General features: G+C 42.5%; 1 protein-coding gene across 2 annotated transcripts; it reads left to right on the top strand.

The window, feature by feature from the left end:
* The first annotated feature begins 47960 nt into the window (after window positions 1–47960).
* Window positions 47961–133888, top strand: POT1 (protection of telomeres 1). Of its 2 annotated transcripts, XM_075857173.1 has the most exons (15): window positions 47961–48076; window positions 48419–48530; window positions 68403–68533; window positions 69665–69955; window positions 90608–90763; window positions 107461–107630; window positions 110054–110133; window positions 112353–112409; window positions 113772–113928; window positions 114481–114686; window positions 118634–118766; window positions 123992–124080; window positions 125739–125833; window positions 133205–133310; window positions 133534–133888. In XM_075857173.1, the coding sequence occupies exons 1-15, from the start codon at window positions 48071–48073 to the stop codon at window positions 133647–133649; spliced, it is 1905 nt and encodes a 634-aa protein (XP_075713288.1). In that variant the 5' UTR covers window positions 47961–48070; the 3' UTR covers window positions 133650–133888. The 2 variants fall into 2 exon arrangements, with proteins under 2 accessions (XP_075713288.1, XP_075713289.1); XM_075857174.1 differs by lacking the exon at window positions 90608–90763.
* Window positions 133889–144179: the final 10291 nt, after the last annotated feature.

Below are 144179 nucleotides of genomic sequence, written 5' to 3'. Positions count from 1 at the left end.
AGGCCGTTAAAACGGCCAAAAATAGGACATGTCCTATTTTTTGACGGCCATTATTCACGGGCCGTTAAAAAAACGGCCGTGTGAATGCACCCATAGAACATCATTGTTCTGAAAACGGCCATGTGAAAGCCGTTAAAAGGACGGCCATCACATGGCCGTTTTTCACTGTCGTGTGAAAGAGGCCTAAAAGTTTCAAGTAATAAAATAAAACACAATCGCCCTTTTTCCCTTATCAAGTCATTTATTATTGAAAAAAATAATAAAGCCATACATATTTGGTATCGCTGCGACCGTAACGACCTAAACTATAAAACTATAAAAATATTATGTTATTTATCCAGCGCAGTGAACGCGTAAAAAAAACCCCTCAAAAACACTGCCATAATTACTGTTTTTTTGGTCACCGTCTTCCAAAAATTGAAATAAAAAGTGATCAAAAAGTCGCATGTATCCAAAAATGGTACCTATAAAATCTATACCTCGTCTCGCAAAAAACAAACCCTCACACAGCTCCATCGACGAAAAAATGTAAAAGTTATGGCTTTCACAACATCGCGACAGACGAAATACATTCTCTTTCCAAAAGTAATTTTATTGTGCAAAAAGTTATAAAAAAGTTCTAGAAATTTGGTATCGACGGAATCGTACTGACCCGCAGAATAAAGGTAACATGTAGTTTATAACGCATGGTGAACGCTGTACATATAAAAAAAAAACTATGGCATATTGATAACAAGTGATCAAAAAGTTGCATGTACCCCAATATGGTACCAATAAAAGCTACAGCTCGTCCCGTAAAAAAAGAGCTCTCATACCACTACGTCAATGAAAAACTAAAATAAGTTAAGGCTCCAATAAGTCAGGAAAGAAAAATATCCGGTTGTGCCGGCCCGAGGGGAACATTTCTTCTGTTTCAAAAGGCGATGTATCAAGGCACTAAAATTAGGGAACCAGGAAGGCGAGGGCCCAACCATATCCGCTGGAAGCGAGGGCGTCCGTATTATACCAGGACAACACTTTCCCGGCAAAATTCCCCAAACTGCAAAGGTGGGGAGAGTGGACAAAAAGGGGGATAAGGAAGGACGCCAGTTATCAGTGCGACACCGGCCTGTGCAGAAAGGATCGATCATTTTATTATTTTTTTTACCCCATTATTATACTACCTGACTATGCCCCTGATGTACTCTGCCGAGCTCACATATGCTCCACATTATAAACGGAAACAACAGTGATACTCCAAACAAAACTATTACCAAGCAAACTCCACGCTCCAAAAGCCAAATGGTGCTCCCACCCATCTGAGCCCTACAGCATGCCCAAACAGCTGTTTACGTCCACATATATGGCATCGCCATACCCGGGAGAACCCTTTTAACAATTTTTGAGGTGTGTGTCCCCAGTAGCACAAGCTGGGCATGACATATTTGACAATGAATTGGCATATCTAGGGCAAAATTTTAATTTGTACATTCGGCAGCGCAATCATTTATGGAAAAGACATGTGGGGTGAAAATGCTCACTACACCCCTTAATAAATGCCTTGAGGGGTGAAGTTTCCAAAATGGGGTCACTTCTCAGGGGTTTCTTTTATTTCACATCAAAGCCTCTGCAATTGTGAACCAATACTTTATATGTCGCCAAATTAGGCCTCAATTTTATATGGTACTCTTTCACTCCTGAGCCCTGTCGAATGTCCAGGCAAAAGATTAGGGCCACACGTAGGGTGTTTCTAAAACCGGGAAAGACCGCATAAAAATTGAGAGCTGTCTTGTTATGGTGGCACAAGCCGGGCACCACATATTGGCGTATCTAAGGAAAAATTCCCATTTTCACTCTCCCACATCGTGTGCACACGAATTTCTGCAAAATTCCTGTGGGGTTAACATGCTCACTACACCACTAGGTGAATACCTTGAGGGTGTTGTTTCCAAAATGGGGTCACTTCTGGGGGGGATCCACTGTTTTGGTTCCACAGGGACTTTGCAAATGCAACATAGCGACCAGAAACCAAATGCAGCAAAATCTGTACACCAAAAGCAAATGGCGCTCCTTCCCTTCTGAGCCCTGCCGTGTGTCTAAACAGCAGTTTATGACCACGTGTGGGGTATTGCCGTACTCCAGAGAAGTTGCTTTACAAATGTTGGGGTTCTTTTTTTCCTTTATTTGTTGAGAAAATTACAAATTTTGAGCTAAAGCTACGTCTTATTGAAGAAAAAGGATTTTTTTTATTTTCACTGCCCAATTCTAATAAAATCTATGAAAGACCTGTGGGGTCAAAATGCTCACTACACCCCTAGATGGATTCCTCAAGGGGTGTAGTTTTCTCAATGGAGTCACTTTTTGGGCGTTTTCACTGTTTTGTCCCTTAGGGGCTTTGCAAATGCGACAGGGGCTCTGCAAACCATTCCTGCTAAATTTGAGCTCCAAAAGCCAAATGGCGCTCTTTTCCTTTTAAGCCCTGCCGTGGGTCCAAACAGCCGTTTATTACCACATGTGGGGTATTATTTTACTCGGGAGAAATTGCTTTACAAATGTTGCAGTGCTTTTTCTCCTTTAGTCCTTGTGGAAATTAGAAAAAATTAGCTAAACCTACATTTTCTTTGAAAGAATGTAGATTTTCATTTTCATGGCCCATTTTCAATAATTTCTGCAAAAAACCTGCGGGGTCAAAATGCTCACTACACCCCTAGATGGATTCCTCAAGGGGTGTAGTTTTCTCAATGGAGTCACTATTTTGGCATTTTCACTGTTTTGGTCCCTTAGGGGCTTTGCAAATGCGACATGGCCTCCGCAAACCATTCCTGCTAAATTTGAGCTCCAAAAGCCAAATGGCGCTCTTTCCCTTCAAAGGCCTGCCGTGGGTCCAAACAGCCATTTATTACCACATGTGGTGTATTGTTTTACTCGGGAGAAATTGCTTTACAAACGTTGCTCAAGGGGTGTAGTTTCCCAAATGGGGTCACTTTTGGTGGATTTCCACTGTTTTGGCACCGAAAGAGCCCTTCAAACCTGACATGGTGCCTAAAATATTTTCTAATAAAAAGGAGGCCCAAAATCCACTGGGTGCTCCTTTGCTTCTGAGGCCTGTGCTTCAGTCCATTACCACACTAGGGCCACATGTGGGATATTTCTAAAAACTGCAGAATCTGGGCAATAGATATTGAGTTGCGTTTCTCTGGTAAAAACTTCTGTGTTACAGAAAAAATAGATTAAAAATGAATTTCTGCAAAAAAAAAAAATGAAATTTGAAAATTTCACCTCTACGTTGATTTAATTTCTGTGAAACATTTAAAGGGTTAAAAAACTTTCTAAATGCTGTTTTGAATACTTTGAGGGGTGAAGATGTTAAAATGGGGTGACTTTTTGGCGGTTTCTAATATATAAGGCCCTAAAAGCCGCTTCACAACTGAACTGGCCCCTGTAAAAATAGCCTTTTGAAATTTTCTTGAAAATGTGAGAAATTGCTGCTAAAGTTCTAAGCCTTGTAACGTCCTAGAAAAATAAAAGGATGTTCAAAAAACGATACCAATCTAAAGTAGAGATATGGGGGATGTTAATTAGCAAAAATTTTGTGTGGTATAACTGCCTGTCTTACAAGCAGATACATTTACATTTAGAAAAATGCTAATTTTTGCAATTTTTCACAAAATTTTGGTGTTTTTCACTGATAAATATTGAATTTATCGACCAAATTTTTCCACTATCATAAAGTCCAATGTCTCACGAGAAAACAATCTCAGAATCGCTTTGATAGGTAAAAGCATTCCGGAGTTATAACCACATAAAGTGAAATATGTCAGATTTGAAAAAATGGGTTTGGTCCTGAAGGCCAAAATGAGCTTGGTCCTGAAGGGGTTAAGGACTATAGGTTTAGAAAGTATTGTTTCTAATTGGATTGAAAGTTGGCTCAAGGACCGTATCCAGAAAGTTGTGGTCAATGATTCCTACTCTGAATTGTCCCCGGTTATAAGTGGTGTACCCCAGGGTTCCGTGCTGGGACCACTATTATTCAACTTATTTATTAATGATATAGAGGATGGGATTAATAGCACTATTTCTATTTTTGCAGATAACACCAAACTATGTAGTATTGTTCAATCTATGGAAGACGTTCGTAAATTGCAAGCTGATTTGGACACACTGAGTGTTTGGGCATCCAATTGGCAAATGAGGTTTAATGTAGATAATATGTAAAGCTATGCAACAACTGGGTACCAAGCATCTGCATGCATCATATGTATTAGAGGGCGCTACCCTGGGAGAGTCACTTTTTGAGAAGGATCTGGGTGTACTTGTAGATCATAAACTAAATAACAGCATGCAATGTCAATCAGCTGCTTCAAAGGCCAGCAAGATATTGTCGTGTATTAAAAGAGGCATGGACTGGCGGGACAGGGATATAACATTACAACTTTACAAAGCATTAGTGAGGTCTGATCTAGAATATGCATTTCAGTTCTGGGCTCCAGTTCATAGAAAGGATTCCCTGGAGTTGGAAAAAATACAAAGAAGAGCAACGAAGCTAATAAGGGGCATGGAGAATCTAAGTTATGAGGAAAGATTAAAATAATGAAACCTATTTAGCCTTGAAAAGAGACAACTAAGGGCGGGGCATGATTAACTTATATAAATATATTAATGGCACATACAAAAAATATGGTGAAATCCTGTTCCATGTAAAACCCCCTCAAAAAACAGGGTGGCACTCCCTCCGTCTGGAAAAAAAAAAGGTTCAACCTGCAGAGACAACAAGCCTTGTTTACTGTGAGAACTGTGAATCTGTGGAATAGCCTACCACAGGAGCTGGTCACAGCAGGGACAGTAGATGGCTTTAAAAAAGGCTTAGATAATATCCCAAAATGAAAAAATATCAGCTCCTATGTGTAGAATTTTTATTTCATCCCTTCCCTTTTTCCCATCCCTTGGTTGAACTTGATTGACATGTGTCTTTTTTCGACCGTACTAACTATGTAACTATGAATCAGGGAGCTTAACACAAACAGCACAGGTAACAGGCAATGTAAGGTGCTGGAAAATAATAGCTGGAAGGATAATGAGGGTCAAAGAACAGAAATACCAAAGAACAGATAGAAAAGTATAAGTGCATTCCCAGCTAGCAGCCAAATAGCCCAACAGAAAGATGCTACACTGCCAAGAAGTCTTAATCCTCAGATGGACTTGACATATACAGTAAATCCAATTTCTGCACATATGAACAGTATCTGGTAAATTAGAAAATTACAACTGTTTCCTTCCCAGACATAATTGTGTGATCGCCTGTACAAATATGGTTATCTTACTATCTGTACTGTATATGACACATTCTCTGCAGAGAAAAATAGTAAATGCTCAGCACTGAGGCCTAATAATACTCTGCAGTGCTATATAAAGTAACACAACATTAACAGTAAAGTAGCATCTCTGGAACTAGGAGACCAAAAAAATCTGTCCTAGGAAATAAACCATGATAAATGAGCATTGGGCCACAGGCCAAAAGAAGTAAGAGAAGTTGAAACATGTACATGGATGATATTTCCCCTGGGCAAAGAGCAAGTTCCTGGATACACAAGAATTGAGTCACATGTAAGCTGGTGAAGCAGATCTCAAAGGCAATTGAACATAGGAAATAGGATATAATCAGCTAGGCAAATGAGCAGCAAAAAACCCATTGTATAAAAAAAAAATCTGTTGATCCCTACTTTCTCCTAGGCAAGAAACGAAACCAAGACAAATTACCACCAAAGGACAGAACACTGACCAGAACCAGTTGAGAACCAGAGTAAAAATAAAGCTACAAAAGTGGGTGTCACAATGCAGGTAGATGTGTCTGTACAAATTAAGGCATCATCCTCTAAGTAAGACAACAAAAATCACAAGTAAAACAGCAGCAATGAGCAGGACTTCACTGGCTACAGACTCTAGCGGACTAATGAACATTGCGGATAGCTGAGAGTAACTGATGCGGATTATAGTGATGATGCCAAATCGTGTCTCCACATTAAAGTTGTTCTATTGAGGGTTATCAACATACGTCTCACAGGTTAACCCCTTCAGGACACAGCCTGTTTTGGCCTTGTGGACGCAGGCGATTTTTTCAAATCTGACATGTGTCACTTTATGTGGTAATAGCTTGGGAATGCTTTTACCTATCCAAGCGATTCTGAGATTGTTTTCTCGTGACATATTGTACTTTACGTCTGTAAAAAAATTTAGTCGATAAATTCAATATTTATTTGTGAAAAACACCAAAATTTAGAGAAAATTTGCAAAAAATTGCATTTTTCTAAATTTGAATGTATCTGCTTGCAAAACAGATATTAATACCACACGCAATAGTTACTAGTTAACATTTCCCATATGTCTACTTTATGTTGGCATCGTTTTTTGAACATCCTTTTATTTTTATAGGACGTTACAAGGCTTAGAACTTTAGCAGCAATTTCTCACATTTTCAAGAAATTTCCAAAACCTATTTTTTCATGGACCAGTTCACTTCTGAAGTGGCTTTGAGGGCCTTATATATTAGAAACTCCCCATAATTCACCCCATTTTAAAAACTTCACCCCTCAAAGTATTCAAAACAGCATTCAGGAAGTTTCTTAACCCTTTAGACATTTCACAGGAACTAAAGCAAAGTAGAGGTGAAATTTACAAAATGTAATTTTTTTTGCAGAAATTCATTTGTAATAGAAAAAATTCTGTAACACAGAAGGTTTTACCAGAGAAACGCAACTCAATACTTATTGCCCAGATTCTGCAGTTTTTAGAAATATCCCACATGTGGCTCTAGTGTCCCAATGGACTGAAACACCGGCCTCGGAAACAAAGGAGCACCTAGTGGATTTTGAGGCCTCCTTTTTATTCCAATATATTTTAGGCTCCATGTCTGGTTTGAAGAGGTCTTGTGGTGCCTAAACAGTGGAAACCCCCAAAAAGTGACCCCATTTTGGAAACTAGACCCCTCAAGGAATTTATCTAGTTGTATAGTGAGCATTTTAACCCCACAGGTTTTTTGCTGAATTTATTGGTGTTAGTCTGTGAAAATGAAAATCTACATTTCTTCTGAAGAAACATAGACATTTTTTAATTTTTGCAAGGAATAAAGGAGAAAAAGCACCCCAACATTTGTAAAGAAATTTATCCTGATTACGGCAATACCCCATATGTGGTCATAAACTTATATTTGAACACATTACAGCCCTCAGAACGGAAGGAGCGCCATTTGGGTTTTGGAGGTCAAATTTTGCTATAATGGTTTTCGGTGCCATGTCCCATTTGCAACGCCCTCGAGGGACCAAAACAGCAGAAACCCCCCAAAAGTGACCCCATTCACTATCAGAATCCAAGAGAGCAAATGCCTCTTAAGTGGTATATAACTTGCGTGCCATTTTTTACGTATTTTTTTTTTAACTTATTTTTTGTAACAATTTTAATAAAAGTAACAAAGAAAAAGTCCACTAATCCATTGATCAATAAATTTATGAACAACCCTAAGGCCCTGTTCACACAGAGTTTTTTTTACAAGTTTTTCGGCGTGGAAACCGCTCCGCAAAACTCGTCAAAAACCGCCCGAAAATGTCTCCCATTGAATTCAATGGGAGTTGGATGAGCTTTTTTACCGTGAGCAAAAAAAACGCATCGCGGTAAAAAGAAGCGACATGACCTATCTTGAGGCGGTTTCCGCCTCCAAAACCCCATTTCAATCAGTCAGAAGGGTAAAAAAAACACCTCGACGAGTGTTTTGACGAGTTTTTGGCAAACCACTGTGCAAAAGACGTCCGGAGCAGTTTTTGCATTAGGAATTTTCCTCCTGCAAAAAATTCCGTGTGAACACAGCCTAACAATGAATCAATGTATTTAGAATTTACAGACGTGTAAAATATATGAAGAGATTTATATAAGTATATGTCTGTATACGTATATATTACATGTACGTATATATGTATATGATGTTATAGATATATAACATCCCTAATTATTAATTTTTAGTATTAACAAATTTCAAATATATGTCTATATATAATATATATTACGTGTGTGTATGTATATATATATATATATATATATATATATATAGACGTGTAAGTATATATATATATATATATATATATACACACACACAGTATATATATATATCTATATAATTTTATAGATGTAAATATATAGAGAGAGAGACAGATATATATCTGTCTCTCTCTCTCTCTCTCTCTCTCTCTCTCTATATATATAAAATCATATATATATATATATATATATATATATATATATATATATATATAAAATGTGTGTATATATATATATATATATATATATATATATATATATACACACACACACACACACACACACACATTATAAGCCCTAATTGATTATTAACTAATTAATTGTTCTAGTCTGAGTACTATCTACCTAAACTATAACTAGCTGCCTACACTATACTATGTGGAGGTGTTATTTGTGTGTGTTTTTCACAGTCGGTGTGTCTTTATAGGAGACACACAGCAGCTGCTCGGCACAGCTTCTTCTCCCCCACTGTCTCAGAACGATCTGACGGGGAGGGAGGAGAAACAGTGTAACAAACAGCACGAAAGTTTGTTGCTGCAACAAACTTTGCTGCTGCAACAAACTTTGCTGTGAACACCATGATAGCTTTATCATGGTGATCACGTCATCAGGACCGACACCAATCCGGTCCTGATGTCTTCTCTCAGCACTTAGGCTGCTAGTAGCAGCGTGTGCTGAGAGATTCAGAGCAGAGGGAGAGCGCTGTGCACTCTGTTCTGACACCACGTGAATTAACGGGCTGCTGTGCTGGGCTTTTCTCCTGCAGCCCGTTAATTCACGTGGTGCCAGAACAGAGTGCACAGTTAAATCTACGTGGGCTGGTCGTGAAGGGGTTAAGTGACTGGTTAGGTGTAGCCAACAAATGTTGAAGCACCTCCAAAATATAAACATAGATTAGCGAACTCCAATATATCATGAAGAAAAAAGAGAACAAGGAGTCAAAACGTCACAAGTATTAGTATAATAGTATAATATTTGTGGCGTTGTGACGACTTGGTCTCTTTTTTCTTCATTTTATTCAGGGTTATAGTGAACCAACCCCCCTGTAAGCCAGAGCCAAGATCCACTAAGTATTAACTATTGTCATGGTAAAAAAATAAATGTAAAACTCTTTAGGTTACACAATTATATAGGTAAATTAGACTCAAAGCTAAATATACAATACTTCACGGTTTCCAAGCAGTGGGGGAAAATGCAGATCAATTGTCTCACCACTCCTGGTGTTACATGTCCTACATAATCCTCCTTGTTCCTGCTCGTATAGACGTTCTGCTAATGCTTGTGATTTCTGCCACCTTCACTCCACTTGCAGTGGTCAGATCCTCTGTGAATAGCGTAACTCTCAACCCAGCTAATCGAATGCCAGGTTCACACTTGAATCAACACTCCTGCTGTTTCCTCAGTTGGTACTCTGGCCATAAACAGAAAAATATCAAAAGAGACAAACACTGCGTGGGACCCCATGGTAAAGCATTTTCCTTCTTTTAGTATTACACATCTGACATAAAACCTTGTTTCGCAGCATTTCATAAAACCATTGGTGCCCGACTAGTTTTATGTTTACTAGAAAGCCGAAATGTTCAGAAGCAAGGAGGATCATACAGGACATATATAACACCAGGAGTGGTGGGACTTACAATGAAACTATATTTTTCCCTACTGCTTGGAAGCTGGGAAGTATTGAAAAATTAATCTCCTAGTCTAACTTACCTTTATACTTGAGATTGTTGTCCACCTGAGAGGAACTGGATGTAAGACTCGTTTTTAGAGCTTAGATAGAAGTGTTTTGATTTATTAGTTTATTCTGCTCTGTCCGGTTACTTTGTTTTATAATGTTAGAAAATTTACTGAAAGTCTAAAAATGCATTTTACCATAGAGTATAGGAGATGACTAAGAAACAGGATTGAGGGCTGTCATAAGGAAGTGTGATAGTCATAGGTCATTGGATGATTGGAGATTGTGTGTGGGGTGGTAGACAAACTAAGAGATACAGTAACATATTGTATATAGGTTCATGGGGACATTGATACACCAATGCTCACATCACTGTGGACTGAGGGATCATCAATTAAATCCCCTCTAATGTGGCATTGTAACTATCTTGTTACATGTTTTATTAGCAGGTAGAACTTCCTGACCATTGTGCTTTAGACTGAGGAGTTCCACAATTGCATTGAGTAGAAAATGACTGCGAGCAGAGGAATTGGTGTAACTCTTAGAAAATCAACCTTGTTGCTATACTCAGGGTGGATTGGAGGGGGTCTGGTTAATGGAATATCAATTAATAAAAGGTTAAAGTGGTTGTACAGGATTAGAAAAACATGGCTGTTTTCTTCCAGAAACATCACCACATCTGTTCATGGGTTGTGTGTGGTATGGCAGCTCAGCTCCATTTAAGCAAATAGGGCTGAGCTTCATTATTACACACAACCTGTGGACAGAGGTGGCACTATTTTTGGAAGAAAGCAGCCATGTTTTTCTAATCCTGAACAACCCCTTTAAATAATGAGGTAAAGACAGATACAGGAGGTGAAGACAACATTATTGGAAACGGACTAAATAAAGGAGAAGTCCAAACTAAGTATCTTAAAAGAAAACTCCTGGTCAGGGGCAGAACAAGCTCTCTTGGTGCTCAAGGAAGGGGCTTCAAAATGGGCCAGCCCAAATCCTCCCAGACTCTGGTGAATGATTGCCCATCTGTCAACCGTCATGCAGACAGCTATTAGCCTTATTTCACTCACTAATATGCAAGTTTGGCTTTGTTGAGCATGTATATTACGTCTCTACACAGAACGTTGGGATATGCATGTACGGTTCTATTTTACTTTTTTTAATCCATAAATTGCACCTTCCCCTTGTTGACTTGCAGTTTGGAAAAAAGTGACAAGCCAAGGTGAAAACAACATGTTTAACCCCTTCCCGCTCCTTGACGTACTATTACGTCATGGCAGCTGTATCGTTCGCGCTCCATGCCGTAATAGTACGTCTCGGGAGTAACGGCCGTTTCGGCCGTCCTCCCGACACATACAGGAGCTGTGAAGCTGCTGTCTTGTTCAGCAGCTGTCACAGCTCCTACAGCGGGGACCGATCGCTGTGTCCCCGCTGATTAACCCCTTAAAAGCCGCGTTCTATAGAGATCGCGGCTTTTTAGGGGTTAAGCTGCCATCGCCGGCCTGCTACGCGATAGCGGCCGGCGATGGTGACTATGGCAACCGGACACCAAACAATGGCGTCCGGCTATGCCATAGACGGAAGCCTAGTGGGTCCTGACAACGTCAGGACCCACTATGCTTGCTGTCAGTGAGTAGCTGACAGTTCTAATACACTGCACTACGCATGTAGTGCAGTGTATTAGAATAGCGATCAGGGCCTCCTGCCCTCATGTCCCCTAGTGGGACAAAGTAATAAAGTAAAAAAAAAGTTAAAAAAAGATGTGTAAAAATAAGAAAATAAAAGATTTAAAAGTATTAAAAGTAAAAATCCCCCTTTTTCCCTTATAAGTCCTTTATTATTAATAAAAATATATAAACAAACAAATAAACTATACATAATTGGTATCGCCGCGTCCGTAACGGCCTGAACTACAAAATTATTTCATTATTTATCCCGCACGGTGAACGCCGTAAAATAAAATAATAATAAACCGAACCACAATCACAATTCTTTGGTCACTTCACCTCCCAAAAAATGGAATAAAAAGAGATCAAAAAGTTGCATGTACCTAAAAATGGTACTGATGGAAACTACAGTTCGTTACGCAAAAAATAAGTCCTCGCACGGCTTTATTGATGGAAAAATAAAAACGTTATGGCTCTTAGAATAACGTAACACAAAAAGTGAATGATTGTTTACAAAACGTATTTTATTGTGCAAACGCCATAAGACATAAAAAAAAACTATAAACATCTGGTATCGCCGTAATCGTATCGCCCCGCAGAATAAAGTGAATATGTCATTTATAGCACACGGTGAACGCTGTAAAAAAAAATTGATTAAAATACAATAGTACAATTGCTGTTTTTTAGTCACCACGCCACCTAAAAATAGAATAAAAACTGATCAAAAATGTTAGGGATCTGCCAGGTACTTCATCTAGGTATACTCCTGGGATTAATCAATCCACACCTGAGGCCAGACCTGTTCGACTGACACCATCTCCCACCAACCAGGGTGGCAGGCTCAGGAGTGGGAGAGCCTATCGCGGCCTGGTCTGTCGGAGTTAGCTCCACCCCCTGTCCTTTATTACCTGCCCTGTTCTCTCCCTCAGTGCTTGTAATTCTTTTGGATTCCTGGCCCCACTGCTGCTTGCTCCAGCCTGCTTCTGCCGTGCTTCTGCCTTGCTGCAGTTCTGCTTGACCTGCTTTGCTTTGCCCCTGGCTTGCTTCTGTCTCCTTGCCCGCTTGGGTGTACTCACTTCGTCCTGGTCCTGACTGTTCGTTCGCCGCTCCGTTTCCTCGTGGCGTTCCGTGGCTACTGCCCCTTCCCTTGCGTGTTCCCTGTTTGTTTTCCTGTGCACTTAGACAGCGTAGGGACCGCCGCCCAGTTGTACCTCGTCGCCTAGGGCGGGTCGTTGCAAGTAGGCAGGGACAGGGCGGTGGGTAGATTAGGGCTCACTTTCCCTTCACCTCCTTCCTGCTATTACATAATTACAAGCCCTTACCTAGTCTACCATTTCTCCTACGCTGACGCTATCATGGACCCCCTTGAGACCCTGACCCAGCAGATGCAGGGCCTCTCCCTACAGGTCCAGGCCCTGGCCCAAAGGGTCAATCAGGGTGACGCTGCTTTAGTAGTACCCCTCACCTCACCTCTAGAACCCGACCTCAAGTTACCTGACCGGTTCTCAGGGGACCGTAAGACGTTTCTCTCCTTCCGGGAGAGTTGCAGACTGTATTTCCGCCTAAAGCCCCACTCCTCAGGTTCCGAGAACCAGCGGGTGGGTATCATCATATCCCGACTCCAGGAAGGGCCCCAAGAGTGGGCCTTCTCCTTGGCTCCTGACGCCCCTGAACTTTCCTCTGTGGATCGTTTTTTCTCTGCCCTCGGACTCATTTACGACGAGACTGACAGGACTGCTTTAGCCGAGAGTCAGCTGGTGACCTTACGTCAGGGTAGGAAACCGGTTGAGGAATACTGTTCTGATTTTAGGAAGTGGTGCGTAGCTTCTCAGTGGAACGATCCGGCCCTAAGGTGCCAGTTTAGGTTAGGATTATCTGACGCCCTGAAGGATCTGCTGGTTAGCTACCCCTCGTCTGACTCCCTTGACCAGGTTATGGCCCTAGCAGTACGACTTGACCGACGTCTCAGGGAACGTCAGCTAGAACGCTTCAGTGTGCTCCCCTCTGACTTTTCTGCGATCCCCCCCGAGGTCCCGTCTCCTCGCCCCTCCACGGAGGACTCGGAGGTACCTATGCAACTCGGGGCCTCCATGTCCCCTCGACAACGTAGGGAGTTTCGCAGAATGAATGGTCTCTGCTTCTACTGTGGGGACGACAAGCATCTACTGAACACCTGTCCCAGGCGCAAGAATAAAAAGCCAGAAAACTTCCGTGCCTAAGTGATCATCGGGGAGGTCACTGGGGCGCACAGGTATTTCCCGTTAATGTGAAACGCAATAAAATTTTGCTTCCCTTTCAGGTCTCGTTTGCTGGCCGGTCTGCCACGGGCAGTGCTTTCGTGGATTCTGGCTCATCTGCTAATATCATGTCTGTGGAATTTGCTATGTCTCTAAAGATGCCTTGTATTGATTTACCTTATCCTATCCCTGTAGTAGGAATCGACTCAACTCCCCTTGCTAATGGTTATTTTACTCAGCATACTCCTGTTTTTGAACTCCTGGTTGGCTCCATGCATTTGGAGCAGTGCTCTGTACTGGTGATGCAGGGATTATCGTCTGATCTGGTTTTAGGCCTTCCCTGGTTGCAGTTGCATAATCCCACGTTTGATTGGAATACTGGGGATCTCACCAAATGGGGTAATGAATGTCTTATGTCATGTCTTTCTGTTAACTCTATTTCTCCCCGGGAGGAGGTAAACACGCTTCCTGAGTTTGTTCAGGACTTCGCCGATGTGTTTTCTAAGGAGGCCTCCGAGGTGTTGCCCCCCCATAGAGATTACGATTGCGCTATCGATTTGGTGCCTGGTGCCAAGCTTCCTAAGGGTAGGATATTTAATCTTTCATGTCCTGAACGTGAAGCCATGAGGGTGTATATCCAAGAATGCCTGGCCAGGGGTTTCATTCGCCCCTCGACTTCTCCTGTAGGTGCTGGCTTCTTCTTCGTGGGGAAGAAGGATGGTGGTCTTAGGCCGTGCATTGATTATCGTAACCTGAATAAGGTCACCGTAAGGAACCAGTACCCACTTCCTTTGATTCCGGATCTTTTTAATCAGGTTCAGGGAGCCCAATGGTTTTCTAAGTTCGATCTACGGGGGGCATATAACCTTATCCGCATCAAAGAGGGGGATGAGTGGAAAACTGCAATCAACACACCCGAGGGTCATTTCGAATACCTGGTCATGCCCTTTGGGTTGTGTAATGCCCCTGCTGTCTTCCAGAATTTTATTAATGAAATCCTGAGAGAGTACCTGGGTAATTTTCTTGTTGTGTACCTTGATGACATACTGGTGTTTTCCAAGGACTAATCCTCCCACATGGAGCATGTCAGGAAGGTGCTCCAGGTCCTTCGGGAGAATAATCTGTTTGCTAAGACTGAAAAATGTGTCTTTGGGGTACAGGAGATACCATTTTTAGGGCAAATCCTCACTCCTCATGAATTCCGCATGGACCCTGCCAAGGTTCAGGCTGTGGCGGAATGGGTCCAACCTGCCTCCCTTAAGGCGTTACAGTGTTTTTTAGGGTTCGCCAACTATTACAGGAGATTTATTGCCAACTTCTCGGTCGTCGCTAAGCCTCTTACGGACCTTACCCGCATGGGTGCTGATGTCCTCCATTGGCCCCCTGAGGCCGTCCAGGCCTTTGAGACCCTCAAGAAGTGCTTTATCTCGGCCCCCGTGCTGATTCAGCCCAACCAAGAGGAGCCATTTATTGTGGAGGTTGACGCTTCCGAGGTGGGAGTGGGGGCCGTCTTGTCCCAGGGTACCAGCTCCCTCACCCATCTCCGCCCCTGTGCTTACTTCTCTAGGAAGTTTTCGCCCACGGAGAGTAACTATGATATTGGCAACCGCGAACTTCTAGCCATTAAATGGGCTTTTGAGGAGTGGCGGCACTTCCTGGAGGGGGCCAGACACCAGGTAACGGTCCTTACGGATCACAAGAATCTGGTTTTCCTAGAATCGGCCCGGAGGCTTAATCCTAGACAAGCTCGGTGGGCACTATTCTTTACCAGATTTAATTTCTTGGTTACCTATAGGGCTGGGTCCAAGAATATTAAGGCTGATGCTCTGTCACGTAGTTTCATGGCCAATCCTCCTTCCGAGAAGGATCCTGCTTGTATTTTACCCCCTGGTATAATCGTCTCTGCCACGGATTCTGATTTAGCTTCTGATATCGCGGCTGATCAGGGTGCAGCTCCCGGGAACGTCCCTGGGGACAAACTGTTTGTTCCCCTGCAATACCGGCTGAGGGTACTCAGGGAAAACCATGACTCCGCTCTATCTGGTCATCCTGGCATCTTGGGCACCAAACACCTCATTACCAGAAACTATTGGTGGCCTGGGTTGCCTAAAGACGTTAGGGCTTACGTCGCCGCTTGTGAGGTTTGCGCTAGGTCCAAAACCCCTAGGTCCTGACCTGCGGGCCTACTACGTTCCTTGCCCATTCCCCAGAGACCTTGGACCCATATCTCCATGGATTTTATCACCGATTTGCCTCCATCTCAGGGCAAGTCGGTGGTGTGGGTGGTAGTCGACCGCTTCAGCAAGATGTGCCACTTTGTGCCCCTTAAGAAGCTACCTAACGCCAAGACGTTAGCTTCTTTGTTTGTGAAACACATCCTGCGTCTCCATGGGGCCCCAGTCAATATCGTTTCTGACAGAGGGGTACAATTTGTTTCCTTATTTTGGAGAGCTTTTTGTAAAAAGTTGGAGATTGATCTGTCCTTCTCCTCCGCCTTCCATCCCGAAACTAATGGCCAAACGGAAAGGACCAACCAATGCCTGGAACAATATTTAAGGTGTTTCATCTCTGACTGTCAATTCGATTGGGTCTCATTCCTTCCCCTTGCTGAATTTTCCTTGAATAACCGGGTCAGTAACTCGTCAGGGGTCTCCCCGTTTTTCTGTAATTTCGGGTTTAACCCAAGGTTCTCCTCCGTCTCCCCTGGTTGTTCCAATAATCCTGAGGTAGAGGATGTTCATCGGGAACTGTGCACTGTCTGGGCCCAGGTTCAGAAGAACCTAGAGGCGTCCCAGAGCGCACAAAAGATTCAGGCGGATAGTAGACGTTCTGCTAACCCCCGGTTTGTCGTCGGGGATTTGGTCTGGTTGTCGTCCAGGAACTTGCGCCTTAAGGTCCCGTCCAGGAAGTTTGCTCCCCGATTTATTGGACCTTATAAGATCATTGAAGTCCTCAACCCTGTATCCTTCCGTCTGGAGCTCCCCCCATCCTTTCGCATACATGACGTCTTCCATGCCTCCCTCCTTAAACGCTGCTCCCCGTCCTGGTCCCCCTCGAGGATACCTCCTGTTCCCGTTCTCACCCCTGAGGGGGTGGAATTCGAGGTGGCCAAGATTATGGACAGTAGGATGGTCCAGGGCTCCCTCCAGTACCTGGTCCATTGGAGAGGATACGGGCCGGAGGAGAGGACTTGGGTACCTGCCCGTGATGTTCACGCTGGGGTATTGATCAGGAGGTTCCACCTTCTCTTCCCCACTAAACCGGGTCCCCTTAGTAAGGGTCCGGTGGCCCCTCATAAAAGGGGGAGTACTGTTAGGGATCTGCCAGGTACTTCATCTAGGTATACTCCTGGGATTAATCAATCCACACCTGAGGCCAGACCTGTTCGACTGACACCATCTCCCACCAACCAGGGTGGCAGGCTCAGGAGTGGGAGAGCCTATCGCGGCCTGGTCTGTCGGAGTTAGCTCCGCCCCCTGTCCTTTATTACCTGCCCTGTTCTCTCCCTCAGTGCTTGTAATTCTTTTGGATTCCTGGCCCCACTGCTGCTTGCTCCAGCCTGCTTCTGCCGTGCTTCTGCCTTGCTGCAGTTCTGCTTGACCTGCTTTGCTTTGCCCCTGGCTTGCTTCTGTCTCCTTGCCCGCTTGGGTGTACTCACTTCGTCCTGGTCCTGACTGTTCGTTCGCCGCTCCGTTTCCTCGTGGCGTTCCGTGGCTACTGCCCCTTCCCTTGCGTGTTCCCTGTTTGTTTTCCTGTGCACTTAGACAGCGTAGGGACCGCCGCCCAGTTGTACCTCGTCGCCTAGGGCGGGTCGTTGCAAGTAGGCAGGGACAGGGCGGTGGGTAGATTAGGGCTCACTTTCCCTTCAACTCCTTCCTGCTATTACAAAAAAGCTGCATGCACCCCAAGAAAACTACAATGGATTCCTCAAGGGGTCTAGTTTCCAAATTGGGGTCACTTTTGGGGGGTTCCCAATGTTTTGGCACCACAAGACCTCTTCAAACCGGACATGGAGCCTAATAAAAAAGAGGCTTCAAAATCCACTAAGTGCTCCTTTGCTTCGGAGGCCGGTGCTTCAGTCCATTACCGCCCAAGGGCCACATGTGGGATATTTCTCAAACCTGCAGAATCTGGGCAATACGTATTAAGTTGCGTTTCTCTGATAAATCCTTTTGTGTTATAAAGAAAATGGTCTAAAGAGGATTTTCTGACAAAAAAAATATGTAAATTTCACCTCTACTTTGCTCTAAATTTCTGTGAAACACCTAAAGGGTTCATAAACTTTCTAAATGCTGTTGTGAATACTTTGAGGGGTCTAGTTTCTAAAATGGGGTATTTGATAGGGGTTTCTAATATATGGGCCCCTCAAAGCAACTTCAGAACTGAACTGGAACCTAAAAAAATAAATAAATGAGGCAATACTTCGCTTCTTACATTATACTGATAATGAGCCGTGCCCACCCCGAGATGACCCCAGTTTTGACCGTTTGTATAAACGGAGACCCCTATTAGACCGTTCCAGTGCCCGGTTTTCCCAAGCATACACCCCCGAGAAGTGTATTTCTATTGATGAGTCCCTGGTACATTTTAAAGAGAGGGTTCAATTCCGCCAGTATCTGCCGGGTAAGAGGGCAAGGTATGGCGTGAAGATGTATAAGCTGTGAGAGTGCATCAGGGTATACCTACAGGTTTAGGATATATGAAGGAAAGGCCACCCCCAAACCAGACTGCATCCTGGACTACAATAGGTACATGGGAGGGATGGACTTGTAAGATCAAATCCTGAAGCCCTACAGCGCCATGCGGTGTGGTATAAGAAGCTGGCCGGGCACATCATACAGATGGCATTGTACAATGCGTACATGCTACGTCGATGTGCAGGCCAGACGGGAACTTTCCTGGAATTTCAAGAGGTGATTATCAAGAACCTAAACTTTAGGGACCAAGAAGCGGGGGCACCCAGTACTTCTGGAAGCGAGCCCACACGCATCGTACCAGGGCAACACTTTCCAGGAGAAGTTCCCCAAACTGGCAAGAAGGGAAAAAGTCAAAAGAGGTGCAAAGTCTGCTATAAGAGGGGGATAAGGGAGGACACAATATATCAATGTGACACGTGTCCCGAATAACCTGAGCTCTGTATGAAAGTGTTTTAAAATTTATCATACATCCCTTGGTTTATAATTTACCCCAATTTTACTTACCCTGATGCACTCCGCACAGCTTATCCCCCCTCGTCTTTCCCCTCTGGGCCCTGCTGTGTGTCCAGGCAGCTGATAACAGCCACATGTAGGGTATTGCCATACCCGGGAGAACCCACATTACAGTTTATGGGGTGTAGGTCTCCGGTAAAAATGCTCACTACACCTCTAGATGAATGCCTTAAGGGTGTAGTTATTAAAACGGGGTCACTTCTTGCGGGTTTCAACTGTACTGGTACCTCAGGGGCTTCTGCATACATGACTTCGCACTAGAAAATCCCCAGTAGGCCAAATGGTGGTCCTTTCCTTCTGAGCCCTCCCATGGGCCCAAACGGCAGTTTCTCACAACAAATGGGGTATTGCGGCACTCAGAACAAATTGCGCAACAGAATGGGGTATTTTGTTTCTTGTGAAAATAAGAAATTTTCAGCCAAAACTACATATTATTTGAAAAAAATAATTTTGTTTTCATTCCCAGCCCAATTCAAATAAGTTCTGTGAAGAAACTATGGAGTCTAAATGGTCACATTACCCATAAATGAATTCCTTGAGGGGTGTAGTTTCCAGAATGGGGTCACTTCTGGTGGGTTTCCATTGCTTTGATACCTCTGGGGCTCTGCAAATGCGACATGGCACCCGAAAACCAAACCAGCAAAATCTGTACTCCAAAGAACACACAGCGCTCCTTCCCTTCTGAGGCCTCCCATGGGCCCAAACGGCAGTTTATTGCCACAAATGGGGTATTGATGCACTCAGGAGAAATTGGGCAACAAAATTGAGTATTTTGTTCCCTGTGAAAATAAGAAATTTTGGTAAAGAATTACATCTTATTGGGAAAAATGTCATTTTTTTAATGTCACAGCCCAATTGAAATAGGTGCTGTGAAAAAACTGTGTGGTCAAAATGCTAACAACAACCATAAATGAATTCCTTGAGGGGTGTAGTTTCCAAAATGGGGTCACTTTTGGTGGGTTTCCATTGCTTTGATACCTCTGAGGCTCTGCAAATGCGACATGGCACCTGAAAACCAATCCAACAAAATCTGGACTCCAACAAACATATAGCGCTCCTTTCCTTCTGAGCCCTCCCATGGGCCCAAACGGCAGTTTATCACCACAAATGGGGTATTGCCACACTAAGGACAAATTGGGCAACAAAATGGGGTATTTTGTTCCCTGTGAAAATAAGAAATTTTGATCACAAATGACATTTTATTGGAAAAAATGAAATTTTTTTCATTTCAGAGCCCAATTCAAATACGTGCTGTGAAATAACTGTGCGGTCAAAATGGTAACAACAACCCTAAATGAATTCCTTGAGGGGTGTAGTTTCCAAAATGGGGTCACTTTTGGGGGATTCCTACTGTTTTGGCACCTCAACACCTCTTCAAACCTGGCATGCTGCCTAAAATATATTCTAATAAAAAAAGAGGACTCAAAATGCACTAGGTGCTTCTTTGCTTCTAGGGCTTGTGTTTTAGTCCACGAGCGCAGTAGGGCCACATGTGGGACATTTCTAAAAACTGCAGAATCTGGACAATACATATTTAGTATTGTTTCTCTGGTAAAACCTTCTTTGTTACAGAAAAAAAAATGAATAAAATTGAAATTCAGCAAGAAAAATGAAATTTGCAAATTTCACCTCCACTTTGCTTTAATTCCTGTGAAATACCTGAAGGGTTTATAAACTTTCTAACTGCTGTTTTGAATACTTTGAGGGGTCTAGTTTTTAAAATGGGGTGTTTTATCACGGTTTCTAATACATAGGCCCCACAAAGCCACTTCAGAACTCAAGAGGTACCTTAAAAAAAAGGCTTTTGAAATTTTCTTAAAAATATGAGAAATTGCTGTTTATGTTCTAAGCCTTGTAACGTCCAAGAAAAATAAAAGAATGTTCAAAAAACGATGCCAATCTAAAGTAGACATATGGGAAATGTGAACTAGTAACTATTTTGGGTGATATAACCGTCTGTTTTACAAGCAGATGCATTTAAATTCTGAAAAATGCAATTTTTTCAAAATTTTCTCTACATTTTGCAATTTTTCACCAATAAACACTGAATATATCGACCAAATTTTACCACGAACATGAAGCCCAATGTGTCACGAGAAAACAATCTCAGAATCGCTTGGGTAGGTTTAAGCATTCCGACGTTATTACCACATAAACTGAAATATGTCAGATTTGAAAAATGGGCTCTGAGCCTTAAGGCCAAAACTAGGCTGCGTCCTTAAGGGATTAATAAGATGAAAAACATGAAAAAGGAGGCGCTCAGCTTTGCTGTTACAGAGTTTCACAATTTTCATAGAAGGAGAGGTAAATTTCGACATCAACATACACATGGTTTTTAAGACCAAACATGTTGAAAATGTTTCAAACCCAGAAAGTATCAGAAGATCATAAGTGTTCACTATGTTCCTAAGTTCTAAGTAACACTTATCTGGCCAGTCAACCCATGGACTAAAACAAGTTGTTCAGGCTACAAAGTATCATTTCTTAGCGCACCCAGTTGGCTACTAACATGATAGCATACTGACATTTACAATGATAGTTTTCTTTAAGAAAGTAAAAGCAAATGGATTCATAATATAAATAATAAAATAGAACAAGTTTGTAGAAGAGAGAGTACACAGTTAGTGGTACTTAAAACTATTAAAGCAATTTAAAGCTTCTGTGCTGTCAAATCCTTCAAATTACAGGGATTAAAGTAAGAGATGCAGGCATTTTTTATAGTGTACCTGAATTTGAGTTGCATTATCAACTAAAAAAAACTTTATTTCACACTACCACATCATGTATTTTAACCTTTTCTACTTGTGCATTTACAATCCACATTGATTTAGCTTAGCATTTCCATTTCCTAGGCATTTCAAAAGGAATACTATATATAATTTTCTATATCAGGGCTTTTCAAACTTTTTCTACTGGACCCTTCCCACCAGAACAAGGGGATGCCTGGGCCTCACCATCTGTGGTCAAAATTCCTACCAAAAATATACATATTGCTCAATTTACCTTTAATTTTTTTCCTGCTTTCTGCATAACCTTAAAGAACAAAATGAGTAAACTATCTAGCTAAACAAGAAATTGCTGCAGGCAGACAAAGGACTGTACAGATTATGATCAGTTTGGTGAAAACTGTCTCCTCAGATGCACCGCACCAACAACAATCCCTGTCATCTATTGCTTCCTATCGGCATGTTTAACCCCTTAACGCACCTTGGCGCTACTATGCATCATGGTTTGCCCTGCATTAAGGCAACATGAAGTACAGTTACGTTATGGTGCTTTTCTGTTGCCATGTCAAAAGACATGGTGACAGAACAGTGATATCGGCTGTCACAGACTGAGCTAGCTTCGATCCCTGCCATTAACCCCTTAGACGCTGCGTTCAAAAGCGATTGCGGCATCTTAGTGGTTTCCAGCAGATCGGCATTGCTGCGATGTGTGCCTCCTGGTCTGCCACATGCAGAAGCCTATTAGGCCCCACCTGGAGGTGGAGCTTAATAGACTTGCTGTCAGTGAATAACTGACAGCTCTAATGCATTGCACTACATGGGTAGTGAAATGAATTAGAACAAAGATCAGAGGTGCAGGCCTCCAAGTCCCCTAGTGGGACAAAGAAAAGAAAGTTATAAAAATGTTCAACAAAATGGTAAAAATAAAAGTTCTAAGTTAAAAAATTAAAAACTGCCTTTTTTCCTATAATAAGTCATTTATTATAGGAAAAAAAATGAAACCGTTAAAATAAGTTACACGTTTGGTATCACCGCGACCGTAACGACCCAAACAATAAAACTATAATGTTATTTTTCCCGCACGGTGAACACCACAAAAAAAAAAAAAACAATGCCAGAATTACTATTTTTTGGTCACCACCCCTTCGAAAATCTAGAATAAAAAGTGTTCAAAAAGTTGCATGTACCCAAAAATAGTACCAATAAAAACTACAACCGGGCTGAGCTCGCTCCATACTCAGCAGGTGATGGCTGTGTTATGCAGCCGACACCTCACTGCAACGGGCGGAATCAAAGATCACTTTGATTCTGCCCGTTTAACACCTTAAATGCCGCAGTCAATCGCGACCGTGGCATTTAAATTGTTAGAATCAGGGGGGGCGCCCCATCGAACATGGCATCGCGCCCCCCCGCGATGGGATCGGCTGGTGACGACGGTTGTTATGGCAGCCTGGGGGCCTAATGAAGGCCTGCGGGTCTGCCATCTTTGTACTCCTTTGAAACCCTGTCAGAATCACGATATACTGCAATACATTAGTATTAAGTTAACATAACTGGTATCGCCGCATCCATAAAAGTCCGATCTATGACAATATAGTGTTGCTTAACCCGATTAGTGAACAACGTAAAAAAAAATAAATGAATAAATATGCACATTTTTGTTTTTTGGTCACCTTAGCTTGCCAAAAAAAAGGAATAAAAAGTGATGAAAAAGTCGCATGTACCCCAAAATGGTATCGGTGAAAACTACAGCTCGCCACGCACAATTTAAAGAGGCTCTGTCACCAGATTTTGCAACCCCTATCTGCTATTGCAGCAGATCGGCGCTGCAATGTAGATTACAGTAACGTTTTTATTTTTAAGAAACAAGCATTTTTGGCCAAGTTATGACCATTTTTGTATTTATGCAAATGAGGCTTGCAAAAGTACAACTGGGCGTGTTTACAGTAAAAGTACAACTGGGCGTGTATTATGTGTGTTACATCTGGGCGTGTTTACTTCTTTTACTAGCTGGGCGTTCTGACGAGAAGTATCATCCACTTGTCTTCAGAACGCCCAGCTTCTGGCAGTGCAGACACAGCGTGTTCTCGAGAGATCACGCTGTGACGTCACTCACTTCCCTGCCCCAGGTCCTGCATCGTGTCGGCCACATCGGCACCAGAGGCTACAGTTGATTCTGCAGCAGCATCAGCGTTTGCAGGTAAGTAGCTACATCGACTTACCTGCAAACGCCGATGCTGCTGCAGAATCAACTGTAGCCTCTGGTGCCGATGTGTCCTCGCTCGTCCGACATGATGCAGGACCTGGGGCAGGAAGTGAGTGACGACACAGCGTGATCTCTCGAGGACACGCTGTGTCTGCACTGCCAGAAGCTGGGCGTTCTGAAGAGAAGTGGATGATACTTCTCGTCAGAACGCCCAGCTAGTAAAAGAAGTAAACACGCCCAGATGTAACACACATAATACACGCCCAGTTGGACTTTTACTTTAAACACGCCCAGTTGGACTTTAGCAAGCCTCATTTGCATAAATACAAAAATGGTCATAACTTGGCCAAAAATGCTCGTTTTTTTTAAATAAAAACGTTACTCTTATCTCCATTGCAGCGCCGATCTGCTGCAATAGGAGATAGGGGTTGCAAAATCTGGTGACAGAGCCTCTTTAAGCCCTCACACATCGAAATTGATAAAAAAATAAAAAAGTTATGGCCAGAGACATAGCTAAAGGCTCAAGGGCCCCGATGCACACTTCTCATGGCCGAGGGCCCGCAGATTTTAGCTACATCACTGGGTCTCCTAAGTGACCCAACGATGCAGCACTAGTAGCCAGTCACTAAGGTCTTGGAACGGCAGGGGAAATAGCCCCAATACATATACCCCCCCAAAAAAATGTGCGTGTATGTAAATGTGTATATAGGAGACAGCATATCATGTATACGACCCTATAGCTATGGATAGGATTAGATACAATGGCTCAGCAGACCGTATCACACATAATAGGATTAGATATAAGGCCCAGCAGATAGTATCGCACATGATAGAATTAGATACAGTGGCTCGAAAATGCTTCCATGGAGGAAGTCAAACGTTTCTGTGTTGGGTGAATAAATTCAAATTTAGTGCTGCTTCTAGTCTCGTTTCTTGGATATATGCATGAGGAGCACGTCACTCCTTATTTTTGAAGCTAGCACCAACCGTTTCTTGGCTATTTACGCAGTGCTGCTCCTATCCCCTGTTCTACTGTACATGATAGGATTAGATACAGTGGCTCAGCAGACAGTATCACACATGATTGGATTAGATACAGTGGCCCAGCAGACAGTATCACACATGATAGGATTAGATACAGTGGCTCAGCAGACAGTATCACACATGATAGGATTAGATACAGTGGCTCAGCAGTCAGTATTACGCATGATAGGATTAGATATAAGGCCCAGCAGACAGTATCACACATGATAGGATTAGATATAAGGCCAAGCAGACAGTATCACACATGATGGGATTAGATACAGTGGCTCAGCAGACAGTATCAAACATGATAGGATTAGATATACGGCCAGCACGCTGACATTGCGGCTCCATTTTACGTGTTACAATTTTTTTTGTGTGTTTGTGTTTTTTTACAAGTTCGGTTGTTGGACTACTTCGATAACGGCGTTTTTTTGGTCTCAATAAAATGAATAACGAGGGTTGCGTGTGGGATTATTATTTCAATAAAAAAAAAATTCTATGTCTTTGTATTTTTCTAAACTTTATTACTACTGCCTTATTAATGGCCGCTGGCTGATTGACAACGTCCATTACTAAGGCGGGCTTAATGTTAGACATGAAGAGGCTAACACTAACCCCCATTATTACCCCGGTACCCACCGCCACCAGGGGTACCGGGAAAAGCCGGGTACGATCCAGTACCCGACTATCTGTAGTGAAAGTTGGGCACTGGTGCAGCCTGGTATTATTAAGCTGGGAAAGCCCAGAAACAGTGGCCCTTCCCACCCTGGTAAAGCTAGGCTGCTGATGCTATGTTGTATCTGGCTGGTTATAAAAATGGGGGAACCCCACATCATTCTTTCCAATTATTTATTTATTTACAAAAAAAAATGATGTAGGGGTCCCCCCCATTTTTCATAACCAGCCAGATACAACACAGCAGCAGAAGCCTAGCATTACCAGGATGGGAAGGGCCACTGTGTTTGGCCATTCCCAGCCTAATAATACCAGCCTGCGGCCGCCCCAGTGCCCAGCTATCACTACAGATGTTTGGGTACTGGATACCTGGCTCTTCCCAGCGGCCATTACTAAGGCAGTAGTAATAAAGTTTAAAAGAAATTACAAGACAGAAAAAACAGGTCTATTGAAATAAAAAAAAAAACACGCAACCTTCATTAACAATATTATTGATAATAAAAAAAAGCTGTCATCGAAGTAGTCCTCGAATCCAAAGACCGAACCTTTTAAAAAAAAAACACAAACACAAAAAAAATACATTAGTAAGGGCCTGTTCACATGACCGCTGCCCTTCCGTGATGTCTATTCACTGTTAGGACACTTGAGTAACGTTAATGTGTGTGTATGTGGCTGCACATAGTGATCTAGTAAGATCACTATGTGCGGTGTAAATTAATGGAGAGAAGAGTATGACGCTGATCGGTCAGCGTCATACACTTCTCTCCACAATGCCCACTTGGTAAAAAAACAAAACACGCCCAGTTGGGCATTAAGAAAGTCATTAGCATAAAGCTAAAATAGGTCATAACTCCATCAAAAATGATCGTTCTTCTAAATAAAAAACACTGCTGTAATCTTCATTACAGCGCCAATCGCATTATGTAGAAGATAGGGTACTTCTAATGTGGTGACAGAGCCTCTTTAATGTCTCATAAAATGTGCTTTTCAATCCCAAATTTCTGACTGGTATAGACTTTGCGCAGTTTCAAGTGTGTCAGAGGGTAGCGTACACCTCGCACAATCGCTATGTCCCCTTCATCTTTTCCACGGGGGAGCATCTAGTTTGACCGCCAACGTTTATACATATGGCCTGTTATATTTCTAGTACAATATTAATTTTTGTTTTTTAATTTCAAAGTCCATGAGTTCAAAACTCGCTGGAATTCTTGCCTGGTATAACGGTTCTCATCGGTTTGTTTGTGGAACCTCTTTGTCGTCCGGGAGATGGTGCTTGTAACCCAGGGCAACGCTTGGCACAGCAGGTTTAGAGGCAGTCAGATGTATAGGCCAGAAGTCAGGACAGGCAGCAGACGTTGAAACGGGTATCGATAGCAATAGGTCAAGGCAGGCAAGTATAGTCAAGTTCAGGCAGAGTTCAAAACGGGCAATCCAGACAAAGGCAGAAGGTAAGGAAACAAGGAACCAGGGTACAGAGAAACTCACGGGGAACTTGGTTGAACAAGCAAGGATTCAGAGGGAGGAGCATCCTTAAATACGAAGTCTTGGAATTTTGGCACGCGCTGGCCCTTTAAGGGAAGAGTCAGCGTGCGTGCCCTCTAGTGGCTGCAGCCGCACATCGTCGATGACGACCGCAAAGGGAGGTAAGAGATGCACTTACCTGACGCCGCCCAGAGCCAGCAGAGCGTCCAGATTGGGTAAGTGGAGCTCGGGACGAGCATCAGGGAATGGAGGATGCAGGAACCGGAGCAGAGACCGTGGAAGAGGCCGGGAATGGCGCGGCAGCCGTTACAGTACCCCCCCTTTATGCCCCTTCTTTGTTGGCATGCTAGGGAACCTGCGTTCAAAGTCTTTCATGAGAGCTGGGGCGTTGACATTCTCCACGGGCTCCCATGTTCTCTCCTCAAGACCATAATCTTTCCAGTCCACCAGGTACCACAATCTCCCCCGTGTTCTTTTGACATCTAGGATCTCTTTCATCTCAAACTTGGCATCAGCAGGATGGGCAGGAATTTTTGGGGAAAATCGGTTGAATATAGGTTTTAGCAGAGAAATGTGGAAGGAATTAGAGCATTTCAGAGACTGGGGAAGGCGAAGTCTGAAAGTAACTTCATTGATTTGTGCTGTTATCTCATAAGGACCCAGAAAACGAGGAGCCAGCTTGTAACAAGGAGTCTTCAGACTTATGTACCGGGTGGACAGCAAGACTTTATCCCCAGGAAAGAGTTGCGGTGGTATCCTGCGTTTTTTATCCGCGTTACTTTTGAACCTGGCTACGGCTTTGTGGATCGAGTCCTTGGCCTCCTGCCATATACGTACAAAGTAACGGTGGACCATGTTAACAGCTGGAACCTCAGAAGGCACAGAAACTGGTAGAGGAATTCCTGGGTGCTGGCCATACACCAAGAAGAAAGGAGAAGAGCGGGTAGATTCCCCCGTATGGTGGTTGTAGGCAAATTCGGCCCATGGAAGTAGACTTGCCCAGTCGTCTTGTCGTAGAGACACAAAATTTCGGAGGAAACTTTCAAGTATTTGATTAATCCGCTCTACTTGACCATTGGATTGAGGATGGTAAGTGGAAGAGAAGTCAAGTTTGACCTCCAGCAGTTTGCACAAGGCACTTCAGAACTTGAATGTGAACTTCACTCCTCTGTCAGAGACAATATGTTTAGGAAGACCATGAAGGCGAAAGATGTGCTTGATAAACAGTGTAGCTAGACGGGAAGACGAGTGAAGACCTGGAAGGGGTACAAAATGCGCCATTTTGGAAAAGCGATCCATGACTACACAGATCATGGTACACCCATCAGAACTTGGCAGATTAGTAATGAAGTCCATGGCAATATGCGACCAGGGAGAGTCAGGCATGGGTAGTGGATGCAAAAGACCGGCAGGTCTTAAATGGGAGACTTTATTCTGAGAGCAGGTAGAGCAGGCTGAAACAAAGTCTTTAGTATCTTGGGACATAGAAGGCCACCAGTACTGACGGCTAATCAAATTGAGAGTATTTTTGATGCCAGGGTGCCCAGAAACCCTGGAGGCATGACCCCAGTGAAGAACACAATCCCTTTGTTTAGGGGGTAGGTCTTTCCTCTGGGAATGTGAACGACTTCAGCTGGGGAAGCGATCATAATACGTTTTGGATCTATAATAAACTGAGGACTGGGCTCTTGATCTGTGGGGTCAAAAGAGCGAGATAAGGCATCAGGTTTGGTATTCTTTTCAGTGGGTCTGTAGTGAAGATGGAAATCAGAACTGGAGAAGAATAATGCCCACCGTGCTTGGCGAGGATTCAGGCGTTGAGCAGATTGCAGGTGAAAGAGGTTTTCATAATCTGTGTAGATGATAATAGGATGCTGCACACCCTCTAGCAAATGTCTCCACTCCCCCAGGGCCAATTTAATAGCCAAAAGTTTTTTATTTCCAATACCATAATTCTTTTCAGCAGGTGTAAAAGATTTGGAGAAAAAGCCACAAGCTACAAGTTTCCCTCTACAAGTCTTTTGTGAAAGAATAGCTCCGACTCCCACAGATGAAGCATCGACCTCCAGAACAAAGGGTTTGGTGGAGTTTGGTCTATGTAGGACTGAAGCAGAGAAGAAGGCAATTTTAAGATCTTGGAATGTGACTTCGGCCTCCGTTGTCCAGTCTTTGGCATTAACCCCCTTTTTGGTCAGTGCAGAAATAGGAGCTGTCATAGAGGAGAAGTGAGGAATAAACTGGCGGTAATAATTTGCGAATCCCAGCAGGCGTTGGACAGCTTTGAGTCCCTGCGGACGAGGCCAGTTGAGAATTGAGGATAGCTTGGCTGGATCCATTTGAAATCCCAGGTCTGAAATGACATACCCCAGGAAAGGCAGGCTGGTTTTCTCGAAGAGGCATTTCTCCAGTTTAGCAAACAGAGAGTTCTGTCGCAGACACTATAACACTTGACGCACATGCACACGATGAGTCTGAATATTAGGAGAAAAGTTTGTCATCTAGGTATACCACCACCCAGCTGTACAACAGATCTTGAAAAATGTAATTAACAAAGGCCTTAAAAACCGCAGGAGCATTACAAAGTCCAAAGGGCATGACAAGGTATTCAAAATGCGCATCACGAGTATTGAATCCGGTTTTCCATTCGTCTCCCTCGCGGATACGGATGAGATTATAAGCTCCACGAAGGTCTAGTTTGGTGAAAATTCTCGCCCCCTGTAGGCAGTCAAAGAGTTCAGAGATCAACGGTAACGGGTACTTGTTCTTTAACGTGTGATTATTCAATCCACGGTATTCAATACAAGGACGCAGGGAGCCATCTTTTTTCCCCACAAAGAAAAACCCTGCGCCAGCTGGAGAAGAAGACTTACGGATGAATCCTCTCTGCAGATTCTCTTGGATATACCGAGACATGGCCTCCGTCTTGGGCAAAGACAAAGGGTAGACTCTACCTCTGGGAGGCGTGGCGTTGGGGACCAGGTCAATGGCACAGTCGTACGGCCTGTGAGGTGGCATCAGAGAAGCTTTTATATGGAGTAGGAAGTCCTGCTGAGTTAGGTTCTGTAGGCTGAGGCATGGATGGGCGAATAGTTTGTAGACAATGTTGGTGACAGAAGTCACTCCAGCGGGTAATTTGACCTCCAGTCCAGTCAATAACAGGAGAGTGCTTCTGCAACCACGGTAGACCCAGTAGCAAAGGGTTCAGAGATTTCTTTAAAACATAGAAGGCGATACGTTCCCAGTGCAGCGCCCCTGTTAACATGAAAATGGGCTTGTGACAAGATAGATAGTCTCGTGTAGAAGCCTTCCATCTACAGAAGCAATGGACAAAGGTTTGGTTAGTTTTTGAACTGGGATTTGGTAGCGATTAAGCAGGGACTGGCACATGAAATTCCCAGCAGATCCGGAATCTAGAAAGGCTTGGATGCAGAAAGTGGTTCCTGCAAAGGACAGTTTTGCTGGTATGGTCATCTTTTGAGAGGGTGATACTCCACCTAGGGTAGTCTCTCCTACTTGCCCTAGGCATTGGAGTTTTCCGGCCTCACTGGACAGTTCTTGAGGACGTGCGTTTTTCCACCACAGTATAAACATAAGTTCAACTTGCGTCTATTCTGGCGCACCACAGGCGTGAGTCTTGTTCTCTCCACCTGCATAGGTTCATCGCACCGAGAGGAAGATGAGGCAAGAAGAGGCATTTGGTAGGTTGGTGCCAACCGTGATGGCCGATTGCCCCGAGCAGATTCTTATTGTCTCTCTCGGAAATGTATGTCAATCCGATTGGCAAGAGTGATCAAGTCATCCAAGGATGGTGGAAGGTCTCGGCCAGCAAGTTCATCCTTGATTCGGCCTGCTAGACCCTCCCAGAAGGTAGATACTAGAGCCTCGTTATTCCACTGGAGTTTTGTAGCCAGGGTGAGGAATTCAATGGCGTATTGACCTACAGTGGAGGTTCCTTGCTGGAGCTTGAGAAGAGAAGAAGCTGCTGAAGATGCCAGACCCGGCTCTTCAAACACCTTTTTAAATGTGGAGAGAAAGTTCTGAATACTATACATTATGGGGTCGTTTCTCTCCCACAAGTGTTATGCCCACGCCAGCGCTTCGCCAGAAAGCAGGGACAGGATGTAGACCACCTTAGCCCGGTCTGAGGAAAAATGATGCGCCATGACGTCAAAATGGATGGTGCATTGGTTAACGAATCCCCTGCAGGTTTTGGGGTTACCCTCATAGCGGGCAGGCGTAGGTAAATGTAGTCCAGGACTGTAGACAGGAGCTTGCGGTGGTGGTGTCGGAGGAGCAAGTTCCTTCAAACGAGTGGACACATTTTGCAAAAGCTGAAAAAGCTGATCTTGGCGGACTCTTTGTCTAGAAAGCTCCTGAGCCATATTAGCCGCGTAAGGTAGGGCTGTGTCAAGGGGATCCATGGCTTATTCAAACAATAACGGTTCTCACCGGTTGTTTGTGGATCCTCTGCGTGATCCGGGAGATGGTGCTTGTAACCCAGGGCAACGCTTGCCACAGCAGGTTTAGAGGCAGTCGGATGTATAGGCCAGAAGTCAGGACAGGAAGCAGACGTCGAAACGGGTATCGATAGCAATAGGTCAAGGCAGGCAGGCAAGGATAGTCAAGTTCAGGCAGAGGTCAAAATGGGAAATCCAGACAAAGGCAGAAGGCAAGGAAACAGGGAACCAGGGTACAGGGAAACTCACGGGGCACTTGGTTGAACAAGCAAGGATTCAGAGGGAGGAGGATCCTTAAATAGGAAGTCTTGGAATTTTGGCTCTAGTGGCTGCAGCCGCACATCGTAGATGACGACCGCAGAGGGAGGTAAGAGATGCACTTACCTGATGCCGCCCAGAGCCAGCAGAGTGTCCGGATCTAAAACTTTGTATGATCAAATTGTGTGGAGTTTTTGGGTAAGATAAGCTGCAGACAGATCATTCAACACAAAATAAGGTATTTGTGTCAAGGATCTGCAAGGCACAGCTTCTGTATCAACGCCCATAGGTAATCAGTCTGCACCTGCTTCTATGTCTGTGAACTGACTCCATCTTCCACCACTCAGGATGGCAGGCTTAGGAGTGGGAGAGCCTATCACAGCCTGGCCAGACGGAGCTCGCTCCGCCCTCTGTCTATTTATACCTGCCTTTCCTGTTCCTCCTTGCTTGTGATTCTTCTCGTTTGGTTTCCTGGCCCTGCTGCAGCTTTTGAACTATTTGTCCCTGCTTCATATTGACCCTGGCACTGACTACTCTCCTGCTCTGCGTTTGGTACCACGTACACTCCTGGTTTGACTCGGCTTGTTCACTACTCTCCTTCTCTGCGTTTGGCACCTCGTACTCTCCTGGTTTGACTCGGCTCGTTTACTTCTCTTGTTGCTCACGGTGTTGCCGTGGGCAACTGCCCCGTTTCCCTTAGCTTCTGTGTACCCTTGTCTGTTTGTCTGCCGTGCACTTATTGAGCGTAGGGACCGTCGCCCAGTTGTACCCCGTCGCCTAGGGCGGGTCGTTGCAAGTAGGCAGGGACTGAGTGGCGGGTAGATTAGGGCTCACTTGTGTTTTTCCCTACCCCCATCATTACAATTTGTTTATATTCTTGCAAATTAAATTTTTAGCATAGACAATGTTTTTCGCCTTGACCAAATACTATTTTCGATTAATTTTTAAAATATATTTTAGAAATGAAAAAATACAATTTTCAAAAATATGTAAGATCACAAGCCACCGTCAAGGGTCCTCAATTGCTTGCGAGTTTCTACACTAACTAACCAAACAGGTATACATTTTTAAACTGAGTAAATAACAACTAAAACCATTCTAGAAAATTACATGTTTAACGAGCAGCCCCAATAGAGTCCTGCTGCCAGGGAACTGCTCCCTCAGGGGTCAGGAAATATGCAGCACCAAAAATTTCATGTGACCTTCCTATGGGTGTTTCCTGGGACATGTGACAAGTTCAAAAGGAAAAACGGAAGCACGGAACGGACACGGAGTACACACAAATAACATAACGGACACACGGATCCGTGAAAAAACAGCAGTGAAAACAGTGAGGGAAGTGTGCATGTCTAATAAATGCAGGTACCACCTTTCTCCAGAACAGAGGTCTCCCAACGCCCCTGGATGAGGCAGCCGTAAAATCCAGGTCAAGGATGAATGGAGAGGACACACAAGTGCGCGGATCTATCCATTCACTTCTATGGCAGTTATGGAAACAGCCGAGCAAGCGGCACAGGGATCATGGGACCCGCATCTTGTGGATATACCATAAACGTGCGAGTTGGGTAAAACCCTTTATAGAATGTTTCCAAAAGGAAAGTTTTCTTGCTTTCCTATGATGATACCTGCTCCAGTTTTTGGCAAGATTTATATATCTGTTTTGCTAAGAACTATGTTTGGACTCTTTCTTAGATACTGATGCAATATGAATGAGTGACCTGGAAATTCAGGTAAAGGAGAAAAAAAAGAATCAGATATTTGTTTCTGTGAAGCTTTATTTTTGCAGATTTACAAAATGATTCAAAGACTAATCCTTTTTTTGTACCAGTTGTTCAAAATTAAAAACACACTCATTAAAGGGGTTCTCCTCATTAGACAATCCCTACTTGTTAAAAGGGTCCCTTGACAATAGGCTGATCACAAAATGTCCCCTTGCTGGACTCCAGCGACCAGCTGTAACCTGTGGAAAAACCTGGCAGTAAGTGTTCAATTTATTTACAGCGCTACCACAGGGAAAATAAGACATTACACAGCACCCATTCAAGTCAATGGTTGTCTGTGTAAGGATATGTTCACACGCAAACGCAAAATATGTCTGAAAATACGGAGCTGTTTTCAGGCGAAAACAGCTCCTGATTTTCAGACGTTTTCTTAACAACTCGCTTTTTTAAGGCCGTTTTTGGAGCTATTTTTCAATGGAGTCAATGAAAAACGCCTCCAAAATCATCCCAAGAAGTGTCCTGCACTTCTTTTGATGACCCGTCATTTTACGCGCCGTATTTTGACAGTGACACGTAAAATAAAGGCTCGTGGGAATAGAACGTCGTAATTCCCATTGAAAGCAATGGGCAGATGTATGTAGGCGTATTGGGGACGTTTTTTCAGGCGTAAAATGCCCGAATTACATCTGAAACCACTGTGTGTGAACATACCCTGAGGGTGGATTCACATGCATCATTTTCAGGAAAAAAGGTCATGTTTATTGTGCCGTTTTTTTGCCCCCCCCTCCCCCAAAAAAAAGCTATGGCCAGATGTTACTCAATGAGGAAAAACAAAATGGCCTACAAACATAGCAGTTTTTTGGGTGCTCTTTTTTTGGTTCAGTGTATTATTCAAAATGGCAGAAAGCCTGGCTTTGGATTTTTTTCAGCATTTAGTGGTGCTTTTCTCCTATAAACCTGTAAAAGGTTTTTTTTGCCTCTTCATAAAAAACGCATGTGTCAATGTGTCTGACGTTTTTGGTGGTATTTTTGCAGTATAAATCGTGTTGCAAAGAGGAATCTTTGAATCACATGATTTGCAATTTGAAAAACGCAGGTAGTAAAAAAAAAAAAAAAAAAAAACACTATTCGCAAAAGACAGCACCAAAAATGCATGTACCATTTTCCTGAACAAAACTTGATTTCTCTTTTATGTGTTTGGCCAAAAAAAGACGTGCGAGGGATGCCTAATGTAGGACAGGTGCTTCAAAGCAAGAGACCCCTATATAAAAAAAAAAAATCTACAAAAGGAGTGAGTGTCACGGGCACTGGGTTTGTGGACCCACTAGGCCGCTCCGCCGTAGCGGGGAGGCAGCTGACTAGGTCACAGTCTATGCGAAAGTAAAATGGCAGACAGTAATGCTTGTGTACCTGAAAGAGTCCGGGCGGTGGCTGTGGCTTCAGCACGGAAGGAGGCAGGTGTGGCAAGTGGCGCCAGATGTGGCGGGCAGTATCCGTTGAGCGGTAGACACTTGACGTGGCAGATGGCACTTGCCGTGGCAGATGGCACTTGGCATGGCAGATGGCACTTGACGTGGCAGATGGCACTTGACGTGGCAGAAGACACTTGACGTGGAAGACACTTGACGTGGCAGAAGACACTTGACATGGTAGATGGCACTTGACGTGGCAGAAGACACTTGACGTGGCAGAAGACACTTGACATGGCAGAAGACACTTGAACGCGGGTAGGCACAGGAAAAATACGGAATACAGGAACGGTAACAGGGCATGGGTAACAGCTGGAATGGGAGACACTAAGGGACCATTTGCGAGACAGACTGGGAAAGACTAGCAACGCTCAGGCAAGGATTAGAAGGCCAGGGGCCTTCTTATAGACCAGGAAATCGTGGCAGTTGAAGATGATGACGATCCTAATTGCGCGCGCTGGCCCTTTAAGGCCGGGCGCGAGCGTGCGCGCGCACCCTACGGGACCCAGCCGGACGGAGCGGAAGTGAGCGCTGGTATCTCCTAGGAGGGAGACGGAGCCGGAGACGGAGCGCTCACAGATCCATGGCTGCGGGCGTCGGGAGGTGAGTAAACCCGACGGCCCACGGCCATGGGCGCTACAGTATCCCTCCTCTTACGCCCCCTCTTCTTGGGGCCAGAGTGAGAGAGGAATTTTTTAATAAGAGTAGGGGCGCTGAGGTTCTCTTCTGGCTCCCAGGACCTCTCCTCAGGACCAAACCCTCTCCAGTCCACCAAATAGAAAGTCCTTCCTCCTACCCTCTTGCGGTCCAGGATCTCCTTTACCTCGAATACATCAGAAGGACCGCTGGGAGCAACTGTGGAACTAGAGGTCTTGCTGTAGCGGTTCAGGACCACTGGTTTCAGGAGGGACACATGGAAGGAGTTAGGGATTCTGAGGGTAGGGGGCAGCCGCAGCTTATAGGAAACAGGGTTAATTTGTTGCAGGATCTCGAAAGGACCAAGGAACCTGGGAGCAAACTTGTATGAAGGCACCCTCAAGCGAATGTTCCGAGAGGACAGCCAGACTTTAGTCCCAGGAAGATACTGAGGCGGCTCTCTTCTCTTGGTATCTGCCTTACGCTTCATGCGATCTACCGCCAGCAAAATAGAGGACCGGGTCTGTTGCCAGATTTGCAGGAAGTCCCTATATGCAGAGTCAGCAGCGGGTACCTGAGATGAAGTCGACACTGGAAGAGGAACTCTGGGATGTTGACTGTACACGATGTGAAACGGAGTGGAAGTGGTGGACTCACTTGTGTGGTTATTATATGAAAACTCGGCCCATGGAAGAAGCTGTACCCAGTTATCGTGCTGTGAAGAGATGAAGTGGCGGAGATAATTTTCCATGATCTGGTTGATCCTCTCAACTTACCCATTGGACTGGGGGTGATAGGCAGAGGAAAAGTCCAAACTCACATCCAGGAGTTTACAGAGGGCTCTCCAGAACTTGGAGGTAAACTGAACCCCCCGGTCGGACACAATGTGAAGAGGCAAGCCATGCAAGCGGAAGATGTGCTGAATGAAGAAACTTGCCAGTCGAGGAGCAGAGGGTAGGCCGGTCAGCGGGATAAAATGTGCCATCTTAGAGAACCGGTCCACCACCACCCAGATGGTGTTGCATCCTGCTGAGAGAGGAAGGTCCATGACGAAGTCCATAGCGATGTACTCCCAGGGGAGACTGGGTACAGGCAGGGGATGAAGCAGGCCGGCAGGCTTGCTGTGAGCCACTTTGTTAGAGGCACACACCGTGCAAGCAGAGACAAAGTCCAGAACATCCTTAGGTAGCGTGGGCCACCAGAAGTGACGAGCGATCAGGTCTTGGGTTTTACGGACACCGGCATGCCCAGCTAGTTTAGAACTGTGTCACCAGCGGAGAATTCTTTTTCTGTCTGCCAACCGAACAAAAGTTCTCCCCGGAGGGATATTTCGAAGCTGCAGAGGATTGGCAGTGACAACGCAGGATGGGTCTATGATCGTCTGAAGGGACTCCACCGTGTCTTCCGTCTCAAATGATCTGGACAGGGCATCAGCCCTCACGTTCTTGTCAGTGGGACGGTAGTGGAGCAGAAATTTTGAAACGGGTGAAGAACAGTGACCACATGGCTTGACGAGGATTCAGTCTTTGAGCGGACTGAAGGTAAGTGAGATTCTTGTTGTCGGTGAAGATTAGGATGGGGTGAGCAGCGCCCTCCAGAAGATGTCTCCACTCCTCCAGGGCCAATTTGATAGCCAGTAGCTCCCGATCTCCAATGGAATAATTGCGCTCAGCAGAGGAAAACAGTCTTGAGTAGTAGCCACATACTACTGCCTTTCCTTTGGAGCTCCTCTGGAACAGAAGTGCGCCTGCACCAACAAAGGAAGCGTCCACTTCCAGTGAGAACTGCCGAGATACGTCAGGGTGATGGAGGATCGAAGCTGAAGTGAAGGCTTTCTTAAGGCTAATGAATGCGGACCCTGCCTCTGGAGTCCACACCTTGGCGTTCCCACCCTTCTTGGTAAGGGTAGAGATGGGGGCCGTCAGAGAAGAAAAGTTCGGAATAAACTGCCGGTAGAAATTGGCGAAACCCAGGAACCGCTGTATGGCCCTTAGGCCTTGAGGACGTGGCCATTCCAGGACAGACTTTAACTTCTCAGGGTCCATCTTAAGGCCTTGATCCGAGATGACATAGCCCAGGAAGGGCAAAGACCTCTTTTCAAAGGTGCATTTCTCTAACTTGGCATACAAGCGATTCTCTCTTAGTCGCAGGAGAACTTGACGAACATGCCTCCGATGGGTCATCAGATCTGGGGAGAAAATTAGAATATCATCGAGATAAACTACAACACACGTGTAGAGGAGATCTCGGAAGATGTCATTAACGAACTCCTGAAATACTGCGGGAGCGTTACACAGTCAGAAGGGCATCACTAGGTATTCGTAGTGCCCATCGCGGGTGTTAAATGCCATCTTCCATTCGTCACCCCGGCGAATTCGGATTAGATTATAGGCCCCCCGCAGATCTAGCTTGGAAAAATTTTTGGCTCCTCGTATGCGATCAAACAGCTCGGAAATGAGTGGCAACGGGTATTTGTTCTTGACCGTGATCTGATTGAGACCACGGTAGTCAATGCAGGGTCCGAGAGATCCATCTCTCTTTTTAACGAAGACGAATCCTGCCCCGGCCGGGGAGGAAGATATTCGAATAAAACCCCTCTCCAAGTTCTCCTTGATATAGGCTGACATCGATAAAGTCTCTGGCAAGGAGAGAGGATATACTCGTCCACGGGGAAGAGAAGCATTGGGAACCAGTTCAATGGGACAGTCATAATTCCGATGTGGAGGCAACGTCTCAGCCTCTCGTTTGCAGAAGACATCCGCAAAACTGGCATACGGAGAAGGTAGATCGGAGAGTGACTGAGGCAGAGGGGGCACAACAGGACGGACTTGTGACAGGCAATGGCTATGACATCTGGAACCCCATTGAAGAACTTCTCCAGAACGCCAGTCGAGTGTCGGGGCGTGTAGACGGAGCCAAGGCAGACCCAGCAGGATAGGATTGATAGCCTTGGGTAGTACCAGGAAGGAGATCTGTTCTGAGTGAAGAGCTCCGACCTGTAATGTCAACGGCTCAGTGATGAGCATGATTGGATCAGGCAACGGTAGACCATTCACAGAGGCAACTGCCAGGGTTCTCTCCAGACGGACTGTGGGTAGTTGAAACCGATCCACTAGATCTTAGTGGATAAAATTAGCAGCTGCTCCAGAGTCAAGATAGGCGGAGGAAGGATGTGATGTCTGCCCGGTGACAATGGCCACAGGTATAAATAATTTGGAAGAGGTTTTAACGTTTGGAGACGTTCCACCTAGAGTTGCCTCTCCAACCAACCCTAGGTACTGGAGTTTCCCGGTTTCTGTGGGCATTGGCGCACAAAATGACCCTTGAGGCCGCAATACATACAAAGTCCAGAGGAGCGTCTGCGCTGCTTCTCCTGTTCAGATAACCGGACTCTGTCTACCTGCATGGGTTCCTCAGGTAGCGCACTAGGAGTGGACAATAGTGGTCTCTGGGCAGAGGGTGCTGGTCTGTGGGCCCGGCTCTCCTGACGAACCTCTTGAGAGCGCTCCCGGATTCTCATATCAACCCGGGTGGCTAACGGGATGAGGGCATCCAAGGTAGAAGGAAGGTCGCGGGCTGCCAGTTCGTCCTTGATGTGAGAGGACAGTCCCTGCCAGAAGGTCGCCACCAGTGCCTCATTGTTCCATGCCAGCTCGGCTGCTAGGGTACGGAAGGAGATCGCATACTCCCCTACTGTGGAGCCCTCTTGCTTGCTTGCTGCAGCAGAGGATGTTCGACCCGGCTCCTCGAACACGGCACGAAAGGACTGCAGGAACAAGGCTAGGTCCAAGGATACAGGTCCTTGTTGCTCCAAGATTGGGTTCGCCCATGCGAGGGCCTTGCCAGCGAGGAGGGAGATAATGAACGCTACTTTGGCCTCCTCGGAGGGAAAGAGATGAGGCCGTAGCCTAAAATGCACCGTGCATTGATTGATAAATCCTCTGCATGCTCTGGGGTCACCGTCGTAGCGAGGAGGAAGAGGCAGAGGAACTGAGGATCCGGAACAAACAGGGGGAGCAACAGGCAGTGGCACGGCAACAGCTTCAGGAGGAAGAACTGGGGGTGGAACAGCGAGTAGTTCCAGGCGGACCAGAATAGAATTCACCGCCTCAAGGAGTTGATCCTGACGTGTGCATAGGTCATGCATCTCTGTCTGAATCTTCTGTACTGGGGTCTTGGGCTGGCCAGCGGGTTCCATGGCCTGAGCGTACTGTCACGGCCACTGGGTTTGTGGACCCACTAGGCCGCTCCGCCGTAGCGGGGAGGCAGCTGACCAGGTCACAGTCTATGCGAAAGTAAAATGGCAGACAGTAATGCTTGTGTACCTGAAATAGTCCGGGCGGTGGCTGTGGCTTCAGCACGGATGGAGGCAGGTGTGGCAAGTGGCGCCAGACGTGGCGGGCAGTATCCGATGAGCGGTAGACACTTGACGTGGAAGATGGCACTTGGCGTGGCAGATGGCACTTGGCGTGGCAGATGGCACTTGGCGTGGCAGATGGCACTTGGCGTGGCAGATGGCACTTGGCGTGGCAGATGGCACTTAAACGCGGGTAGGCACAGGAACAATACGGAATACAGGAACGGTAACAGGGCACGGGTAACAGCTGGAACGGGAGACACTAAGGGACCATTTGCGAGACAGACTGGGAAAGACTAACAACGCTCAGGCAAGGATTAGAAGGCCAGGGGCCTTCTTATAGACCAGGAAATCGTGGCAGCTGATGACGATCCTATATGCGCGCACTGGCCCTTTAAGGCCGGGCGCGAGCGTGCGCGCGCACCCTACGGGACCAAGCTTGATGGAGCGGAAGTGAGCGCTGGCATCTCCTAGGAGGGAGACGGAGGCCAGCGCTCACAGATCCATGGCTGCGGGCGTCGGGAGGTGAGTAAACCCGACGGCCCGCGGCCATGGGCGCTACAGTGAGAAGATGAGCACTTGCACATCTAATCGCCCCTTGCATCTAATCAGGCAACTTGTTTGGGCTCTTCAGCTTTGGTATACACCATTCAGCCATAACATTAAACTACCTGTTTAACATTGTAGAGATCCCCCTCGTGCTGCCAAAATAGCTCTGACCCATTAAGGCATGGACTCCACAAAACCTCTGGAGTTGTCCTGTGGTATCTGGCACCAAGACATTTGCAGCACATCCTTTAACTCCTGTAAGATGTGAGTTGGGGCCTCCATGGATCAGACTTGTTTTTCCAGCACATGCCACAGATGCCTGACCAGATTGTGCTCTTTGTAACGTTTCTCGGACCATTCCTGCATGATTTAACTGGTTGCCGACACAGGATGAGAATGCTTGTCCTGAGCGGAGGGTACTTGGCGCATTAGGACGAGCATTCTCATCCTGTGTGACAGCCAGTGTCCGCGCGGGATCAGGAGCAGGGCTGTAATACACAGCCACGGCCCCGCTCTAACGGCAGAGAGGAGAAACATCTTCTCTCCACCGTTAATCCCTTGAATGCCGTGATCAAAGCGGATTGCGGCGTTCAAGGTAAAAAAGAGGAGGGGGAACTGCCCTTTGATCGCGTCACAGAAAATCCCTGTGACGCGATCAAACACCATAACTTGTATGGCCAGACAGTCCAGGATCCATTGAGGGACCCCAGGGCTGTCTGAACATATTTCCTGTTGTTAGGGTATACGAAGGTACATCCTAACAACTGCCTGTGTACAATCAGTACACAGGCTAATGTACTATAATCCAAAAGAAGAGGCAGCACTCCAATGTTATAGAAAAATCCAAAGTTTATTTACCCAACATACAGGCAACGTTTCACCTTCCTATTACAAATATGCATTTACTTCCGTCCCATTATCCATGACATCTTTTAAGAAGCTCAATATAGAGATACGGCTTCTTTTTCAAATGTCCATCACCGCTGCAGCCCTTTGACACCAGCTCCCTTCTAAACTGATCTCTTCAACGGTCAGTTGTTTTAACAGCCTGTTTTCACCTAATGGACCAGGCCATTTTTTTTCAAATCTGACATGTGTCACTTTATGTGATAATAACTTTGGAACGCTTTTGTTTTTTCAAGCGATTCTGAGATTGTTTTCTCGTGACACATTGTACTTTACGTTAGTGGTAAAATTTGGACGATACATTCAGTGTTTATTTGTGAAAAATACCAAAATTTAGAGAAAATGTGCAAAAATTATCATTTTTCTAAATTTAAATGTATCTACTTGTAAAACAGATAGTAATACCACACAAAATAGTTGCTAATTAACATATCCCATATGTCTACTTTATGTTGGCAATGTTTTTTGAACATTCTTTTATTTTTCCAGGATGTTATAAGGCTTAGAACTTTAGCAGAAATTTCTTACATTTTCAAGAAAATTTCAAAAGGCTATTTTTTCAGGGACCAGTTCAGTCCTGAAGTGACTCTGAGGGCCTTATATATTAGAAACCCCTTATAAAACATGTCATTTTTAAAACTGCACCCCTCAAAGTATACACCCTTTTGGCGTTTCACAGGAATTATAGTAAAGTGGAGGTGAAATGTACAAATGTATTATTTTTTGCAGAAAATCTGTTTTAATTTATTTTTTCTCTGTAACACAGAAGGTTTTACCAGAGAAACGCAAATTCATGTTTATTGCCCAGATTCTGCAGTTTTTAGAAATATCTCACATGTGGCCCTAGTGTGCTACTGGACTGAAGCACCGGCCTCAGAAGCAAAGGAGCACCTAGTGGATTTTGGGGCCTCCATTTTATTAGAATATATTTTAGGCGCCATGTCAGGTTTGAAGAGGTCTTGTGGTGCCAAAACAGTGGAAACCCCCCAAAAAGATACCATTTGGCTAAACTACACCCCTCAAGGAATTTATTAAGGGGTATAGTGAGCATTTTAACCCAGCAGGGTTTTTTTTTTTTGCTCAATTTAGTGGAATTAGGATGTAAAAATGAAAATCGTTTTTTTTTTCCAATAAAATGCAGAAATCTTCAATATTTACAAGGCATAAAGGAGAAAAAGCACCCCAACACTTGAAAAGCAATTTCTCCCGATTACGGCAATACCCCATATGTCGTCATAAACTGCTGTTTGGACCCAAGGCAGCGCTCAGAAGGGAAGGAGCTAGATTTGGCTTTTTGGCCATGTCGCATTTGCAAAGCCCCTGAGGGACCAAATCAGTGGAAACCACCCAAAAGTGACCCCATTTGGGAAACTACACCCCTGAAGGAATTTATCGAGGGGTATAGTAAGCATTTTCACCCCACAGGTTTTTTGCTAAATTTAGTGGAATTAGGTTGTGAAAATGAAAATCTAAGTTTTTTCTAATAAAATATCGTTTTAGCCCTGATTTTTCCATTTTCACAATAGATAAAAGGAGAAAAAAGTACACCAACATTTGTAAAGCAAACTCTTCTGAGCACGGCAATACCCCATATGTGCTCATAAACTGCTGTTTGGACCCACGGCAGGGCTTACAAGGAAAGGAGCACCATTTGGCTTTTGGAGCTCAAATTTAGCTGGAATGGTTTTCGGTTCCATGTCGCATTTGCAAAGCCCCTGTGGGACCAAATCAGTGTAAACCACCCAAAAGTGACCCCATTTGGGAAACTACACCCCTGAAGGAATTTATCGAGGGGTATAGTGAGCATTTTGACCCCACAGTTTTTTTGCTGAATTTAGTGGAATTATGCTGTGAAATTAAAAATGTATGCAGATTTTGCTGGCTTGGTTTTTGGGCACCATATTGCATTTGCAAAACCCTAAAGGTACCAGAATATAGTGGTAGCCCCCAAGAAGTGACCCCATTTTAGAAACTACACCCCTCAAGGCATTTATCATTTGCCTGGACATATGACAGGGCTTAGAATTGAAGAGCACCATGCGCATTTTAGGTCTATTTTGGTGATTTTCACACTATTGGCCCACAATTGCAGGGCTCTGAGGTCAAATAGTAAAACAAACCCCCAAGTAGTGACCCCTATTTTGAAAACTACTCCCATTAAGGCATTTTAAGCGGTGTAGTGAGCATTTTGACCCCACAGGTGTTTTTTCATGAGAAATTAATGCGCAGAAGATGGTGCAAAGTGAAAATCCGCTGATATGTCATTTTAGTGCACAATATGTTGTGCCCAGTTTGTGCCACTGAAGACAAATACCTCATAAAACTTTAAGCGGGTTCTCCTGAGTATGGCGCTGCCATATATGTGGACGTAGACTGCTGTTTGGATACGCTGTAGGGTTCAGAAGTGAGGGAGCGCCATTTGGCTTTCGGAGTGCAGATTTTGCTTAGCAGTTATTCAGTTTGGGGTATTGCTAATATTTCAGTTTATAATGTGGGGGCATATGTAAACTGTGAGGGGTACATCAGGGTATAAGAGGGTATAATAATGGGGTAAATAAATAACAATTCATAGAGGTGTGGCCGGTGTCGCACTGATAAATTGTGCCCAAGCTTATCCGCTTTTGGAACACTCTGCACCTTTTGTGTCGCCATATTCTGAAAGCCAGAACTTTTTTATTTTTTCTCCAACGGAGCTGTGTGAGGGCTTATTTGTTGCGGGACAATCTTTAGTTTTCATTGGTATTATTTTGGGGTACACACGATTTTTTGATCACTTTTTATTCAATTTTTTTGGCAAGCAAGGTGACCAAAAATCAGCAATTCTGGCAATGTTTTTTTATTCTTTTTTTTACGGCGTTCACTGTGCGCTATAAATGACAATTTTACTTTATTCTGCGGGTCGATACAATTATGGCAATACCAAATGTATATCGGCTCTTTTACGTTTTGCAGCGTTTGCGCAATAAAATCACTTTTTATTTTAGTAATTTTTTGTGTCACCATAATCTGAAAGCCATTATTTTTATATTTTTCAGTTAAAAAAGCTGTGTAAGGGCTTGTTTTTTGCGGGACAAGTTGTAGTTTTTATTGTTACCGTTTTGGGGTAAATGCGACTTTTTGTTCACTTTTTATTTACATGTTTTGGGAGGGGTGGTGGTAAAAAAAATAGAGATTCTGGCATTGTTTTTTATTTACTTTTTTGCGGTGTTCACCGTGCGGTAAAAATAACATAAACGTTTTATAGTTTGGGTCGTTACGCACACGGTGATACCAAATTTGTGTCCCTTTTTTAACATGTTAATTTTTTCCTATAATAAAACTTATAGGAAAAAATGTGGTATTTGTTGTTATTATTAACTTGAAACTTTTATTCAACTTTTTTTTTGTCCCACTAGGGGACTTGAGGGCCTGCACCTCTGATCTTTACTCTAATGCAGACATGGGCAAACTACGGCCCGCGGGCCACATACGGCCCGTTAGGCTTTTTAATCCGGCCCGCCGAACTTGTCCAAATAATAGTAAAAACCTCCTTTTTTTTCCCCTTTCCCTGCAATGCCCACGTTTTCCCAATAGATGGCGCACTCAAAACACATTGACCGTTGTTAATGTGGCGCGTATTTCTCTTTATTTCACTTTAATTTTCACTTCGTTTCACGTCACCATTAAGCCCTTCGGTTTTCAAAGAGTACAATATCAGCCGTCACTTTGCCACGAAGCATGCAAACTATGCTAGCAAGCAGTCAACACAAGAACGGGCGGCTACTGCTCAGAGGTTGGCAGCTAATTTACAGAGTCAACAGAACTTTTTTCTTGATAAATCACAGTGCGTATGTTATTTTAATCTATTTACATTTCCTTCTCCCAGTATCTGCGAAATAGTATGTAAATGCCATATCTTGCATATTCCTTGAGACAAATTTATTAACTGATAAGGGCTATTTTTCACATTTGAAAGACAGTTAATAAATTGGGTTGTAGTGTTCTTACTGTGCTATGAGGTTTGCACACACTACATTTAATGCTTTAGTATATCCGGCCCAAACACTCCCTCCAAATGCTCCTGGCCCGGCCCCTCTGTCAAATTTTAGAACCCATTGTGGCCCGCGAGTCAAAAAGTTTGCCCACCCCTGCTCTAATGCATTGCACTACCCACGTAGTGCAATGCATTAGAGCTGCCAGTCATTCACTGACAGCAAGCCTATTAGGTTCCTTCTCTGGGCGGGGCCTAATAGGCTATTGTACGCGGTAGACCAGGAATCTCATTGCTAGGCCTCCGGTTGCCATAGTAACGATCGCATTGTGTCGATGCCGATCGCTACAAACCACTAAGATGCCGTGATCGCTTTTGATCGCGGCATCTAAGGAGTTAATGGTAGGGATCGGAGCTAGTTCCTTTCCCTGCCACTACAGCACGGTGTCAGCTGTAACATACAGCTGACACCGGCATCTGACGTCGTGGCTCAACTTCTGAGCCTGTGCCATCTTTCTTTTGCGACCGGAAGCCTTTTAGGCCCCACCTCCAGGCGGGACCCACAGGCTTCCATACTGGTCAGACAGGAGGCCATTGTTAGGCTTTCGGTCTGCCAGAACAGCCATCGGAACCCAGCGATTTGAGTTGCAGGGTTCCGATTTGCTAGGAAACACCATAGATGTAGCATTCGCTTTTGAGCGCTGTATCTAAGGGGTTAATCGGCTGGATCGGAGGCTAGCTCCGGTGCTGGCCATGCAGAAGGCTGTCAGATGTAATATATACCTGACACCCGCTGGCGATGGTGCAGGCTCAGCTTCTGAGCCCGCATCAGCAACACAGCGTATCAGTACGTTGTGTTGCATTAAGTCCTTAACAACGACGTACTATTACGTTGGAAGTCGTTAAGTGATTAATGTTATGGCTGAACTGTGTGTACATGTTGACCTAGTCATAGATGGAATGTATGAGCTCTATACATCTTGAGCTTTTGTTTGTAGGCGTTGTGCGTCTAAGTCTACTGTACTTTTAGCCACAAACATGGCATTTTATGCATTTTTTATGCAACGTTACGCTTGATGCAAAATGGCATGAAGGTGCCCACGAGTGTAAAGTCCTGGGTGACATTTCTACTATGTGTAAGGTATCTACGTTAATAAAACATATGGGTAGGGGGTGTAATATGATTTTTTTCAAAACAATTCAGGTTATATGTATGTATTTGAAAAGTGTGGAGATTGTCTCGGAAGCAAAAGGTTTAAAATAAAACAAGTGCTTCCTATTAGCGGTTCAGGAGGGAGGAGCATTCAACGAATACTACTAAGCACACCAATATAACGCTAAGAGGACTTTCTACAGAGGTCTTAATATAAAAAGGGCTGTCAGGTGATAGATACATCCAACTCTAATGAGCAGTGTTGCCTTGCCGGCGCGATCCACACAAGTATGCTTATCCGGATATGGGAACTGCCTGCTGCTCACGACAGGCATGCTCGTCCTGTGTACTCTGCAGGTTACAAATTAAGATGTATACACCCGTCGAAACGGTCTAGCACAAAAATATTTCCCACTGTACAAACTATTTTTCACACAAAAAATGTATCATATCCGGACAACAGTAAAACAGATGCTGTATCTTTTACTGTTAACAAAGAAACATTTTTAAGCAGCAATAATAAGGATTTAGACTGATGTCGTAGATTTCCATTAGTTTGAACCAGTAGTTGTGAGTGGCTTCGGTTTATGGCCAGTTGTCAATAATTAGCATATTTATTGCCGAAATAAACAGGCCGGTTGTTGGAGGAATGAGGGCCGATTGTGAGGGCACCTAGCAAATTCAAATAAAGGGCGCTGAAATTAGGGGCAAGGAAACACTACAGGTATGGCGGCACATTACCTTTTCTGGGGACGTGACACGTCCTCTTTTACACTTGCGACAGACTATGGCCCTGAGGAAGCTCCTGATGTCACTGTCCATGTATGGACATTGAGCTTCCTAGGGCTAAAATCCCCCAGCTGCGCAATACCTGATTTTTTTTGGGGGGGGGGACGGACGGACTCCTGACCTGGAGAAGTTCCCCAACGTATACATTTAACATATACCTGTGACAGATGCCCTACCGTGGCATCTGCAACACGTGAAAAAACATATCACATGGCAAACATTTATTTTTTTTACGGGATCCCTTTAGGATGAAACAGTGTAGTCTACTACGCCATCCCATGCTTAAAAATAAAAGTATACCAGCCCGACAGAGGCCAAAAGGACACACTGAACGAATTCAATAACGAGTTGTGAACTAGCAAACAGCTCCACGGTGCGAGTTGCCCATTACACAAACAGCTCTGCACCGCGTGTGTTACACGCAAACGCGCGGTTCTGCAACACACGTTACATGCATGCGCTGTTCTAGACCTTGTTTGTTAGCACCATGTTCTCTATATACACATACCTATGCAGCTTGTACGAGATATATATATATATATATACACACACAGCTCTGCATTGTGCAGGTTACATAAACAGTACACAAATACCGTACCCTTGCAGCTTGCACCTTACACACACTCAACCATACATTTGCAGGCAGCGTTCAGAAAACCACATGAAACTCTTTCAGCAGCACGAGCTTGACTCCTCCCACACATGTGACTGATCACATGCTCATGACGTCATCAAAGGTCCTACTAGGATGTAGCGTCGTCCGGAGAACAAGCAGAAAAGTACGCGCCCCGGAGTCACACAAGCTCACGTGTCTCAGTGTTGTGGTGAAGCTCCGAGGAAATGAGTGTAGGTGTCTGTGCTCTAGAACCATAGCTCCCTCCTATCCCTGTTTTGGAAGGATAGTCCCGACGTGACCTTTATCCCTATGTCCCTGACTGTATATCACGCTCCAACTTGTATGTTAGTTCAGCGTTTAGTGCAGTTTTAATCTAAAAAAAAATTTTTTTATGAAGATTATTTTTGTGCTTATATTTAAATAAAAAACTATTACAGCGTATAGATTTGCATGAACAAATGTAATTTCATGCAAGAAAATGTAAGTGTCCCTCCAACTGTCAGACAAGTTGTGAGGTGCCACATCAGGTCACATTGTCATTGTGTCACATTGTCATTGTGTTCATGTTTCAGGGTCCTGCACAGAAATACGTTTACACGTCGCTTGACCAGCTGAAGGAAGGCGTAGCCAACGTGTTTGGTGTTGTGATCTTTTTTAAACTTCCATATCGTAGTAAAGGGACAGGTATGTATCGTACAGCTGTACTGAATATGGAACACCAGCGCACTTTCACGATGCGGAAATGGGCTGTACTAAATGTGTTTATTTTTTTTGTTAATTTTTTATATTACTTTAGAGGAAAAGGGTGTTTTTTTTAAAAACTTTTTATTTTTTTTGTACACTACTGAAAACTTTAACTATTTTAAATATTTTTTTTTTTAGTCCCCCCTAGGGGATTTGAACCAGCAATACTAATGTATTAAGGTGTATTGTAATTTTTACAAGCTCCTGTTAAGTCCTGCCAGAGGCAGCGCTTAACAGGAGCAGAACTGGGGGCCTTCATTAGGCCCCCCCAGCTCCCAAGAGAAACATGACAGCCTGAAGTCGCGGTGGGGCGAGTATCGGAGGGGGCCGCCTCCCTCTTTCTAATGGCTTAGATTCCGTGGTTGCTATCGACAGCGGTATCTAAGTAGTTAAACGGCCAGGATCAGAGTTCTCTATTTGTGACCGTAAGGGTATGTGCACACGACCTATTTTCAGACGTAATTCAGGGTCTTAATTTTACGCGTCACTGTCAAAAGACGGCGCGTAAAATTACACCTGTGTCAAAGAAGTGCAGGACACTTCTTGGGACGTTTTTGGAGCCGTTTTTCATTGACTCCAATGAAGAACAGCTCCAATTACGTCCGTAAAAGACGCCGCGAAAAACGTGAGTACATGCAAAAACGTCTGAAATTCAGGAGCTGTTTTCGTCTGAAAACAGCTCCGTAATTTCAGACGTATTTTGCGTTTGCGTGTGAACATAACTTTAGTGCGAGGTGTCAAAAGTAGTACACAGCGACCCGGGTGTTCTGAGGGGAATGGAGTTGGAAGCAGCCTTAAAACAGGAAGAATTGGTACAAAAATTGGCATCAAAGTGGGCAAGCAAAAGTGTGATTTTAACTCCTTAACGCCGAAGGACGGATATATCCGTCCTCTGCAGCTGCTAGTTCGCGCAAGAGGACGGATATATCCGTCCTGTGATGGCGTGGGTACTGCCAGTGTACCCACGCGATCAGCGGCAGGAGTACGGCTGTTATACACAGCCTGGCTCCTGCTGCAACTGCCGGAATCGAAGCGCGCTCCGATTCCGGCAGTTTAACCCATTAAATGCTGCTGTCAATAGTGACAGCGGCATCTAATGTGTTTGACAGAGGGAGGGAGCTCCCTCTGTCACCCGATCGGCGCCCCCGCAAACAAATCGCGGGTTGCCGTTGGGTTTCCATGACAGCCGGGGGTCTAACAAAGACCCCCAGGTCTGTCTTCAGCATCTGCCTGTTAGGCGATGCCGGAGGCATGACCTAACAGATTGCCTGTCCGTTTTACACTGACAGGCAATAATGCTTTGGTATACTAAGTATACCAAAGCATTATATATGCGATCAGCAGATCGCATAGTGAAGTCCCCTGGTGGGACTAAAAAAAAAAAAGTAAAACATTTAAATAAAGTTTGTGAAAAAATAAATAAAAAAATTACAGTCAAAGTTAAATAAAACTACTTTTTTGGCCCAAAAAGTGGTTTTATTTAGTAAAAGTGTCAAAACAAATCACACATACACATATATGGTATCCCCGCGATCGTAACAACTTGACCAATAAAATGAACGCATTAAACCGCCGGATGAACGGCGTCCAAAGAAAACGCAAAAAACAACGTCAAAATTCTCTCTTTTCTCCCATTCCCCCCATAAAAAAATAAAATAAAAGTTGATCTATAAGTCCTATGTACCCCAAAATAGTACTAATGAAAACTAGACATTGTCCCACAAAAATCAAGCCCACATAAGGCCACATCGACGGAAAAATAAAAAAATTGCGGCTTTTGGAATGCGTTGATGCAAAAACAAGTAATTTTTTTCTAAAAGGGTTTTTATTGTGCAAACGTAGAAAAAACATATAAAACCTTTACATATTTGGTATAGCCGTAATCGTGCCGACCCATAGAATAAAGTTAACATGTTATTTACGCTGCATAGTAAACGGCGTAAATGTATAACGTGAAAATTAATGCTGCAATAGCTGCTTATTTTCAATTCTCTCCTAAAATAAAGTTAATAAAAGTTAATCAATATATTATAAGCATCTAAAAATGGTACAATTACAAAATACAACTCGTCCCGCAAAAAACAAGCCCTTATACGGCTATGTCGATGGAATAAAAAAAAAGTTACGACTCTTGGAATTCGACCGTGAAAAAACAAAAAATAATCCTTGGTCATTAACATGCAAAATGGCCCGGTCATTAAGGGGTTAAGGGTATGTACAGACGAGAACTGTCTTTTACGTCTGAAAATACACTGTTTTCAGGAGAAAACAGCTGCGTCGTTTCAGACGTAAAAGCTCCTCCTCGCATTATGCGAGGCGTCTTTGACGCCCGTAATCTTGAGCTGCACTTCATTGACTTCAATGAAGAACGGCTCAAATTACGTTTCAAAGAAGTGTCCTGCACTTCTTTGCCGAGGCAGTCTTACGCGTCGTCGTTTGACAGCTGTCAAACGATGACGCGTAAATGACAGGTCGTCGGCACAGTACGTCGGCAACCCCATTCAAATGAATGGGCAGATGTTTGCCGACGTATTGTAGCCCTATTTTCAGACGTAAAACGAGACATAATACGCCTCGTTTACGTCTGAAAATAGGTCGTGTGAACCCAGCCTAAAGGGTTTAATTACTTTGAGCCACTGTTTATACTGCCAACACACAGAGGACTGTCCTGCATCAAATTCAGTTGAACCAAGGCTGACCCACATTGGTTCCGGCCGTAAAAAAGCTGGCATCAAAGTAGGCAGATGGCCACTTTTTACTCATTTGAATAAGTAGCTGATGTTTCCGAAGGGTTAAAGAGGCTCTGTCACCACAATATAAGTGCCCCATCTCCTACATACTCCTTATATAGGAGATAGGCCACTTATAATGTGGTGACAGAGCCTCTTTAAATAACTTTGGACCGCTAATCTAACTCTACTAACAAACAGAGATGTCCCGCATTGAATTCAGTAGAGTCTAGGCTGGCCCAAAATGGTTCTGGGCATCAAGGTGGGCACGCTTTACTGAATTGACTAAGTAACTGGGGTTTTTCAAAGGATTCTATGAATTTGAGCCACTCATCTAATGTTTTAACCCCTTCCCAACTACCCACTGTCTTTTGCCAGCGGGCAGTGTGTGATCTACAGCAACACTTTTTGGCGTCGCTGTAGAAAATGATTATGAGCGCTCCAGTGAGCGCTCATTCTCTAAGCAGGAGCTGTTACCAACATACAATGGAAACTCCAACCCCAGCTGTTTAACCCTGTGATGCAGTCTGTGTCTTCAGCCTGATCAAAGGGGAAATCCGGTGATGCAATCGGAGACTGGGAGAACCCTCTGCAGTCAGTCAGCCCTGAGGAACTTAGGATGCTAGGGCTGTCTGTTCAGTATGTCTCCTGTTGGGGCACACTATGCATTGCCCTTACAGCAGCCTGTGTCATAGGTATCTACACAACCATAAGCACCTGAATAATTAATTTCGCGTGAAACGTGACCAGTATAGTAGACGAAATTTTAAAAAACACTTTTTATTTTATATTGATGGCGCAAAAATAAATTTCATATATTACAGTCATTTTGTTGTACTCCCAAACTATGTAGGAACCAAATACAATTTCTCCATCATAAAGCAAGGCCTCGAATAGGCATGTCAATTTAAAAAAAAACAACACGTTATGGCAGCAGAGAGGCAAAAACGAAAAAATTCTGTCTGGAAGTGATGTCTATTCTCTCTCAAGACACTTCGGTAAAGTTACTGTGTGAGTATGTGACAGCACAGCGTGATCTCGCAAGATCACTATGTGCTGAGTACATGAATGGAGAGAAGTGTAGGACACTGATTGGTCAGCGTCATACACTTCTCTCCACAACGCCCACTTGGTCAAAAAGTAAAACACGCCCAGTTGTCTATTAAGAAACTCATTCGCACAAATCTAAAATAGGTCATAACTTGGTCAAAATTGTTCATTTTTCTAAATAAAAAACACTGTTGTTATCTACATTACAGCGCCGATCACATCATGCACAAGATAGGTCACTTATAATGTGGTGACAGAGCCTCTTTAAAGGGTTATAGAGTAAAAACCTTTTGTTTTCTTTTGTATTTTTTAAAGTAAAGCATAATGTAATTTAGTTTTATTCCCCTTTTTTGCAGCTTTCTGCTCAATATTTGGATCTTCTATTGCCCACATTTTTTCCAGTGCATAATTTAGCAGGCCCTCATAGCTGCTTTGAAAAATTTGTACACCGTCTACAGGCAATCTGTGTTCGGATATTCTAGTTTCATTTGAGGCATGCCTGCTACGTGCGCGAGACCGTTATCTGCTTGTAGTAAGCAGGATTTGGACAAGCACGGCCAGTTGCTAATACTTCTGTAGACAGGACATTCCCGCTAAATAGGTACAGATCTGTCCACCCTTACTTTTTCTTGAATTGCGTTAAAGCCTCGAGCACACTTGCGCTTGATGTTTCCATTGTTCTGTCATAGGAGCAGAACAACAAAAATACTGTAAGCGTCAAATCTGTTGCATGACGGACACAAACGGCGCCCGGCGCTACCCACTCACTTGAATGGGTTCTGGCGAGTTTTTGTCATAGTGTCCGTCGTATTACCAGACAAAATAGCCCCGCATGCTCCGCTATTTTGTCCAGCGTTTTTGATTAGATCTGCGATAGGAGGCCCTTAACAGAGCCTCTGACACAGGTGTGAATGAAGCCTAAATTATAGATTTTGTCATGAGACCAATTCAATAAGATCTTGCTCCATTCAGTAAATCAACGTGCTTTTTAAAAATGGGAGTCTATTGGCGACGGATGGCTGACAAATGGCGTTCGTTGGAGTTATTTTTTTTATAATGTGTTTAACATTTCACACCATTGGGGTTATGTCAGATTTAGAGAGGGGGTAATTGAGAATAGTCAAGGATGTCTTTATTTCACCATAAATAGCGACGTTTCGACCCAAGTGAGGGTCTTTCTCAAGCTTGAGAAAGACCCTCACTTGGGTCGAAACGTCGCTATTTACGGTGAAATAAAGACACTTTTTTGATACCTTGATTACTGCATGTGCTGCAGTCTTGGAGTTGGATTGGCTACGACTTGACACTGTCTGCACCGATTGAAACTTTCTCCTGTTTAAACGCCCCTTATGAATGTTCTCTGGGACTGTGTTGTGCTGCTGATCTCTCTCTTTGAATAGTCAAGGATGGGATTGGTTAGTCTACAGTCCCCTGAAAATCCACCAAGGGAAAATCAATGTCTCAAGGGAGTGAATGAAAATGTAGTTATAATCTAACTTTAAATCGATTTATTCATTTAATAGACCAAAAAAAGTCATAGTAAAAATTTATGTATGTGCGAGTATATCCATGGGAAGTAAAAATATAAATCTCACTTTAGAAAAAAACAGGCAATAACCGCAATATCCGTTTTTAAACATCATGTGCATGACTGTAGTATAGACGTCTAAACATAATGTTAAGGCAGAAAGAGTTGGAACGGTCTCACCAATTGCTGCAGAATGCCTGGTCAGTGGAATGGTCTTGGGTCACTGCTAGAGAGGGACATCAATAATTCCCTAATAAGCCCTGAAGTTAGCCTACAGCCACAAGCTATCTGAACTTGTGGGGTAAACGCCCCAGGAGGGACGTCCCCTTCCAGAACCTGTTACCTTATCAAGTAAGCCCTCAAGAATCGGCCTTTATGCTTTGTCCCGATGTGTTTCCTCCAGTCTGTGTCTCTGTCTTCATCAGGGAATCCAGGAGGTGAAGTCAATACTTATTATTTTAAAGAGTGACTGTGCTTTCATCAAACTTTTGATATGTCCTAGAGACATACCAAAAGTTTGGATTGGTGGGGGTCCGGGTGCTGAGGTGTTGCTGAAAAGAATGGGAAGAAGCGCTCAGCTGGGCGCCCTGCACATTCAGCTGTAAACCGTGCTCCCTCTCAGGCTGAAGACTGCTCTCATAGACATTCACATAGGCCGTCATCCAGCTCCTATTCAGCACGTGATATTTAAAAACATATCGTGGTTATCGCCTTTTTTTTTGCTTCCCATATATATGGATATACTTGCACATATGTATCGTTTTACTGTGACTTTTTTGGTCTATTATATGCATTATCGAATAAAAGTAAGTTTTAACGACGTTTTCATTCACCACTTAAAGAGGCTCTGTCACTAGATTATAAGTGCCCTATCTCCTACCTAATCTGATCGGCGCTGTAATGTATATGACCGTGGTTTTTATGTTAAAGCGATAATTTTTGAGCAAGTTATGAACCATTTTAGATTTATGCTAATTAGTTCTTAATGACCAACTCTGCGTTTTTTAACTCTTTACCAATTGGGCGTTGTAAAGAGAAGTGTATGACGCTGACCAATCAGCGTCATACACATCTCTTCATTCATGTCCAGCTTGTTTCACTGCACATTGTGATCTCCCTCCCACAGGTCCTTCACTGGAGCGATGGAAAAGTCAACGGACATTGCCTCCAGCCGTGCCAGGACGTTTATCCGAATGCAGCGACTGGAGGCGATTTCTGTTGACACTTCCATGGCTCCGATGAAAAAGGAAAGAGCGTCTGTAAGATTAGGTAGGAGATAGGGCACTTATAAACTGGTGACTGAGACGCTTTAAAACAAAGAAAGTAATCTGCATACATCTGTAGGTTACTTAACTTGGATAACTCAACAGCGGCGAGGAAGAATATCAATGGGAAGAACTAGGTGCTGTGTCTATATATATACACAGAGTAGGGCAGAGTATTTGTTAGAGTGGCGCGTTTGTGGACTATGCGCCTGAAATCTGGCACTGTCTGAGGCATCTTTGATCTATGCCTGAACTGGTGATTGGTTGAAGTCCACCGCGCGCTTCCTAACGCCCACCAGAACCACTTTGGGCAAGTGGCCCAAACTCATTTAACCCCTCAAACACAGCACTTTCTTATTCAAATCAGTAAATGCCATCTGCCCACTTTGATGCCAGTTTTTACTGTGTCCATAAGTATGGCTTTTTTCTGTGGTTTTCATCTTTTGTGCCCGAAACCACTTTGGACCAGCCTGGATTAAAAATAAATTAAAGCAGTGCATCAATCTATGTGGGCCTGCAGTATGAGCTCAGTGGGCCAGTCATTTAACTCCTCAAATTACACTATTTGCCGACTTTGAAGCCCATTCTCCCTGTTTTTTGACTGCTTTTCGCTCTATTCTACTCGGCGCACCCTAGTCATTGTAATTTATCAATAACATAAGTTCTCCATAGTCCCTGAACCAAGAAAAAAATAATACTTTCCTCTTTAATAAGAAATAAACTTCAGCATTGTTCCTCCCCTGCTGGAAAGTGATGTGCGTGGTCCCTGTGCCCCCATCCCATATTGAATGCGGCAAAGCAGAGACACACAGTTTTTTTTTTTTCCTGGTAGATGGTGTAACTTGCCTTCCACTGAGAACGTAGTACCTGCTCTGTACTAGATAATTTTTACTTGCAATAAGATTCTTGTTAGGCAGAATTTTGCTCAATAATAAATTTTTCAATAAAGTGGCTAGTAATAATGCAGGGATAATTAAATATTCCAAATTACCTAGCTTTCCTTGAAGCTACAAAATAATGAGGACTCCGCAGGAACATAAATAAATTATCCTTAAAATTGCATTTTAGTATATTTAGAAGTGTAAGAATTTTTTAAGACCGGATAGAGTATAGAATGAAAGGTTTTATATTCTGTTAGGTGCTCAGTATATACTGCTGGGGGATATCCTGGGGTTAATGACATGTATGCCGGTCAATGAATATTCATTTCTCTCTGAACTCCTCTCCAAACTTCTTCCGTACGGAACCTGGTCCAGAGAAATTCATAATCTGTAGCTTTCCAACTGTACTTTCTGTGACTGAAATAACTGGTAATATCTGGGTCAACTTCACAATAACTGGCACAAAATATAAATATAAACCATTTTTAATGCCATTTGAAATTCTTGCTTTTAAGTTTTGATTTTTATTTCCTCTTTTAAGCCCTTAATGCAGAATGATGTACATCATAGGCGGGATATAGAGCCCGCAGGATGCCGTACATATACGTCATTGCTGATATTTTTGTGGCTGTGCGATCAAAAGCGGGAGTGTGGCTGTGATTGACAGCCACACATTTAAGGCTGGACAATTAATAAAAAATTATAATTCAGCACATTATAATTCAGTGCAGATAACCACCTTGCACATTTTTTTATTTTTTTGTATTTTGCAGATAGTTGAATCCAATGGTAGAGCAGGGGGCCGTTAGGTCCCTACTCTACCATTCACTATGTAACGCTGGCCGCTAACGGCTCGGCACAGACAGACGCAATTTAAAAAAACTTTTTTTGTTTTACATTTTATTTAATCAAAGCCACAAAAACATATACTTATTATATATCCTCATATTCTTGTTCTCTATTTATGTCCTCTAATTAGAATGGTGAACGGCATCAAAAAAATGCAAAAAATAATTCGCTTTTTTTTATACATTCCCCATACTAAATTAAACTCTACCTTATATTTACCCGAAAGTGATACCTAAACAAATAAAGGGGTTGTCAAGTCCCAAAAAATTGTTGTCCTATCCTCAGGATAGACCATCCTTATTTAATCAGTCGGGGTCCGACTCCCGAAACCCCTGCCGATCAGCTGTTTTGAAGGGGCCGCAGCACTCCTACGAGCACTGTTTTCCCCGTCATTTACTTTACTTCTGACACTGTGAATCGCCGGACACACTTGTTGCTGCAATTAACAGTATTACAGCCTTCTCCCATTCACTTCAATGGAGGAAGGCTGTGATACTGTGAACCACCGCTACCAGTGTCGGAGATTCACAGTATGAGCAGTAAAGGAAATGAAGGGGGAAGTAGCACTCGTATAAGTGCTGCGGCCCCTTTAAAACAGCTGATCGGCAGGTGTGCCAGGAGTCGGACCCATCAGATCTTGATTGCCTATCCTGATAGGTATTTCTCAAAACGCCAGCCTGTATGTCGATAAAATCCTCAGACCCTTTGTCACAGCACTTCCATCGCATGTGAAAGACACGAGTGATGTGCTGAGAAAACTGGAGGGGATACTATGAGAACTTAATGTCCTCCTTGCTAGCCTTGATGTTGAGGCGCTCTACAGCCCTATTACCCACCAACTGGGGCGTAGGGCTGTGGAGTACTTCCTTCAAGGCAGGGGTACCCAATTTCATGTCCATAATAGGTTTGTCATCAAGCTGTTGTGGTTTGTTTGAACACAATTTCTTCACGTTGGACACCAAAATCTCCCACTAGCTCAGAGGAGTGGCCATGTGAATCCCATGTGCCCCTACTCATGCCAACCTGTTTTTGGGCTGGTGGGAGAAAGAAGTGGTTTTTGGTGAGCCTATGGATAAATGAGCATCTTCGCTAGTGCTATGGCTCAGATTCATAGATGATGTGTTGGTTCTGTTGTCTGGAACTCAGAACAAATTCAAAGAATTTGTCTCGGCCCTTAATGTTAATGATCTTGGTCTGTCACTTACGTCTGAGATCATGGAGAGTGACATCACATTCCTCGACATCAGTATGCATAAACCGGATCTAGGATATATTCAAACTGACGTGTTTAGGAAAGATACAGCAACTAATAACTTGCTCCATTGGAACAGCTGGCATCCGAGAGCCCTAAAAAAAAAAAAGGCATACCTAAAGTCCAATACATCAGAGCCAAAACAAAACTGTTCAACGATGTCTGAGTTTAAAAGGTCAACATTGAATCTAAGGGACAGGTTTGAACGAAGAGGGTACCCTAAAGGAGTACGAAGAACAGCCTATCAGCATGTTCTCGAATCAAACAGACTCCTTTTTGGATCCCAAAGAACAACCCCCAATTGAGGAAAAGTTTAGGGACATATGACGCTGCACATGATGATGTCCGGAGGAACCTAGAAACCTACTGGGGGATCTGGAAAGCAGACCCAGATATAGGGGATCTGGTGGGGGACAGTCCCGCTATTACATTCAGGAGGTGACGGAACATCAAGGACAGGGTAGCACATAGTCATTTGGATTGTGGAGGCAAGACCACCTGGCTAACAACTACTGTTAAGGATACGTTTCAGTGTGGCAGCTGTAGGGCATGTAGTTCGATTTGGAAAAGTAAAACCTTTAGCGGCAATACCACCAGTGAGATTTTTTTGCATCAGATCTTTCATAAATTGCAAGACCCAGGAAGTGGTATATCTTATCACCTGTCATTGCAATATGTGGGTAAAACCAAGAGGGAATTCAGAAGCAGAATCGGAGATCACATATGTGATATTAGTAGAAGAGCAGATACCCCGATTTCCAGATGTGTTTAGAAATGTCACCAAGGTGACTCTACGGTATTAAGATTTCAGGGGAAGGAACTTGTGAGGCCCCCGGTTAGTCCTCTTGCACACGACCGTGTGGTGTGCACGGCCGTGATTTGCGGCTCGGACGGCCGCAGTGTGTCACCCGTGGGCCGCCCGCAAATCGCGGGCCGTGCACATGGCCATGTGCATTCATGTCAATGTGCCTAGACCGCAAAATACGTCCGTAATAAGACAAGTCCTATCTTTTTGCGGTCCAGGCTTTTGGGCAATGCACGGATCGTGGAAACCACGGTCGTGTGCATGGGCCCATAGAAATGAATTCATCCACAGATTTGCGGGTGAATTGCGGCCGCAAAAACACGTTCCTGTGCATTGGGCCTTGGAGGGGGAATTGGGATAGGAGGATTTTGCAAAAGGAGGCCCAGTGGATTTTCAGGATGCAAACCATCAAACCAATATTTATTCGTGGTAAACACCAAAATTTAGAGAAAATTTGCAAAAATTTGCATTTTTCAAAATGTTAATGTATCTGCTTATAAAACAAATAGTAATACCACACAAAATAGTCACTAACATTTCCCATATGTCTACTTTATGTTTGCATCGTTTTTTGAACGTCCTTTTATTTTTCTAGGATGTTACAAGGCTTAGAACTTTAGCAGAAATTTCTCACATTTTCAAGAAAATTTCAGAAGACTATTTTTACAGGGACTAGATTAGTTATGAAGTGGTTTTGAGGGCCTTCTATATTAGAATCCCCCAATAAATCACCCCATTTTAAAAACTGCACCCCTCAAAGTATTCAAAACAGCATTCAGAAAGTTTCTTAACCCTTTAGGCGTTTCACAGGAAATAAAGCAAAGTAGAGGGGAAATTTACAAATTTCATTTTTCTTTTTTTTTCCAAAATTCATTTGTAATAAAAAAAAATCTGTAACACAGAAGGTTTTACCAGAGAAACGCAACTCAATATTCATTGCCCAGGTCCTGCAGTTTTTAGGAATATCCCACATGTGGCCCTAGTGGCCTAATGGACCGAAACGCCGGCATCAGAAGCAAAAGAGCACCTACAGGATTTTGGGGCCTGCTTATGTTTAGATTATATTTTAGGCACCATGTCGAGTTTGAAGAGGTCTTGTGGTGCCAAAACAGTGGAAACCCCCCAAAAGTGACCCCATTTTGGAAACTAGACCCCTCAAGTAATTTATCTAGGTGTATAGTTAGCATTTTGACCCCACAGGTATTTTTCTATATTTATTGGAGTTAGTCTGTGGAAATGAAAATCTACTTTTTTTTTTTTTTTTAAAAACATAGAAATTTGTAATATTTACAAGGAATAAAGAAGAAAATGCACCCCAACATTTGTAAAGCAATTTCTCCCGATTACGGAAATACCCCATATGTGGTAATAAACTGCTGTTTGGACCCACGACAGCGCTCAGAATGCAGGGAACGCCATTTGGATTTTGGAGCGCAGATTTTGCTGGATTGGTTTTTAGTGCCATGTCGCGATTGCAACGCCCTGGAGGGAACAAAACAGTGGAAACACCCCAAAAGTGACCCCATTTGGGAAACTACACCCCTCAAGGAATTTTTCTAGGGGTATAGTAAGCATTTATACCACACAGGTTTTTTGCAGAATTTAGTAGAATTAGGTTGTGAAAATGAACATAAACATTTTTGTCCATTAAAATGTTGCATTTTCTTCATTTTCACAAAGGATGAAGGAGAAAAAGTCGCCCTAAATTTGTAACGCAATCTCTCCCGAGTATGACAATACCCCACATGTGGTGGTAATTAAATTTTTTAATAGAAATTAATTAACCTTTGCAGGACTGATCCTTTTTTGCTTTTCCATTTTAGTTTTTCACTCCCCGCCTTCCAAATGCTATAACTTTTTTATTTTTCCATGAATTGAGCGGTGTGAGGGCTTATTTTTGGCAGGACGAGATGTAGTTTTTATTGGTACCATTTTTTGGTACATGCAACTTTTTGATCACTTTTTATTACATGTTATTTAGAGCTTTGGTGACCAAAAAGCAGTGATATTGGCGTTTTAAATTCTTTATTTCTTACGGCGTTCATAATGCTCTATGAATGACAATTTTACTTTATTCTGCGGGTCGGTACTATTACGGCGATACTATTATATAGTTTTCTTTATGTTTTGCAGAGTTTGCACAATAAAATCACTTGTTTATAAAATTTATTTTCTGTCACCATATTCTGAGAGCCGTAACTTTTATTTTTCAGTCAAAAAAGCGGTGTAAGGGCTTTTTTGCGGGACGTGCTGTAGTTTTTATTGGTACTGTTTTGGGGTACATGCGACATTTTGATCACTTTTTATTCTATATTTTGGGAGGGGCGGTGACCAAAAAATAGTGATTCTGGCATAGTTTTTAGTTTGCTTTTTTTGCGGCGTTCACAGTGTGGTAAAAATAACATTATTGTTTTATAGATTGGGTCGTTACGAACGCGGTGATACCAAATATGTGTACTGGTTTTTTTTGTTTTTTTTTTTTAACATCCCTTTTTTCCTATAATAAGAGACTTATTTTAGGAAAAAAAAGTATTTTATTTTTACACTTTTGTAAAACATTTTTATTAGCATTTTTTACTTCTTTACTTTTTACACTTTCTTTTTTTACCTGCAGCTCTGATCGCTGCTAGAATACATTACACTACCTAGGTAGTGTAATGTATTCCAACTGTCAGAGTGACGTCACAGTCACTCCGACAGTCTACGAGGACCAGCCAGAGGTCCATACATGGCAGACCTGGAGGCCGTTGTCTGGCCCCCGGGTGCCATCACAAGCATCAGCAGACCCCACAATTGCATGGGGGCTGCTGATGTGCTACAAACCCCCCACATGCGGAGATCGCAATCGAGCTCCGGATTTAACGGGTTAATTGCTGAAATCAGCGGCAATGAGCCGCTGATCGGCAACAGTGGAATGTCAGCTGTCAGGCTTCCCGATGCACACTGTCACCGACAGTGTGCATCGTTAAGCGGCAGTGACATCCTGTCACTCTGACAGGAAGTCTATCAGGAGGCTGGTCCTGATAGGCTTCCGTACATGGCAGACATGGAGGCCATTACTTGGCCTCCGGTCACCATGCTAGCCATCTGCAAACCTCACGATTTCATTGTGAGGTCTGCCGATGTGCTAGAAACCCCTAAATTGCGGCGATTGCAATAGATCACCGCAATTAAGGGGTTTAATTGCCAAAATCAGCAGAAATAAGCCGCTGATCAGCATACAGTGGAGTGTCAGCTGTCAGGGACAGCTGGCCTCCCGGTGCACACTATCGCCGACCGTGTGCATCGGAAGCTGCACAGTAACTGTACGTCCCCGTGCGCTAAGACACTGGTTACCCGGACGTACAGTTGCGTTGTGGTGCGCCTAGGGGTTAAATGTTCATACAGGCAGTGAATAACCTATCCTGATAGGCCATCAAATTTTTTTGGGCCTGGACAACTTCTTTAATAGATTTGAAGCCTTAAAAATAAAAGGAATAAAATAAAACTAATTTGATGAGGTAAAAACAAAAAGATTCTCTTGGTCCTTTAACCCCTTCCCGCTCCTTGACTTAGGGCTTATTCAGACGAACGTGATATACGTCCGTGCAATGCGTGTGATTTTCACGCGCTTCGCACAGACCTATATTAGTCTATGGGGCAGTGCAGACTGTCAGTGATTTTTGCGCAGCGCGAGTCCGCTGCGTAAAACTCACGACATGTCCGTTCTTTGTGCGTATTTCGCGCATCACGCACCCATTGAAGTCAATGGGTGCGTGAAAATCACGCGCACCACACGGAAGCACTTCCGTGGGACGCGCGTGATTCGCGCAACAGCAGTAAAACTATGAATGTAAACAGAAAAGCACCACGCGCATCATACGGGGCTGACACACGGAGCTGTTAAGTGCCTTTTGCTGTCTTGTACAGCAGTTGCCGCAGCTCCTTCAGCGGGGACAGATCGCGGTATCCCCGCTGATTAACCTCTTAGAAGCTGCGTTCAATAGCGATCGCGGCTTCTTAGGGGTTAAACCACCATCGACGTCCCGCTACATGATAGCGGACGCCGATGGCTGCGATGGTAACCAGAGGCCTAGCAATGGCCTCGGGCTATGCCATCTACGGAAGCCTAGTGGGTCCTGTCAAAGTTAGGACCCACTATGCTTACTGTCAGCGAGTAGCTGACTGCTCTAATACACTGCACTATGCATGTAGTGCAGTGTATTAGAATTGCGATCAAGACCTCTTCAAACCAGACATGGTGCCTAAAAAAAAGGAGGCCCCAAAATCCCCTAGGTGCTCCTTTGCTTCTGAAGCCTGTGCTTCAGTCCATTATCGCACTAGGGCCACATGTGGGATATTACTAAAAGCTGCAGAATCTGGGCAATAAATATTGAGTTGCCTTTCTTTGGTAAAAACTTCTGTTCAACAAGAAAAAATTGCATAAAAAGTTTTTTCTGACACCTCTACTTTGCTTTAATTCCTGTGAAACGCCTAAATGGTTAAGAAACGTTCTAAATGCTGGTTTGAATACTTTGAGGGGTCCAGTTTTTAAAATAGGGTGTTTATGGGGGCTTATAATATAGAAGGCGCTCAAAGCCACTTCAGACCTGAACTGCTACCTAAAAAAAAAGAGGCTTTTGAAATTCACTTCAAAATATGAGAAATTGCTGCTTATGTTCTAAGCCTTGTATCATTTTTACTGCCTGAAGATAGAACGATTAAAATTGATTTATTAAATTGTTTCATTAAACTGAGCCATCTTAGCCCTAAGTAACAATGTAAACAGGCTCAGATAAGGTGGTCAGTAATAAGGAGAGGTGTGCTGATGTGATAGTATAGTTGCAAACACCAAGCACCAAGCACTTATTTATGTGGCACTGAAACGCGTTGGATTGTCTGTTAGTCAGTGAGGTGTGTCAGTAGAATATATCGTGAGGGGTGAGGAGGTGCTTGGTGTTTGCAACTATACTATCACATCAGCACACCTCTCCTTATTACTGTCCACCTTATCTGAGCCTGTTTACATTCTTACTTAGGGCTAAGATGGCTCATTTTAATGAAACAATTTAATAAATCAATTTTAATCGTTCTATCTTCAGGCAGTAAAATTGTTAATTTACGGAACGGAATACTCTATCAGTGTGCGTATTCAACAAGCCTTGTATCATCCTAGAAAAATAAAATAATGTTCAACAAATGATGCCAACAATAGTAGACATGGGAAATGTGAACTAGTAACTATTGTATGTGATATTACTATCTGTCTTACAAGCAGATACATTTAAATTCAGAAAAATGCTAATTTTTTCTAAATTTTTCAATTTTCACAAGTAAGCGCTGAATATATTGACCAAATTTTACCACTAACCTAAAGCCCAATGTCTCACGAGAAAACAGTCTCCGAATCGCTTGGATAGGTATAAGCATTCCGGAGTTATTACCACATAAAGTGACACATGTCAGATTTGAAAAATGGGCTCTGAGCCTTAAAGAGGCTCTGTCACCACATTATAAGTGCCCTATCTCCTATATAAGGAGATCGGCGCTGTAATGTTGGTGACCGTAATTCTTTTTATTTAGAAAAACTATCTATTTTAAACCGCTTTATGAGTGATTTTTAGCTTTATGCTAATGAGTTGCTTAATGCCCAAGTGGGCTTGTTTTACTTTAGACCAACTGGGCGTTGTACAGAGGAGTGTATGACGCTGACCAATCAGTGACCAATCAGCGTCATACACTTCTCTCCATTCATTTAAACTGCACTAGCAATATAGTTATATCACTATGTGCAGCTACATACACACACTATAACGTTACTGCAGTGTCCTGATAATGAATATACATCACTACCAGGTAGGATGTGATGTTTATTCATACATACGCCAGTCTTAGTCTGTAGCCCCCAGGAGTAAGAGGCGACTAATTTATTAAGAAGTACACACCTTTTAATTTGTCGCATCTTATGCTGTACGTTCGCCGGAAAGTGGAATCTACACTATCTACAAGCTGGCATAGTTTTCCGCTCTAATTGACAACAGAAAGTGGTGTAAAATATAGTAAATTTTTCGGGCCACGAATGGCCCCGTCCCCTCACACTAAGCTACACCCACTTTTTGAAAACTCCAAAAAGTTGCACGTTATTGCTCAAATATAGCGAGCACCATAATTTGTGACTTTTTAACGCCAGAAAACTGGCGTAAAGCAGTCCTTAAACTCCTCTATAAATATTTAATATGAATACCATCAGGGTTGTATTTTTTATTTTTTTTAAATACATAGTTATATTTTTAACAAATAATACTCCGTTACTGGGAGTAAAATTTTGGGGTTGGTAAAGCAAGTAAAATGTAAATACAGTACAATATTCCTCCCCCTGAAGCATTAGTCACTCTGATAACTATAATATATGATGTGGTCTAATAGGGCAAATGACAGGGGTTGTCCCTTATGAGACAACCCTTGCTTAGAATCGGCGTATGCAGCCGTCACACCAGGCAAAACAAGGGTTGGTTGACCCCCATTCTCAAAATAGGTGTGGGTCCCAGAGCTGGAATCCGCATCTATCAGACATTTATGGCATATCCTGTGTATGTGCCAAAAATGGCTAAGTTGGGAATTCTACTTTAACCCATTAGTGACCGCCCATTAGTGTTTTTACGGCGGCCACTAACTGACTTTATTCCGATGCAATTGCCTTTTTTACGGCGCTGCATTGGAATAAATAAATGGGAGCAGCCCTGCTCGAACAGACGAAATCGAAAAAGTATCGATCTCGCCCGTTTAACCCCTCAGATGCGGCGCTCAATAGCGAGCGCCACATCTGAGTGGTTTTGGAGGGAGAGGGCCTCCTCTCACCCCACCGGCACCCCGCGATAAGACAGCAGGGTGCTGGTGTCTTCTATGGCAGTCGGGAACCTAATAAAGGCCCCCAGGTCTGCCTCTAATTAATGCCTGCGTGGCCTAGCAGATGACTGTCCATTTTACACGGACAGGCAAGTAATACACTGCAATGCAGAAGTATTGCAATGTATTATAAAAGCGATCGCACAGTAAAGTCCCCTAGTGGGACTAGTAAAAAAAAAATTATAAAAAAATAAAAAGTTTAAGAAAGTTAATAATAAATAAATAAAAATCCAAAGTAAAAAAAAAAATGAAAAAAAAACACTTTTCCCTTACAAAATGCTTTATTAAAAAAAAAAAAAGTTACACCTGTGATATCGCTGCGTTTGTAACAACCTCAACACTAAAGATATTATGTTATTTAACCCACTCAGCGAACGTCGTAAAAAAATAAAATAAATAACAATGCAAGAATTGCTGTTTTCTGTGAATCCTTCCTTAAAAAATAAAAAGTGATCAAAAAGTCGCATGCACTCCAAAATGGTACCAATAAAAACTACAATTCGTCCCGCAAAAAAAAAAAGAAGCCCTCATACAACTGCATCCACCGAAAAATAACGTTTTGGCTCTTCAGATATGGAGACCTAAAACCAAATAATTTTGAAAGTGTTTTTACTTTATAAATGTAGTAAAACATACAAAATCTATATAAATTTGGTATTGTTACAATCTTAACAACCCGCGGAATAAAGTTATTGTGTTTATACTACACGGTAAATGGCGTAAATTTAGGAAGCAAAAAAAAGTGGCGAAATTGCTGTATTTATTTTTTTTTATTCCCACTCCAAAAAAAAGTAAATAAAAGTTAATCAATAAATTAAATGTACCCCAAAATGGGGCTATTAAAAAATACTTGTTCCCATAAAACAAGACCTTACACAGCGAAGTCAACGCAAAAATAAAAAAGTTATATCTCTTTGAATGAGACGCTGAAAAAACGTAAAAAATAGCTTGGCCACTAAGGGGTTAAAGCTTTTTCCCCGGTCATAATTTCAAAGTTTCCTGGATAGGTGTAAATTAGGGTACACTATTGATACTTTGAAAATTGGAGCCTATTTCGTAAATGTTTTCTCCCAGGATTTGATCTGAATTAAAGTGAATAGAGCTTGTGTTGCTAGCTCCTGGGCTGTCATGTGAGCATTTCTACCTCTGTAGGAATGCCTTCATTTTTCCCACTGATTCATGTAGACAGAAAAGGCAGGGAGGTGTGACTATCACAGGAACATACACGTGATGGACAGAAATGGAGAGTGGGTGGAAGGAGGAGCGAGCAGAGAAATTTCTTATGTGCAGTCAAGACAAAATTGGGAACTCTCCGTTGCTTTAAAAACTGGTTGATCATTTGGGCAACTTCATTTTCCCAGTAGTTGCAGGAAGAGCAGCTGTAGCGCATAAACCATGAAATGGCAAAAGGTTCCTCATGTTATTCTGTTAATGAAAACATTTCACTGTGATTTTCTGTATCTCCATTGATTTTCATGGGATTTTTCTAATGGCAAATGGCATCAGTTGGTGTCAGGCTCCTTGTATTTTTAATGGTCACAATACTGTACTCTGCTATGCAATTATAACCTATATAAAAAAACAAAAAGAATCTAAGAATTATATTCCCAAGTCAGTAGAATCCCTTCTGCTATTCTCCCGTTTCAATCCTTTGAATGTAGCCTATAGGATCCAAATTTAAACGACCGTGAAAACAAATGGCCATAAAAACTGATCAATGGTCAGTTTTTTACGGCAGTTTTGCATCAGTATGTTTCCAAATTTTCATCCATTTCCAGTCAGTCTGTCCGTTTTTAATGGTCATTTGCCATCAGTTTTTCATGGCCGTTAAAAAAACTGATGGATTTTTTTGTCAGGGTTTTTTTGACCCAACCCCCTGAAAACACCACACTGCCCCTGTAGATAGTGCCCACATATAAAGTGTGATAGTTCCCATATAGTGCCACAATGCCCATGTAGATAGTGCCACGCACACCTTGAAGATAGCGCTCTGTCCAGGGATTCTGCTCTTGGAGGAGCCTCCGGCGTCACTGTCCATACTTGGGCATTGACCTCAGGGGCTCCCTCTAGGAGCGGAATTCACGGTGAGAGTGTTGCCGGGGATTCCAGTATCTCAAAGCCCCTAATGTCACTGTCCATATATGGACAGTGACGTCAAGATCTTCCCTGGGCTCAGCGCTTAAATTAGCGCAGTGCCGGGAGTCCTCTTGTGAGGGTCAAGATCCGTTTTTATCAGCCTTCACAAGAATTGATTTCTGTAAAACAGCCGTTAAAAACTGATCCATTCAGTTCTATGGGTCTGTCTGAACGTGGAAACAGCCAAAAATAGGACAGGTCCTATTTTTTGTCGGCCGGTATTCACGAGCCGTTAAAAAAAATAAAAAATGGACGCGTGAATACATCTGTAGAACTACATTGTTATGAAAACGGCCTTTTGATGGCCATCACACGGTCATTTTTCCCTGTCGTGTAAATCTGAACAGAGCCTAAATTTTAGTATTTTAGCATAGTTGAACAGCCAGGTAAAGTAATTTTTTCTTTTTTTTTTTCTTTCCATTTCTATTACAGATTTTTGTTCTATTATTACCATAGTGGACCAATCCAATGTCAAGCTGAAGTGTATGCTTTTCAGTGGAAATCAAGATGCACTTCCACGAATTTATAAAATTGGGGATATTGTTCGATTTCACAGAATAAAGGTATGCTTTTTTAGGCGGTTACTCCATTATTTTTTATTTTTTTTAACGCCCAAGAAGTTTTTCCCTAGGTGAAGCACCCATGTTTGCAGAATCTGGACCGGATCTATATTAGACAGTAGTACCCCTTCTCGATACTGTCTCTTCTATATAATCGAAAACAGAATTACAGTACGGGACAGTATTTCTACGGGGAGGCAGGGACTCCTATAGCATCATAGTGAACTGTGTTCGGTCTGGGAAATTCTGCCAAAGTACGGACCGTATTTCACGGACCGAATACGCCCGTGTGAAACTGGCCTAAATGGTTTTTGTCCTCTGAGGGATCTAAAAAGTCGCAGGGGAAACACTTTGGGATGCAAAATTCAGGAATGAGACACAAAAGTTTCATTAAAGGGGTTTACTGGCAGTTTAAAAATTACCTTGACAGATGGAAATGTAGTAATATAAAATAACCAATTCTCTCCTGCTAAATCCCCATCACACCAGCGCCAATGCTCCGGTGGTCCACGCCGGTCTTTGTTACTTTTCTGCAGCGATGACAAGTAGTACATTCATGTGACCGCTGCAGTCAAACACTGGCCTCAGTGATGATTGCAGCGGACATATGGATGCACGTGACATCATGACTCCAGGACAAGTAAACAAAGACAAGCGGGACCACCAGAGCATTGGCGCTGGTGTGATGGGGATTTAGCAGGTGAGTATTGGTTATTTTATTTATTTGATCACATTTCCTACTTTTTAAACTCCCGGAAAACCCTTTAATCAGATGTATATAGCACTCCATTTCTATTTTTGTTCTGTTTTTAATTGTCTCTTCCTCCTTGTAACAATGATCGATGCATGCGTCACAAATGAGCAGGCATTCACAGGCAGATTGTGGCGGTCAGGGTTGATTTTTTTCATGGCTGGTTTTGGTTTTGTATGTCGTTGTTTTTTGAGTACTGTCTAACTTTTAACAGCGAATACATAAAAATATATTTTATTTTTAGTACTAGCGGTCCTAATCAGTGATTTATTGCTGCCCAATCCTAATATAGAGATGATAATCTTCACTGAGCAAGTCAGTAAAATGTTGTGATTTTTTTCATATAAAATTAGATTTATATTTTTTCATCTTTTTGCTCTTAGATCCAGAAGTTTAACGATGAATATCAAGGCGTTAATAGTAGTGGTTTCTCAGCACTAGTATTTGAAGGTACTGTTGATTCTCCAGTTGTTCCAAGGACCACTAGTAAAAGTTACAACTTTACTACAGAAGACCAGAGAACTGTAGAAACTTTACGGAAGTGGCAATTGGGGCTACAAGGTATTTCTAGTTCAAGACGGAATTTATCAGATGTTCAGCCTGGGCAGTATTTCGATTTGATGTGTCAGCTTGTTGGAAAAGCAGAGCTTGATAAGGCCTCATATCTCCTTAAGGTAATTTACATATATGCACTTTATATTCACCTTTATTTATATTCTATTTATTTTTCAATATTTCACCGAAACTACAGCTTGGTTATCTCTCCCTAAATACTGTAAAATTCTTTAAATTATGGGGTATGTGGCCGGATGTCTGACTGAGCAGACGTGCTTCACTGAGCTCCCTGACTCCTTATCCTGCAAATATTACTACCATCCTGCGGATCTGAACGCCTCACAGCGGGGACAGGTGTCCACTTACCCTCCGGTGCTTGCCAGTGAGACGATATGAGGTGTGGCCCGGCATACATGGGATTGCAGTCGGGAACGGAGTGCGGCCGGGTACTTCCAGTTGGCGCGTGGTGTTGACTGAGAGGAGCTGAAGGCGCGATCGGCTAACAAGGTGCGGCCTCCTCCCCTGTGCTTTCTGCATGTGCAGTGTGGTGGCTGAGGAGCCCTGAGGACTGCATTATCGCCTGATGCAAAGGGTCTTCTTCTGGCTGTGAGGTAGGTGAGCAGCGGGGAAAAAGGGACTATCCTATACAACTCTCAACTGATTTCCATCTACCCGGATTTCTCGGTTAACATCAGAAGGCAACGTGTTCAATTTACGGAAGTCTGTAAAACTACAGCAGAAGGGATATAAATATGCCATGTTTTATCCTGCCAAACTGAGAGTGATTGACGGGCCAACATCAAAATTCTTTCTGTCCTCCACGGAGGCTCTGGAATGGGCGGAGGCTGCGTCGCATGCTTCTGGAGTAGCTTCTCCTCATTGAATGCTTATACTATGGACAAGAGTCTGTGCTGATGTTCTAAGTTTTATGGCAGGCTGCTAAGATCTGTATGCCAGTTTTTGTAATACATGCTTTGATCTTCATATATATTAGGTGGGTGGGCGTGGTTATGGCCTGATATGTGATATGTCTGCAATACTATTACCTTGCTATGGTAGTCAGGTCTGGGACTGTCCTAGTGTTGTAGGGTTTAGTCCGAGACCACTGTTCTCTGGTAGTTCTTTAGTTACAGGGTAAAGGTCTGCACTTGGCTTGTTTAGTGTCTGACAGGGGATACTATGGTTTATATAGTACTGTTCTATATGTTAATGTTGATGTCTGCTTGTGTGATTGTTGTGCTCTGGCTTTCCGTCCTTTCAGGTTTCCTGTCTGCCTGTGGTATCGGGCTGCTGTATCAACTCCAGATGCATTATGGCTTCAATTAAGATACTGAGTTGGAATGTTCGGGGGCTTCACTCTAAATTTAAGAGAGCTCATGTCTTTAATTTTGTGAAGAAGCATTCCCCACATATCATATGTTTACAGGAGACTCATTTAACCGGTCAACGGGTATTGGCTCTTAAAGAGGCTCTGTCACCACATTATAAGTACCCTATCTCCTACATAAGGAGATCTGCGCTATAATGTAGGTGACAGCAGTGTTTTTTATTTAGAAAAACTATCTATTTTTACCACTTTATGAGCGATTTTAGCTTTATGCTAATTAGTTTCTTAATGCCCAACTGGGCGTGTTTTTACTTTAGACCAAGTGGGTGTTGTACAGGGGAGTGTATGACGCTGACCAATCAGTGACCAATCAGCGTCATTCACTTCTCTCCATTTACTCAGCGCATAGGGATCCTGCGTTGTTCAACAGCTCCGTAATTTCAGACGTAAATGCAGTTATCGTGTGCACATACTCTTATACACTGCACTACATATGTAGTGCAGTGTATTAGCGCTGTCAGTTATTCACTGACCGCAAGCCTATGAGGACTCGACGCAGGCGGGTCCTCATCGGCTCCCGTACAAGACCGACTCTGACGCCATTATTTGGCCTCCGATTGCCATAGCAACCCAGCGATTGCGTTGCCGGTCGGGTTAAAATCCATCAGATGCTGCGCTCTATTGAGTGTAGCATCTGAGGGGTTAGTCTGCCAGATCGGAGAATAGCTCCGGTCCTGGAAGTTACAGGAGGGTGCCAGCTGTATAATACAGCTGTCATCCCACGGTGATGAAGCCGGCTCTGCTTCTGAGCCCGCACCATCACTGCGACGTAACTGTACTGCGGTTTGCGGGAACACCTTCCCGACAGCGCCGTATATATACGGCGGATGTCGGGAAGGGGTTAATCTGCCGCTGCCTCTCCGGTGTTGCAAGTGGTACAGGTATTTAAAGAGGCTCTGTCACCAGATTTTGCAACCCCTATCTCCTATTGCAGCAGATCGGCGCTGCAATGTAGATAAGAGTAACGTTTTTGTTTGTTTTTTAAAACAAGCATTTTTGGCCAAGTTATGACCATTTTTATATTTATGCAAATGAGGCTTTCTAAAGTACAACTGGGCGTGTATTATGTGCGTACATCGGGGCGTTTTTACTTCTTTTACTAGCTGGGCGTTGTGAATGGGAGTGTATGATGCTGACGAATCAGCATCATCCACTTCTCTTCGTTAACACCCAGCTTCTGGCAGTGCACAGACACAGCGTGTTCTCGAGAGATCACGCTGTGACGTCACTCACTTCCTGCCCCAGGTCCTGCATCGTGTCGGACGAGCGAGGACACATCGGCACCAGAGGCTACAGTTGATTCTGCAGCAGCATCAGCGTTTGCAGGTAAGCAGCTACATCGACTTACCTGCAAACGCCGATGCTGCTGCAGAATCAAATGTAGCCTCTGGTGCCGATGTGTCCTCGCTCGTCCGACACGATGCAGGACCTGGGGCAGGAAGTGAGTGACGTCACAGCGTGATCTCGTGAGGACACGCTGTGTCTGCACTGCCAGAAGGTGGGTGTTAACGAAGAGAAGTGGATGATGCTGATTCGTCAGCATCATACACTCCCATTCACAACGCCCAGCTAGTAAAAGAAGTAAAAACGCCCCGATGTACGCACATAATACACGCCCAGTTGTACTTTTGCAAGCCTCATTTGCATAAATATAAAAATGGTCATAACTTGGCCAAAAATGCTCGTTTTAAAAAACAAACAAAAACGTTACTCTTAGATCAGGACTATCCTCCCTGACACTCTTCCATTTATCCCGCCGCCTTACTATCACACAGCTAGCTGCCTCATTTTCCTGCACCTCCATGCTGCCATCCTCCAATGTATCTGCCCCAGCCTGTGCCTGCTCCGTGATCAGCAAACTCCTTTTCATATTTTTAATGGCTCTCCGTGTTGGAAGTTGCTAATTTAGATCCAGGATCTGGGCTTCCCAACAGGCAATGTGCACACATTTTGCACAGCAGTATGCACCCTCAATTGGGGTCAGTCAGACGCTGGAGGAATCTGTTACACAACCAATTCTGCACTGCGTCCTGCTTTCCGTTATAAACAGAAAGCAGAATATAGATGTGAACATAGCCTTAAAATGACAGGGTGTTAAAAGCTGGAGATCCACTTCACTTACCCCTTAATACATGGCTTATGAGCTAGCCAAAGCACTGCACTTGTGACCTCTTCTGTATCATAGTCAGTACAATAATCTTTTATAGTATTCTATATCTGACCAAGGGATTAGCAACGGAGTTCAGGTATTTTATCCCATAGATTAGTGGGGATCATTACATTTGGATTATGATCTAACCATGTTGTTCATAGAATTTTACATGACCTGTGGAAAGACAACGAGAAAGGGGAAACAAATGGTTTAATTTTAGTAATATTACTCTTGTAATTAACCCCTTGGAGACACGGCCAAGTTTAGTTTTTTCATTTGAGCTTTTCCATAGTCTCAAACCAAGAGCCATAACTTATTTCACATTTCCGTCGCCCTAGTCGTGTGAAGGTTAGTTTTTTTTTTTTTTTTACTGGTACTATTTAATGTTCTATATATTCTACTAAAAAACTTTTTAAATTATTTTGTGAGGTAAAAAAAAAAAAAAAAAAAGCAGCGATTCTGATTTATTGTTTTTTGGGTTTCTTTTGACCGGTGTTCAATGTGCGGTATAATGTTTTTGTTTTTTTGGGGGGGGCAAGCTGTACTTTACGTTGATACCGTTTTGAGGTACATATAACCTTTTTTTTACCTCATTTTATTCCATATTTTTTTTATTTATTTTTCGGAAGCGAGGTGATTGGCACACAGTGGCATTGTGAATGTTTTTTTTTTTCTATGCCATTCATTAAATAACGTGATATTTTAATAATTTAGATTTCTATAGACACGGCTGCCAATTATTTTATTTTATTGCTAACAATTGTTTGGGAAAAAGGTATTTTTGTTTTTTGTGTTTTTTTAAACTTTCACGTATTTATATTTTGTTTTTTATAATTTTTTAAAACATTTTCAACTTTTTTTTTTTTCTTTTTTAGTTCTTTTAGGAGTTTTACCATGCAATTGTTAGATCGCTCATGCAATACTTATGTATTCCAGTGTATTGCTTTTATTTACTATTAAGCCCGGTCTCTTGCAAGGCTAGATTCACTGACGTTTTTCACGTCCGAGGTGCATCCGTGCCCTGTGCGCTGCTGGATGTTGGTGGTGTCACACATCCCCCATAGACTAGAGTTTATGGAGGGATGCGTGAAGCGTGAAAAAATAGGACATGTCCTATTTTCTCACGGACCCCTCACATCGTCCGTTGAAATAACTGCCGTGTGAATGGCCACATTGAATTATATACACTACCGTTAAGTTTGGGGTCACCCAGACAATTTTGTGTTTTCCATGAAAACTCACACTTTTATATTTATCAAATGAGTTGCAAAATGACTAGAAAATATAGTTACGACATTGACAAGGTTAGAAATAATGATTTTTATTTGAAATAATAATTTTCTCCTTCAGACTTTGCTTTCGTCAAAGAATGCTCCATTTGCAGCAATTACAGCAGTGCAGACCTTTGGCATTCTAGCTGTTAATTTGCTGAGGTAATCGTGAGAAATTTCACCCCATGCTTCCAGAAGCCCCTCCCACAAGTTGGATTGGCTTGATGGGCACTTCTTGCGTACCATACGGTCAAGCTGCTCCCACAACAGCTCTATGGGGTTGAGATCTGGGGACTGCGCTGGCCACTCCATTACAGATAGAATACCAGCTGCCTGCTTCTTCCCTAAATAGTTCTTGCATAATTTGGAGCTGTGCTTTGGGTCATTGTGCTGTTGTAGGATGAAATTGGCTCCAATCAAGCGCTGTCCACAGGATATGGCATGCCGTTGCAAAATGGAGTGATAGCCTTCCTTATTCAAAATCCCTTTTACCTTGTACAAATCTCCCACTTTACCAGCACCAAAGCAACCCCAAACCATCACATTACCTCCACCATGCTTAACAGATGGCGTCAGGCACTCTTCCAGCATCTTTTCAGTTGTTCTGCGTCTCACAAATGTTCTTCTGTGTGATCCAAACACCTCAAACTTCGATTCGTCTGTCCATAACACTTTTTTCCAATCTTCCTCTGTCCAATGTCTGTGTGCTTTTGCCCATATTAATCTTTTCCTTTTATTAGCCAGTCTCAGATATGGCTTTTTCTTTGCCACTCTGCCCTGAAGGCCAGCATCCCAAATTCGCCTCTTCACTGTAGACGTTGACACTGGCGTTTTTTGCTGGTTCTATTTAATGAAGTTGCCAGTTGAGGACCTGTGGGGCGTGTCTTTCTCAAACTAGAGACTCTAATGTACTTGTCTTGTTGCTCAGTTGTGCAGCGGGGCCTCCCACTTCTCTTTCTACTCTGGTTAGAGCCTGTGTGTGCAGTCCTCTGAAGGGAGTAGTACACACCGTTGTAGGAAATCTTCAGTTTCTTGGCAATTTCTCACATGGAATAGCCTTCATTTCAAAGAAGAAGAATAGACTATCGAGTTTCACATGAAAGCTCTCTTTTTCTAGCCATTTTGAGAGTTTAATCGAACCCACAAATGTAATGCTCCAGATTCTCAACTAGCTCAAAGGATGGTCAGTTTTATAGCTCCTCTAAACAGCAAAACTGTTTACAGCGGTGCTAACATAATTGCACAAGGGTTTTCAAGTGTTTTCTAATCATCCATTAGCCTTCTAACACAGTTAGCAAACACAATGTACCATTAGAACCCTGGAGTGATGGTTGCTGGAAATGGGCCTCTATACACCTATGTAGATATTGCATTAAAAACCAGACGTTTGCAGCTAGAATAGTCATTTAGCACATTAACAATGTATAGAGTGTATTTCTGATTAATTTAATGTATCTTCATTGAAAAAAACTGCTTTTCTTTCAAAAATAAGGAAATTTCTAAGTGACCCTAAACTTTTGCACGGTAGTCTAGGTCCATGTAACGGTCGTTCTTTCAACAGCCATCACACGGACGTTTAACACGTTCTTGTGAATAAGGCTTTTAATAATAGAGCAATAAAGTTAGATCTGGCGGGACTTCCATAGGCCTCTGCCTGCCATGGCAACCAATCGGCACCCCACAATTTAGTTGCAGGGGGGGGTTGATCAGGGGGTTTAGAGAGCGCCTCCTCCGTCTAACCACTCAGTCGGCACGGTCGCTGCGATCCTGGCCGTTGCAGGCGAGCGTCAGCTGTTTGAAAATGCTAGCACCCGCCACATTTTGTTGCGGGCTCAGCTCCTGTACTCACGCCATATTGGGGTAATGTATATTCGCTGTACATGTACGCCTAATGTCGCTAAGGGGTAAAGAGGACCTATCACTTCTTGGGAAACCTCATGAGACAATAGGATACCTAAATATAAAACCTTTCTCAAATATACTATATATAATTAGAAAAGTAAAAAATACGTTATAAACGGGGGCGCCCCTATCTGACAGCTTATCCCCCCCCTGCAAAGCGATCGGGAGGCGCCAATGGTTGTCATGGCAGCCCAGGCACCTAATGAAGGACTGCCTTTCTTAATCTCCTGTTAAGCCCTATCTCTGGCACAGTTTAACAGGAGCCTGTAAAAATGACAATCTACTGCAAAACATTAGTATTGCAGTGTATTGTACCAGCGATCGCTGGTTCAAGTCCCTACGGGGACTAATGAAATGTGTAAAAAATAAAAAAAAGTTAAAAGAAAAAAAACTTTTTCCAATTTTTCCTCTGAAATGTAAAAAATTCAAAAACAACCTACAAAATTGGTATCGCTGCATCCGTAAAAGTCCAAACTAGTACACTATGGCATTATTTAATGCGCACGGTAAATGCCGTAAAAAGATATAAAACGCCAGAATCGCTGTTTTTTTGGTCACTTCTTATCTCACAAAAATTAAATAAAAAGTGATCAAATTGTCTCATGTAGCCCAAAATCGTACCAATAGAAACTACAGCTCGCTCTGCAAAAAATAAGCCTTCATACTGCTCAATCAATGGAAAAATAGAAAAGTTATGGATCTCAATGTGGCGTCAAAACACAAATTAAATTTTAACAATTAGTTTCTTACTTGTCTGTTCACACACAAACTCAAAAACGTCTGAAAATACGGAGCTGTTTTCAAGGGAAAGCAGCTCCTGATTTTCATAAGTTTTTTTTTTGAGCAACTCGCATTTTTTACGCCCGTTTTTGGAGCTGTTTCCAATAGTCTATGAAAAACTGCTCCAAAAACGTCCCAAGAAGTAACCTGCAATCGGTTATAAGGCAAAACCGGAGGCCATACAACAGCCCCCGGGTCTGCCATGCACGGCAGCCTATGAGAACCAGCCGGAGGCTGATCCTCATGGGCTTCCTGTCAGTGTGACTCCCAGCGTCACACTGCCAGTTTATAATACGTTACATTACACTACCTAGGTAGTGTATTATAGCAGCCATCCGTGCTGCAGGTCTTTAAAGAGGCTCTGTCACCAGATTTTGCAACCCCTATCTCCTATTGCAGCAGATCGGCGCTGCAATGGAGATAAGAGTAACGTTTTTTGTTTTTTTTTAAAACGAGCATTTTTGGCCAAGTTATGACCATTTTTATATTTATGTAAATGAGGCTTTCTAAAGTACAACTGGGCGTGTATTGTGTTCGTTACATCGGGGCGTTTTTACTTCTTTTACTAGCTGGGCGTTGTGTATAGAAGTATCATCCACTTCTCTTCACAACGCCCAGCTTCTGGCAGTGCACAGACACAGCGTGTTCTCGATAGATCACGCTGTGACGTCACTCACTTCCTGGCCCAGGTCCTGCATCGTGTCGAACCAGCGAGGACACATCGGCACCAGAGGCTACAGTTGATTCTGCAGCAGCATCAGCGTTTGCAGGTAAGTAGCTACATCGACTTACCTGCAAACGCCGATGCTGCTGCAGAATCATCTGTAGCCTCTGGTGCCGATGTGTCCTCGCTCGTCCGACACGATGCAGGACCTGGGGCAGGAAGTGAGTGACGTCACAGCGTGATCTCTCGAGAACACGCTGTGTCTGCACTGCCAGAAGCTGGGCGTTGTGAAGAGAAGTGGATGATACTTCTATACACAACGCCCAGCTAGTAAAAGAAGTAAAAACGCCCGATGTAACGAACACAATACACGCCCAGTTGTACTTTTACTTTAAACGTGCCCAGTTGTACTTTAGAAAGCCTCATTTACATAAATATAAAAATGGTCATAACTTGGCCAAAAATGCTCGTTTTAAAAAAAAAACAAAAAAATACGTTACTCTTATCTACATTGCAGCGCCGATCTGCTGCAATAGGAGATAGGGGTTGCAAAATCTGGTGACAGAGCCTCTTTAAGTAAAAAGTAAAAAAAAGAAGTAATAGAAATGTTTTATAAAAGTGTAAAAACAAGTTATAAGTTACAAAAACAAAAAATGCTTTTTTTCCTATAATAAGACTTTTATTATAGGAAAAAAATAAAAATGTTAAAGTACATATATTTGGTATCACCGGATTCATAACGACCCAAACTATAAAACTACAATATTATTTTTCCCGTACGGTGAACACCGCAAAAAAAAACAATGTCAGAATCACTATTTTTTTTGTCATGAACACTCCCAAAATATAGAATAAAAAGTGATCAAAAAGTTAAATAAATATTGTCAGAATTTGTTTGTTTTTTGTCACTTTGCGTGCCAAAAAAATCTAGTAAAAAGTGATAATAAAATTGCATGTACCCTAAAATTGTACCAATGAAAACTACAGATTGTTCCGCAACAAGTAAGCCCTCAAACCGCTCCGGCGAAGAAAAAAAAGAAAAAAAGTTCAGGCTCTCAGAATATAGCGACAGAAATTGTGCAGTGTCCAAAAGCGGCTAAGATCGGACGCATTTATCAGTGTGACATCGGCCACATATCTGCGGATTATTATTAATTTACCCAATTATTATAACCTTATGTCCTGATGTACTCCGCACATCTGACATGCCCCCCACATTATAAACCGAAATACCAGCAAAACACCAAACAGAACAGTTACCAAGCAAAATCTGCGCTCCAAAAGCCAAATGGCGCTCCCTCCCTTCTGAGCCCCACAGCGTGCCCAAACACCAGCTTACGTTCACATATATGATATTTTATATCCGGGAGAACCCGCTCAACATTGTATGAGGTATTTGTCTTCAGTGGCACAAACTGGACACAACATATTGTGCATTAAAATGGCATATCAGTTAAAAATTTTAATTTTCACTTTGTACCATCCGCTGCGCATTAACGCCTTCGCGCACCATGACTTAATAGCATATTGTGGTGCGGGGAGTAATATATGGAGCGGGCTCATGCGCTGCTCCCGCTCCATATTCTGCAGGTGTCAGCTGTGTATTACAGCTGACACCCGGGACTAATAGACAGGAACAGCGATCGCGCTGTTACAGGAGCCTGTAAAAATTATATTATACTGCAATACATTAGTATTGCAGTGTATTGTTCCAGAGACCTAATGATCGCTCGTTCCAGTCCCCTAAAGGGACTTTTGGGAGGTTTCCACTGTTTTGGTACCTCAGGGAACCATTCCAGCTAAATTTGCGCTCCAAAAGCCTTCTTCCCTTCTGAGTCCTGCCGTGGGTCCAAACAGCAGTTTATTATCACATATGGGGTATTGCTGTAATCAGGACAAATTACCTTACAATTTGTTTCATTCCATGTGACCACTTCAGCCAATCACAGGCTGCACCGTTCACATGGGATGAAAAGTCATCCCAGGAGGACGGTCAGTAGAACGTCGGAGGGTAAGTTTGTGCTTTTTTTCTTTTTCTGTACGGTCTTACGCAGATTACACTCCAGCTGAAAAACTGCACCACAATTTGGTGCGAGCGGAATTCCCTGTGACACACAGGACAGATGCAATGTGTGCTCTTACGTAGCGTGTAAACCCTGTGTGAACATAGCCTATCAATAATAACTTCATAATCCACCATTTTTAACTAAGACCTTACATTTTTAATGCCTATCTATCTATAACCCCCATTGATAAGTGGCATTACAGTAGTCAACAAAAATCCTGTGAATGTGGTCATGAAAAATCCGTATACATTACCCTTTATCTGTGTCTATGCATTTCTACTTGTCACCCAAACGTCATCCTTTTGCATGCATGCTCCGGTGTTCTTTCCTAAGTACTGTCTGCCTGCAGCTGTATTCGTATGTTAGCTGAGGTTATCTGCAGAATCTCAGTGCTGTGAACTACCCAACGTGGATTCAGTCAGGAACAGAGTCAGAATAGTGGAAGTGCGATCCGCGCTCCAGATAAAGCCATACTAAACTGTGGGTTTTAAGGTAACCAGCAAGTACTGGTGAAAAATGCAGGGGAGTGATTGCACCACTTCATCCATGCTGTAGAGATGATTTGCAATGAAGACCTGGTGCGTGAAAGACCGTTACAAACACTAAAAAAGGTCAAATGACTCGATCGGAAAGTTTATGATATCATTGTATGGATTTTTGGATCTGAAATGATAAGTACAATTTGTCTATAATTACTGTATGGTAAATGAGCATCTAAATAGCTAGAATAGGACATAAGTGTGTGTGGTACTTTACCATTCTGATGTCTAAGTTGTAAGATAGATTCTCTGTGTACGTTACAAAGTTGAAGGGCTTTAACCCCTTAAGGACGCAGCCTAGTTTTGGCCTTAAAGGGAATGTGTCGCAAATTAAACCTTTTTTTTTTAAAGTGTCGTTACTTATTTCTATTATATTTTTTAAGTTTTTTGCTGTATTTTTTTTTTTTTTTCTGTATGGTGGAAAGTATTAAAAATTAAATAATAATTTGACATGTTTTCCAATGTTGGCCACCAGGGGGAGCACTTCCCAGAATTACAGCAAGGTGAATAAGGCAAAGCAACCTGACTCACAGCTGCTGTAAATGTGGGAGGGAACCTCACCTGCCCCTATCACAAGCCAGGTAAAGGTGTCTTCAAATTGCTAAGCAGTGTCTGGCAGCCATATTGGGTGTGATTCTGCAGCTGGAAGAAGTTATAGGACACACCAAAAGGCTAAGTGTATGTTCACACGCTTACTAAACAAAGGGAAAACAGCTCCTGATTTTCAGCCATTTTTTAATCAAACTCGCGTTTTTTAACGGCCGTTTTTGGTGCTGTTTTTCTATAAAGTCAATGAAAAACGGCTCCAAAAACGTCCCAAGAAGTGATGTGCACTTCATTTTGGTCGGGCGTCTTTTTACGTGCCGTTTTTGGAAAACTACCACGTAAAAAACGCCCTGTCGGAACAGAACGCCGTATTTCCCATTGAAACCAATGGGCAGATGCTTGTAGGCGTTCTGCTTCCGATTTTTCAGCTGAAAACATTGTGTGTGAACATACCCCTAGGGTATGTGCACACGCTAACTGCATTTACGTCTGAAATGACGGAGCTGTTTTCAGGAGAAAACAGCTCCGTCATTTCAGACATAATTGCTCGTACTCGCGTTTTGCGAGGCGTCAATTACGGCCGTTATTTGGAGCTGTTCTTCATTGAATTCAATGAAAAACGGCTCAAATTACGTCCCAAGAAGTGTCCTGCATATAATGTATATAAGTGTCCTGCACTTCTTTGCCGAGGCTGTTATTTTACGTGCCTTCTTTTGACAGCGACGCGTAAAATTACAGGTCGTCGGCACAGTACGTCGGCAAACCCATTCAAATGAATGGGCAGATGTTTGCCGACGTATTGGAGCCGTCTTTTCAGGTGTAAATAGAGGCGTAAAACGCCTCGTTTACGCCTGAAAATAGGTCGTGTGAACCCAGCCTTAGAATGATGAAAGTGAAGTGAATGACTTTTCAGTTGACCGGTTCACACACCGTGTATTTGACATTTGACACATCCCCAAACAGTCTCAGCACAACTAGAGAGATTTACCGTTCAGGGCTTTCCCAGTACAGTTTCATCGTGTGTCCTTCACACAAGGGAGGGAGGGGGGGGCCGTCGGGGGTCACGAGAGCGGGGGTCTGTGAGGTAGAGAGTGGGACATGCAGAGACACACATCTTACCTGCAGTGCAGCTGGTCTTCAAGATGGTGCCTGCTCTCTCCCTGCAAACAGCTGCTCTGTCTGACGCTGACCTGCGTCTGCGCAGGACAGAGCCATAGTGCAAAGTCAATGGGACGGGTCCCGTTCATTGACTCCTATGGACTGGAGCTGCCGTATTCCATGTCTGTATGTGTCGCTAATCGACACATACAGAAATGGAAAAAAAAATGGCAGCCCCCATAGGGAAGAAAAAGTGTAAAAAAAAAAAAAAAAGAAACACACAAATTAATACAAACGTTTTTAATAAAACACTAACATCAAACTGATATTAAAAAAAAAATTTTGGTGACACTGTTCCTTTTAAGGCTCAGAGCCCATTTTTCAAATCTGACATATTTCACTTTATGTGGTAATAACGTCGGAATGCTTAAACCTATCAAAGCGATTCTGAGATTGTTTTCTCGTGACACATTGGGCTTCATGTTCGTGGTAAAATTTGGTCGAAATATTCAGTGTTTATTGGTGAAAAATTGCAAAATTTAGAGAAAATTTGGAAAAAAAGCATTTTTCAGAATTTAATAGCATCTGCTTGTAAAACAGACTGTTATACCACCCAAAATAGTTACTAGTTCACATTTCCCATATGTCTACTTTAGATTGGCATCGTTTTTTTAACGTTATTTTATTTTTCATGGACGTTACAAGGCTTAGAACATAAACAGCAATTTCTCATATTCTTAAGAAAATGTCAAAAGCCTTTTTTTTAAGGTACTTCTTCAGTTCTGAAGAGGCTTTGAGGGGCCTATGTATTAGAAACCCTGATAAAACACCCCATTTTAAAAACTAGACCCCTCAAAGTATTCAAAACAGCATTTAGAAAGTTTTTTAACCCTTCAGGCATTTCACAAGAATTAAAGCAAAGTGGAGGTGAAATTTGCAAATTTCATTTTTCTTGCTGAATTTCAATTTTATTCAATTTTATTTCTGTAACACACAAGGTTTTACCAGAGAAACACTACTAAATACGTATTGTCCAGATACTGCAGTTTTTAGAAATGTCCCACATGTGGCTCTAGTGCGCTCATGGACTAAAACACAAGCCCTAGAAGCAAAGAAGCACCTAGTGCATTTTGAGGCCTCTTTTTTATTATAATATATTTTAGGCAGCATGCCAGGTTTGAAGAGGTGTTGAGGTGCCAAAACAGTAGGAATCCCTGAATAGTGACCCCATTTTGGAAACTACACCCCTCAAGGAATTCATTTATGGTTGTTGTTACCATTTTGACCGCACAGTTTTTTCACAGCACCTATTTGAATAGGGCTGTGAAATGAAAAAAATTTCATTTTTTTCCAATAAGATGTCATTTTTTATCAAAATTTCTTATTTTCACATGGAACAAAATACCCCATTTTGTTGCCCAATTTCTCCTGAGTGCAGCAATACCCCATTTGTGGCGATAAACTGCAGTTTGGGCCCATGGGAGGCCTCAGAAGTGAAGTAGCGCTGTGTGTTCTTTGGAGTGCAGATTTTGCTGGTTTGGTTTTCGGGTGCCATGTCGCATTTGCAGAGCCCCAGAGGTATCAAAGCAATGGAAACCCACCAGAAGTGACCCCATTTTGGAAACTACACCCCTCAAGGAATTCATTTATGGGTGTTGTGACCATTTTGACCCCATAGTTTTTTCACAGAACTTATTTGAATTAAAACAAAATTTATTTTTTCCAATAATATGTAGTTTTGGCTGAAAATTTCTTATTTTCACAAGAAATAAAATACCCCATTCTGTTGCGCAATTTGTCCTGAGTGCCGCAATACCCCATTTGTGGTGATAAACTGCTGTTTGGGCCCATGGGAGGGCTCAGAAGGAAAGGACCACCATTTGGCCTACTGGTGATTTTCTGGTGCAAAGTCATGTTTGCAGAAGCCCCTGAGGTACCAGTACAGTTGAAACCCCCAAGAAGTGACCCCGTTTTAAAAACTACACCCTTAAGGCATTCATCTAGTGGTGTAGTGAGCATTTTTACCGGAGACATACACCCCATAAACTGTAATATGGGTTCTATGGCAATACCCTCAATGTGGCTGTTATCAGCTGCTTGGGCACACAGCAGGGCTCAGAAGGGAAAGATAATGGGGGATAAGCTGTGCGGAGTACATCAGGGTAAGTAAAATTGGGGTAAATTATAAATCAAGGGATGTATGATAAATTTGAAAACACTTTCATACAGAGCTCTGGTTTTTCGGGACACGCGTTACATTGATATATTGTGTCCTCCCTTATACCCCTCTTATAGCAGACTTTGCACCTCTTTTGACTTTTTCCCTTCTTGCCAGTTTGGGGAACTTCTCCTGGAAAGTGCTGCCCTGGTGCGATGCGTGTGGGCTCGCTTCCAGAAGTACTGGGTGCCCCCCCCTTCCTGGTCCCTAAAGATTAGGTTCTTGATAACCACCTCTTGAAATTCCAGGAAAGTTCCCCTCTGGCCTGTACATCGACGTAGCACATACACATTGTACAATGCCATCTGTATGATGTGCACGGCCAGCTTCTTATACCACACCGCATGGCGCTATAGGGCTTCAGGACTTGATCTGACAAGTCCACCCCTCCCATGTACCTATTGTAGTCCAGGATGCAGTCTGGTTTAGGGGTCTCTGTACTGGTACCTCGTACAGGTACATGGGTACTGGTGTGACAGCTCTCTTGTCCTTGTACTTGACACACAATATGTTGCTGCTAGAATGTGCCCTGCGCTCACCCCTTCTTGTTTGGCCTGCAGAGTCTTAGGGAGGCCTCTCAGATTTCTTCTAGCAGTGCCGCATGCCGCAGGACTGGAAGCGAGGCAGTTGAAGAGTAGGACGCCGGTATAAAAATTATCCAGGTAGAGGTGGTAACCCTGGTCCAGCAGTGGGTGCACCAAATCCCACACAATTTTTGCATTAACTCCCAGTAAGGGGGGGGCATTCTGGGGGCTGAATACTGGTGTCCTTCCCTTTTATATATCCTAAATTTGTAGGTATACCCTGATGCACTCTCACACAGCTTATACATCTTCACGCCATACCTTGCCCTCTTACTCGGCAGGTACTGGCGGAATTGAACCCTCCCTTTAAAATCCACGAAGGACTCATCAATAGAAATACACGTCTCAGGGGTGTATGCTTGGGAAAACCGGGCACTGAAACGGTCTAATAGGGGTCTCCGTTTATACAAACGGTCAAAACTGGGGGTCATCTCGGGGTGGGCACAGCTCATTATCAGTATAATGTAAGAAGCGAAGTATTGCCTAATTTATTTATTTATTTTAGGTTCCAGTTCAGTTCTGAAGTTGCTTTGAGGGGCCCATATATTAGAAACCCCTATCAAACACCGCATTTTAGAAACTAGACCCCTCAAAGTATTCACAACAGCATTTAGAAAGTTTATGAACCCTTTAGGTGTTTCACTGGAATTTAGAGCAAAGGTGAAATTTACATTTTTTTTTGTCAGAAAATCCTCTTTATACCATTTTTTATATAACACAAAAGGTTTTATCAGAGAAACGCAACTTAATACTTATTGCCCAGATTCTGCAGTTTTGAGAAATATCCCACATGTGGCCCTAGTGCGGTAATGGACTGAAGCACCGGCCTCCGGAGCAAAGGAGCACCTAGTGGATTTTGAGGCCTCCTTTTTATTAGGCACCATGTCCGGTTTGAAGAGGTCTTGTGGTTCCAAAACAGTGGAAAACCCCCAAAAGTGATCCCAATTTGGAAACTAGACCCCTTGAGGAATCCATTGTAGTTTTCTTGGGGTGCATGCGACTTTTTGATCAGTTTTTATTCTATTTTTAGGTGGCGTGGTGACTAAAAAACAGCAATTCTACTATTGTTTTTTCAATCTATTTTTTTTACAGCGTTCACCGTGCGCTATAAATGACATATTCACTTTATTCTGCGGGGCGATACGATTACGGCGATACCAGATGTTTATAGGTTTTTTTTATGTCTTATGGCGTTTGCACAATAAAATACGTTTTGTAAACAACCATTCACTTTTTGTGTTACCTTATTCTAAGAGCCAGAACTTTTTTATTTTTCCATCAAGAAAGCCGTGCGAGGACTTATTTTTTTGCGTAACGAACTGTAGTTTCCATCAGTACCATTTTTAGGTACATGCGACTTTTTGATCTCTTTTTATTCCATTTTTTGGGAGGTGAAGTGACCAAACAATTGTGATTGTGGTACGGTTTATTATTATTTTCTTTTACGGCGTTCACTGCGCGGGATAAATAACAAAATAATTTTGTAGTTCAGGCCGTTACGGACGCAGCGATATCAATTATGTATAGTTTATTTGTTTGTTTATATATTTTTATTAATAATAAAGGACTTATAAGGGAAAAAGGGGGATTTTTACTTTTATTACTTTTAAAACTTTTAATTTCTTATTTTTACACATCTTTTTTTTTTTTACTTTATTACTTTGTCCCACTAGGGGACTTGAGGGCAGGAGGCCCTGATCGCTATTCTAATATACTGCACTACATGCGTAGTGCAGTGTATTAGAACTGTCAGCTACTCACTGACAGCAAGCATAGTGGGTCCTGACTTTGTCAGGACCCACTAGGCTTCCGTCGATGGCAGAGCCGGACGCCATGTTTTGGTGTCTGGTTGCCATAGCCACCATCGCCAGCCGCTATCGCGTAGCAGGCTGGCGATTGTAGCTTAACCCCTAAAAAGCCGTGATCACTATTGAACACGGCTTTTAAGGGGTTAATCAGCGGGGACACCGCGATCGGTCCCTGTTGTAGGAGCTGCGGCAGCTGCTGTATGAGACAGCAGCTGTCACAGCTCCTGTTTGTGTCGGTAGGACGGCCGAAATGGCCGTTACTCCCGCGACGTAATAGTCCGTCGCTGAGCGCTATCGATACAGTTAGCGCGACGGATTATTACGTCGCTGAGCGCGAAGGGGTTAATATATCATTTCATTTGCTGCAACTTCTTTACGGTCTGACACAATACTGGAGCATTCACGCTGTTGTGCTGTCTTTAGGATTTTCTCCTGTAAGATCTTAACACAGTAGGTGATCTTTGAAACCATATGTGCTGCGATTCTGATGAAAACCATGAAATAAAATTGTCTGTAAGCATAGCTCTTTGCTTTGTTTTATGCTGTTATACATTCTAAACAAAAAATATTCCCCAGATAAACTCATTAAAAAGGCTCTGTCACCACATTATAAGTGTCCTATCTCCTACATAAGGAGATCGGCGCTGTAATGGAGGTGACAGTAATGCTTTTCATTTAAAAAAACGATCTATTTTTACCACTTTATTAGCGATTTTAGGTTTATGCTAATGAGTTGCTTAATGCCAAGTGGGCGTATTTTCAATTTAGACAAAGTGGGCGTTGTACAGAGGAGTGTATGACGCTGACCAATAACAATACTGAAGTGTTTCGACATTCCACGGGATGTCTATTCACAATCTCTGCACTTCGTTACTCTGTCTGTGGTAGTTACAGCATGGGAAGCGAGATCTCGCTGTAAATGACAGGTTACAACGAGATCACGCTTCCTCTGCTGTAACTACCATAGAAACAGTAACGAAGTGCAGAGATTGTGAATAGACATCCCGTGGAATGTCTATTCACTGTCTAAACACTTCAGTATTGTTAATGTGTTCGTATAAGACAGCACATAAGGATCTAGCAGGATCCCTATGCGCTGAGCAAATGGAGAGGAGTGCATGATGCTGATTTGGTCTAAAGTAAAAATACGCCCACTTGGGCATTAAGCAACTCATTAGCATAAATCTAAAATCGCTAATAAAGTGGTAAAAATAGATCGTTTTTTTAAATAAAAAGCATTACTGTCGCCTACATTATAGCGCCGATCTCCTTATGTAGGAGATAGGGCACTTATAATGTGGTGACAGAGCCTCTTTAAGACTTAGCAGTATAAATACTAAATTCTTTTGAAACTAGCCGGAGACTGTACTTGAAGAGTTAGGGTATGTGCACACACACTAATTACGTCCGTAATTGACGGACGTATTTCGGCCGCAAGTACCGGACCGAACACAGTGCAGGGAGCCGGGCTCCTAGCATCATAGTTATGTACGATGCTAGGAGTCCCTGCCTCTCCGTGGAACTACTGTCCCGTACTGAAAACATTATTACAGTACGGGACAGTTGTCCTGCAGAGAGGCAGGGACTCCTAGCATCGTACATAAGTATGATGCTAGGAGCCCGGCTCCCTGCACTGTGTTCGGTCCGGTACTTGCGGCCGAAATACGTCCGTCAATTACGGACGTAATTAGTGTGTGTGCACATACCCTTACACTTAAGATTATTGCCCTATAAATTAAAACAAGAATTATTTCATACAACACTTTATGCACAGATTTATAAAAATTGTGCTCCATGTGTGTAGCGTCTGGCCGCCATTTTTTTCCTCTGTCATGTGGCAGACCATTCTGTTTTGGTTTGGTCCAATATGAGCCTCATTTATTAATCTGTTAGCCCTCCATGAGGTATAGAAGCTGAGCCCATTCTATACTACACCCCCACCTGTTGGGACAGTTTACTGGTAACCGCTCTCCCTGCAAAAAACAAGCGCTCACACATCTCTCCCTTATTTCTTTAGGCCATTTTTTTTTCCCCTCTTTTATTTATTTATTTCTTTTTATTCGATTTAACAGAATCCACCCCAAAAAGACAAAGACCAAGTGCAAGTGAAAACCATACTTCACATTTTACAACATGATCTTGTATCTGACACTTGGCAATAAAGAAATCTAATGTCTGTTGTCAATGCTAAAACAGTAGAAACAAATATCATTTACTTGTGAAAATGACAGAACTGATTTTGTGCTTTATTGAGCATGGTAATTCACTAAAAACACAATTCTTATGGCAACAACACTGCTTTGTATAATGCGCTAGTTTAAAGGCAGTCTGTCTTTAGGTTTATGCTGTCCTATTTGAGGGCAGCATAAAGTAGTGCCAGAGACCCTGATTCCATCTCTGTAGTACTTGCTTTTGAATGATCAGTAGTTTTTATAAAGCTCACTTTTATCTCCTGCAGCCCGTATTCGTAAACTGGCTAGCCCCATCCTCCTTCCGGTGATTGACCGTTTTCTCCCCATATTGTTCATAGGGAGAAAGCCACCAATAATCAGCCACTTCTCATGAATACGGACTGCATGAGATAATCTGAATGTATTTAGAAAGATATTATTTGTCTAGGAATACCTACATTTAAATTATTTTATTAAGCGCCAGGCCCCCTGACCACTCCCTACTTAACCCCTTCCCGACCCATGATGTGCCGGCACATCATGGAGCGGGGAGGGGATAATGCATGGAGCGTGCTCACGCGCTGAGCCCGCTCCATACACTGCAGGTGTGAGCTTCTGACACGCTGCTCTAAACGGCCAGGAACTGTTCCTGGCTGTTTAACTAGTTAAATGCTGCGGTCGCTATACCGCAGTCTTCCGGCCACTTCACTTCCTGGTTACATGGCCGAGTTATGCAAACAGCATAACTCGCTGAGCTACGCCGTTTCAGTAACTCCCATACAACTGAATAGTAGTTACGGAAGCAGCATAGCTCAGCTAGTTACGCTGTTTCCTTAACTCATCCATGTATTGCAGTGTATTGTACCAGCGTTCAATTCCCCTAGGGGAACTAATAAAATGTTTAAAAAAAAGTTAGATACATTTTCAGGAGTGTAAAAAAAAAAAAAAAAAGCTTTTCCGATTTCTACCCAAGCACAATATAAAAATAATAAACAAAAAATAGGTATCTCTGCATCCGTAAAAAGTCAAGCTATTACAATATAGCATTATTTGACTCACACAGTGAACGGCGTAAAAAAAATTCATTTAGAACCCCAGAATCGTTGTCTTTTGGTCACCATAGCGCTAAAAAGAATGAAATAAAAAATCGTATGTACCAAAAAAATAGGGCTAATAAAAACTACAGCTCGTCCCGCAAAAAAAAATAAGCCCTCACACCGCTCAAACGATGGAAAAATATAAGTTATGGCTCTCAGAATGTGGTGAAACTGAAATTTTTTTTTTTTTTAAACCAATAGTTTTTTCTTTTGTAAAATAAGTAAAATATGACATTTTTTCCTGTTTTCTGTTGTCTAAAACCCGCGTGCATCTTATAGTCCGAAAAATACAGTATGTCAATTGGTAGTAATGTTGTTACATAGCCTTTTGTAGTCCATACGTACAATACTATAATGCATTTTGTCGATATAGTAGACTGCATGGCATGAAATGACCCACTATACATATGTGATAAACTATTCTCGTGTTTGGACTTTAATGATACCAGAATCCTGTTGAACGTGTGCATGGTCTCCTCTCGTTTCAGGTTTGGGATGGTACTAAATGTGCTTCCCTACCATGGAAGGTTTATGTAGAAGATGAGGCACTTGAAGGAGACAGAGGCTTTATCAGTCGGTTACAAGACCTTGCCTTAGACATTTTGGTTTATGATAATCACGTGGAAGTTGCAAAATCTTTAAAGGTAAACCATTCAGACTCCAGAAGGAAAAGGTTCAGCACTCCTTGTGGAACATGAAAAAAATCCTCTTTATTGGTTAAAATAGATAGCCAGCGGAAGACTGAACAGCAAACACTGGACAAGAAACATAAAACATACATTCCCTCTGACGCGTTTCTAGCTCTCAAGAGCCATTACTCATAGATAGGGGAAGGAATGAGAATGTCTGGCTAAAATGGCAGCCAAGACAAAAAACACCCACTTTGATCAGGTGTATGCAATTATCACAGAAGTGGATGACATGTGAAACATACAAAATTTTATAAAATGCAACTATAAAATCTCAAGCCAAACACAAAAATGCAAAAATATAAAATATTATAAGTTCAGAATAAGATCATTTCTCACATTTAAACCATTGGGGACTAGTGTTCAACATGAGAATCCAGTAACCCTCAGGGTATGTGCACACACACTAATTACGTCCGTAATATACGGACGTATTTCGGCAGCAAGTTCCGGACCGAACTCAGTGCAGGGAGCCGGGCTCCTAGCATCATAGTTATGTACGATGCTAGGAGTCCCTGCCTCGCTGCAGGACAACTGTCCCGTACTGAAAACATGATTACAGAACGGGACAGTTGTCCTGCAGAGAGGCAGGGACTCCTAGCATCATACATAACTACGATGCTAGGAGCCCGGCTCCCTGCACTGAGTTCGGTCCGGAACTTGGGGCCGAAATACGTCCCGTATATTACGGACGTAATTAGTGTGTGTGCACATACCCTTACGATTCAAAAGTGCTCGCCTATGATCACCACCTCGCACTGGTCTATTAACTCTTTCAATTCCTGAAAACTCAAAGCTACTTGTATCGCCTTGGTGCATAAGACTAAAATGTTTGGATGCATTGGAAGGATTTCTAACTCCAGGATTAGTGGCTCCATTGAGATGTTCTCTAATTCTAACCTTAAGGGAGCGACTAGTGCACCCAACATAAGATAAATTACAAAGAGTACAATTTATTTGGTAAACTACATGTCGTGTGTTGCAATTGATGAACTGTTTAATTTTATGTATAGATCCATCAATGGCTGAGAACTTCTTTAATTTGGTGTGCATAATTGCAACACATACATATATTTGCTCCACAAGGATAAAAACACTTTGATGACAGCCATGAATTCTGTTTGGATGAAAATTGCGTTAAAAATAGGTGAAATCATAGAACCCAAAGTAGGTGCTCTCCGAGAGGAAAATGTACAACCTGGCTCTAATATCTGGCGTAAGCCCTCATCTTGAAAGAGGACTGGTAAATATTTGGACACTATAGATCGTATCGTATGATATTCTTTACTGTACGATGTAACAAACGCAAGAGATGCATTTTTGTTCTTTTTATGTGTATGCTTTCTTTGTAGTAAATCACAATGTTTTCTGTCCTCACCCAAATTAATAGCCCTATCCAGAGTCCATTGAGGATAACCTCGATTTTTTTTTTTTTTTTTTTTTTTTTTTTAAACGATTACAAATTTTATTTGTTTCTTCCTTATACACCTGTTCAGACGAGCAGTTTCTTTTAGCTCGTAAAATTTCTCCAACCGGAACACCCTTGATAGTGTGCTCCGGGTGGCAGGACTTGCCATGCAAAATTGCATTACCAGCAGTAGGCTTGCGATAGGTGCCAGTCTAAACAGTCTCTAGGCTGGAAATACCACTTAGAGTGAGATCCAGGAACGTAATTTTTTGACAATCATAAGCATAGGTGAATGTCAAACCAAATGGATTATTATTTATGTAGTTGATGATGTCTGGTATGGTCGCCACATCTGATCATATCATCAATGTAACGACCATACCAGACCAGATCAAAAGCAAAAGGATTGCTTTCAGTGAATAGAAAGCACTCCTCCCACCATGCTACATATAAATTGGCAAGCGAAGGGGAAAATTTAGCTCCCATAGCTGCGCCTGTTTTTTGAATATAATGGCAACCATGAAATAGTTAGAGGAGAGAAGATACTCTATTGCCATAATAATAAAATTTTTGAGATCTAGAGAGTATTTGGAATATCTATCTAAATGGTATAGAACTGCCTTTAAAGCCAATTGATGAGGGATGCATGTATACAATGCTTCAATGTCACAAGTTAGCCATTCAATATTATCCTGCCATTTGATACTTTCTACAGACGATAGCACATGTTTTGTATCCTGGAGAAACCCATAGCAACGTGTGACCAGAGGTTGCTGTAATGTATCTACCCACTCGCTAAGTTTCTCATTCAAGGAACCAATACCTGCCACAATAGGTCTCATAGGGGGCGGAAAGCGATCCTTATGGATTATAGTCAGAGAGTGAAAAATAGGAATAACCGGTTTCTCAACAAAAATATAATCACATTCCTTCTGATCTATCGCTCCCAAATTTAGAGCCTCTTGTAACAATATGTACAGGCGTTCAGAAAAAATCTCAGTTGGATTAATGCTTGATCTGTCATATGTGTTATTATCCGATAATAATTCCTTGTTTAATTTAATATAGAGTGCAGTGTCCAGGACCACAACCGCCCCTCCCTTATCAGCTGTTCTAATAGTTATATCACTATTGTTTCTCAAGGAAAAAATGGCTTTATGTTCCCTCTTGGATAAGTTATCAATAGATTTAATATCTACCATGGTGTGTAATTCAACTAAATCTCTTTGAACCAATTCCTGAAACCTATCCAAAACGGGAGGTTTGAGATGAATGGGATAAAAAGAGGGATTGTGGACAGAAAAATTAGTGGCTCTGGACAAAGCTTCACATTCAGGCAAAGCCGACTCCTCCTGTAAATCCTGCAAAACATTAGTACATATATGATCTAAAAATGAACAAAATGGCATATCATTAGTACTAGGCAGCTCCTGGATCATATGTGTGTAATCCTTGGAATCGTCCATATAATCAATACATGAATCCTGATCCAAAAAATGTCTCTTGACAGTAAGCAGCCTGATAAAACTATTAACGTCCACGATGGTATTGTATAAATTGAAGTGATTAGTTGGAGCAAACGAAAGTCCTTTGGACAAAATAGATATTTCGTCCATATTCAAAATTTGAGAAGACAAGTTGATGTTATTTGTTCTTCGCTCCCGTGCGATTTCTCTGCGGATATCTTCCTGCGATGCTTTCTCCCCGCCCTACGTATTCGTTTTTTGATTTTTGTCCTTTCTTTGACTTATTGTAATAAGAGGGGGGTTTCTGTAAATTCATGGACATGGAGGAATCATCAGATTGACCTTCAGAACTTTCTGCTTCCGTGTAAACCATTCAGACTGTTCGTAGTAATGAACTAAACTACTCTTACTAACTTAGGATAACATCCATTTACCTTTTACTATGTCGATACAACATACAAGAAATCCTTACATTTGGTACTTCCTAGTGTGGAAAATACTTTTTTTTTTTCTTTTTTTTTTTAAACTTGTGGTCTTCTGATAGTCTGAATATTTCAAGGACCAACTGCAGAATTAAAAGGTGGAAGGAGCAGTGTTAGAATTCTTCAATGTGATAATAGGCTATGTACACCTTTGCAACCATTTGTTTGCTCCAGTGCATTTATTCTAAGAAGTGAAGCAGCTTTTAAATGTACACTCTGTTTTGAAGACTTATAGGCACCAGGTTGATGCAGCAGCTACACCATCGTTACAGCTTCTTTGTGTAGCCTTATCCTACACATGTATTACTCATTGCTTCCCTCCTCCTGGATACTGGAAAGGTATCTATGGTCAGAGAAGGTTTATACTCCGTTCTGAAGAGACTTCAGAGCTGCATTTTCTCACCGAAATTACAACTGACAACCTTCTCAACCTCTAATAGAGGGAGGAAACACAGGAATAAAGTCTAGAACATGAAAAGAAGTGGATGTGAGAGCGTTTCACAGGGACTACCCACTAAGCTCTGAACTTTCAGGTACACAATCGGGTCTTGAAAATAAACAAATCAATGCAGACATCCGTAATCTAGAACTTCTCTGGATAGATCTCTAAAAAAACAACAAAAAACCCTGATAAAGGTTTACATGTCATTTGGAGAAAAATAATCAAATCTAATTGACCTGCCAAATTTCCAAGAATTTGACTACAGAGGGTAACAACATGTTTCTTTCTTCATCAACCCAAAATTCAGAATATGTGGTTCCTATATATTTACTTATTGGACTGTTAATATGTGATGCATTTAATCTCTTCCTCTGCAGTCTTGTGTGGTTCAGCTCTCTTTTACCCTTTAACCCCTGGAGAGACATCCCATTTGCTGGACAGGAAGCCTGATGATCTAAAAAAGGACACACCTCTCCTCACACCGTCAGGTTTCCTGTCCTCCGGATTGGATTGTCCTGTGGATCAAGACACACTCTCCAGGATTGCAGACCCTCCAGCAGATACTCACCTGTGTTCCTGGAGGTATTCTGAAGGTGCAAGACTCTTAGAGAGTAACCTTAAGTCTGGGGCTGGTATATCCCACTCCTAACCTGGTCACCGCTTCCCTCTATGGAGGTGATTAGCTCTTGCCATGGGTGGGGTCTCCTCTGGGTGGAGAGGCTTCTCCTGGGGTCAGACCTGGCTCCAGTTTACAGAGAAGGGAGCCAGGACTCATGGCCCAGCGTTCGGCCGCTTCTGGCTCACTGCAGTGACCGCTTCCGATTGTGGCGCCCGTCACTGCCGGCGAAAATGACGCGCAAACGTTCCAGGAAGCGGTGTTCTGGCGGCCCAGTTGGGGAGTAGGGGCTACAGCGTATCATAGCCTGGGAGCCTTCCCAGCCTCCCCTCCCATAGCCCCTTAGGCCTATTTTAGGCCTGAACCAAGATGGCTCCTTCTCCAACCAAGCAACCAGTATGAAAGCTCCAGGAGAAGCAGCAGGATGTGCCGAACAACCTGAGCGATCAGACCTAGCAAGATCCTCTAGTCCGGTACTCTAAATGGCATGGGATCATCTAGGAAGCATTGTAGGACAAGCAAACCTTTTTTCATGTATTAATTTTGTACTTCCTTGTATATTACATGTATGTAGGTCAGAGAGGGTCCCAGGAAAAAGTTGGACAAGACTCGCAACAGAGAATGTGTTATGTGATGTAGGAAGCTAGCAGCCTCTTATCAGAAATGTTTATGCCAGTTATGTTTAGATAAGATCCTGGCAGAAGAATCCACCAGCCTTGCTACGAACAGAGGTTAAGAATTCCCTTAGATCCCTTAGAAAGAAACATGACTTTCCTAGCTCCTTATCTGGTAAGAGAAGACCGAGCCTAGAGGTTTCTAATTCTTCTAGTGGAGCGGAGCTCCTCTGCATATTCCTCTGACGAAGATGAAGGGGGAAAAAAACGATTTCCAGCTGAGGATGTGGACCAACTTCTTAAAGCAGTCCGGGCCACTTTTACTATTGATGACCCCAAGGAACCCCAATCCATCCAGGACATTATGTTTGAGGGCCTGGGTCCTAGGAAACAGGGGACTTTTCCTGTTCACAAAAATGTGGCCAGCCTCATTAAAAGGGAATGGAAAGAACCCTGATAGAAAGTTAAGCATTCCAAAAATTTTGAAAAGAAAGTATCCCTTTGAGGATTAATTAAGCAAGGCCTGGGATAGTTTTCCCAGACTGGATGCCCCAGTGGCTAAAATATCCAAGAAGACTGCCTTACCTTTTGAAGATCTGGGTTCCCTCCCTGATCCTTTGGATAGGAAGGCGGACTACTACTTACAGAGGACCTAGAAAGCCTCTGCAGGGTCATTTAAACCTGGTATTGCAGACCAAAAGTGAAACTCTGGACTATCCCTTGTTCAGGAGACTTTTGTTTGGTCCTCCACTGGATGATCTCCTAGAAAAAGCATCTGACAGGAGGAAAGGGTTTGGCAGCTAGCAGACCGACAATAGTACGGAGCATTAAACTTGGCGTACTTGGCCAGAACATTAATTCCCCAGAATTCTTTGGAGCTCATTCCACTAGAGCTTTATCTACTTCTTTGGCAGAAAGAGCCAACGCATCTCTAGACCAGATTTTCACGGCGGCTACATAGAGTTCACCCCACACCTTTATTAGGCATTATAGGTTACAGTTGCATTTAGCCACTGACCTGCCTTTCGGTAGGAAAGTTTTACAAGCGGTAGTCCCACCCTAAAAACTGGGGTTCTATTTTACATCTCCAGGGGTGCGGTCATAGGTGAAAGGGTAAAGCATTGATTACTTACCAGTAATCGGTTTTTCATGAACCTATGACAGCACCCCCTAGTTGCCCCCCCCCCCTTCAGTTACTTCCTTAGAATCTCTTGTATATATGAATATAAATATATATAAAACTTGCGTTTCCCAAGTGAATTCTTACTTTAAAATCAATGCTATTTCTTCTGGCTTTCTGCAAAATAAGGTATCTGCTGGAATTTGCCAGGGTTTTTGCCTGGCAAATCCATGCACACATAGGGTGACCACAGCAGATCTCCTGCATCATCTTGTATGATCTGCTTTTGCACTCGGAGATCCTTCTGCCGCTTCCTGTCACCAGTTCATGGGTGTTTATAGCCATACAGTCATCAATCTTCCTCTATAAATGTGCACTCTACACTCAGAGCTACTTCTATGCACAAAGTAATGACACTACATTTAGACCAATATGATTTCAGGAAGCAGCATTGCAGCTAAAAATTGGGTTAGTGTACTTGAGTAAACAAATGTGATTTAATTATCACATTGCATTAAATTAGGAAGTGGGAGTAACATTTGTTATTGCTCTAAGCAACCTTTTCTTTAACCCCTTAAGGACGCAGCCTAGTTTTGGCCTTAAGGCTCAGAGCCCATTTTTCAAATCTGACATATTTCACTTTGTGGTAATAACGTCGGAATCTTAGACCTATCCAAGCGATTCTGAGATTGTTTTCTCGTGACACGTTGGGCTTCATGTTCGTGGGAAAATTTTGTCGATATATTCAGTGTTTATTAGTGAAAAATTGCAAAATTTAGAGAAAATTTGGAAAAAATAGAATTTTTCAGGATTTAAATGCATCTGCTTGTAAAACAGACAGTTATACCACCCAAAATAGTTACTAGTTCACATTTCCCATATGTCTACTTTAGATTAGCATTGTTTTTTGAACATTCTTTTATTTTTCTTGGACATTTCAAGGCTTAGAATATAAACTGCAATTTCTCATATGTTTAAGAATTTCAAAAGCCTTTTTTTTTTTTTTTAAGGTACCTCTTCAGTTCTGAAGTGGCTTTTAGGGGCCTATGTATTAGACACCCCATTTTAAAAACTAGACCCCTCAAAGTATTCAAAACCGCATTTAGAAAGTTTTTTAACCCTTCAGGCATTTCAAAGGAATTAAAGCAAAGTGGAGGTGAAATTTGCAAATTTCATTTTTCTTGCTGAATTTCAATTTTATTCAATTTTTTTTCTGTAACACAGAAGGTTTTACCAAAGAAATACTACTAAATATGTATTGTCCAGAATCTGCAGTTTTTAGAAATGTCCCACATGTGACTCTAGTGCGCTCATGGACTAAAACACAAGCCCTAGAAGCAAAGAAGCACCTAGTGCATTTTGAGGCCGCTTTTTTATTAGAATATATTTTAGGCAGCATGCCAGGTTTGAAGAGGTGTTGAGGTGCCAGAACCGTAGGAATCCCTCAATAGTGACCCCATTTTGGAAACTGCACCCCTCAAGGAATTCATTTATGGTTGTTGTTACCATTTTGACTGCACAGTTTTTTCACAGCACCTATTTGAATTGGGCTGTGAAATTAAAAAAATTTCATTTTTTTCCAATAAGATGTCATTTTGTGATCAAAATTTCTTATTTTCACAGGGAACAAAATACCCCATTTTGTTGGCCAATTTGTCCTTAGTGCAGCAATACCCCATTTGTGGTGATAAACTGCCGTTTGGGCCCATGGGAGGGCTCAGAAGGAAAGGAGCGCTATGTGTTTGTTGGAGTCCAGATTTTGCTGGACTGGTTTTCGGGTGCCATGTCGCATTTGCAGAGCCCCAGAGGTATCAAAGCAATGGAAACCCACCAGAAGTCACCCCATTTTGGAAACTACACCCCTCAAGGAATTCATTTATGAGTAATGTGACCATTTAGACCCCATAGTTTCTTCACAGAACTTATTTGAATTGGGCTGGGAATTAAAACAAAATTAATTTTTTTCCAATAATATGTAGTTTTGGCTGAAAATTTCTTATTTTCACAAGAAATAAAATACCCCATTCTGTTGCGCAATTTGTCCTGAGTGCAGCAATACCCCACTTGTGGTGATAAACTGCTGTTTGGGCCCATGGGAGGGCTCAGAAAGAAAGGACCACCATTTGGCCTACTGGGGATTTTCTGGTGCGAAGTCATGTATGCATAAGCCTCTGAGGTACCAGTACAGTTGAAACCCGCAAGAATTGACACCATTTTAAAAACTACACCCTTAAGGCATTTATCTAGAGGTGTAGTGAGCATTTTGACCGGAGACACACCCCATAAACTGTAATGTGGGTTCTCCTGGGTACGGCAATACCCTCCATGTGACTGTTATCAGCTGCCTGGGCACACAGCAGGGCCCAGAGGGGGAAAACAAGGGGGGATAAGCTGTGCGAAGTACATCAGGGTAAGTAAAATTGGGGTAAATTATAAACCAAGGTATGTATGATAAATTTTAAAACACTCTTTCATACAGAGCTCTGGTTTTTCGGGACACGTGTCACATTGATATATTGTGTCCTCCCTTATCCCCCTCTTATAGCAGACTTTGCACCTCTTTTGACTTTTTCCCTTCTTGCCAGTTTGGGGAACTTCTCCTGGAAAGTGTTGCCCTTCTACGATGCGTGTGGCCTCGCTTCCAGAAGTACTGGGTGCCCCCCCTGCTTGGTTCCTAAAGATTAGGTTCCTGATAATCACCTCTTGAAATTCCAGGAAAGTTCCCCTCTGGCCTGTACATCGACGTAGCACGTACACATTGTACAATGCCATCGGTATGATGTGCACGGCCAGCTTCTTATACCACACTCCACGTCGCTGTAGGGCTTCAGGACTTGATCTGACAAGTCCACCCCTCCCATGTACCTATTGTAGTCCAGGATGCAGTCTGGTTTGGGGGTCTCTGTACTGGTACCTCGTACAGGTACATGGGTACTGGTGGGACATCTCTCTTGTCCTTGTACTTGACACACAATATGTTGTTGCTGGATTGTGCCCTGCTCTCACCCCTTCTGAGTGTTTGCCCAAGCAGAGTCTTAGGGAGGCCTGTCAGATTTCTTCTAGCAGTGCCGCATGCCGCAGGACTTCTGGAAGCGAGGCAGTTGAAGAGTGGGAAGCTGGTATAAAAATTATCCAGGTAGGGGTTGTAACCCTGGTCCAGCAGTGGGTGCACCAAATCCCACACAATTTTTGCATTAACTCCCAGTAAGGGGGGGCATTCTGGGGGCTACTGCTGTCCTTCCCTTCATATATCCTACATCTGTAGGTATACCCTGATGCACTCTCGCACAGCTCATACATCTTCACGCCATACCTTGCCCTCTTACTCGGCAGGTACTGGTGGAATTGAAGCCTCCCTTTAAAATCTACCAAGGACTCATCAATAGAAATACACTTCTCGGGGGTGTATGCTTGGTAAAACCGGGCACTGAAATGGTCTAATAGGGGTCTCCGTTTATACAAACGGTCAAAACTGGGGTCATCTCGGGGTGGGCACTGCTCATTATCAGTATAATGTAAGAAGCGAAGTATTGCCTAATTTATTTATTTTTTTAGGTTACTGTTCAGTTCTGAAGTTGCTTTGAGGGACCTATATATTAGAAACCCCTATCAAACACCCCATTTTAGAAACTAGACCCCTCAAAGTATTCACAACAGCATTTAGAAAGTTTATGAACCCTTTAGGTGTTTCACGGGAATTTAGAGCAAAGTAGAGGTGAAATTTAAATTTATTTTTTTTTGTCAGAAAATCCTCTTTATACCATTTTTTTTATAACACAAAAGGTTTTATCAGAGAAACGCAAATCCATACTTATTGCCCAGATTCTGCAGTTTTGAGAAATATCCCACATGTGGCCCTAGTGCGCTAATGGATTGAAGCACCGGCCTCCGAAGCAAAGGAGGACCTAGTGGATTTTGAGCCCTCCTTTTTTTTTTATTACGCGCCATGTCCGCTTTGAAGAGGTGTTGTGGTGCCATAACAGTGGAAAACCTCCAAAAGTGACCCCATTTTGGAAACTAGACCCCTTGAGGAATTCATTGCAGTTTTCATGGGGTGCATGTGACTTTTTGATCGGTTTTTATTCTATTTTTAAGTGGTGTGGTGACTAAAAAACAGTAATCCTACTATTGTTTTTTATTCTATTTTTTTTTACAGCGTTCACCCTGCGCTATAAATGACATTCACTTTATTCTGCGGGGCAATACGATTACGGCGATACGGTGTTTCCACTGTTTTGGCCTCACAAGACCTCCTCTTCAAACCGGACATGGTGCCTAAAATATATTCTAATAAAAAGGAGGCCCCAAAATCCTCTAGGGGTGCCTTTTGCTTCTGAGGTCTGTGCTTCAGTGCATTACAACACTAGGGCCACATGTGGGATATTTCTAAATACTGCAGTATCTGGGCAATAAATATTGAGTTGCGTTTCTCTGGTAAAACCTTTTGTGTTAAAGATTAAAATGGATTTTCCGACAAAAAAAAGAAATTTGTAAATTTCCTCTCTCTACTTTGCTTTAATTCCTGTGAAACACATAATGGGTTAAGAAACTTTCTAAATGCTGTATTGAATACTTTGAGGGGTGCAGTTTTTAAAATTGGGTGACATATATAAGGCCCTCAAAGCCACTTCAGAACTGAACTGGTACCTATAAAAATAGGATTTGGAAATGTTCTTGAAAATGTGAGAAATTGCTGCGAAAGTTCTAAGCCTTGTAACGTCCTAGAAAAAAAAAAAGATGTTCAAAAAACTATGCCAACATAAAGTAGACATATGGGAAATGTTAATTCGTAACTATTTTGTGTGGTATTACCATCTGTTTTACAAGCAGATGCATTTACATTTAGAAAAATAAATTTTTACAAATTTTCTCTAAAATTTGGTGTTTTTCACAAACAAATACTGAACTTATTGATCAAATTTTTCCACTAACATAGTACAGTATGTCACGAGAAAACCATCTCAGAATTTCTTGGATAGGTAAAAGCATTCCCAAGTTCTTACCGCATAAATTGACACAAGTCAGATTTGAAAAAATTGGCTCCGTCCACAAGACCAAAACAGGCTGTCCTGAAGGGGTTAAGGACACAGCCAATTTTTTTCAAATCTGACGTCACTTTATATGGTAATAACTCTGGAATTCTTTTACGTATCCAAGCGATTCTGAGATTGTTTTCTCGTGACATTTTGTACTTTTATGTTAGTGGTAAAATTAGTTAGATATATTCTGTGTTTATTTGTGAAAAACCACAAAATTCAGAGAAAATTTGCATTTTTCTAAGTTTAAAGAGGCTCTGTCACCAGATTTAAATGTATTTGCTTGTAAGACAGATGGTAATACCACACAAAATAGTTTACTATTTAACACTTCCCATATGTCTACTTTGTTTGCATCGTTTTTTAAAAGCATTTTTATTTTTCTAGGACGTTACAAGGCTTAGAACTTTAGCAGCAATTTCTCACATTTTCAAGAAAATTTCAAAAGGACGTTTTTTCAGAGACCAGTTCAGTTCTGAATAGCTTTGAGGGCCTTATATATTAGAAAGTCCCCATAAATCACCCCATTTTAAAAACTAGACACCACAAAGCATTCAAAACAGCATTCAGAAAGTGTTTTAACTCTTTAGGCATTTTACAGGAACTAAAGCAAACTAGAGGGGAAATTTACCATTTTAATTTTTTTTGCCAAAATTCATTGGTAAAATTTTTTTTTCTTTAACACAGAAGGTTTTACCAGCGAAACGCAACTTAATATTTATTGCCCAGATTCTGCAGTTTTTAGAAATATCCCACATGTGGCCCTAGTGTGCTACTGCACTGAAAGACAGGCCTTTGAAGCAAAGGAACACCTAGTGGATTTTGGGGCCGCCTTTTTTTAGAATATATTTTAGGCACCATGTCAGGTTTGAAGAGGTTTTGTGGTGCCAAAACAGTGGAAACCTCACAAAAGTGACCCCATTTTGGAAACTACACCCCTCAAGAAATTTATCTAGGGGTATAGTTAGCATTTTGACACTAGTTTCTTTACTAAACTTACTGGAATTAGTCTGTAAAAATAAAATTCTACTTTTTTCTAAAAAAAAGTAGAAATTTTTAATTTTTACAAGGAATAAATGAGAAAAAACATCCCAAAATTTGTTAAGCATCTTCTCCCAATTTACGGCAACGCAACATATATGGTAATAAACTCCCGTTTGGACACACGGCAGGGCTTATAAGGGAAGGAGCACCATTTCGATTTTGGAGAGCAGATGTTGCTGGAATAGTTTTCAGTGCCATGTCGTGTTTGCAACGCCCTGGACGGACCAAAACAGCGGAAATTGACCCATTTTTGAAACCACCCCTCAAGGAATATTTCTAGGGGTATAGTTAGCCTTTTGACCCCACACTGTTTTTGCTGAATTTATGAGAATTATGCCATGAAATTAAAAATCAACATTTTTTTCTAATAAAATGTAGTTTTAGCTCAGATTTTATTTTTCATTTTTACAATAGATAAGGGAGAAAAAGCACCAACATGCAGAATTTATTGGAATTAGGCAGTGAAAATGAAAATCTACATTATTTCCGCTAAAATGTTGAATTGTCTTAATTTTCACAAGGAACAAAGGAGAAAAGGCGCCCCAACAATTGTAAAGCAATTTCTCCAGAGTACGGCAATACCCTATATGTTGTAATAAACTGCTGCTTGGACACACGGCAGGGCTCAGAATGGCAGGAGTGCTACTTGGCATGTAGATTTTGGTTGATTGTTTTTTGGGTGCCATGTTGCATTTTGCAGAACCCCTGAGGTACCAGTAGAAGAAACCCCTGAGAAGTGACTCCATTTTGGAAACTATACCCCTCAGGGTAATCAACTAGGGGTATAGTTATCATTTTGACCCCTCAGGTGTTTCATCATAGATTGTATTAGAATGAGGCAGTGAAAATGAAAAAAAAAAATCCCAAAAATATGTCATTTTGCACCCAAGTTTTTTTTTCCCCACAAGGAGTAATAGGAGAAAAAACAACACACAATTTGTTACCCAATTTCTCCCGAGTACAGCAATACCCCATGTGTAGCCCTAAACTGCTGTTTGAGCACATGGCAGAGCTCAAAATGGGAGTAGCGCCATTTGGCTTTGAGCGCAGATTTTGCTGGACTGGTGTACGGGCGCCATGTCGCATTTGCAGAGCTCCCTTAGGTATCAGAGTAGAGTGTAAAACCCTGAGAAGTAACCCCATTTTGTAAACTGCACCCCTCAAGGCATTTATCATTTGCCAGAACATCTGACAGGGCTTCGGAGTGAAAGGCGCATGTGAGGCCTATTTTGGTGATTTTCGCAGCATTAGCCCACAATGGCAAGGCTCTGGGGTCAAATAGTAAAACAAACCCCCAAGTAGTGACCCCCATTTTGGAAACTGCACCCCTGAAGGCATTTTATTAAGGGGTGTAGTGAGCATTTTGACCACACAGGTTTTTTTTTAAATTAGAAATGAATGCTCAGTGGATGGTGCAAAGTGAAAATTGTAAATTTCCACAGGTGTGTCTATTTTTAGAACCATGCGCATTTGAGGTCTATTTTGGTGATTTTCACACTATTGGCCCACAATTGCAGGGCTCTGAGGTCAAATAGTAAAACAAACCCCCAGTAGTGACCCCTATTTTGAAAACTACTCCCATTAAGGCATTTTAAGCAGTGTAGTGAGCATTTTAACCCCACAGGTGTTTTTTCATGAGAAATTAATGCGCAGCAGATGGTGCAAAGTGAAAATCCGCTGATATGCCATTTTAGTGCACAATATGTTGTGCCCAGTTCGTGCCACTGAAGACAAATACCTCAAACTGTTAAGCGGGTTCTCCCGAGTATGGCGCTGCCATATATGTGGATGTAAACTGATGTTTGGGCACGCTGCAGGGTTCAGAAGGGAGGGAGTGCCGTTTGGCTTTTGGAGCGTAGATTTTGCTTAGTGGTAGTTTTGTTTGGGGTTTTGCTGGTATTTCAGTTTATAATGTGGGGGCATATGTAAGCTGTGCAGAGTACATCAGGGTATAATGGGTAAATAAATAATATTTCATAGATATGTGGCCGGTGTCGCACTGATAAATGGCGCCAGATGTTATCCACTTTTGGACACTGCACATTTTGCATCGCCATACTCTGAGTCAGAACTTCTTTATTTTTTCTCCACTAGAGCTGTGTGAGGGCTTATTTGTTGCGGGACAATCTGTAGATTTCATTGGTACCATTTCGGGGTACATGCGATCTTTTTTTTGTTTGTTTTTTTTCAAACAATGTGAACAAAAATCAGCAATTCTGAAGTTTTTTTTTTTTTTTTTACTACTGCGTTCGCCATGCGCTATGAATAACAATTTTACTTTATTCTGCCGATCGGTACGATTACGGCGATACCATATTTATATAGTTTGTCTTATGTTTTGCAACGTCTGCACAATAAAATCACATTTGTTTCAAATTCTTTTATTTTTTGTGTCTCCATATTCTGAGAGCCATAACTTTTTTTTTTTTTTTCCCGCCAAAAAAGCTGTGGGAGGGCTTGTTTTTTCGCGGGACGGGCTGCAGTAGGGTAGGGACTAAAAAACGGCAATTCTGGAATAGTTTTTTTATTTAATTTTTTTACGGTGTTCACCGTGCGGGTAAAATAGCATGATTATTATTATAGTTCGGGTCGTTACGGACGCGGGGAAACACCACACAGGTGTACTTTTTTTTTTATGTTTTCTGCTTTTTCCTATAATAAAAGACTTTTATTATAGGAAAAAAGGCTTTGTGTTTTTTAACATGAAACTTTTATATTTTTTTTCAATTTTTATTAACTGGTTTTGAACTTTTTTTTTTTTTGTCCCACTAGGGGACTTGAAGGCATGAAGTCCTGATAGCTATTCTAATACACTGCACTACATACATAGTGCAGTGTATTAGAGCTGTCAGCTATTCATTGACAGCAAGCCTATTAGGCTATGCCTCCCGGCGGGGCCTAATAATCTTCCGTACTAGGAAGCGATTGTTAGTCTACGGTTGCCATAGCAACCATTGGAACCCCACGGATGCCAATGGTTGCAATTATCAACCATAGGGTGCGATCTAAGGGGTTAATCGGCCGGATCGGAGCCTAGCTCCGGTCCTGGACATTGGAGCACAATGTCAGCTGTGACAAACAGCTGACGCCTGTGGCAACTATCATGGTTGCCGACAGGCTAGAAGACACTTCGAGGCAGCGATCGCTTTGATCGCTGCATCTAAGAGGTTAATCGGCGGGATCGGAGCCTAGCATCGGTCCTGGCCGTTACAGCGTGGTGTCGGGCAGCCAATAACCGGCGGTGTTGGTGCTGGCTCAGCTTCTAAGCCAGCACCATCACATACACTACCTTGTGGAGCTGTGATTGGTTGGACTGCTGTGATTGGTCCCCTGCCGTCTTACTGTGCCGATCAACTGTCATAAACACAGTTCTGTTTTTAGCCAGGACGCACTGGTACGTCCCGGTGCCTTAAAGCACTGCAATACAGGATGTACCGGTGCGTCCTGGTGTGGTAAGGGGTTAATGTATTTTATAAGGGAAAAAGTGGGTTTTTCAGTTTTGTTTTTTGTTTTTTATTTATTAAACTTTTTGATAACTTTATTTTTAGTCCCACTAGGGGACTTCACTATGCAATCTTTTGATCGCTTTTATAATACACTGCAATACTTCTGCCTTGCAGCGTATTATTGCCTGTAAGTGTAAAACTAGGTCATGCCTCAGGCGTGGCCTAGCAGGCATCCACTACAGGTAGAGCTTTGTTAGGCCCCGCTATTGAGCGCCGCATCTAAAGGGGTTGAATGGGTGAGATCGATGTTGAAATAGATTCCAGCCTGTTGGAGCAGGTGCCCGGCTGTCTTTAGACCGCCCGACACCCGCTTTAGCTGGCACAGGACACTCGTGCTGCGCTTATGTCACAGCGGCATGAAAAGGCGGTGCTCTGGCATAAGTACCCTTAATGGCCGCCGTGGAAAGACGTATTGGCGGTCATTAAGGGGTTAAGGCTGCAACTTCCTATTGTGTTGCAACTGTCTTGCATCTCACTTGTTTGCAGAGAGATGTACTTGTGGCTTCAACAGGATATGATGAAGCTATAACACTCTCCAGCTTTAGCTTTGTGTCCATATGCCTTTTATGCTATTTTCATGTGACAGAGTGTCAAATCGGCGGTGGAAAATGTCCGATTTACACCCGTGTGGGACCCGTTTTCACGGATCCCTGATAGACTTGAGTCTATTGAGGGATCCGGGAAAATAGGCAAAAATAGGAGATGTCGTGTGGATAGCCCTGTAGACATGCATTAATTTTTAATGACTTTCCCTGAATAAGCCCTAAATAGTTTTTGTTTTGTTTTTTTTGGGGGTTTTTTTTTGTGTTCATTTACTAACCGCATGGACTATTTTCCCCAATCTGTATAAAGTTGTTTTTTTTTCAGCTGGTATTTATGAAGAACTAATTTACAATATTTATATATTCAATATTTCAGATTGGGAGTTACATTGTAATTCAAAATTTACATGCTAAATTACACAACACAGCTGTTGAAAACCAAGGACATGATACATATGTAGAATTTCACCTTCATGGAGGAACAGGTTACGGGCGAGGAATTTCAGTGCCCCCAGAAGATGATTGTGACGTTAAAGAACTGAAAAAGTAAGTAAAAAAAAATACAGATACGCACACTTCATTTACAGCATTTTATGGCTTCTTCCACAGCACCAACTCCCATCAGGTAAATAAGTAAAACAAATATAATTTATCAACTACTCTGTTGCCATATTCTAAGGCTATGTCCATGAATTTTTCCACTATGTAGATGCAGATATTTTTTTCTGCTGTGTGTGGATGAGGTATCGAAAACCCAATCCACATTTATTGTACTGTAAATTGCTGTCGATTTTTGGTGCGGAATCCGCACTGAAAATCCATGGCAATACCGATGTTTCTGAAGGTCACATTTTTTGTAAGGGATTTCGAATCAAATAATTTAAGGGGGTTTTCTAGTGCAAGGACTAATATGTCCTGTCTCAAGAGGAATAGGTGGTAACTGTGAACACTGTTGATCTTGAGAACAAATGCGTCCAGGTTCAACTTAGTTGCAATGAATATGTGGCTGAACATGCCTTGTCAAATAAGTGTGAGTTTTAAGTAGGGCTGGGCGATTTTGCCAAAAAATAAAATCCATTTTTTTATTTTTATTATTTGAATCTCTATTTTCTTATCACTGTAAAATTAACTGAAACAAATAAGGAAGAGATAATTTTTAATAAATTGTTTTCTTTATATGAATAACTTTTTAACATATATTACTATAATAATTGTACCTAGATTCACAACTTTTAACCTCTGCAAATACTTTATCAGAAATACTATTGGAAAAATTTATATCTAATTGATTATAATTTCTGTGTTCCCCGGCAGGGAACGGGTTAACAGAATCTATAATCAATGATGCGCTGCTTGCACTGAGATCCAACCTCTGCCCATCACCACCTCAGACGGTCTCCGACATTGCAGGTGAGAGCAGTGTAAAGTGCAGCGGGCACTCTGGGGGAGATAACATTATAGTGTCTGAAGTCTGACAGGACCCTGTGCAGTACTGGCCCCACCATGGAGGGTTAAATAAATTACATTAAGGCCCGATTCACACGACCGTGAAAAACGGTCTGTGTGTCCGCCAGATTTTCCAGCCCAAACACGGTACATGTGAACGGGACTCCTGGCATCAGTCATTTAGGCTACAGTCACATGACAGTGAAAAAAAAATGCCCATTAAAAACTGATTAATTGTCAGTATCTCGTGTCCATTTTGCATCAGTGTCTCCAAATGGATCTCCTTTGTCAGTGTTTGTTTTTTTTTTTGTCCCAATCCCCTGAAAACACGACCGTGCCCATGTAAATAGTGCCGCAGCGCCTCCCTATAGTGCCACGCACCCTTGCAGATCATACCCCCACATGTAAATCGCATTCCGAACCCCCTTGTAGATCGCGCCCCCACCCCTCCTTGTAGAGCACAGCCACACATGTAGATTGCACTCCCACCCCTCCTTGTAAACAGCAGCCACTGTAGCTGCCACTAGAGGCTGAATCCACGGCCAGAGGTTGCCGACAGTTTGACCAGGGATACAGTTCCTAGTGGGAGCTACAGTGGTGTGATCTACAAGGGTGGGGGTGCTGCGGTCTACAACAGGGGAGTGGTAGTGCGACCTGCAAGGTGGGGTGGTGGTGCGACCTGCAAGTGGGTGGAGTGTGATCTACAAGGGGGTAGTATTTACAGGGCGGTGTGGCTATATACTAGGAGTCTCTGCTTCCACACGGAGCTGCTCTTCCGTACTGTATCATTTTGTTCACTATAGAACAGCAGTTGGAGAAGCAGAGACAGAAAGGGGAGCAGGATTTTAGATGGGGCGGACCAAGCAGTGATGTGGCGGCGGGGCAGAGCTTCCTCCTGCAGCACAGTGCCACTAAAAAAAAAATCGATTTAACGATTCTGTTAAACAGAATCGTCAGAGGCTTTGAGGGCGAATTATTCTAATTAGATTAATCGCCCAGCCCTAGGTTAAAGAAAAGTTCTCTCTCCTGGATTTCCATCCACTTCAAAAGGTCTGAGTGACATATCATGACATTTGTTGTTTTTTTTTAGATAAAATGTTTTTAGTTTTTTTGTTTTTTTTTTACTGCACACAGATATGTATATATATTATATTTTTTGCTATATAACGATTTAACATGACTACATTTTTGTAAATCTACAAAAGTATTCCAATGAGATGAAGCAGCACTCCAAATGGAAATGAAGTAGCACTCCACATTTGGAGTGCTGCTTCATCTCATTGGAGTACTTTTGTGGATATTCAAGGGGACAGATTTCAAATCCATGAGGTTAACACCCGCCATACAAGCCTCTTACAATGTGGCTCCAGTTTTTTGGGACTGGATTTTGTAAATCTATGATGCTCTTACCACAGGCGATTATTCATAAAATACATGAAGGAACATCCATGTTTCCATTGCTTCTAAGCCTTCTTGCTATAATAAAAATGTATCCATTATTCACTTTCATTTTGTTTTGTAAGGGTTCTGGATGCTGTAGATCTGAAACCGAATCAACCACTAGAGACTGTGTTGGATGTTACCACATCAGAAGTTGCATTAAGTATGTATTAGTATTTATACGCATGCCTTGTTTTGGGCATTTGATAATGTAAGTTAAAGGGGTTGTGCAGGCATGGGGCGGTTTTTCATACTGATGACCTACCCACAGGATAGGTCATCAGTATATGATACTGGAGGTCCAACACCCGGACACCGCACCAATCTGCTGTTCCAGCTGCCTTTTGGTGACCGGAAGTTATACAGGGGTCAGTGCCAAAAGTAGAAGGCTCCGTACACTGTATAGCTGCTATGCTGGGTTACTGCAACTCTGCTCCTATTCACCTCAATCACTGCAGCAAAGCCGCTATACAGTTGTCAGAGACTTCTGCTTCCCGCTCCGAACACTGTATAACTCCCGGTGGATAGGTCAGCAGTATGAAAAACCACCCCATGCCTGCACAACCCCTTTAATGGATGGAAACTTTAAGGGAAGCTTAGACGTTTCATTCAATTTTTATTGACCATACAAGATTTTACATTTACATTGCATAGTGTTTCATGATGCAGATCTGGGCATATAGGGACTTGCATGTTTACAAATTCACGTTCAATACAGCTAAGGTTGCGGTTTAAATTTCTATTCGATTTTTGATTTGCAAGTAATGAAAAATTAAGTGTCGACATGAATAGATTGATAAAGATGAATTGCAATTGCAGGTTGGACAAATGATTAACAAAATATTATGAACTATTGAAGAATGGGTAACTAAGCTGATCAAAATATACACCTTAAAGCCAAAACATTAAAATCACCAGCCTAATCTTGTGTAGGTCCCCCTTGTGCTGCCAAAGCAGCTCTGAACCATTGAGGCATGGACTCCACAAGACTTATGACGGTGTCCTGTGATACGTGTTCCAAGTAGGGTTGCACAATGCATCCACATATCTATACGGTTTTGATGCTGTGCACCCTCAAACAGTACAATACTGTAAATATATGTATTTCAACACAAAGCTTATTTAGTGGAAGTGTAAAAAAAAAAATACACCGGTATGTTATCCCCGGAATCACAACACATACAATATTTAAACCGCATAGTGAACAGCGTGAAAAAAAACATGCAAAATCTTCAGAATTATTTTTTTTTTTTTACTATTCTTCCCCAAAAAATATAATAAAAGGTAATAATTTTTTTATGCACCCCAAGATGTTTATGTAATGTCTCGTCCCACAAATAACAAGCCCTCATATGGCTACATTGACGGAAAAAAAGTTATGGCTCTCAGAATGCATCGAGGCAAAAGCGAAAGAATCCTGCGGTACTGAATGCCAAAATAGGCTCAGTCTTGAAGGGGGTAAAGTAAATTTGCAGTATGAAAACGTGGCATAAAATCTAGTCAATATGACAGTCTATGGTGGGCAAACCCCTTTAGAAAAGAAAAAAACATTAAAAAGACTGACTGACTGACTTCAAAGTCAGTATTGATATTTATTTTGAACACCAGAAGAATTTCCTTGGTGTCCTGCTAGAGAATCTTTTGGGGGAACCCTCCTAACAAGCAGTTGAATTGGTTTTGTACGTGTCCTTGCACTTTTTATAGGGGAATTATGAATAATGTTACACACGCTAAACAGATGTTACTACCCTGCGTCCGTACCCAAAATAAACATTGTTATTTAGAGCGATTAAACCCCTGTTGTGTTGAATCCCTGTAGAGTGTCATTGAGATCAATAATGTAAATCTCTTTACAGCAAAGGGGTTTGGGTTTTTTTTGTAGAGCACCACTGCCCTTGTCTTTTGGGAGTTGGTGGGGATCGTACATCACAGATCTTCACCAATGTCATTTGAGAAATGTCCTGTCAAGGTAAATTTAAGTACCTTCTGACTCTCCTTTTAATATATTCTATTCTAGACTTCTTTTCTAAGCCATACTTGATTTGACGTGATTAAAGTAGTGGAATATAGTTTAAAGAAGATTAAATATTGAAGTTCTTCTATCTCTTGCATTATCTTGTCTATACCTACGATCTCCTTTACCGCTGCATAAAAACAAGTTGCCTTCGTAAGCCCATATGAACTGAGATAATTGGCTAAGAATACATGTAAAATGAGTGTTTTTTATCCAGAAATAATGGTGTGATCTGTGTCAAATACAAATGTTTTGCTTGTAGTAAAGCAAGTATATTTAGTTTCATGAGATTCGGAGCAGTATTGAGAGCTGTTGATGGAGGTGCAATTCTTAAGTAAGTTCTTTTTTTTCTTTTATCTTACATGCAGGTCAGATGTCGCCACCCTTTGATGCTACGGAGAGATGCCAGCCGCTTTCTGTGACAGGTATAAAACCATTAATGGATTTGAAGATCACAGTGAGAAAAGCTTCCTGCCCAGCAGGTTGTGTAGTTATCTGAAATTGGCTGTTCTCTTGTTGTAGGGCTCATACCAAACTAGATTTTAGATGAAGGAAACGAATATTCGCAGTATAGAAGCAAATAAAGCTTATTCTTTAACTCACAAAAATGATGTGTATTGTATAGATAGACATGTTTTTATAAATTGAGCAAAAAAAATTACTTGCCCCATAATAAAAATTAAAAACTCTTAAATTCTCATGTGCAGTCGATTTGTAAAGCATTTCCCTTTAAAGCTCCATCTGTTTTCCTTCAGACCTCTTTACTTCCTAATTCACTAACCGTTGCAGCCCTGTCTTGGTCACTGTTTCCTCGAGCCTGCTAGCGCATATTATACTTGCCACTCCTCTCTCTGCCCGTTCCGGTTAGTACACTCCTGCACACTGCTTACAGCAACTTCACCACTGATTCAAACCGCTCAAATTCCCTATTTGGGTAAAATAGTCACGTTATTTTATCTCTCTCCTTTCATTATTTAATATGAAGTAAACCGTGCCTGAGCCATGGGGTGTCCATCTTTTGACATAACGGCCATGCACCAACGGTGTCCTCCCTCACTCACTCACACAGTAATGCATTAAAGTGTAACTAAACATTCGACAAACTTCTGACATGTCATAGTGACGTGTCAGAAGTTTTGATTGGAGGGGTCTCAATGCTCGGACCCCCACAAATCGCTAGAACAAAGCGGCAGAAGTGTGAACGCTCAGCCACTTCGTTTCTGTTCGGCCTTTTCTGGAAAGCCGATGTATCGGAGTACGGGCTCATAGATTTTCTATTGTGTCCGTACACCGATACATTTATTTCCGTAAAAGGCCGAACAGAAACGAAGCATGAGCACTTTTGCCACTTCGTTTTAGCGATTGGTGGGGGTCTCAGTGCTCGGATCCCCACCAATCAAAACTTCTGACATCTCACTATGACATGTCAGAAGTTTGTAGAATGTTTAGTTACCTTTTAAGAAATTATGGTACATATGGAAACCACAGGTAAACCATGATCGCACGATGGACTGTACTAAATGACAGGCTCTTCTGTACACCTATGTACACATTATGCATTCTTTTACAATATTCGTCTGACGATAGAGCTGTTTAGTTGGTCATAAATGATTTGACTCTTGACATTTTATTCGAAGCTGTGTAGTGTTATAAGTGATATGCTAATACTGCTTTACTGCGTTTTGTTGTATTGGGGAATGAATGTTTAGCGCTGAAGTGAGATAAAATAGATGGTTTATATGATGGAATTTTTTTTATATGATATGATTTTTTTATTTATTTTTTAGTGCTTCCAGCTCATCAACAATGGCCGGTAACGCCGATCGCCAATATCATTAAAACTAAGGCTCCTCAGAAATTTCATATCCGAGCAAGACTGAAAAGTTTTCAACCTCATCACCTCTATCAGTCTGTTAAGCTTCACTGCTCTAAATGTAACTCATTGTAAGTACAATATATACATTCTGAAGTACGTGAACAAGTTATTAGAGTGGGATGCAAAGCCGGCCATACACTTTAGATAACAGTCGTCTCAATACTTGTACAGCCAACTGCTCTTTATCCCTTTTGGTTGCACTGCCCCATGACACTTGCTCACACGGTTGTGTATACACAGTAAAATTACATTAACCCCATATAAACGGGACATGACCGAAGCCAAATTATCAGGTGTTCATAGATCAATGTATAAAAATCCCTTGCAAGGGTTGCCCCATTCCCTGCAAAAAAAATAAAAATTAAATGTTAAGACAAATATGGTATCATAACTGTTTATTAGTAAAAGGAATGTCCTGTCTAATTGAGCTTCCTCTTTTGGTCTTGTAAAATTCCACATTATATTGTAGTTCTATGCTGGAAACAAATACCAGATTATCAGTCTTTCTAAAAAAAAAATCTCTTGCGGTTTTAATAATAATAATGCTATTTTTACTGTTTATTGGTTAAACTTATTTTTCATTGACATTAGTGTTCATTACTGACTGTCTTCTTGTTTAGAGTGGATGCTCCAGACGAACAAAGCCTAAACAACATTTTTAAAGATCGCTTTAATGGAAATCCAAATGCAAATACCCCAAATACATGTTGGTATCAGTCAGCAGTATGGAACACAGGAGATCTTGATAACCGAGCTGTAGCTATTCATTTTGTGAAAAAATTTGATATTCTGCAAAGTCCAGAAGACTCTCTAATCATGCTAGAAGGTAAGAACTCTGTATTAAAAGCTTAGACTGTAGTTCATAATTGAAGCCTCTGGGTGGCAGCATCATTACATGTAAATTTCAATTCTGTTAATACTCAGAAATGTTAGTTCGACTACTAGACTGACTTTTTCTTTGATCTATTTTTCAGTTTTTACTTTACACTAGGACTGATTTTACTCTTCTAATCTGTATAAATGACCACACTGATACCAATAATTGTATTGAATAAATCCTTACTTGAAATATGGTACTGTATGTTTGACAGTACACTATAAAATGATTATTAATTCACTACTTAAGTAGGTTAAGTGGTTTTCCAGTCTTATGTAAATAAGGCAAACTAATTTAATTTAAAAAAATCACATGTTTTAAATAATTATCAATTTCAAGACTTGTCAGTGAATGGAAGCATTCTTGATTACAGAAAAAAGTTGATCACCTGGTGATGCGGGTGCTGGACTCATTAGGGTAGGTTCACTCGTTACAGCAGTGTGTCGCACTACCAAACCCACATGGCAAAACCCACGTGCACCTTGGTTCTACATGTTATTGAATTATAGGGTGTAATTATTTTCTCCCACCAGGTTTATGAATTCTGGTCTACTTTTTGGAAAAATGGCTACATATTGAAGTCTAAGCAAATCCTATGTGAGCTAAAGCCTGGAATGCAGGCGCATAGATTTCTCTACACTGTTACATTGTAGTTTACTAATAGGATAGGAGCAGTGGCGGATTAAGTAGACCATAGGCCCTGGACTGTTACCCAAAGTTGGGACTCCCCTTGTCAAAAGGCTGTCCCTACATACTGACAGTCTCCAACCATCGCTGACCGTATCGCACTGTGTAGGGACACATCCTCCTGACAAGGGGAATAGTAACACTCATTTGTCTCTGTCCTGGACTGCACAAAGACTTTTTGTGAAATACAAGGATTTCCTATAATAAACATGTCATGAGAGATGACAGATTCTCTATAAATCTAGTGACGACTTAGTTTTTTTTCCTCTTTTCTACTTCATCCGGTCCAGACTTCATGACAACTTCTCCCGGCCATGACCCATTTCTGCACAATTTGGCATTCGGATGTCTTCGGCTTCTCACTTTTCCAACATTTCCACACCTATAAACAAAGATAAAGTTATCATGGTGCCACACACTGTGCCCCTAAATATAATCGCACCAAACACTGCACCCGGAATAAATTAGTACCAAACACTGTGCCCCTAAATATTATAGCATCATAAACTGCGCCCCTGAATTTAATTGTGTCCAACACTGAAGTCAAGCACCACATACACACAACCCCTGTAGATGGCATCACACACATCCCCCTATAGAGAGCGCCACACCCCCCCTATAGAGAGCGCCACACACACCCCTGTAGAGAGCGCCACACACACCCCCCTGTAGAGAGCGCCACACACCCCCCTGTAGAGAGCGCCACACACATCCCCCTGTAGAGAGCGCCACACACATCCCCCTGTATATCGCGCCACGCCCCTCCCCTCCCCCTGTATATCGCGCCACGCCCTCCCCCTGTATATCGCGCCACACACATCCCCCTGTGGAGAGCGCCACACACATCCCCCTGTGGAGAGCGCCACACACATCCCCCTGTGGAGAGCGCCACACACATCCCCCTGTGGAGAGCGCCACACACATCCCCCTGTGGAGAGCGCCACACACATCCCCCTGTGGAGAGCGCCACACACATCCCCCTGTGGAGAGCGCCACACACATCCCCCTGTGGAGAGCGCCACACACATCCCCCTGTGGAGAGCGCCACACACATCCCCCTGTGGAGAGCGCCACACACATCCCCCTGTGGAGAGCGCCACACACATCCCCCTGTGGAGAGCGCCACACACAACCCCTTGCGGATAGCGCCACCCCCCCCCCCCCCCCCCCCTGGCCCACAGGCTTAGGGGTCCAATCGCGACCGTTGCGACACCTATAGCTATACCACTCTCCACAGTGGCAGTTAGCGGCGCTAGAGCGCTGCATAGTTTTTTAAGATTATGTGCGGTTCGGGTGGCCATGGGCCCCCTGGGAGCCGTAGGCCCCGGGCAGCCGGCCGAACCGCCCATATGATTATCCGCCATTTGAAAGGAGAGAATTTTTTTTTGTTGCTGATGTATTTAGCTCATAGAAGATTGCCTAGACCAGATACAATACCTCTCAACTCTGAGGCATTAGATCTGTACTGGTTTTCAACCTCTAAATTTAAACCGGAATGCTCTCATTCACTGACAACTGGCAGAGGTCTTGAAAATGCTTTCAGCATAAAGATGTATTTGGTCTGAAGAACATGTGATGATTTGCACCTGAGATGAGTAACCTAGAAGCAGATCCATTTTTCGATGTGAGAAAATGTTTAGTTCAGTGAACTTTGGATAAACTTTCATACCCAAAATGTTTTTATCATTATTCACTTTCCATTCTTGCTGAAAAATATATTTTACGATTATATGATATGTGCTTGTCGACTTTCTTGGAGATGTCACCCATTGCCTATTTGCGACCGCCTTAAATACAGGGGGATTCAAAAAGGATGGTGCGAAATTCTTGCCTCCTTATTCATAACAGAGCGAACATAACACAAATGTATTAACATGAAAAGACACTATCCAAGTTTTATCTATACACTGCAATTGTTCAAAGTGATTTCCATTGGTGACACGGCAGATGTCTAGGCGGTAGTCAAGTTCTGTCCATACAAGTGCCAGCATATCCTCGGATATGAACTACACTGTTTCAGTGATGCGTTGTCTCCGGTCATTCAGATTCGGTGGCTGGGGGGGCAGATACAGAGTCCTTGATGTAGCCCTACAGAAAGAAGTTGCAGGGTGTCACATCTAGCAGTCATGGAGGCCAGCGCAACATTTATGAATCCTTGTTTCCGGCGTGGCCGATCCAATGTTCCGGTGGGGTTTCTTTCATCCAAATGGAAATATGGAGGTGCGCTGTCCTGCTGATAGACTACATTTCCTCTACCTGTGGCATAAGCCATTCCTTTAATGTGTCCATGTAGGAGTGGCCAGTGACTGTGTCTTCAGCTAAAAAGAAGGGACCATAGACTTTGCGTCTGCTCATTGCACAGAACACGTTTTACATTGGGTGAGTCCCTCATTTCCTCGATAAGTGCACATGGTTTTTATGAGCCCCAAACTCGAACGATGTGGCGATTTGACCTTTCCACTAAGGTGAAAGATCGCATCATCGCTTCACACCAGCCTGTCAGCGAATTCCTCCACTTCAAATCGGCCCTGCAAGTCCATGCAAAAGTCACAGCGTTTCGGGTTGTCGTCTGGTTTCTTCACCTGAAGAAGATGTAATCTGTATGGCTTAAAACGCAGATGTCTTTGTAAGATATGCCAGACCGTGGTTTGTGGCACCTGTAGTTCCATACTAGTCAGCCTGGTCGACTTTCTAGGACTACGCTTGTTTAGACTTGAATCCTGTTCACTGTCTTTTCCAAAGTCTTTGGGTGGCCTGGACTTTTCCCATGACATAAACACCCAGTGGTTTCAAATTGCTTCACCCAGCGTGAAATACAGTTTATTTGCGGAACACTTTTACCAAATTTATTCTGAAAGTTTCGCTGTACTGTCACGACAGACCCGTTCTTGCGAATTCCAACACGCAAAAAGCTTTTTCTTCAATGTCGCCATCTTATGTCATGCTATGTAAGCACATTTCAAATTTGGCTCTTGAAAATGAAAGCTGTGCTGTGATTGGTTGCTATGGGCAGTAAGCCAGCTTTGATTTTCAGTTACTGGCTATTTACCACTGATGTTACTTTAACCACAGGCCTTTACTTTTGCACCATCCTTTTTGAATGACCCTGTATAATTGAAAGAAAAAAAAGGTAAACTCCAAAAATAAAGTGGAAGGGGACAGATACTCTTTAGGAACTATACACTTGTCATTTATTTTTCTTGTTCTAGGTGGATCTTTCAAGGAGCTCTGTAAGCTGTCAAATAACTTTAACACCATAATACCTGTGAAATCAAAAGAAGAGCACTTGGAAATAGACCTTTCAACTCCATTTCTTATTCAAGGCAAGAAGTGGTTTTATGGGTACGTTGATTTCAGAGGTTGATGTGATGCAAACTGCTTCTTGGGTATATATTTCCTTTGTAAAAGTCCGGATTTTACACTTGGTCTATTCATAGATTCCTCCATGTTGGCTATAAAGAAATAAGTAAGTACATTTTACTTTTGTAAGCAATAAACATACACTGACCGACAAAGGAGTGTAGGGGGCAGGCAAAGGGAGGAAAGGGGCAGAAAGGATGGGGAGAGAAAACAAAAAAAAATTATTTAAGTCATGAAATTCTAACCAGTCCCTGAATGAGTAGAATCTTTATACATAATCCATGTTTGCCATATTTAAAAAAAAGAAAAGTCCTGAGCTGATTTATTATTTTTTTTTCTTACACCTTTTCTCTTCAAATTAATCTAACCGTTTTCTACCAGGTGATCACTGGGGTTTTCCAATGCCTTGGTGTGTCCAAACGTGCAATCTGTAAGAGAAGAACGGCTCATTACGTTTCTTGAGATGAGATGTTACATGGTAGCATGAACAAACATGCCACGTTTAACGTCCCTCTTATTAGAACCAAACCTTCTACCGTGCAAGTGATTGATTTGAGTTCCAAAATGGGCTTATCCTATCGCCGTACCACCAAGCGTGACACAATATCTACCTCCACCTCGCACCTCCAACATATATCTGAGCGTTTTCGGAAAATGTTATGGAGGACTGCAGGTGTCCTGTACCAGTGAGCGAGATTCTTAGAATTCTTCTCTTGAAGCTTACAAGATATTGAAGACTTTTGCGTAAGTGCGAAGGCCTTCAACCATATCGGGGAGGAAAAAGATCACTGCAACTCCTTTTCCCAAGCAGTTACAATTCAAAGTTAGCAAGAATCCACTTCGCCTTTGGAGCAGTTTGAAAAAAAATATAAAATACGAGGCAGCACATTCATCTTGAGCAAATGTATCCTACGAGACAGTCAGGGAACGGCAGCTAAGAAGATCTTTTTTGATCTTTTCCCATAGGGTAGAAAAATTTAGCTTGTGTAGGTTGTTGTGGTTCAAAACGATAAATGTCCCCAAATATTTTATGTACCCCCTAGCCCATCTGAAAGATAAGGATGACTTGAGACGTTCCACAACCGCCAAGGTTATTGAGATGTTCAGGAACTCTGATTCATTGCAATTAACTCTAAAGTTAATCCGGTTTTCAAAAGCCTGAAATTCCTTCAGTATATTGGGGTCCTAGGGCTGGACAATTAATCGTAAAAAAAAGCGAAACTGAAGTTCAGCGTGTTTGGGTTTGTTTCCCGACTTCCGCAGTATCAGCACCCTGAGGACGGAGATATAGTTGAAACCTATAGTAGAGCAGGGAACCACCAGTTACCTGCTCTACTATTTATTGTGTAACGCTGGCCGCACACGGCTGAGCGCAGATGGGGTAATGTCACTGCCTTGCGCATGCAGGTGCGAGCAGCTCAGCGCTTGTTTTCAGAGTCCGCTGCACTTTTGCCATACACAGGCGTTTTCATTCAGCTTATTGGTCCAGTCTCCTCAATGCCCGCCCCATTTACTTATTGTTTAGCATCAATGCCCGCATGTCACGGCTAGTGGTCAGTGCCCACCCTAATAGTATGTACACGGATGATGGGTGTTATATACAGGGATGATGGCAGACTGGTATATACAAATTGGATGGGGATCCCTGTATATTACCAGCCATCATCAATGTACATAACCCCCATCGTCCCTGTACATAACCCCCATCGTCCCTGTACATAACCAGCCATCCTCCCTGTATATAGCTAGCCATCCTCCCTGTATATAGCTAGCCATCCTCCCTGTATATAGCTAGCCATCCTCCCTGTATATAGCTAGCCATCCTCCCTGTATATAGCTAGCCATCCTCCCTGTATATAGCTAGCCATCCTCCCTGTATATAGCTAGCCATCCTCCCTGTATATAGCTAGCCATCCTCCCTGTATATAGCTAGCCATCCTCCCTGTATATAGCTAGCCATCCTCCCTGTATATAGCTAGCCATCCTCCCTGTATATAGCTAGCCATCCTCACTGTATTTAGCTAGCCATCGTTCCTGTATATAGCTAGCCATCGTCCCTGTATATAGCTAGCCATTGTCCCTGTATATAGCTAGCCATCGTCCCTGTATATAGCCAGCCATCGTCCCTGTATATAGCCAGCCATCGTCCCTGTATATAGCCAGCCATCGTCCCTGTGTATAGCCAGCCATCGTCCCTGTGTATAGCCAGCCATCGTCCCTGTGTATAGCCAGCCATCGTCCCTGTGTATAGCCAGCCATCGTCCCTGTGTATAGCCAGCCATCGTCCCTGTGTATAGCCAGCCATCGTCCCTGTGTATAGCCAGCCATCGTCCCTGTATATAGCCAGCCATCGTCCCTGTATATACTCAGCCATCGTCCCTGTACATAACCAGCCATTATTTCTGCATATAACCCCCATAATCCATGTATATACCTTTGGGACGGGCACTGTCTGCTCGCCGTTCCGTTTCCGCATTGAGGCTAAACAAGAAGTAAATGGGGTGGGCACTGAGACTGCTGCAGACCAATAGGATGCCTAAAACGCAGGTTTATGGCAGAAAACCAGCGGAATCTGAAAATATGGGCCCAACCACACAAGCCGGAGGAGCAGAGGGATCTCCTCCTCTCGTCGTTGGAACGGGATTAGGGGAGTATGTATTTTACTATTTTTATTAGGCACTGTTGGGGCTGTATAATGCCCCCATCCTGCTTGGGGACAGCTATAGGGATATTAAACTCTGTAATGAGCAGTGTCGGGGGGTGTATTATATACAGTAGTATACAGCAGGCTCAGGGGATCTATATTAATTTAATGGCGTGGCCTAAAAAAATTTATTAATCGTAATCGAGGTTACATATTCAATTAATCATGATTTTGATTTCGGTCATAATCGCCCAGCCCTATGGGGAACTCAATTTCTTGATTAGAACAGTATATAAAGAGGTCAATCACATAGATGGCAATTTTAGACTTTGAGTTGCCATCACTCCCTCAATGGAAGCATCAGCCCTTCATGCCCTACCTAGGCACTCCATTACCAAAATGTAGAGCAGAGGCCCGAGGGCGCAACCCTGTGGGGTCTCAGTTCTGATAGTAAATGGGGCAGATAAGGATGCGTTGATCCTAACTTGGGCCCTTGGAGAAAATATAACGCCATCACGCAGGAAACCATAACGCAGCCTAGGCCCACATGCCTTCTTGTCTTTAACTGAGAGAACGCATAGCGTAGACCCTGCTGCTCTGGCATGGGAGATTATTGTCCGGTTCTAATTTGGTTATCCCTGGCCTCCCTGCCCAGGACAAAGCCCTCCTGGTCGTAGTGTATAAGGGAAAGTATAAATTGCCGTAATCTATTGGCCAGGATCTTGGCATATAATTGAACCTCTTTATTGATTAGAGAAATAGGCCTATAATTGCTACAGACTAGGGATTTATTGCCGCCATTAAGGAGGACACATATAAACCATTAATACCTGAGGAAGAAAGGAAGTGCCCTGTGCTAAAAAGTTACACAAGAATTTAGGGGGGGAGCAAATTTCCTTTTTTTTGTTGTAATATAATTAGTTTAACCAGACACACAGCTCAGTATAGTAACACATGAATGCATTAGAGAAAAGAAGTACTATGCACACCAATATGGATTTATTTATCCAAGCAAATAATTTATTTATTTGTAGCCAGTGACAGTGTGACGTTTCGGTCAACACCTTGACCTTCCTCAGGCACTTTAGTCAATGCTGGTCCTCACACAGCGGTTACCCGCCAATCTTACAGCGCCAGCCACGCAAGACCAGCATTGACTAAAGTGCCTGAGGAAGGTCAAGGTGTTGACCGAAACGTCGCACTGTCACTGGCTACAAATAAATAAATTATTTGCTTGGATAAATAATTCCATATTGGTGTTCATAGTACTTCTTTTCTCTACTGGATCGGGTTGGGCCCCTACTCATGCACCCACACCATTACCTAGTGCTATCCGAACCTTTGTAACATGAATGTATTAGGCCGGGGCTGCAGCTATGTAATACAGCCATTGCCCTGCTCCTGAGTCCTGACAACAAGTGCGCGCCGTTAGAATGATACGATGCGGCCAGCGCTGCACTAATCAGCGGCGGCACGGAAGACAGAACATGGCGGGCGCACTGCAAAATACCCCCATGTTCTGTCTTCAGTGCCTGCGCCGCCGCTCATTAGTGCAGCGCCGGCTGCATCACCTCATGCTGACCGCGCGCGCACTTACGGTCAGCAGCGGGGCAATGACTGTTACACAGCCGCAGCCCCGCTGGCGGAGATCAGAGAAACCTCTTATCTCCGGCGCTATTTCCCTGAATGCTGCGATCACAGCGGACTGCAGCATTCAGGAGAAAATGAGAAGGGGGATGCCCTTTGGATCGCGTCACAGGAATTCCTGTGACACGATTGAGGGACATAACATATATGGGCAGACAGCCCAGGGTCCATTGAAGGACCCCAGGGATGTCTTACCTCAGTATGCCCTAACAGGAAATATGGTATGTCCTAACAACTGCCGGTGTACTATCCATACACAGGCTAATGTACTGGCATATAGATATATGCCAGTACATTAAAGTTTAAAAATAAAGTAAAAACAAAGTAATATTAAATTTAAAAAAGACACACACTATTTTTACAATAAACATTAAAATAAGTCTCAATACATAAAATATACACATAATCTGTGTTTTGCGCGGCCGTAATAACCTGCACAACAATTTTTTTGCGTCATTTATGATGTGTGCGCTTTAAAAAAAATAAAATCTGCTTTCTTTCACTTATTATTGTGGGGCACGAGGTGTGATGAATTTAACCTCCATGTGCCTCACATTAATAGCAATTAACCCCATCATGTACCTTACACATTAACCCATTATGAATGAGAAACATGATGGGGTTAATTACTATTCATGCGAGGCTCATTCAAAATTCAATAACCCGTCGTGCCTCACATCAGAAAATGTAAGAATTTTTTATTTTAATTTTATTACTATTGGCAAAGTATCGTTTTGGTATCGAAATCGCAATACTACACAAAGTATCGGTATCGAAGTCCAAATTCTGGTATCGTGATATCCCTACTTACAAAGGTCTCCATTTTTTGCATTTGCAAATATCTGAAAATTGATTGACATTAGTTATAATATTAATATACCAATATTTTCTCTGTTCATTGTTTTACTTTTTATAGGTGCATCAAGTGTTCTAACATTAAGTCATTAGAAGAGCTGAAGTCCTTATCGCCTAAAGTGGGATGGGATGCTATAGATATAGCAAAAGGTAAAATAGTAATGTCTGACCCCTAGGATTTTCCTCATATTCTCATTTTGTCGGTCTACTGTTCATCCATTCACAGGCTATTATAACATACTAAACACTCATTTATTTGAAACTAGCATATAATGCTCATACTTCTATGTAAAATAAAAACCTAGCAAAACCAATTTTGGGGGCCGCAGCCACCTGGACAGCACTCTGTCTGTTTAATTAAATCTGCATATTTTGTCCTGAATGTGCTGTTGAATATATACATATACAGTGCAGTCTGTGCAGCTGAGGCCACCAGAATCTGCTATTGGGGACTGCATGACACACTTTACAAACTGTTAGTACATCATGTCCTTAATTCTATTAAGGTTGTCTGTGACATCCCAGCGAGCCCATTTAATAATGCATAAAATACAACTTTAGCTGGATGTCACTGGCTTGCTCATCGCATATTCAATTACTCCAAATGTACTTTTATTTTTTAAAGGGAATGTGTCGCTAGAAAAATGTATTTATTTATTTAGTTTTTTTTTGTTAAACCGTTAGTGTATAAATGATTAAACGTTGTTCTATTTTTTTTTATTTTTTCACGAGTCAGGAAATATTATAAATTATATTCTAATTTATAACATTTCCCAGTGCTGGTCACTAGATGGAGCAATTCCCAAAATTGCAGCATTGGCATGTGGTAAAGCAACCACATTGCTTTATGCTGCAAAATTTGAGAAGAGACACTCGCTCTAGTGAGCTCACAGAATCCCCCCTCCTTTATCCTGTCTAGTGGCAGGAGAAAGGAGGGGATTGAACGTTCAAACCTCCTACACTGTGTGTCGCCATTTTTTGAGCGAACACACAGTGTAGTAGGTTTACATACAGTAGTAATCACACACTAAAACACGTACATACACAGAAATAACTTACCTGCTCCTGCCGCCGCCGCTCCCTCCGGTCCGTCTGCTCCCTCCGCTCCAAGTGCTTGCATTAGAACACAAGTCCGGAAGCCGCGACCGGAAGTAGTAATCTTACTGTCCGGCCGCGGCTTCTGGTCCACAAGAAAATGTCGCCGGACGTCGCTCGGCCGAAGACCTTCCATTTGGACTGTGTGGGAGCGGCGCCTGCGCCGTTCCCACACAGAGGGCGTACAGCATAGTGAATGGAACGGCTGTAGTATTCCATGTCTGTATGTGTCGTTAATCGACACATACAGAGATGAAAAAAAAATGGCAGCCCCCATAGACAAGAGAAAGTTCAAAAATTAAAAAAAAGTAAAACACAAACACGCAAATAAATAAAAAAATTTTTAATAAAACACTAAAAGCAAATTGATATAAAAAAAAAATTTTTTGCGACACTCTTCCTTTAACCAATAAACGTCATTTTATAATGATACAGGCTGAGGCTCACCGCTTGCAATATTTTTCATCCTACGTTCCCATTTAGCCTCCTCCAGTATATAGCATTTATTCACGACCATTGAACAGGGCACCATGTGACTGACCCATTCCTACCCTCCAAATTTACTAAATTATCACATTTATATAATTGCATAATGCTATTTTTTTAACGCCTCATAATGTTTTAAAGAGTGTTCCTATTTGGACGGAGAGAAATATTAACTGTCTGGAATACCCCTATAATTCAGATTATTCTTTCTCCTGCATTGGATGTAGCTTTGGGCGTTGAACTCTTAACACATTTCTTTGTTATGAATCTGACTCTTGAAGATGAAACTGGATCTCTAAATGCTTATTTGTGGCGGCATTCCGTAAGTATATTTTTTACCTTTTTAAAAAGTGTATTTCAGTTTACAGTCTAGCATGAATGAGATTTATTATTTCCTACCCTCATCCCATGCATGTCCTGGCTCCTCTCCTTATGACGGGTAAACCAAAAATGCTGAGTGCGTTATCTTTTTAGTACAGTCCTCTTTACTGCTCCAGTCTCCTTAGTGATTGCAACATCTGTAGTGGCTTTCACTCAAAGGCTGAATGATGCCTACATTAACGGCTGCAAGTCATCTTGGGACATTTTATTTTTCTAACCAATAGTAATATTATTACTGCATATACATCAAATTGAATAACACTGGGAATAACCGAACAAGAGAAGGACCTGGTTATTCTGGTTACAAGTAAGCTAAGCAGCAGTACTCAATGTCAAGCAGAAGTTGCAAAAGCAACTAAGATTTTAGGGTGTATTTAAAAAAAAAAAATATGAAAAAGCGTGATCCCAATGTAAGATCACATCTCGAATATGGCATTCAGTTTGGGGTTCCACATCGTAAAAATCATATAGGATAGCAGGAGAGGGTTCATATATGGGAAACTAGATTATTCAATTAGATGATGGGTATCTCTTAAAAGGAGAGGTTAGAAAAATTGGGATTGTTCAGCTTGAAAGAAAGATGCTTATGAGGTGATCTTCTAAACAAGTATAAATATATGTGTGGTCAATACAAAGAACTAGTACATTTATTCACCCCAAGAACTGTACAAAGGACGACATGGGGATATTCTTTACGTGTGGAGGAAAGGCGATTCAGAGATCAATATAGTAAAAAGGGTTCTTTACAGTCAGAGAGACGTTACACTATGGAAGTGATAGGAAAGGCAGATACAATGACCGCATTAAAAAAAGTAATCGGCGTGGCTTGGATGCAGACCGCGACGGACGCTTTTTGGTGAGCTCCGTCCAACAACCTCAAGCGACGAGGCATTAAAGCATACCTGAAGCTGGGAATTGGTCTGGTCTCCTGCTCCCGGTCCGGTGTACAGGATGATGACGAGGAAGAGGGGGAATAAGTCCGGCCCGAAGCAGCTGACGGACTTCTTCTCATCCCGCAGCATGAGGAAAGACGACTCACAAGATGGCGCCGGCTGCAGCTCCCCTGGGGCTGAGCACGACAGAGAGGCGGGAATGGATTCGCTGGCAGCTTCAAACGGTGAGCCCGCAAACTCCCCTGAATGTCAGACGCTGGCAGGCCCTAGGTGCAGAGACAACCAGCTGCTACTTTCCCCTAGCTCCCCGGTGTCACCGGGAGGAGGACATGTACATAGGGCGGCTGTGAGACGTCAGCTAGAGGAGGACACCCTGCCCCCTGATAGTCAGGATTTACAGAGAGCCCAGCTTTCCTCCTGCAATTCAATATCGGAAGACATTTTGCTGGCTGATAGTGATCCGATTTCTAGCCTCCCTTCTACAGATCAGGTGGCATCGGAATCTTTTATTAAAGGACTGGTGATGGCCCTCAGAGGGTCCCTGCAAAAGGACTTGGCAAAGATCACAGCTACACTACACTCTAATATAGAGGATCTAGGCTCCAGAGTAGATCATGTAGAAACAAAAATGGGGGACTTTACCCAGGCACACAACGACCTAGTGGACGCACATGAGGCTTTGGAAGAGGAGATAGAGGTCATGAAATCTAAGATGGCGGATATGGAGGATAGGAATAGGAGGAACAACGTTAAATTTCGGGGCATCCCGGAATCTGTGTCTCCATCTGATCTCCCACTGTTCTTGCAAAAGCTGATTAAATCTCTCCTACCACAATCTACGCCTCAGGACCTGATCATAGATCGTGCGCATCGTTTACCCAAGCCTAAAGCTCTGCCATCAGATGTCCCAAGAGACGTTCTTTCCCGCATTCATTTTTTCCATGTCAAGGAAACCTTAATGTTTGCGGCGCGAAGGGCCCAGAAGCTACCAGACCCATATGGAGGAGTACATCTCTATGCGGATCTTTCACAAGTCACGTTGCAAGCCAGAAGAAATTTCCTACCGGTTACTCTATCGCTACGAAACAACAAAATCCCGTATAAATGGGGATTTCCTACAAAGCTTTTGGTTCGGAAGGAGGATCGCACACATGTTTTTCATAAACCGGCAGAAGGAGTTAAGTGGCTGAAGGAATGGGGAATCCCGATGACCGACCTGCCAGTGAAACCCTCACCCAGGGGCCCGTCTAGAATTTCTCTGGAGTGGCGGGGTCAGGCTGATTCTCGCTGAAGATACTTAGATTTGAGTTCATGAGGTTGAGTCTCTTCAAGTCGAACTCTCGTCCCCAGTAATCCTTACAGGATCGTTGAGGTCTTCTAGATCCTGTTGTCTTTACATTTCTTCAGGGACTGTTTCGTCCCGGACGTATGTGGTTATTATTGTGGTTCAATTGTCCCCTGTTTTTCTTCCACACCTTTTTCACCAGGTATATTTTCTTCAGTGCTCCTTCAGATGTTGATATGAAGAGATTAATGTATTTTACATATTGTATAATGCTCAATTGGAAATGTGATAATGGCGGTTAAAATAGTTTCGATGAATGTAAAAGGCTTGAATAGCCCATTTAAGAGGTCCTCCGCATGGAAAGAGGCTCGAAACTCGAGAGCAGATATCCTGTGTTTACAGGAAACCCATTTCCAGAAGGCGCATCATCCTCCTTTTGCTAACACCAATTTCCCTCATGTTTTTATGGCTAATTCTGATAAGAAAAAAGCAGGGGTTTTGGTGGCGTTCAGGGACGCTCTGGATTTTAAGCTTGTGGATTCCTTGATTGATGTGGGAGGGAGATTTCTTGCTCTGGTATGTGTTATCAATGACTCTTTAATAACATTAGTCAATATATATGCCCCTAATATCTCACAGATCCGATTTCTGAACAAAACCATGCGGAAAATCCGTAAGATTCAAAAGGGCCAGCTCATTCTTTGTGGAGATTTTAATGTGGTTCCAGACAGAGTCATGGACACTACTAGCAAGAGCAGGAGGTCTCTCCCTACACTCTCACCGTGGGCTCAGAAAGAGGACCTTTATGATGTGTTTAGATGCCATAATGTGTTGTCCCGGGAATTTACTTACTACTCTTCTTGCCACCACACTTTTTCTCGGATTGACATGTTTATGGTAGATAAATGGTTGCTTCAGGCTGTAATTAAGGCAGAGGTAGGGGAGATCACATGGTCAGATCATGCCCCTATTTCCATGCAGATAGCGCTGGCCCCCTGGTCTCGTCCCTTCAGAAATTGGCGCAACAACACCTTCCTGATGGCCCTTCCCAAATATAAAGCTCATATCTCCTCTCAGATACAGGAGTATTTTGATTTCAATGACTCCCCAGACGTAGATCCCTTTACCCTGTGGAACGCTCATAAAGCAGTGATGCGGGGAATCCTGATTCAACAGAGTTCGCATTATTATAAACAGAAGCCGGTCAATACGGATAGGGTCTTAGACCAGATTAGAGTTCTAGAGACACAGCAAAAAGCCTCCCCTTCGGTCACACTAAACGAGGCCCTGACCAAGCTTAGGCAGGAACTGAGAAGGCTGCTTATAGTGGACTTTGATAAACATTTAACCTCGCTTCGTATGACATATTACACCTCCCATAATAAGGCGGGCAAATATATGGCGACAAGGGTTAAATTGAAACAACAGAAGAGCAGAATTCCATTCCTGGAAGCAGAAAACAAGGATCCTAAGATTTCCAATCCTCAAGACATTGCTGACAGATTTAGCTTATTCTATTCTAAGCTATATAACTTAAGGGATGACCCTGCTACTCCTCACCCTACTTTGGAAACCATAGACAGATTCTTGGACCAGATACATCTGCCTAAGATAACCCCCCCTCAGCTAGAACAACTTAATGCCCCTATTCTGACAGAGGAGGTGATCAAAGTTATTAGGTTGGGTAAACAACATAAAGCCCCGGGACCGGATGGGTTCTCATCCGAATATTATAAAATAAATGAAAGAGCCTTAGCCCCGTATTTAGCGCGAGTATTTACCGCAGCAATGGATAGAGGTAATCTTCCCGAGGAGATGTTACAGGCGACAATAGTGACCATTCCCAAGCAGGGAAGCCTCCTACCCTGCCGGCTAATTTTAGGCCCATCTCACTACTGAACTGCGACACCAAACTTTATGCAAAAATTTTGGCCCAGCGCTTGCTGACTATCCTCCCTTCTATAATTCACAATGACCAAGTGGGCTTTACTCAAGGCCGGCAGGCCCCAGATGGTACCAGACGCATAATCAACCTGATCTCCAAGGCAGAGATTAGCCGGACGCCTTCTCTTCTCCTCACACTGGATGCGGAGAAGGCGTTCGATAGGATTCATTGGGACTTTGCTTTTGCAACAATGCGGAGGTTTGGTTTCTCTGGCCCCATATTGAAAGCGATAGGAGCTCTCTACTCCTCACCCTCGGCTCGAGTATTGGCTAATGGAATGATGTCCAAACCATTTGGTATTACTAACGGGACCAGACAGGGGTGCCCCCTCTCGCCCTTACTATTCACGATGGTTATGGAACCTGTAGCGGAGATGATTCGAATGGATCTGGAGGTTCGGGGGATTTCGGTGGGTCATAGACAACATAAAATCGGCTTGTTTGCAGATGATGTCATTTTAACCCTTACAGACCCATTGACTTCTCTTAGAAGAGTAACGGAGATTTTGGATAGGTTCAGTAAGGTCTTGTACTATAAACTTAACGTGTCCAAGTCTCAGATATTGGGCTTGTCAATACCCACGAGATTGCGCCAAGACATCCAAAAAGAATTCTTGTATGGGTGGGAGGAGGAGTCGATCCCTTATCTAGGTATTAACTTATGTTCTAAAACCTCTAGACTGGCGCATATCAATATTCTTCCCTTACACGATAAATTGCAGGGGGAACTGCAACGTCTATCAGATACGGAGCCTTCCTGGATGGGCCGTATGGTCCTATATAAAATGTTAATTTTGCCTAAGATACTATATATTTTTAGGACAGTTATGGTCCCGATGCCTAGGGCTCTACTTCGTAAGTTACAAGAACAGCTGATGAAATTTATATGGAATAAGGGGAAGCCCCGGGTAGCCCGCCAGCGTCTTTATATCCATAAACGGAGGGGAGGCATGGGAGTACCGAACTTGGAAGCGTACCATATAGCTATAGGGGTAAGGCAATTGAGACACTGGTGCCTTCCGTTTACGGGCTCTAGTTGGCCTACGATTGAGCGCCACCTGATCGGGGATATCCCTCTTTCCTCGCTACTGTTATCCCAGACAAAATTTCCTAAGAGTATTATCCCGTGTTTCCCTACGGTGACGGCGTCAATACAGGCATGGAAAGCGGCTTTAAAAGCAATACCTTCCTCCGCTCCCATCCGCACGATCCCTCTACCAGTGGATACGTTGGAGCTTCTGGTTCCTGACCTAAGATTGGGGAATTGGGCCGCGTTGGCGGTTACTACATTACCTGAGTTATTTGAAAATGATTCTATAAGATCTTTCTCAGAGTTAAGGGCAGAATTTGCAATCTCACAGACAGATCTCTTTAAGTACCGACAGGTTCGTCATCTTCTTCCATCTGGCTCTCATACACAGGTTCAGGTGCCATCCGGGCTGTATGATTTGGTCTTCAAGACCATAATGAGGGAATCTACACTAACACGAGCTTTATACGATATACTTCTGGGGGATACGGAAACATCCAAGACCCCACAGATGGCAAAATGGGAAAAAGAGCTAGGGGTTTCCTACGGGGTTGAGGTATGGAGTAAAGCAATTACGTGGACACTGCGAGCCACTATGAACTCGAATCTTCTAGAGGTCTTTCACAAACTACTCTTGAGATGGTACTACACTCCTCTCCAATTGTCCAAGATATACCCGTCTTCTAGTCCCTTGTGTTGGAGAGGCTGTGGAAAAGTGGGATCATTATTACATATTTTTTGGGAGTGCCCAGCTATTGCTCCACTGTGGAAAGAGGTATTTGATTTGTTATCCACGTTAGTGGGCGCCCATCTGGAGCCCAGTGCAGCCTTGGCCCTCCTGTCCTTGGACATAGACTCGGTTGAGACGTCCCGGAGAGTTATTGTATCTCACGTATGCCTGACAGTTAAACACTTATTGGCCAAGAAATGGAAATCTAACATAGTCCCCTCTCTAAGGGAGGTGATCGATAGTGTATCATCTCATTGTGGGTACGAGAGGCTCTTTGCACTTCGGCACAACGGATTGGCGCGCTTTACTTCCCAATGGCAACCGTGGGCAGACAAATTCCCAAGTTGAGGAGTCAGGGTTCTCAGGGAATGATAACTCAAAGAAGAGGAATTACTGAAGGTACTATGACGATGTATTAACCAATTTATACTTGGTATGTATCCTGGTTTCCCCCCCCCTCCCCCGTTTTTTCCTTTTGTCTTTCCTTCTCCCCCCTCAGATTACGTATTGATTGACTGTTTACACTGCATTGGAACTTCCTGATAAGTAAGCTGTTTATTATATGTAACCTGTGGTTTCGTTGATAAATCAATAAAAAACAAATGTTTTAAAAAAAAAAAAGTAATAAATCCATATCTAATGACAAATGGTATTGAGAGTTATAAATAATTTAGCAATAACTGATGTATGATTGATCCTAGAGAGGTTGAAATTTTTTTTATTTTTCAACTTAATTAACTATTAACAACAGTAAGGCCTCATGCACACGACCGTAGCTATGCGCACAGCCTGTGATTGCGGCTCGAACGGCCATGGAGTGTCATCCGCTGGTCTTCCGCAAATCATTGATTGTGCACACATTGACTTCAATGAGCTCCCAGCCAGTGCACGGACCGTGGAAACCACGGTTGAGTGAATGGGCCAGCCATTCACCCGCAGATTTTCAGGTGAATTGCAGACACAAAAGCACGTTTGTGTGCATGAGGCCTAGCTGGCTGAACTACTTGTCCGATACACCTGCACAAACCCAGAAAAATTGTTCCATAAAAACGTGAGAACTTTATTTACATTATACGTTAAACCTGTTCATGTGTTTGTTTTTTATTCAATAGAATTCCGTAAACTAAACACTAAAATTATTGCTACTTTGTAATGTACAGGATATCCTAGCATTTATTTTCCTCTGTCTACATAATAATCACCATGAGCAAGCCTGTCTCTGGCTGTTGATCAAACTCAAAACCACAAAAAAAGTCAGGGATTTGGATAGGTCAGGAAAAAGTTATGCTTTTATGTTAGGGTCCTTTTTACACTGGCCAATATTGGCAGTAAAAACGGGCGCCGATCAACGAGATTTGTTTTTTTATTTGTTTGTTTCTTTATAAAGTCTAATGCACAACATTTTTTATTTTGTCCTTTTGCAATCTTAGGAACAATTCTTTCAGATTCCTCCCTCTGAGATACTCCTGGATAGAGGCCTTCAGGAAAGACTACATAACATCATGAGTGTATTGAGTCCCCCAACAAGACAAATTAGTAAGCGTTTTATTCAGCATTTTATATTGCAGATCAATATATTAAGCAAATATAGCAAGTGTATTTGGGATGAAAGTGCAATGATGTACTTATCAGGTACCTGTCTGTTCTATTCAGCTCAGCCATGTTTAATTTCCATTGTGAATTAATTTAGGATATATTGATATATATATATATTTATTTATTTTTTCTATGATATATTATTTTTGCTTTTTCATTTCAGGTGAATATCCCTGGATGGATTGCTGCCTAAGATCGTACAATTCTAATTATGGAGGACATGGACAAATCTGTTATGAAATTTTTGACACTTTACTTTCAGAACCAGATTTGCATTGACTGGTCGCTATAAAATTATATGCTTTAGATGTGGTATACTGTTATCCTTTCTTTTTCTTAAAGAAACCCATGATGGTATCGTGAACATAGCCTAAGCTGGGAAATCATTTTATGGATACATGTGTATCTAATATAGGAAGTGACTTAACAGATATGCCTAAAGCATGATTTCCAAAAAATGCTAAGTGTATGTATCATGACTTGTAGAATAAAACTGATACATTATCGTGTTAAATATCCCACGACTTAACTTTTTTTTTTTCATGTAATTATCTCCTAAGTTCCAAGGTATTTTTTTTCACTTGAAACCCAAATAAGGAAAAGAAGTTAGCGACTTTCTACTTGAGTACTGTGACTATGCTTAACAGCATTCTGTGTTATTCAATTTATTATACCCATAATAACGAAGCCAGATTTTGGAAATCTGGTATGTGTGACTTTATCAGAATAACTCTGGATGTGCAAAACCTTTTCAAATAGTTCTGATGTTGTTTTTCGTCACATATTGTATTTTATTAAAGTGGTAAAAGTAACACATATATTCATTAGACCAACACAAAAATGGATGTAAATTTGCAACTGCAATATGTCACATGTACACATGCATACTGTACAGAATTTTTATTGGATATATATTTCAATATGTTTACTTTAATTTGGTAGCACTTTTGAAATGCTTTTCAACACTTCCCGAAGCCAATTGGCGCTCCTTTTCTGAGCCCTGCCGTCTGCCCACACAGCAATTTTTGACTACATATGGGGTATTTCCGTACTCTGGAGATATTGCTTTACAATTATTGGAGTGCTTTTTTGAACTAAAACTACATTTTATCATGGTCCAATTCTAATAAATATAGCAAAATAAACTTTTGGGGTCAAAATTCACACTAAACCCCTAAATGAATTTCTCAAGGGGTGTATTTGGCCAAATGGAGTGTAGCGTCCATGGCCATGGTCCGTCGGGTTTACTCACCTCCCGACGCCCGCAGTCATGAATCCATGAGCGCTGGTCCCCATTTCCTTCCTAGGAGACGCCAGCGCTCACTTCCGCTCCGATCTGCTTTGTCCCGTAGGGTGCGCGCTCATGCCCGGCCTAAAGGGCCAGCGCACGGAAAAGAGGAGATCATCAACTGCCATGATTTCCTATAAGCAGGCCCCAGCCCTTCTGATCCTTGCCTGAGCATTGTTAGTTATCCCAAGTCTGTCTTGCAAATGGTCCCTTAGTGTTTCCCGTTCCAGTTGTTACCCATGCCCTGTTCCTGTATCCCATGCTGTTCTTGTTCCAGTGCCTATCTAGTGTCTGAGTCGTGTCACGTCCTGTGTCATCTGCCACGTCCAGAGGGATTCACCACGTCTAGCGCAACCTGCGGCATCCGTGTCATCTGCCACGTCTGGCGTTACTTGCTGCATTCATCTCCATCAGTGCCAGAGCTGCAGCCACTGTCTGGACTATCCAGGTACCCTTGTGCGGGACATTGTATTGCTGGGGTTCCCTGTTGTTTGGCCAGCTGCCTCCCCACTACGGCGGTACGGCCTAGTGGGTCCACAAACCCACAACATGACATGGAGTCACTTCTCAGGGGTTTTCACTGTACTGGTACCTCAGGGGCTTTGCAAATGTCGCACGAAAACCAAACAAAATCTCGCTCCAAAATCAAAATGGCACTCCTTTCTTTTTGGGCCCTGCAACGTGCCCAAACAGCAGTTTATGACCACATGTGGGATATTACCATGCTTTGGAGAAATTGCTTAACATATTTTGGGGTGCCTCATCTACTTTATTCCTTGTGGGAATACAATTTTTCAAGGTAAAACTACATCCTATTGAAAAAAAGAAAAATGTTTGTTTATTTTCACGGCTAAATTCGAATAAAATGTATGAAACTCCTGTGCAGCATACACGTTAGGGGTCAATATACACTGAGTCCCCAAAAAAAGGGGTTTTGGAAATGTTCTTGAAAGTGTGAAAAATGACAGCTAAAATTATAAGCTTCCTTACGTCTTAAAAAAAAATATAAGAATGTTCAAAAAATCCTTCGTTTCGATACATTTTGGTGTTTTCCACAGATAAACGATTTAATTTATCGACCAAATTTGACCACTAACAAAGTACAATCTGTCTTGAGAAACCAATTACTTGAGTAAGTAAAAGCATTCTACAGCTATTACAAGGTATAGTGAGGGATGTCAAATTTGAAAAATAAGGCTGTCAGGAAGGTCAAAACTGGCTGTGGCCGCAAGTGGTTAAAGGGAATGTGTCGCAAATTAAACCTTTTTTTTAAGTGTCGTTACTTATTTCTATTATATTTTTTACGTTTTTTGCTGTATTTTTTTTTCTTTTTTCCGTATGGTGGAAAGTATTAAAAATTAAATAATAATTTGACATGTTATCCAATGTTGGCCACCAGGGGGAGAACTTCCCAGAATTACCGCAAGGTGAATAAGGCACAGCTGCTGTAAATGTGGGAGGGAACCTCACCCCCCCCCCCCTCTGACAAGCCAGGAAAAGGGGTCTTCAAATTGCTAAGCAGTGTCCGGCAGCCATTTGGGTGTGATTCTGCAGCTGGAAGAAGTTATAGGACACACCAAAAGGCTAAGTGTATGTTCACACGCTTACTAAACAAAGGGAAAACAGCTCCTGATTTTCAGCCAGCTTTTAATCAAACTCGCGTTTTTTAACGGCCGTTTTTGGAGCTGTTTTTCTATAAAGTCAATGAAAAACGGCTCCAAAAACGTCCCAAGAAGTGATGTGCACTTCATTTTGGTCGGGCGTCTTTTTACGTGCCGTTTTTTTAAAACGACCACGTAAATAGCGCCCTGTCGGAACAGAACGCCGTATTTACCATTGAAACCAATGGGCAGATGCTTGTAGGCGTTCTGCTTCCGATTTTTCAGCTGAAAACATTGTGTGTGAACATACCCTTAGGGTATGTGCACACGCTAACTGCATTTACGTCTGAAATGACGGAGCTGTTTTAAGGAGAACGGCTCCGTCATTTCAGACGTAATTGCTCGTACTCGCGTTTTGCGAGGCGTCAATTACGGCCGTAATTTGGAGCTGTTCTTCATTGAATTCAATGAAAAACGGCTCAAATTAAGTCCCAAGAAGTGTCCTGCACTTCTTTGCCGAGGCTGTTATTTTACGCGCCGTCTTTTGACAGCGACGCGTAAAATTACAGGTCGTCGGCACAGTACGTCGGCAAACCCATTCAAATGAATGGGCAGATGTTTGCCGATGTATTGGAGCCGTCTATTCAGGCGTAAAACGCCTAGTTTACGCCTGAAAATAGGTTGTGTGAACCCAGCCTTAGAATGATGAAAGTGAAGGGAATGACTTTTCAGTTGACCGGTTCACACGCCGTGTATTTGACATGTTTTTTTTTTGCACATTTTACGTGCAAAAAAACACATAAAATACTGCTTGATTTTGCGTGTTTGGGGGATTTGTGTGTGTGTGTGTGTGTGTGTGTGGGGGGGTGCTCGCCGCTGATTCTTCAAAACAGCTGATAAGCGGCTATGAATTATCAGCGGCGCCAGTGCACACTCCGCTCTGCCACACACACACACACACACACACGAAGAGTCTTAAAGGGGTCGTCCAGGAAAACATGGCGCCGCACCTGTCCTCAGGTCGTGTGTGGTATTACAGCTCTGTCCTATTCACTTCAATACCAGACAGACACAATCTAAGGACAGGTGCGGCGCTGTGTCTCCAATATGGACACCCCTTCTGTCCTGAGATGACCCGACGGGGGAGGCGGGTGTCAGAGCCACCCACCGCCATCACTGCAGACAGAACCACACAACTACGGTGTGAGGGCAGGGCTTGTCCTGAGTGCACTGTCTCTTGTTATGGACAGATTAATAGTCACATGAACCCCGTCTGATGAACCGGTAACCTAGGTCCGATCACATGACAGAGGGGGATCACCAAAAACCCTGTGCACCCTCAGCCCGTCCATCCAGCCCTTTCCTGGTTATCTCTGCGTCTGGGAAAGCTGGGTGACCACCATTACCCCTCCTACTGGAGTGTTTAGGGATGTGACTAATGAACCTCTCACACTCCAGTGGGAGGAGTAATGGTGTTCACCCAGCTTTCCTAGACCCCTGAACGATAAATCTCTCTAGTTGTGCTGAGACTGTTTGGGAATGTGACTAATGAACCTCTCAGTCTCAGCACAACTAGAGAGATTTATCGTTCAGGGGTCTGGGAAAGCTGGGTGACCACCATTACTCCTACTGGAGTGTGTTTGGGGATGTGACTACTGAACCTCTCACACTCCAGTAGGAGGGGCAATGGTGCTCACCCAGCTTTCCCAGACCCCTGAACGGTAAATATCTCTAATTGTGCGGAGACTGAGAGGTTCATTAGTCACATCCCCAAACAGTCTAGGCACAACTAGAGATTTATCGTTCAGGGCTTTCCCAGTACATTTGCATCATGTGTCCTTCATACAAGGGTGGGGGGCCCGTCGGGAGTCACGAGAGCGGGGGTCTGTGAGATAGAGAGTGGGACATACAGAGACACACATCTTACCTGCAGTGCAGCTGGTCTTCATGATGGTGCCTGCTTTCTCCCTGCACACATCTGCTCTGCTCTGTGTGACTCTGACCTGCGTCTGCGCAGTACAGAGCCGGAGAACAGAATCAATGGAACGGCTTCTGTTCATTGACTCCTATGCACTGTAGCTGCCGTATTCCATCTCTGTATGTGTTGTCAATCGACACATACAGAGATGAAAAACAAAATGGCAGCCCCCATAGTGAAGTAAAAGTTAGAAAAAGGTAAAACACAAACACACAAATAAATAAAATTTATTTGAATAACATACTAAAAGCAATATTACATTAAAAAAAAATTTTTTTGCGACACCCGTCCTTTAACCGGTTAAGGACTAGGCTGTTTTACTGCTAAATGACCAGAGCAAATGTCACAATTTTGCTATGCGCTTCTTTAGATGACTATAACTCTGCAGGTGAATAAAGTTCATCTTTGAATTTTACACTCTTTTTAAAGGACAGATAGGGCTTTGTTTTAGTGGCATTTGTCAGTATATATCATTTTTATTTTTTTCTCTAAAGTGGGCAAAATTGGAAAAAAATGCAAGAATTTAGCAATTGCATCAGTTTATGCTAGCATTTTTCACACACTGTATGGACAACGGACAAAATTAATCTCCTTTCACATTCTTCCACTTCTCCCGTGCATGGGGATACCAAATATGTGTGCCTTATTCACTGTGCGGGCATGTGCCTGGGCTTGGCATAAAAGGAGGCTTTTTGGCCTTTTCGGTCCAGGAATTCTGCATTTGATTTTATAGCAGCATACTGTTTTCTGGGGGGCCTAATGCTGCTGAAACATTAGAATCACCCCATAAATTACTTCATTCACACAAGTAGACCCCACAAGGTTTCCTTCAAGGGGTTTATCATATTTTTAGCAAGTCCAGTTTTCTTCTGAAAGTTTCTTGAATAAGATGGAACAAAATAAAATCAGCACTTTTTTTGCAAATGCGTCAGTTTAGGCTAGTATTTTTCACACACGGTATAGACCACGGACAAAATTCATCTCCTTTCGCATTCTTCCACTTCTCCCGTGCATGGGGATACCAAATATGTGTGCCTTATTCACTGTGCGGGCATGTGCCAGGGCTTGGCATAAAAGGAGGCTTTTTGGCCTTTTCGGTCCAGGAATTTTGCATTTGATTTTATAGCAGCGTACGGTTTTCTGGGGGGCCTAATGCTGCTGAAACATTAGAATCACCCCATAAATTACTTCATTCACACAAGTAGACCCCACAAGGTTTCCTTCAAGGGGTTTATCATATTTTTAGACCAGTTTTCTTCTGAAAGTTTCTTGAATAAGATGGATCAAAATAAAATTAGCAATTTTTTAGCAAATGCGTCAGTTTATACCAGCATTTTTCACACACGGCATAGACCACGGCCAAAATTCATCTCCTTTCACATTCTTCCACTACTCCCGTGCATGGGGATACCAAATATGTGTGTCTTATTTATCACATAGAGAAGTAGGAGGGCGGACGATAGAAGAAGCTTATTTCACAAATCGCTTTTTTTCAAAGCTGGTTTTACAAAACTCAACAGAGTTTCTATAACACTTCCAAAATATCTGCTCTTGAAGTAGAAATCCCAAATTATTCATCTAGTGGTATAATGGGAATTAATTTTTTTGGGTTTTCTAAAATAAGAAATTGCAGGTTTATGCAAATGGAGCTATCCAGCAGATGAACTTTAGAAAACATCAAACATGACATCCACCCCCCACCCATTCCCTCCCTCACCCTTGGAGTAAAATCAGGGGAAAAATAAAAACGTAATGTAGGGCAAATATATTTTCAACGAATTAACTAAAATCTAATAATTCAGAACAGTGTGGTATTTTTTAAAACATGGCTCAATGCACAGGCCTGGTTGTGAGGGACATGAGGGACAGAAATATCGGGAATCTTTGCGGTGCCTGTCTTTTCTGCAGACGCGGCACTTTTTCTGGGGGTTGCTGTTGGGGGAATCCGACTGATGGAAGTGTCTTTCAGTCAGTCGCGTGACATCCTCAGACTGGGGGCATTCTCTGGTGTCCTGAACATCAAATATGAGGCCTTCAATAATTTTTCCCTGGAAATCCAGGTATGTGTCTCTGCCTCTGTTTTTTTTGTAGAGCACGAATGAGTTGTGGATTGCCACCTGTAACAGATAAATGGACACTTTTTTGTACCAGGTTTTAGTTTTGCGTTTTACTAAATACGGCTGTAAAACCTGGTCGCTTAAATCCACCCCCCCCATGTACTTGTTATATTCGGACACGCTCACTGGTTTGTGCTTGTCCGATGTTGCCCCCCTTTCCCTCACTGCCACTGTTCCTGCGGTATGAATCGTGCTTAGCACATACACATCTTTGCGATCCCTGAACTTGACTGCCAGCAATTCTTCAGATGCATAAGCACAGGAGTCCCCCTTTACCATGCGCTTCCCCACTAATTGCTGTGGAAAACCAATTCTGTTTTTGCGCATGGTACCACATGCCCCAGTCCTTGCAGCATGCAAATGCCTAAACGGGCACACTCGAATAAAAATTATCACAGTACAGGTGGTACCCCTTGTGAAGCAGAGGCTGCATTATCTCCCACACGATCTTACTGCTGGTGGAAAGATCAGGGGGGCATCCAGGAACATTTACTGTGCGGTCCCGCCCTTCATAAATCCTGAAGGCGGTGGTATATCCTGACCTGCTTTCACACAATTTGTAGAGCTTAACGCCATATCTTGCCCTTTTGGAAGGTAGATATTGGCGAAAGCTAAGTCTGCCATGAAAGTTGAGGGATTCGTCCACACTTACATTCTGCTCAGGGGTGTAGAGTTGCAGAAATATATTATTCAGGGAATTTATTAGCGGTCTTATTTTGAACAACCGATCCCGGTTTGCATCGGTACTTGGGGGGGCCTGTGAGTTGTCATTGAAGTGGAGGAACCTCATTATTGTCTCATAACGAGACCTGGGCATTACTGCAGAATATACTGGGGTGGCTTGGGCGGGTCTTGTTGACCAGTAAGACCTAATGGAGGGCTTTTTGACAATACCCATATTTAGGGTGAGCCCCAAAATTTTTTTTAATTCCTGCAAATTGGTGGGCGTCCAATCTCTGGCATGGGTGGATGAAGGTTTCTGCCTTATATATTGCGTGGCATATAAATTTGTTTCGTGGACAATCTGATTTAGGATGTCGTCCGTTATAAATAAATGGAAGTAATCCATTTGGACAAAATTTGTATTGTCCACGGTTATGCCAGGAGTGGCAGTAAATCCGTGGATTCTAGGCCCAAAAGATGGGGCAGGTGCCCATACAAGAGCCTGGACTGAAGGGACCAGGCTGTCCCGTGCTACAGCGCTACTTGGCCCTGCGCTTTCATGTTCTGCAGTTTCAACTGCATCAGGGACAACGTCCCCTGAAGATGAACCTGAAGTGACGCTGTCATCGTCACTACCTAAAACAGGTTCCATCTCGGACGCCATCTCTGATGCGGTCTCCGACTCAGACCACAGCATGGCGTATGCCTCCTCGGCGCTAAACAACTTCCTCGCCATAACGTAACTAACACACTAACTAAACAAATTTTTTATTTTTTATTTTTTTTATTTTTTATAAAACACACAAACTAACTGCTATATATATATATATATATATATATATATATATATATATATATATATATATACACTACCGCTAACAAAAAAATAAACCGCTATTGCTATATATATTATATATATATATGTGGATATATATATATATAATTATATACTCCCTACCTGCCTATTCTAATAGAATAAAAGAAAGAAAGGTAGATAGATAGAAAAAAAGATAGATGGACAGATAGATTGTATAGATAGATAGAAATCTATCAATACAGAGAATGTTTTAGAGTGTAACTGTATTTTTTTGTAACTGTAATCTTCTGGCAGCAATTCTCCCGAGTCTCTTCTTCTCCTCAAACTGAAACAATATTTGAGAAGAAAAGAGGCAGGAGATTTACTGCCAGAAAAGTAAAAATAAAACAATAAAACATGTTCAGGGACCATCAGATTGGTCCCTGATACTCTGCCCAGTGCCCAGAGCTGTTGGTAACAGCGTGGGCACAGGGCTGTGTGCATGCGATCGCGTGCACACTGTTTTCTATGCAGAAATGCATGTGATCGCTGTGATTGGTTGTCACAGCGATCACATGTTCAGGGGCCAAAAGATTGACCCCTGACATTCTGCCCAGTGCCCATGGCTGTTAGCAACAGCCAGGGCATAGAGCTGTGTGCACGGGATCGCGCGTGCACAGTCTCTGAAGTGCCGCCGTAAATAGTCTATACGGCGGACTTCAGAGACCCTGACCGCTGGCCGTATAAATACGGCCAGCGGTCGGGAACCTGTTAAAGGGGTATTCTCATCTTGAACATTTATGGCAGAATTAAACAAAATAGTCATTAGCACATAATGATAGAGTATAAAGGTGCAAGTGTTCACATGTAAGTGTGGGGGGAGAATTCCCACTCTTAAAGGGGACTTTACAGTGTATTTGGCCATTATTGGCATCACTTAAATATATTTGTATATATGCTACATTTGTATACACTGGCCACTTTATTAGAGACACCGGCCTTTTTACGTTTGGTGCTTCCCTGTATGGAAATTAGACACGTAACCCCAGAGTGCATCATAAAAGTAAGCACATTTTCCTTGAATCTGAGTCCAATATTTAAAAAAAACTACCAATCTTGTGGGGTTTTCTCATGAAACTGTTGAGAGTATACCAAAAATGGTGTGATCGAGGGAAAACATCCAGCGAAGTTGGATCCTGTGGACGTTAACAACTCTTTGATGAAAGAGATCAAAAAGTGATACAGCATTATCCTGCCTGAACGTGTCTCTCATATTAAGTCGATTTTGTACTTTTCCCTGCTATGACCAGTTTTGCTGAGAACTCAAGCATAGTAAAGTTTGAATTTGCAACCAATGTCCTGCTTCAAACCATCTTTGTCCGCAACACACCTGCAAGGGCTGTACACCTCCCAGGCCCCCACCTTACACACACATCAATTATGTATTACATTTTAGGAAATATATAAGAAACAACAGCCAGCCACTGCAGAGGAAATGTTCGGTCGAAATATTCTGAATGCTGTGTGTCCGGTTTCTGAATCCCCAGGCAATCAGCGGATTGCCGGAGCGGCTGGCTTTAAACATGAAGCTGTCTTTATGATATATCTCCTGTAATGCTGTACAGTGTTATAAAACAGTCAAGTTGTACATACTGGAACCAGGTTCCATTGATGTGCTGGTGTGGTTGACGGCAAGAATAGAATAGCCCTATTAAGACTAGTAAGCCATGTCTCTTGTAAAAAAAAAATCAAGTGTCTTGGATGTACTAAACATCTTAACAAATGTCTCAGCTGCTAATACAGACCTGAAACAGATGCATGTACTACTCCCACATATATAGTGGTTTTAGCTTCCTGTAATTTTTATATATTTTTTTTTTTTTTACATGACAAATCCCTGTTTTTCTATAAAGGGTAATGTATTTAGTGTTCACATTAATGTAAGCTGTAATCACATTGTAGAATTAAGACGTATTACTCTCCAAATGGGGTCGTCTGACGCTTTTGTTTAGTATTTTCAAGTCTTTGTATTCCCTACAGTGTTTTATGAATGCAGCTCTTGTCCTAACTATTCATCCGCTAATAATGACGTATCTTGAGGATGTTGCTTTTAGATGCATTGTCCATTTTCAATTGTAACCGTGTTCACAATTCAGCCATTATTCATCACTTTGCTTGTTAGATTGACACATTATAGGGCATTGCCTATTCAACCTGTTAAACATGATGCACTTTAAGGATGGGTTCTGAAGCTTACCCATAAACTTTAAAAGTTATAGCTTGTATGAATGTTTTTTTTTTTTTTTCAAAGGAAATCTAAGTGATCGCATATTTCAGTGAGATGCACTAGCGCAGATGTGAACGAT

Source organism: Rhinoderma darwinii, chromosome 3 (assembly GCF_050947455.1).
Source record: "Rhinoderma darwinii isolate aRhiDar2 chromosome 3, aRhiDar2.hap1, whole genome shotgun sequence".
Classification (NCBI taxonomy): domain Eukaryota; kingdom Metazoa; phylum Chordata; class Amphibia; order Anura; family Rhinodermatidae; genus Rhinoderma; species Rhinoderma darwinii.
Note: the sequence above shows the minus strand (reverse complement) of the source record. Positions and strands in the feature narration are given on the sequence as shown.

Bases quoted from the DNA above. Each gene is read 5' to 3' on its own strand.
- POT1 (XM_075857173.1), top strand. The intron at 69,956-90,607 runs GTAATTTACATA...CTCTCGTTTCAG, and splicing joins AGGCCTCATATCTCCTTAAG to GTTTGGGATGGTACTAAATG. The intron at 114,687-118,633 runs GTAAGAACTCTG...TTCTTGTTCTAG, and splicing joins CTCTCTAATCATGCTAGAAG to GTGGATCTTTCAAGGAGCTC.